Genomic DNA, 136,485 nt, shown 5'->3' on the forward strand with positions numbered 1-136,485 from the left:
ACTGTTTTCTGTTTTGTTTTATTTTAATTTTTTTTATAATAGCTGTCCTGGGGGGTGTGAGGTTGTATCTCATTGCGGTTTTTTTTTTTTTTTTAAGATTTATTTATTGGGCAGCCCTGGTGGTGCAGTGGTTTAGCGTTGCCTGCAGCCCGGGGTGTGGTTCTGGAGACCAGGGATTGAGTCCCATGTCGGGCTCCCTGCTTCTCCCTCTGCCTGTGTCTCTGCCTGTCTCTCTCTGTGTGGGTCTCTCATGAATAAATAAATAAAATCTTTTAAGAAGATTTATTTATTTATTCATGAGAGACCCAGACTGAGAGAGACAGGTAGAGACACAGGCAGAGGGAGAAGCAGGCTCCTTGCAGGGATCCCGATGCGAGACTCAATCCCAGATCCCAGGATCACAACCTGAGCCAAAGGCAGACACCCAACGGCTGAGCCACCTAGGTGTCCCCTCATTGAGGTTTTGATTTGCATTTTCCTGATGACTACTTTCATTAAATGCCTTTTCATTTGCATTTTTGTGTTGAGCATCTTTCTATGTGCTTATTGGCCATTGTATATCTTCTTTGGAGAAATGTCTATTCAAGTCCAAAGGGAACCATTTTGAATGATTTTAACCATTTATGCTTTGCCTTCTGTTATTTGCCTCTAAATGCTATATGTATTTGGCCATTTCTTGATTTTGTTTGATAGGGGAGGATTTGCATTGCCATATCTCTTCCCCAAGACCTCCTAATACTACTTTATTGTTATTTTCATACATAGACTGGTTGCCTGTGCAACTTTAAATAACATATTCCTTTATTTCATGTTCCATCACTGATAGACAGGATCTCTTAATGACTCAAATTAAGGTACGGGTATCTTCCTGCCCCCTCCATCTCCTACTTTTCCTTCTCAGCTTCTACCACATGTGACTTCCCAGGTATGTAGCATTTACCTTCTGTTCCCTATCTGCAATGAACTCTTCTGAACTTTACTTATAGGTTGATACTAAGAATTTTTTTAAAGATCAATAAATGGGGAGTGCCTTGGTGGCTCAGTTAGTTAAGTGACTCAGTTGACCAATTTTGGTTTCAGCTCAGGTCATGATCTCACGTTCATGAGATCAAGCCCCAGTTGGGCTCTGTGCTCAGCACGGAGTCTTCTTGAGATTCTTGCTCCCTCTCCCTGCCCCTCCTGCTTGTGCTCGCTCTCTCTCTCTCAAATAAATAAATAAATCTTTAAAAAAAAAACAATAAATGGCATTTACATTTTGAGTGCATTTTTGAAGCACGGAGTGGGAGGATATGGCAAAGGGGAGGGACTAAGGATTTTCTTGGAGTTGCCAGTGGCCTGAGCAGAATCAGAGGCACCATAAACCATGCAAATCAGGTGCTGGGTTTGGGCAGAAAGCCCCTTGGGCAGCTGTGGAGAACTGAGTTGGCTGAAGGTAAAGGGAGGAAAGTTATAGGGACCAGTTGGCAATATGCCCTGCCCACCACTCCCTCAAAGTGACCCAAGAATTCAGGTCAATAGACTCAGGAAACCCCACATTACATATTGTCACTTTGTTTCCTCCCAGATGTTCTCCCCTTTCACAGAAGGGTTTCATCTCTCAGGATTTGTAGAGATGAAAAATAATTCTTCCTCCTAAAAAAGATTTGCAACACTGAACACAGAGGAAAGTCTCAGAGTGTAGACACAAGAGGAAGAAGATGGAGAGAGAAGCTAACAATCACCGAAAAAGGGTCGAGTACTAGTTTTGTGTCACCATACCCATCCTTACCCTACCCCTCTGCATGAGGCTGGTATATAGTCCCCATTTTATTTTATTTATTTATTTTTAAAGATTTTATTTATTTATTTGAGAGAGAAAGAGAGAGCATGCATGAGCAGGGGCAGACGAGAGAGAGAAGCAGATTACCTACTGAACAGGGTGCCTGATGTGGGGCTTGACGTAGGGCTCGATCCCAGGACTCTGAGATCATTACCTGAGCTGAAGGCAGATGATGCTTAACCGACTGAGCCACCCAGACATCCCCTATTGTTCCTATTTTAAAGATGATGATGGAGGCTGGAGAGGCCCCATGATTTGCCCAAAGCTACCAAGTGAGTATGGCTTGAGGTCTTGGCCTGTGCTCATTGTGTTCACCTTGACCTTGGGCAAGTAGCTAAACCTCCCTGGGCCTCAGTTTCCTTTTTCTTTCTTTCTTTCTTTCTTTCTTTCTTTCTTTCTTTCTTTCTTTCTTTCTTTTTCTTTCTTTCTTTCTTCTTTCTCTTTCTTTCTTTCTTTCTTTCCTTCTTCTTTTTAAAAAAATTTTAAGTCATCTCTATACCCAATTTGGGGCTTGAACTCACAACCCTAAGATCAAAAGTTGCATGTTCCACCATGGACTGAGCCAGCTGGCGCCCCTCAATTTCTTCATCTATAAGAACAGTGACACATTCCAAAACATGCCTGTTCCTTGCAAGGTGATGGTGAAAGCCAGAGATAATGGCTTTGAAGAGTCTGCCTTGTGGAAGATACCCTGAAACTGGCAGCTGTTATTCTCTGGCTCTTCCATCTGAGAATTCAGGGAAACCTAAGTATGGAGAGCTGAGGCTGGAGCCAAGTTCAAAGAGGAATTCATCCTTCTCTTCTCCCACCCCACCCCCACCCCGGACTGACCCTCAAACTAGCAAGGAAACTAGAAGTGCCTGGGAGAGCCATATCCACCCACTACTTCACAAGCCCAGGGCCACCCAGCAATGTACTGGCAGAGCTGATCCCCTGGACCAGGGATGTGTCCCAGGGCATTCCATTCCTAGGCCAGGCCTAGCGAGTGAATCTCATTAGGAAGGTGTGCCCTTGCAAGCTCAGCTCCTCATAATTTCTCTGCTCCCCTATCTTCCTTCCTCCCCCACACAACCTGAAGTGTGAATACCATCCCCAGGAAGCTAGGGTTCAGGGATATCTGAGGTCACTCTCAGGATCTAAGGAGGAGCAGCATAGTTCCTTCTCAGGACCTCAGTTGAGAGAAAGCCAGACATTAGGACAGATCTTTTAGGGCCAGGCTCTGCCCCTAACCAACCTTTCTGCTTGGCCCAGATTTTCATTGCTGCCCCTGGGACAGGAAAGGGGAAATCTCTTTTTTTTTTATTGGTGTTCAATTTGCCAACATACAGAACAACACCCAGTGCTCATCCCGTCAAGTGCCCCCCCTCAGTGCCCGTCACCCATTCACCCCCACCCCCCGCCCTCCTCCCCTTCCACCACCCCTAGTTCATTTCCCAGAGTTAGGAGTCTTTATGTTCTGTCTCCCTTTCTGATATTTCCTACTCATTTCTTCTCCCTTCCCTTCTATTCCCTTTCACTATTATTTATATTCCTCAAGTGAATGAGACCATATAATGTTTGTCCTTCTCTGATTGACTCATTTCACTCAGCATAATACCCTCCAGTTCCATCCACGTTGAAGCAAATGGTGGGTATTTGTCATTTCTAATAGCTGAGTAATATTCCATTGTATACATACACCACATCTTCTTTATCCATTCATCTTTCGATGGACACTGAGGCTCCTTCCACAGTTTGGCTATTGTGGACATTGCTGCTATAAACATTGGGGTGCAGGTGTCCCGGCGTTTCATTGCATCTGTATCTTTGGGGTAAATCCCCAACAGTGCAATTGCTGGGTTGTAGGGCAGGTCTATTTGAGGAACCTCCACACAGTTTTCCAGGGTGGCTGCACCAGTTCACATTCCCACCAACAGTGTAAGAGGGTTCCCTTTTCTCCGCATGCTCTCCAACATTTGTGGTTTCCTACCTTGTTAATTTTCCCCATTCTCACTGGTGTGAGGTGGTATCTCACTGTGGTTTTGATTTGTATTTGGAAAGGGGAAATCTCTTGGCCAAGGCCTTCCTCCCATTGCTCTCCTCCTTCTCCTTTGGAGGAAATGGCAAGAGCGTGTGAAACTGACAGGTGTGCCACTTTCTGGTGCCAGTGCCACCTTTCCTAGTCAGGACCAGAGCTGGAACAGGCACGGTGGATTGAGCCTCTGTACAGCTGCTTTGTATTCATGCCTCTGGCGGGGCATAGAATTGTGTCCTAGGCTGGAAATAGCTCTGGCAGGTGGGGGATGAGAAGCACAGGTTCCAGTACCTGATGCCACCTTACACGATGCACTGCAATGGTCAAGGCAGAGGCCCAGGGTGGGAGGCTGCCCGTGGGAGACGGGGGTACGGACTAGCATCCCTTTAGCTGACTCCTGGCCCCGAGGGGGCTCGCCCACGGCACTCTTGTCCTGGCCACCTCCCCACCCACCGCGGGTCCTCTGCTCCATCTGGCACGCCTCGAGGACACTTTGTGCCGGCTCCCTTGGCTCCGGCTCGCAACCTGGGGAGGTCGGGAAAGCAGTCCATGACCCGCGCGCTAAACTGGCCTTGGGGGATGGACGCGTCCAAGCTTGGCCTCCGGCCTTCAACCCCCCTCTACGAAATCAACAAACTCTTGGCGCCCTCAAACCTAGGCCCCTAGTGGTCGGGACGCGAGCCTGTCCTTGGACTGTGGCCGGGGCCTTCAGATCCGGAGGGAAACCCCCTGCACGTCTTGTGGGTGGGAGGGGAGGGCCGCGGGGACGAAGGGAAGGTGGCCCCGCGCGCGTAGCCGCTTCCTCCACGCCTCGCCCCGCCCCGCTCTGCCGGACAGAGTCCTCCGCACCCCATAGGCAGAGGCAACCCTCCCCGCCTCCCCGCCTGCTCGGCTCGCCCCGCCTCGGCTCACTTTAAAAGTTTCCTCGGGGCCGGGACGCGCGCAGAGAGCCCTGGCCATCTACGTCGGGATGCTGCGCCTCGGGAGGCTGTGTGCCGGGACCCCAGGGGCGCTGGGGGCCCGCACCGTCCTGGCCCGGGGTTGGCAGGAAGCGAGATTGCAGGGCGTCCGCCCCTTCAGGTAGGCTGCCCGGGGAAGAGGCGAACGACCCAGACCTACCCACCCCTCCAGGGGAGTTTGGGGGAGGGAGGGGTCCTGCAGAGCTTGCTTAGGGGCCGATCCTACTCTGGCTGGCAGGCCCGAGGCTGCCGCACCTCTGGATGGCACGCGCTGGGGAGCAGATACTCCGCACCCAGCGCCTAGGCAACAGGAAATACTGGCCTGGCTCCTGCAGACTGAGGCTGCAGCTGGTGGCTGGCAGTGACCCTGCACTGACTCTGCGTTCAGATCCAGGACTCCTAGTCCTTGCCATTCATGAGCACACAGAGGACCAGGAATGTAGGCCTTTGGCGGTCTAGCCCAAGAAAGAGGGGCAGGGGTAAGGCTCTAGCTTCAGAACACTGTCTCTGAGCTGGACTCCCTTCAGGGATGCACTCACGCATCTTCGGCCTGTCTTGCAAGGAAGGCCGCTAAGCTTAGCGGTCTCCCCTCTCCTCATTACATGCTGACGAACTCTGCTTTCGAACCTTAGTACCTGCTGGGCCTATTTTCTTCTGTCCTCAGTGCAAAAAGTGGGATGGGGCCTGGCAGGTGCCCTTTCCCAGTAACTTTGCTGGCTCCTAGCAGTGCTGCTATCTCCCTATAAGATTGCAAATGTGAACATGTGCTGGTTGCTTAAACAGCTGGGCTCCCACTGATGTTATCTGTGATGGTTATCTTCAGCAGTCAGAGAGGATAAGTCTGGGCACCACTGAACGTGCCCTGCCACCCAGATGGGCCAGGAATTAAGTGGGGAGGAGAACAAAGGGGCTTCTCCTCTGGAGAGAACTGTTTAGTTAACAAAAATAGGATGGGGTGGGGGGTGGAATTGGAGGAAACTGCAAATTCCTCTTTTGGCTAAACTCCAAGATCACAACGTTTTGCAGTGTTTTGAACTTGCTAGTTCCCAAAAACTAGAATGCATGCAATGCTTTAAGATGGCTATGCCTGGTTTTCTGAGAAAACCTGGTGGCTCAAGGCTGATCAGTAGATGGGACTGTGCCTCCCTAGGCACGTTCTGCAGTGGCTAACCTGGGCCTCCAAGCCCCACCTCTAGACTCTTCAATGAGGGCCCTATTACAATGTGAGGACCCTTAGGAAAGTTACTCCTTTTTTTTTTTTTTAGATTTTATTTATTTACTTGACACAGGGAGATTGAGAGAGCACAGGCAGAGGGAACAGCACAGAGAGGGGGAGAAGCAGATTCCCCACTGAGCAAGGAGCCCAAAGACACGGGGCTCAATCCCAGGACCCGGGAATCATGACCTGAGCCGAAGGCTGTTGCTTAACCAACTGTGCCACCCAGGCGCCCCAGCGAAGTTACTCCTAAAAGCATCCATGTTTCATGATGCTAAATCAGGCCACTTCTGATCACATAGTAACATTCCTGACCTTTGACATCTTTGTGTGTAAACAGCATGACCCGGTACAGGCCTACATACAATCTCAGGTTATGGGCACCAGGTCTCAGAGAAATTCTGCCTCTGTAACCAGGAGGAGATCTATCTATCCAGAGAGAAGGTTTCCTGAGCATTTGGCCTAATTCCTTCCCCATCCTTTCATTCCCTTGCGCTTGAACCCTTTTCTATTTGGCCTGATTTCACTCCTTCTTTCCCCTTCAGAAACCCTCAAGAGTCTTAAGCATTCAACAGACATTCCTGAGTACCTATGTCATGTCAATTACCTGGTGGGTGCTATGGATATAGAAGCTGAAGAACCCAGTCTTCCAGAGACTTGAAGTCCCAGTGGGGGAAAAGAGAAGTCACATGATCACTACTCGTGTTCCAAGCATAATGATATGGAAAGCTCTTGGACTTCTGTTTTCTGCTTCTTCTGATCTAGTTACACATAAAGCCTGCTTCTCTGCCCTGTAGCGCCCCCCCACCCACCCCCCTGCAGGCCTATTACATATTAGATCCTTAGTTTTGCCTGTTAGGAAAGAATAAGAACTTTGAAGCCAGACTGCTTTGGGGTAATTTATAGCCTTGGATTCTCCACCTACTGACCGTGTGACCTGGAGGGCATTACCTAACCCCTGAGCCTGGTGAGTTTGTCATTAATGCTACCTACTTGCTGGATTGACAGTCTTGGCTCTGTTCAGCCTTTCCTTTGGGGCTGGTCTGGTCCCTGAGACCTTCAAATGGTGTGTGGGTAGGAATTCCAACTGATTTAAAAGTAGAAAAGGAGTGCCTGGGTGGCTCGGTCAGTTAAGCATATGACTCTTTATTTCAGTTCAGGTCATGATCTCTGGGTCCTGGGAGGGAGCCCCATACCATAAGCCTCCACTTTGGGCTCCATGCTAAGCAAGGAGTCTGCTTGAGGATTCTCTGCCTGTCTCCCTGCTCAGGTATATGTGTGCATGTGCAGGCGTGTGAGCTCTCTATCTCTCAAATAAGTAAACAAACAAACAACAAAAGAAAGAAGAGACTCCTTGTCAGTGGTTTCCTTCTTGTTCCCGGTTCTTCCTTTTATCCAGTTGCCAAGATGGTAGCCTCTGCCCAGCCACAAGTCCAGATCTGGGATCTGCCAGACATTTCCCTCTCCATCAAAGTTGGGGTTATTTAAAACCTTTTTCCCCAGAAAGAAAGAAGAGGCTCTCTTATTGTTCACCAGATCTCCTGAACCACCAGCTCCTTCCCCTTGTCAACACATCCCTTTCCCCAAGGAAGATGGATGGGCTAGTATAGGGCTTCAGGGAGCCTTGGACGGAAGATTCCTTGATGAACCTGAAGTGAGCCAGATTCCTCCAGCCCACTGAAGCTGGCCTGGGGCTGCCTCACAGTTGTATCTTGGGTGTTGGGACCACTCAGAGCAGAGGACAGAACATTGGCTTAAGCCTTCAGAATTAGGAATGATATTCAGAACTGGAGCTCCAGTGACTCCATGCTGATAGTAGGGCAAAGGGGTAATTGAACTTCATGGGCAACCCTCTAGATGAATGGCTATAATTAGGTGGGACGAGTATCAGAAACTATAAAATGTTGTCCCTATATGAGGGGATTGCATTAAGCCAAGAAGTGTTTTTGTTGGAAACCATAGTAATTAGAAAAAATAGACTCTTCCAATAATTCCCCAAAGATGATTAACAAGCCATCTGGTAATAATATCCCTACGCATTACACTGGGGATCCTCCAGTCTAAATGTAACAATGGAAAATAAACTACAAACTTGGATATTGTAACCAGTGAATGGTAAGCATCAGTTTTGGTTACCCTTCTTGCTGACTTCATGCAATAGATGTGCGATCTCCTTTGGAGGCTAGAGAGGGAGTATAAAAATGAATGGCCTTGTTTTTACTGAGTTCTTTGCCTAAAACGGATCCACAGAGGAAGATTATAGACTCTCTCATACAAGGCAGAAAAGGTGCTGCAATCCCTTGGAGGATGGCAATCAAAGCAGGGAAGAATCTAATTAGTGGGAATGGGACTGGGAAAGACTTTCTGATGAGGCTGGAGTTTGAAACTGAATCTATGAAGCCCATATCCTTGCATAAAACTGCCTGTACTTGAACTCTTTTGAATCCTGCATATCAAGCCCTCCCAGCCTCCCCCACATTTAATTTATTCGATCTATAGGCCGAAACTTTGAAGCCAAGCAGATTGGGTTCAAGTGAATCATTTTAGCTGGTAGCTTTGGGGCTAAATTGAACCTGACCTTAATCCTATTTTTGAGAGTTTAATAAGGTGATGTTAAGAAAATTTTTAACTCGGGCAGTCCCAGTGGCTTAGCGGTTTAGCGCTGCCTTCAGCCCAGGGCCTGATCCTGGAGGCCTAGGATCAAGTCCCGTGTAGGGCTCCCTACATGGAGCCTGCTTCTCCCTCTGCCTGTGTCTCTGCCTCTCTCTCTCTCTGTGCCTCTCATGAATAAATAAATAAAAAACTTAAAAAAAAAAGAAAATTTTTAACTCAACAGCCTGATACTAAAGAGATCTTCAACTCATTACAGTGATGAGCTATTATTATACAGGTAGTGCTTGGTAACAATGGGTTTGTGCATTCCTGCAATGACTTTAAGGCCCACAGTTTAGTAACTTTGTATGGAGAGTAGGTGGGAGACAGTTCTGGCAGGGCAATTGCCTATACCTAGCTGGGCTGCTCCAGATATGTAACATGCCTGTGCTCACAATTTTTGTTTGTTTGTTTGTTTGTTTGTTTATCATATGTTGAGCAAACCAAGGTACAGGGCATGATTTCATATCTTGAATAGGCCTTGCTAGGGGAGTGTCCTTATACATGACAGGTACCCCATAATTCTGCCCAATAAGATTTCTTGCTTCAGACATAAGCAAGCTGTGTTTCTAGCTTACAAATCCTGTCTTGTGAAACCTTGCTGGTGTGTTTGTGTTTCTCACTGTGGGAATCAGATGACAAGAGAGTGAATCCCAGCCCTACCACTTCCCTTTCAGTAAGGCTTCAGGCAAGTCACTCAATGTCTCTGCCCCTTGGCTTGTTTGTAAAATAGGCCACTCGGACAAGAAGCACTCTACATTTCTGCAGACATTCTGTGATTCCTAAGGAGGCTGGGCTTTGAGCCTGATCTCCTAATTCAAGAGTGCTGTGATTGAAGTATGAAGCCTTCAGACTCACAGGAAGTCTCTCTTGTGCTAGAACCATTACAAACTCCTCCTAACTGCCTGACACCTTGTAATTCTCTCTCATCCTCCAAGTGAACAGAAACATTGAGGGTTTTGTCTCTAGAAAGCTAAGGTCGTAAGCTAACCTCATAGGTAACTTTGTGATCCCGTCAAGGAGCAAATGTTCTGAATCAGCTCATACAAGCTATTTTCTTGAACAATAGCTGTATGTTGTCACTGGCATAAATGTGCACTGGCACATTTCACTACAACTGTGTCTCCTACAAGAGGGAATGTGTTCACTGTGGAAGGAGGCTTGCTTGTGAGTAGAGCACGTGAACTTCAGAGAGAGACCAGGGCTCTTTCTCATTGCATAAATGTTGGTCGTGACCCAGCCTTTCACGTGATAGAACCATGGAGTCTCCCTCTCTCTATGGTGCATCATTTGAATGTTTGCATTCAAATGTTTCATCATATGAACTCCCAAGAAGGGCACCAAGAAGGAGTTCATCAACCCTCTTGTATTTTCCTTCTTTTTTTAAAGATTTTATTTATTTATTCATGAAAGACACAGAGAAAGAGAGAGAGAAAGAGAGAGAGAGAGAGAGGCAGAGACACAGGCAGAGGGAGAAGCAGGCTCCCTGTGGGGAACCCAATGTGGCACTCGATCCTGGGACTCTGGGATCATACCCTGAGCTGAAGGCAGATGCTCAACCGCTAAGCCACCCAGGCATCCCTTATATTTTCCTTCTTAAATATTTCATATGGAAAAAAAATTAACCACAACCACAGGATAAAATAATGAACCCCAAGTATCTACCACTCCAAATTAACATATAGCCATACTTGTTACAGAAAATTATAAGTAAGAGAAATAAAACAATAGGGATCAAGTTCAAGTCCCTTTTATAGCCATCCTACAGTCCGACTGTCACTGAGAGCCAATGTCATAAATTGAATGCATGTCGTGTCTAAGTGGGTTTTTTGCTTTTAAGCTGAAGGCAGATGCTCAATCGCTGAGCCACCCAGGTGTCCCTCAATAGTACATTTTAAAGATCTATTTACACTGACACTATAGATCTATATTCTTTTTCCACCATATAACTATGTCTCTAGCAATGCAATTGCTGTGTTAAAGGGTTGCCATTTCCAGGTTTTTTTGAAATTATCCTGGAGAGAATGTGGCACGGTGACCACCAGTAGTCACCGAAAGTCCTGTGTCCCCACATCCTCGCAAATGCTCAGTGTTGCAGAGTGAACATTAAAACATTTGCTCCTCTGATAGAGGCCAAAGCATACCTCACTGTGGGCTGAATGAACATTTCCCTGATTAACAGTGAGACTGGGCTCTTTTGCAATGTCTTCTGTGAATTTTCTGTTCATACTTCTTGGCCCATTTATTATGTTAGATCACTTGTCCTTATGGATTTGTGAGTTTGTTTGCTTTAAATCTGAGCTAAATATGAATCCTTGGTCTCTAACATACAAAATGAAAGTTGTAAACCCAGGCAGCTGCTTGTCATTCAGCTTTGTTGATGATTTATGTCTTTCTTAGGGCCCGGGGACCAGCCTGGCATCAAATGCCTGTGTGTGGGGGGGGGTGGTAGGGGGGAAGGGCAGAGGCCAGTCCATGACTTGGAACAAAAACAGGCTATTGCTTTCAATTTCATTTCTAAAGCTTTCTTGCTGGCATTTCTTGCTGCCATGGCACCTTGCCCAGGAGAGCAGGGGTCTGCCTCAGCTTGGGGGGTGTCCCTGCAGTTCCCTGGAGCCCTCATATCTTGTTATACTCCCTGGTTGGTGGCTTCTGAAAGGATTAAGAGTTTTGCCCAGGGTAACCTGGCTAATTCCTGCCTCCAGCAAGGACAGGATCCAGCTTCAAGCCTCTTGTTCACCTCCTCCCAGAAGGTAATGAGTAATAGGAGGCAAAAGGGTTTCTTCCCCAAGTGGACTCTGCAGACCTGTTTACTCACATGCCCCAATTGTACCTGCCTCCACAGACTCCTCTAGGACCCAGCTCTGACCCTGTCAGGACTGTGTGATCCTGGGTGCCCATGGTAGCCTGTAGCCCTGACTGTAGTCACCAGCCCTGGAATGTCTAGAATGCCATGGGAATTCCCCAAACCAGGCAGCAGGGCCAACACTGGGGCAGAAGGCTTTCCAGCTTGGTATCATCAAGAAACTGCCTCTACAGTTATGGGGCAAAGCCACTGTGGTTGGCGCCAGGAAGAGGGAGCTGGAACATGAGAACAGGTTGGTAAGATCAGAAGCAGTGAAGGTGAATCAGTTGCCACAAATAAATCACAGAAAAGGATCAGTGTGTGCTGGAGGTCTGGGAGGTGGGGGCCAAGTGGGGATACTTCTCCATGTACCTGTGGCACTCAGAGGGCCACAGGTTTGCTGCTTCTGACTCCATAGGTCCCTCAGGGAAGGCTGTTTAAAAATACACACAGATAGGGGTCCAGGGTTTTCCACCCACCAGATTTGGAACCATGAGAAAATAAACCTCTTGCTTCCTCATTCATAAAAAAAGAATAATCCTTGTAAAGGTGCTCCAAGACTGATAGTCATCTAACACACATGTGGAAGCCATCTTTGAGCCATAGGGCTCTACAGAGATTCACTTTGTATTGTATGGAGGCCTTGGAAGTCCTGGATTTGAATACCAGCTTGGCCATTTATTGGTATTTCTTTGAGTTTCATTCCCATGTGAAAGTGAGTATGTACTTTGGTCAGGGAGTGCCTCTGAAGATCACAAGAGATCATACGTGTGGAGAGTGTAGAAGAGAACCTGCATGAGGATACATCAGTAAATGTCAGTTCACATTGTCCTGAAATGTGCTTTTTACCTAAAATGTATCAGACATTTTCCATAGAGGTAAATATAGAGAGTATCTTCATTTTTAAAAATGTTTAATGGCATAGGGTTCCTTTGTGCAGATGCCCTGTACTTTATCTAATCCCTTGCTTCTAGAAATAAAGTATTTTTCTCAATTCTTTGCTAAGCAGCAATTAATGTCTTTATTCATACCTTTAGACATTTGTTCGTTTTTTTGTTGCTTGTTTTTGAGGATGGAATGGCTGGCCAAAGGATATGCACATTCAAATGTTAATAGATATTACTAAGTCAGAAGGGATCCAGACTTGGGGGTTCTGAAGCTTGTATAATTTGGGGTGCCATCTTTATTTTAAAAAACCCACAAAAGCCAAATTTAATGCAAATTAGATATTAATGTGCAAAAAGAATTTGCATGTACGAATTGCTGGGTCCTTGAAGATTCAGATCTTTTTCTTTCTTTCTTTCTTTTTTTTTTTAGATCTTTTTCTTATGAGATTTCTTTAGGCAGTTTGCCAGAAATGCTGACACAGAAATGCCTCTTGATTTGCAATCAGCTTCCCTCTTTAACTCCCAGGAAGTCCCAGCTCTAGGGAGCGGCGAGGGATCCTGTAATATAAGCAGTATTATGGGTTTTATCCTTACTACCCTTTAAAAACTTTGTGCCAGGGATCCCTGGGTGGCTCAGCGGTTTGGCGCCTGCCTTTGGCCCGGGGCGCGATCCTGGAGACCCGGGATCGAGTCCCATGTCGGGCTCCCGGTACATGGAGCCCGCTTCTCCCTCTGCCTGTGTCTCTGCCTCTCTCTCTCTCTCTCTCTCTGTGTGACTATCATAAATAAATAAAAATTAAAAAAAAAAAAACCTTGTGCCAATTTATACTCGGGCCCATTTCTTCACATCCTTGCCAACATTCTGTATTATCAATCATTCTTGCTTTCATGTTGAGATTAATAATCGTGTTATTAATCTTCTCTAGTTAGGGAGCTTTATTTAGGCCATATTGAGGGTAGCGTTATAATCCATGGGCTCTCTGCTGAGTAACCCCTGGTCTTTATCCTGGGATAAGCTCCCATACTGGCTGCACAGAGCTGAGGATTCCACAAATTGGCTCCTGTAGCAGGGATGAACTGCTTTCCAGAATTGCCTTGGAGTATTCTTTGAAAACAATACCTGTCATGGAATTTTGAAATTAGACTTAGACTCCTCTAGAAAGACAGCAATCTTTCGTTTGGGCAGATAACTGATTTGTTATATTTTGTCCTGTAATGACTTTGTTTATTACAGAATCAGACAGACTGAATATATATATATATATATATATATATATATATATATATATATGTGATTTTTGAAATAACAGCTCTTGGGCCCGGTGGTATAATAATCCAGATGAATGACCAAAATGATTGAATTTGGAATACCAGCTGCTTACTTTTCAGAGGTCCTTCTTTTACTAGGTCCTTCTTCCATATCCACCCTTTCTCTTTCTGTAAATACACACACATGCCACACACACACCACACACACCATGCCACACCCACACACTACACACACATGCAACATACCACACACACACACCGCACAATGCAACACATACACATACACTACACCACACATACACCACATACACAAACACCAACATGCACATGCCAACCACACCACACATACCATACCACTTATACCCCCACCCCCACCCCATACACATATACCACATGCATATATCACACATACCACACACCAGACACACACACCAGCACATATGCACCACACACACACCACACACACATACATGCCACATCGCACCATACATACCACACCACTCACACCACACAACGCGCCACACACCACATGCCACATACACACACCATACACCACACACACCACATATCAGTCACATACACATCCCAAACACCAGACACATACATCCAGACACATTCCAGGTACACACATACACCATACACCACACACTAGACACACACACACACACACACACACACGCACCCTCCATAGTTTTTTGCCACCACTTGCAGACATTATAATATCAGTGTTTTCCAGCTCTGCTGATCTCTTGGAAAACAAATGCCTCATGGTTGTTTTGCTCTGATTTGTGACGCGAACATCTTTTCCTAGATCGTCCTTTGTCCTTGAGTTTGTGGCAGATTTGTGTTTCATGCATCAATGCCACTTGTTTTATTTCTGTGGAAATGCTCTTTGTGATTGAATGATGAGGCATTTTAATCAACTTGTATTGCAGCATCTTGGATAATTTGCTTAACCTCTCCCTCCTCCTATAAAACAGGGACAGAACAACTCAAGACAATTTCCTTGAGAAAACCAGCAAGACAGCCTTGCAAGGCGAGGTACTTGATGTTCTCCTTCTACCTTCAGGTAGCATACCCTGCAGGAGATATACCGTTACTGCCCTTTGCCACTTATAGTGCTCATCTTTTTCATAAATCAGAATCACCCCCACTCCTAACTCATCATTAAAGACATTCCTGAAAATGACATTGTAAGGCAGATGGTTATCCGGTGGCTCTGGTTTCCTGCTAGAGCATTAGTATTCCAGTTGGGGGCTGCCTACTGGATCACAGCCTTGCACCCAGGAAGCCATGTGTGTCATGCAATGTGTCATGAGCTGCTCTGTGCTCCTGAACCTGGGGAACATGCATCCATGTATGAAACAGATTGGTTGGGCCAATAGTCACAGTGGGACCATGAATTGTACAGAGGACACATACACTGCTTTATCATCTGCTGGAGTTCTCAGGAAGAAAAACCCTGCTACATTCAAAAAGGAGATTCTTTCTTTGAATAATTTCCGGGACAGGGATCTCAAACAGATGTTGTCTGGTTGACTTACCCAGCATTAGTTATTAACGTATGGATGGATTTTGCACAGAAATGGCACATGCTGCTTTTATTTTTGTGACAAAATGGTAAATAGATGCCACAATCTGTCACTAAATTTAGTTTATGAATTATGAGTAGAGCAACACTAGTTTAATCCCTAGGAGAGTTTTCTTTTAAATTTTGCATTGAAGCATACCATAGGTTCAGAAAAGGACACATAGTTTAAGTGCTTTGTTGAATTTTTGATGAACTGTCCACACCCATATAACTAGCACCCATTTGGCTACTCTCCTGATTTCCAACAGCATAGATTAGTTTTGCCTGTTTTGTACATAGAAATGAAACCAGACAGTATATACCTTTTCCTTTTTGGCTTCTTTAATTTTTTTATGAGTTTCACTCATATTGTTGGGTATAATCATGATTTATTTGCTGTCATTACTATATAACATTGAAAATAACGTATCACCATGTATTTATCCATTCTACTGTTGAGGGGTTGAGTAGTTTCCATATTGAAGACAACACAAAAATCCTCATACCTGTCTTTTGGTGAGCACATGCATGAATTCTGTTGGATATAAACTTAGGAGTGAAATTATTCATTTTTTAACTGTACAATTAAATAGTTTTTAGTACAGTCATGGATATGTGCAACCATCACCATGGTCAATTTTAGAACATTTTCCTCACCTCAAAGAGAAACCCCACCCCCCTTAGTTATCACCTCTGTATCTTTCCCTCCCCGCAGCCCTAAGCAACCATGTAATCTACTTTCTAAATCTATAGATTTGCTTATTCTCAATATTTTATATGCATGGAATTATACCATATGTGTCTTTCTGTGTCTAGTTTCTTTAGCTTATAATATTTTCTTTTTTTAAAGATTTTATTTATTTATTCATGAGAGATACAGAGAAAGACAGAGAGGCAGAGACACAGGTAGAGGGAGAAGCAGGCTCCATGCAGGGAGCCTGACGTGGGACTCGATCCCAGGTCTCTAGGATCAGGCCCTGGGCTGAAGGCGGCACTAAACCACTGAACCACCGGGCTGCCCATTATTTTCAAGGTTCATCCATGTTATAGTGGATGTCAATACTTCATTTCCTTTTTATGGCCAAATAATATTCCATTGTATGGATATTCCACATTTTGTTTACCCATTCATTAATTGCTGGAACTTATAGGTTGTTTTCATCTTTGGCTATTGTAAATAGTACTGCTATGAACATTTATGTACAAGTCTGCATTGGAGCACCTGTTTTCAATTCTTTGGGGTAGCTACCTAGGAGCAGAATTGCTGGGTCATTGGTAACCTCTATGTTTAACTTTTTGGGGAAGCACCAAACTGGTTTCTAGATTGGCTGCACCATTTTACATTCCCACCAGCAATGCACAAGGGTTCCAGTTTCTCCACACGCTCACCAGCACTTGTTATTTTGGGTTTTTTTATTTGAGCCTTCCGAGTGAGTATGTATAATGTAGTAGCTCACTGTGGCTTTCATTTGCATTTCATGTGCTTGTTGACCACATATCTTCTTTCGAAAAAAGTCTATTCAAGTGCTTCACTCATTTTTTAATTGGATTGTTATGTGCAATATTTATAATTCACTCATCTGGTTATTCCACTGAGCACCTCTTATGTTCCAGGCTCCGTGAAGCACTGGAGATAAAACCATGAACACATTAGTTGCCAACAATAAAAGGTCAAGAGAATTCTTTTTTTTTTTTTTTTTTTTTTTTTAAGGTCAAGAGAATTCCTTTAAAAAAAAAAGGGAGGGGCGAGGATGACTGGGTGGCTCAGCCAGTTAAGTGTCTGCCTTCAGCTCAAGTCATAATCTCAGGGATGGAACCCTGTGTTGTCTGGCTCCCTGCTCAGCAGGGAGTCTACTTTTCCCTCTCCCACTGCTCCTCCTCCCTCGTACATGTGCTCTCTCTCTCTCTCAAATAAATAAAATCTTAAAAAAAAAAAATCTTGTTTCCTACAACAGATGTGGGCCTGAATTCTCAAATGCCAACTCTCTGAGAGCACCTTGAGGTGGGGCTTTGTCTCCATTTCATCATGGCTCCCACCTGGCTGACTTAAGCACTTTAGAATGCCCAACCCATGTAGCTGAAGGCATCACTAAATGTTTACAATAGTCTCTCCTTATTCACAGGGGATACGTTCCAAGACCGCCAGTGGAGGCCTAAGACTACAACCAGTACCGAAGCCTATATATGCAAAGCTTTTTCCTATCCATAGCTATGATAAAGTTTAATTTATAAAGTAGGCACATAAAAGATTAATGACAACAGTAATAAAATAGGACAACTATAATAATATACTATAATAAAAATTACATGAATGTGGTCTCTCTCTCTTAAAATATTGTATGCTCCTATACTCACCCTTCTTGTAATGACATGAGAAAATAAAATGCCTTCATGATGAGAGGAAGTGAGGTAAATGACATAAGCATGTGACACTGTGTTAGGCTACTAGTGACTTTTTAAAAAAATATTTTATTTATTTATTTGACAGAGGGAGAGAGAGAGAGAGCATAAGCAGGGACAGGGGGAGTGGGAGAGGGAGAAATGGGCTTCCCACTGATGTGGGGCTGGATCCCAAGACCCTGAGATCATGACCTGAGCTGAAGGCAGACATTCAACTGACTGAGCCACCCAGGCACCCCATGACCTTCTGACTATATGTCAGAAGGAGGATCCTCTGCTTAGCCACAGGTAACTGCATATGAGGGGGGTACTTTTGGACTTTACTTCTTTGAGTTAGGAGCCATAGGGACTGCTGGTTCTCCTCCTCCTGCTCCTTAAGCTTCCCACTCAAATTAAAAAATAATAATAAGGGGCGCCTGAGTGGCTCAGTGGTTGAGCATATGCCTTTGGCTCAGGGTGTGATCCCAGTCCGGGGATGGAGTCCCACGGCGGGCTCCCCACAAGGAGCCTGCTTCTCTCTCTGCCTGTGTCTCTGCCTCTCTCTGTGTCTCTCATGAATAAATAATTAAAATTTAAAAATAAAAATAAAAATAAAAAAATAATAATAACAAAGCCAGAACTTTTCCTCAAAGCAAATCTCTGTTGTCTTTTTCAGGATTAGGTGAAATGTATGCCACTTGGTTTAGTTACAGAAAAAGAAATGGCTGCCTCTTTCTGCCCAAGGCCTTTGGGGTGTGTTCAAGGAAGGAGGAAAGTAGAATCAATTGTTTGCCCTTGTGGTTTGGAACCAATGGGTGGTTCTTTCGTTTATGGACAAAGTGCATTCATCCACATTTCTAGGTCCCTTAAAGTCCTTTGGAGGAGCCGCCTCTTTCTACCTCAGTCCAGCCCTGCCCCAATCCTGATTAAGGTCAACCAGCAAACAGTTGTGGAAGAAATAAAATGGAGATTAGATAGTCTGGAGGATACATCCAAAGCCTAAAGAACAGAATTGGCTACCCACTTCTCCCTGATTTGTGGGGGTTGGGGGATGGGGGATGGTCATAGCTCTCCTTTGGGGCAGTTGTGTTGAGGCCTTCACTTCAGGTCCAACTACTACCAGCCGAGTGGGCCACTTGGCCTCTTTGTATTCTTGTTTCTTTACCCAGAGCATGGAAGTTCATGCTTCCTACCTGGACTTTTTAGGATTAACTTAGTGTATGTCACAGAAACCCATTCTCACCAAGGCTTCAAGTGGTGGCAGCATGGTATGGTATGCCCCACTGTCAAGCTCCAGCCCAAGATGAGAGCTACAGTCTCTTCCTATATCAGATGACATTCCACCCAGTGGAAAGGACAAAGAGATGATGCCCCTTCCTTTAAGGGAAGTGCACATAGTACCTCTCCCTGGCCAGACCACCTGCAAGGGAAGCTTGGGAATGTGGTCTGGATTCCATGTGTTCATGGTCAGCTAAACACCCCGAGTGAGGGTGGTTTATTAAGGACAAGGGCCTCCTGGGGACCTCTGTCGCAGCACCTATCAGAGCTGCCGTGAAGATAAGGGATGTAAATGTAACACATGTGACAACTGAAATGGATTTCGTTTGTCTTTTGTTTTGTTTTGTTTTGGTATCTGTTTGCTGCACATAAATCAACCTGTTGATTTTCCAACTAGAATTTCCAGGAGGTGACTATCTGGTCTGAAATCCATGGCGAATGAGTAGAAGCATGGGTTTCAAACTAAATAGGACTCCTGGTCACTGTGAGAGTAAGAAGAAGTGTGTTGTCAGGCTCTGTTGACCACAAAACCATGAAAGTGGCTGAGATTTGCCCTTTGCTCCCTCCTGATTCTGCCCTGGGCTCCACGCTGATCGTGGAGCCTATTTTTTTAAAAAAAGAAAAGAAGAAAAGGTTAACCAGGCCAGTTACGTAATATCCCTTTCACTTGAGAATAACCAGTGATCCAGTCCTAAAACTATTCATATATGGGTGGGAAAGCTGAGGTCTAGAAAGGCGAAATCCTATGTCTTTACTTGGATTCCCCCGAGAATGAGGACTACAGGTGGTTTGTAATGCTAGGAAGCAGGAGCGAGGAGAAAGAGCCTGGAAGAGAAGCTGGTATAGCGTGTGATATTGAAGTCACAGCCAAGGCAACCCCCAGGACCTCTGAGAAGGTCCAGATGCCTCCCAGATCTGTCCAGCTGCAGAAGGGGAGAATTGAAGCCCCCATGCAGATAGAATCTCCAGGGAACTGTCCCAGTAGCGGAAACCAGAGGTGCTCCATGGAGGTGACCTGGGACACCAGAGGTGTCTGCAGCAGTTGCCCACCCAGCCAGCAGCATACCTAGGATGAGATCTCAGACACCTCCTCTTCAGACCCTGTCCCTGATCCCAGCCTGGTGCTCACCTGCTCCCTACAGAGCTGTAGCGGGTGATTTCATGTGTGACTCCACATCCTCTCCCTGGTCCAAAGCAGCCACCAGTCCTGGCGGCCTCCCCATCCGCCTGCCTTGTGACCAGCCCTCCTGCAAGATGGCAGCAGGCTCCTTTCCCATTTATGGGGCCACCCAGTTTTGCTCCCCTCTGCCCTGCATACCTTGTTCTTCCCAGAAATTTTTCCCCCACAAGACCTAAGCAGTCAGTCAACAGAAGATACACATGGTCTTTCTAGCATAGTAGCTGCAGCAGTGAATGGTCAGAATTGGCTTTCAGGCCCCACACTACACCCTGTCTGATGAGAACAGGGTCTCAGACCTGTTGCACTGAACCTTGTGCCCTGCCACCGCCCCCGTGAGGCCTCAGCGGGAGCCCAGCCCCTGTCACCCAGAGGAACAAGAGAGTGCATGCAGGCCTAAGCCCACCATGTGATACTTCTGGAGGCCTATTTGTTTTTGTTTTTAAAATAATAGATTTTTGTTTGTTTGTTTGTTTGTTTGTTTTAGTACAGTTTTAGAGTGACATAAGAGCTGAACCTTTCTGTTGGGTCCTGATTCCTGCAGATGGGGCAGGGTCAGGCAGTTTCTGAGGTAGTCCATCCCATGTTGTGAGCAACCTGCCTCCCAGCCAGGTGTGCCAACACTTGGTGCCAGAGAGGCCTGGCCTGGCCTAATGGAGTCCATTGCCTGTCTCCCCACAGTTCTGGAGAAGCGGATCACACTGTCCTCCTGCCTACTGGAGGCCTCAGCTACATCCAGGGCCCCACCAGACATAGCCTTATCCACAAGACTGTAGGACAGTGCCTGGAAGCCACAGCGCAGAGGATGCCTGACATAGAGGCCTTGGTCATCCCCCAGGAAAACATCAGGGTGACCTTTGCCCAGCTCCAAGAGGAGGTGAGCCCTGCTCTTAAACCTTCAAAGTGGGCAAGTGCTACCCCCCAGCCTGTGCAGGCTTGGGGGAGCTGCAGGAGCCGTACCTGCTGTGGGACAGGGGGATGGGACTGCCTGAGGACCCCAAGGGATGGCAGGAGAATGGGACAGGGCAGAGACAGAAGGGGCCTGATGTCACCTGCATGGATCCCACCTGGGATACTTAGCCCCCGGCCCACTGAGGCCTGGGAATTGACCTGTTCCATGTTCCCAGGGTGTTCTGATATGAACCCCTGGGCGAAGAGCTGAGGTGGGAGTCACAGGCCCCTTCCTGCTTACCCGCATCTCACCCCTGTGCTCTGTCTGTTTACACCAGGTGGACAAGGCTGCTTCTGGGCTCCTGAGTATCGGTCTCTGCAAGGGCGACCGGCTGGGCATGTGGGGACCCAACTCCTATGCATGGGTGCTCCTACAGCTGGCCACCGCTCGGGCGGGCATCATTCTGGTGAGCAGGGGCTTGCCCGACACAGCTGGGTAGGTAGGGAGTCCACAATTCAGCGGGGAGTCCCCAGCTCCTTGGCCTCCAAACCATCAGTACCCAGCTGGTTTCACACAGGATGGTGCTTTCTCGTGAAGCCTACCAAGGAGGCCCAGAAGTATAGGACACTGCCTCTGATGACATGGCGTTTCTGTGCCTCCTAAGAATGGAGAGGCAGCGAGAGGGAAGGGGTCTAGCCGAGACACTGACCAACACACCCTCACTGTCTCCACTAGGTGTCTGTGAACCCAGCCTATCAGGCTATGGAGCTAGAGTATGCTCTCAAGAAGGTAGGACCCCCTCCTAGGGAAGGGCCCTGGCCAGCACAGCCAGACAGTTGATGGGAGGGAGGTTGGGGAGGGCATGCACAAGTGGGTGACACCCAGTGTCTGTCCTTCCTTGGGTCTGTATGGGTGGGAGGGGAGGGTGATTGGTCAGACACAAGGCTGGTGTGTGTGTTGAGGTGGTACACGTGTCTTTGAGGGTGGTAGTGCATGTGTGAGGTGGTGTGTATGTGTGAGAGAGCAACTGTTAGTAATGACTACCCTGGAGCTGCTGCCTGGGCTTCCTGCTAACTGTTTTGGTTGTTGGGGGGGGGGGCTCCACCTCCACAGGTAGGTTGCAAAGCTCTCGCTTTCCCCAAGCAATTCAAGACTCAGCAATACTATAACATCTTGAAGCAGATCTGTCCAGAGTTGGAGAAGGCCCAGCCAGGGTCCTTGAAGAGTCAGAGGTGAGGGTGTCCCATATAGGAAAGGGTGCCTTGTGTGGCCCCCTGGTATCCCCCTGCCTCCAAGCCCAGGGATGAGGCTCCTATCAGCCTGGGCCCTGACTCTCACGACCTTCCCTAAACCCAGGCTCCCAGAACTGACCACAGTCATCTCGGTGGACGACCCTTTGCCGGGGACCCTGCTCCTGGATGAGGTGGTAGAAACTGGAAGCAAAGAGCAGCATCTGGCCCAGCTCCGGTACACCCAGCAGTTCCTGTCCTGCCATGATCCCATCAACATCCAGTTTACCTCGGTAGGGCAGAGGTCTCCAGGCTCCACACGCAGGCTAGCATGCTAGCCCCTCCTCACCCCTGTGACCCTTCCACAAGAACAAGGAGATGACCGAGGAAGTCTGGAGTGCAGAGACTCTTCTCCTGGGGCCAGCCTTAGCTATCCTCTCTGCCCTGGAAAACATTGGCCACTGGTGTCCTTGTCCCACACACACCACCCTCTTCCCTGGGTCCTGTAATCCTCAGCACAGGGGCAGATGCGCTGGGCCACCAAAGACCAGAGCTGATAGATCCACCTCCTTATTTAGCGGATGAGGAAACTGAGGCCCAGAGTGGGAATCTGCTGGTGGGCCACAGTGTTCTCTGAGCCATATTTATGAGGGGCATAAGGACAGAGACCTTTTCTGCCACCTTTCTGGATCCTAATACCTGGCACATGGTAAATGTTTGTGAGCACAGACTCGGAATGAAGGGACCTGAGGCAGTAGTCTTAGTCTCCTGCTGCCCAGTTCCAGGGCTCTCCCATACAGTGTCCCAGAGTGGGAAGGAGATGGGGAACAGGAGGCCAAGCATCACCTGCTTGTCTTCTCAGGGGACGACAGGCAATCCTAAGGGGGCCACCCTCTCCCACTACAACATTGTCAACAACTCCAACCTGATAGGGGATCGTCTGAAGATGCACCTGAAGGTGAGGGTGGCTAGCCCAGGCCCTCCTGGGGATGGGGAAACCGTGCAGGCTAGGGGCACTGGCTCCTGGGGCTTCTGGCTCCGGGACAGAACCAGCTTCCTGCCTCCATCTCCAGCCGCCAGAGGAGAAACGGATGATCCTGCCCAGCCCCTTGTACCACTGCCTGGGTTCTGTAGGGGGCACAATGGTGAGCGTGATGTATGGTACCACCTTAATCCTCTCTTCTCCGACCTTTAATGGCAAGAAAGCACTGGAGGCCATCAGCAAAGAGAGGTGAGCATCAGTGGGCAGCCCCCTGGGGGCTGATGAGCCCCTGATACTTTTCAGAGCCTCCCCCACCTTTAGCCCAGAGAAATGGAGACCAGGGGTAGTGGGGGACGCCCAGGGGAAGACCAGTCCCTGCCTCCAAAAAGCTCATCCTTCTTGTTTCCCACATGAGGGGTCTTGGCCCTTACTGCAGGTTCAGGGTGGGACAGGTGAGAACAGGGAGTTCCCTTCCCCTTCCGAGCCTGATTTTGAGATTCCTCCCCCACCTTACACAGAGGCTCCTTCCTGTATGGCACCCCCACAATGTTCGTGGACATTCTGAACCAGCCAGACTTCTCCAGTTATGACATCTCGACCATTCGTGGAGGTGGGATAGGGCCAAGGGTGGCCAGGCCAGGAGTGGCCTGGTGAGCTGAACATGTGCCCAATCTTTTATTTAGGGGGCAGTAAGATCCATAGAGAAGTGGGTGGGAGGGAGGCAGATCCTCAGTGTCCCTGGGCACTAGCCCAAGGCTAGCTGCCAGCTATAGCAACAAGGCCAGGGTCAGGGGTGAGAGGAAAATGTTCTTCCCTAGAAGGAGCTATAGGTGAATGGGGATCCGCTGGGCCTGGGAAGCTGGGAGCTGTGTCAGTCCTCTCTCTGATTCAGGTGTGATTGCTGGGTCCCCTGCACCCCCAGAGCTGATCCGAACCATCATTGACAAGCTAAACATGAAGGATCTGGTGGTGAGTGGAAGGAAGCCGGGCTGGGGCCGTGGGCAGGGGGCAGGCCAGGCCGGGGTGAGAACAGACTGGTGGGTGTGCGATGAGCTCAGGCTGGAGATCTCCACAGAAGACCGTCTCGGCTGGCCCTCGTTCCAGAAAGCAGATGTGAGAAAATGCAGTCTGCCCCTCCCCCCATTAGCAGCTTGGCGAGCCATAGAAATAGGTGACAAGAGAGTAAATATTACACATACATACATACATTTATATTTATGAAAAATTGGGAAAGAAGTGCAGCACAGTAGGGTATGCGGCAAAGCACCAGTGTCCTGCTAGAGTGTCCTGGCAGGCGGCGGGAGGGGAGGAGGGTGTCAGACTTGGGGTATGGGCTCAAGACCCTTTCTGGAAGCAAGGGGTGGGGCAAGGATCTGATGTTTGTTTCCAAATGGCAAGGTCTGGGGAGCAGAGGAAAGGAGGATTATGGAAGGGTGGCCATCCTGATGGCCACCCTGTTCTGGTTCTGAAGGACTTGAGGTCTTGGCAATAGCTTCTCTGAGAGGAGCCGTGGCGGTGGGGCCAGGGGTGATGGAGCTCTCACCATCAGGTGGAGCTGGGTCTGTGCCAGAGTGCCTGTGTCCCCCTGCCAGGACATGTCTAGAAGTGGACAGCTCTGTGCGCCAGCAGAGGCTGTGAGGAGAAGGTGGGGGTCAGAGGTGGGAAGGTCAGTAGTTTCTCCGGCGGAAGGCAGAGGCCGGTCACCAGGACCAGCTGGGTCAGGACCTGTGGAGAGGCAAGGTTCGGTGTCAGGATTCCAACGACCCAGACGAGGCTTGCAGAGAAGTATGGGAGTCCCCAGCAGTGTCCATTACCACTTTAAAGGGGAGCCCTGGCCCTCCCTGGCCCTCCCTGTGCAGATGGAGGATCTGTACGCCCGTCTGTGGGGACACGGTATCCTGAGACACCCTCCTCCCTTGCCAGAATCTCCAGAGAGGGGAGTGGGGGACCCGCCCCCCACCTGTTTAGTGGCGGCCGGCTTTCTTGGACCTCTTGGTGGGGAACTTGCAGCTGCGAAAGGCATCTGTGTCCCGGATATGCTGGCCTTTGAACTTGGCGGGCGAGGCACAAGTGGCATCAGGGCGGGAAGTCTTGGCTTCCAGCCACCTAGAGAGAGAGAGTTGCTGGGCTTGGGGAAGAGGTGTGGGAGTGCTGGGGGAGGGGCAATCGAGCCAGGGGGGTCAGGACGGACTTAGCTCTAGGACAGCCTGGAACCGTCATCTTCACGTCACAACCCCCTAGAGTCCCACCCCTATTAGGTAGCAGATCTAGGACTTATGCCCCTGCTGTGTTAGTGCAGGGCCAGTGCATCTCCACTCCATCACATGAAAGCGGGTTCTGGGAGGAAGTGTGGGGGTGCTCTCACCTCCGAAGACCCCGGAGCTGGCAGGTGCACTTCCAGGGGTTGTTGGTGAGGGTAAGGGTTTCTAGGCTGTCAAAGGGGAAGTTGGAAGGCAGCTGGTTCAGGCGGTTGTTCTCCAGATGGACATGTTTCAGTGTGGTCACGCCCAGGAAGGCACCGTCTGAGAACTGGAGAGTGAGGGGGACAGGAGTGAATGCCCAGCCTCTCCCAGCTCTGTGGCCCCGGAGGGCAGGGTCCTTCTCTGGATAGAAGCAGCGGCTCCTCAAGGAGACTGAGTTCTCTCTGGTGATCTGATCTGTACATCCACATATTGAGATAGGTGGTGTCATTTCCAAAATGCAGATGTGAGGGGCAGTCAAGTCTCTTGCCCAGGGTCACACTAGCAAGTAAACAGTAGCGGCAGGACCACACCCAGCTCCTCTTCCCCCTGGCAGTGCACTCCCTGCACAAACACTGGGACCAGGGAGGCAGCCAGAATTTGGTTCCAGCGGCCCAAGTTGGCACACCATGAAGCTGGTCAGTGTTTGGTGGGATGGGCAATGGGCCCAGGCTCCCCGAAGCCCCAGGGTCCTAGGACTTCCCCTAGCTCTGTCCTCACTGCTCCCTCCCTTACTGCTTGCCAGCAGCTATTTGTGGAGCCTCCTTAGTGGAACCTTTGGCCAGGCTGGATGGCTCCAGAGGAAACATTCTATTGGTGCCCACATCTTGGCCCAGTCATCACAGTGCTGCCTGGCCTCCCCGGCCCCAGATCAGTCCCTGCTGCCTCCTCCGCTCCCTACTAAAAGGCCACTCTGGCACTGGTGGGCCACAGGGGCCTCTGGCTTTATCTCTAGAGGGACCAGAGCTGAAGAAGGGTGGGCTCCATCCCCCCAGACAAAGGTTGGCTGCCATCCAGGCATGATTCTGCCCTCAACTCTGTGCCCATGGATCAAGGAGGGGTGTGAAGTTCCCTGGAACCAGACTGTTCTGATGATGATCTTCTACACCTTGCCCTGGTCCCCGCCCAAACCTCCTGGCCAAAGCCCCAGTACCAGAGTGATTTTCCAGTTCCGAGAAGGGATCCTGCCCCAACCCAAGGCAGCCCCACTGGGTATCCTATAGGGCAGAAAGGACTAAGCAGGGATGCGGCCAGGTGACGGGTCTGGTGGACCAAGGTGGGCAAAGGGCAGTAAGTGGTCTGGGGGACAGTGAGGCACAGCCAGTCTTCCCTGCAGGGAAGATACCTGGAGTCTTGTGCCAAATGTTGACGATGGTATGTGGCTCTCGTCTTTGGCCCTTCATAGAGCCCATGGGTGTCTTCCCTGCAACCCGGGGAATGCCCTGGTTCCCGAGCCCCACTCAGTTGAAATGGACCAGGGAATGCAGTGGGGTGTGTACGTGGGTGAACTAGGAGAGAGGGAGAACATTCACCAGGACCTCCGGGGGACATGGAGGAGGTCTTCTTCCTCATCTGTTTGCTTTCCCCTCACTCCCCAGTCCCCCACCTCAGCACACATGTACACCCCCCACCAAGAACAGGGTCTCTTTGTGGGCCTGATTTGCACAGCTCCTCAGGAAAGCTTCTCAATAAACAAACCTTCCTTTATGGGGTGGTAAGTTTACTGGAGACAGGAAAAAAACAGCAGAGGAGGGATGGAAGGTCCAACAGGAAGAGGTGGCTCCTGCCCACAGCAGGGGGTTTGGGAGCAGTGGACATGCCTCCTAGGGGCCATTGGTGGGGCCAGGGCAGCCCCAGCTCCGTCTATAAGTAGGAATCCGAGGACGGCAGTGGCTGAGACTAGGGACCGGGGCTGCAGGGCGGGATTTAGGGTGGGGATGAGGCAAGATGAGGGACAGAGCTGTCAGAGCTCTTTACCTTAGAGATAGCCAGAGAGACAGAAGCAATTTTAGAGGTGAAGGGATGGTGCCCAGCCTCGGCCCCGGATCCCCGGTCCTCTAGGCAGAAAAGGAGCCAGGACAGAGCTCTGCAGCCAGCAGCTCACCTTCTCCAGGTTGGTGTTGTCCAGCCAGAGGGTCTCCAGGTATCTGCCGAAAGACTGGAAGGCGTTGTCAGGAATGCTTTTCAGGGGGTTGTGGGACAACTTCAGCTCTTCCACCACCCGCAGCTTGCTTAGAGCAGCTGCGGGGTAGCTGGACAGCTGGTTCCTGTCCAGGTAGAACTTGGCCAGGTTCTCTACGTCGTCCAGAGCGCCGGGCTGCAGTGAAGTGAGCGCATTTTCTGACAGGTAGAGCCAGCGCAGGTCCTTGGCGCCCTGGAAGGCACCAGCGCGCAGTTCCCGAATCTTGTTGTTGTTGAGCTGCAGGATGAAGAGGTTGACGAGCGGGGAGAGCAGCCCCCGGGGCAGCTCAGTCACCTTGTTGTGGTCCAGGTAGAGGTAGGTGAGCTCGGTCAGGTCATCGAAGGCGCCGGCGCGCAGCACACGGATGTCGTTGTGGGACAGATACAGGTAGATGAGCTGCTTGAGGCCGCGGAAGGCGCCCGCAGCCACCTCGCGGATCTGGCAGTGCTGCAGATGCAGCGACACGAGGTTGGGCATGGCGCGAAACGAGTTGGCAGCCAGCACCGGGAAGTTGTTGCGCTGCAGGTTGAGCAGCTTGGTCTTCTCTGACACCTTGGGGATCTTCTGCAGCCCCACCTTGTCGCAGATGACGTGCTGCAGGTCGCCGTGGCAGTGGCAGTTCTGGGGGCACGCGGCCAGTGCCGGCAGCAGGCCGGCCAGGAGGCCGAGGACGAGCAAGAGCATCGGACGGGCCATGGCGGGGACGCCTGAGGCCGGGGCCGGGGTGGGGGGCGGCAGCGGCGGCGGGGCGCGGGCAGCGTCGAGTCCTGGGCACTCGGGTCTCCCGCCCTATTTATACGGCGGCCCTGACCGCAGCCGGCAGCCGGAGCCAGCTCCTACGTGGAGCATCCCGGCCACCGGGCTTAACTCCCTCCCGCCCGCAGATGCGCCCCCGCCCTCGACGGGGAGGGGCGGGCCCTGCCCCCAGCTGGCGGCCGTGCGGGGCTGGCGCCGCGACCCCCGAGCCCAGGCCCCCTCTCTCCCTGCGCTCCCATCCTGCCCCCCGCCCGCCCCCAGCCCCCCAAAACCTCCTCTCCGCATCCTTCGGGGACCGGGGGCACGGGTGCGTCCAGGGCCCCGAGTTCACACCGGAGAGAGGAGGCGTTCCCGAGCTTGTTTGTTTGCTCAGGTTCGCGCCCCCCTGCCCCCCTGCCCCCGCGCGCCCCCCCCCCCCCCCCCCCCGCTCGGCGCGGCGCCCTGGCCCCGGGGAGGCAGGAAGCGGGGCCGGACAGCCGGACGCGAGTCTCGCCGCGGTCGGCCGGCCGGCGGCGCTTTAATGGCACTCTTGTGCGGCGCCGGCGGAGCGTGCGAGCCGCGCTGGCGGCGGGCTCCCCCTTCCGGCCGCACAGCCCGCCAACCCCAAGGCCGTGGGCGCCCCTGCCCCGCCACCCGGCTGGTCTCGGCCCTCGCTCCCAGCGCAGGGCTTGAGTTCCGTCCGTCCCCTGCACGCCTGTCCCGTTTTTCCACGGCTGAAAGCTAACCAGAAATGTGGGAACGGGGAGGGGGGTGGGACGACCCACAGAATTCGCAGACACACCTGAAGACCACAGGCATGGAGTGGGGACAACTGAACAGCAGTCTCACCGTTTCCCCCTTCCCACCTTCCCCCTCCTTAATCTCCCTAAAATATCTCCATCTCCTCACCCGCACCCCCAGTGGTCAGGACCTGCCCCTGAGGGGTCTCTCAGGGTGGTGGCCAGAGTGGCGCCAAGGTGTACTTGGCAGAGGCCACACCTGGGCAGTGGCCCCAGGACTCTGGGGGGGGGGGGGGGGGGCGGGGCGGGGTCAGGTTCTGGCTACCAGGGACGAGCCAAGGCAGGCTGGGGTCCTGTGGGCAAGCCCTGCCCCAGCCGACCAGGTCTCTGTGTGTCCACTTGCCAGCCACGGTGTCCGGATTCCTGTGGAAAGGGAAGGGGAGGCAGGCAGGGTCTGAGCTCTGGGCTGCCAGGTCCGGGTTGTTGTCTGTGTTTGAGAGGGGGAGGGGCCAGACCCGAGCAGTGCGCCAGCTAACACAGAGGAAATTGGGGGTGGGGGTGGTGGGGGGGGGGTGGAGAATGGAAGATGGACAAAGGTCTGTTGTCTTTGCTGCTCAGGAGCCTAGAATACAGGGTAGCTAGCCCCTCTCCTAAGCCCCTTTCACCCATTGCCTCTAGAGGGGGGTCACAGTTGGCTCAGAACATTCCCTGGTGGTATTTAGGCTCCTCTAAGGCTGGCTTCTGGTTTTCTGTTGCTCAGAATGTTCCAACCACTAGAAGTGTTGGTGGTGAGGGTGCCACTGGCTTTTAAATCCTTGCTTTGGCTATATTTTAATTCTGATGGAAGTAAATTTACAGGAAAAAGCTTGGGGATCACCCACCCCAAGGCCAGGCACTGACCCCAGGTTTCGGGTGGGTGGATGGGCAGGTTCTATCTGTGCAGTTCCCAGTTGGGCCGAGGCGGGCTGGCTTTCTAATCAAGTTTATGGGACCTTCAGTTTGGAAGGAAGGGGCAGGGGATGTTGTAGTCTGAAATCAGGAAGGGGGTGGTCAGACAGCCTGGGGATGAAGGAGAGAAGGCTGGGGTATTGGTAATGCAGGGAACCACAGGCTCAGGCATGTGGCTGCTCCAGGAAGCAGGGAAAGAGCTCTGGCTAGAAAAGAATGGCTTCCTTGCTCTCAATTTTAATTTAGACCTGGGGCCCCTGCCAGTTGAGCTAGTCTGCTGGGCACGCAGTGCCTCTGACCCCTGACCCCTGGCCTCTGCTCACATGCCTCTTTTCCCACCATTCAGCTGCCTTCTACTTTCTCCCAGGTTCCTTCTCATTCCCCTTCCCCCTGCATCCTAGGGTTCCCTCCAAACAACCCTTCCCCAATCCTCCAGGTGGCTTATGGAACCACGGAGAACAGTCCCGTGACCTTCATGAACTTCGAGGAGGACACTGTGGAGCAGAAGGCAGAAACCGTGGGCAGAATTCTGCCTCACACAGAGGTGAGCCCCAGCCCTGGCCCTCTAGACCCCACCTCCTATCATCCTATCACTCAACTTTCCTGAGGATCTTATCCTGCCTTTCCTGAGGACGGTTATCACCTTCAATTAAAAGAGCCATACACTCGCTCAAGGTGTGCAGAGCTGCCACCCCCCTCCCCCGCACCGCCCCCCAGCTGCAAGGTCCTCCTCTGGCCTGGCCTGGGGCTTCTTCTGTGGGCCGAGGCCGGAGAGGGAAGAGCTGGAGCAGTGGCTGTGAGCAGTGCCAGCTGAACTCCGCACCCTCCCTTCCTGTCTGAGGTGTGTTTTTGCCAAGCCCCACTGTCTGTTTCAGGGCAGCCAGGACAGCCTCAAAGAGAAGCCAGAGCACAGAGATTTTTCCTACACAGCTCTTTCTCTCCCATATTTCTCCCCCTACTCCCCACCTTCTGCAGAGCTCCTCTGTTTGCTTGGCGTAAACACTTAATTTCCCAAGCAGCCTGTCCCTCCGAGGGCCCCTTACACCTTGAAGGCTGACCCAGAGCACCTCGCTCTGAAATTCCCAGCTGGGGTGTCTTTCCTGTGCCAACACTGGTGCTTCATGCCAGCCTGCACCACCACCACCCCCTGCCCTGTGGGGTCACTGCCAGTGTGTCCAAGCAGCCCTTCCCCAGAGGCTAACCACTATCCTCTGTGCAGACCTCTCCTGCCCTGCGCCAGGGAGTGAGTGTGCAGTGACATTAGCCCCTTCCCATGTGTCTGACAGTCTCACTGCTACTTGCTGGGATGCCCAGCTGCAAGGTAGACAGGGGCAAGCCAAGTTCTCCCCATTTCACAGATGCAGACACCGAGGCACACAGACTAAGTTTTTCTTGCACGTTGGCTGTGGCTCCTTTCTCTACCAGGGCTTTTAAACTCTGCCTCTCTGCCTCCTCCTGTTCACATGTCTCTATCACACCACCTCTTTGGCTTCTTTATTTACTGCTTAATGGGAAATAAGAGGAGACTCCCTTCTCTTCTGCACAGTTTATAATTCGTCAGCTGGCCTGCCCCTCTGCGGCAGCTGCTTCGCCTTCTGCTTCCCCAGCACCTCCTTGCCTAGGTTGTTCTTCCAGCCCAGCTCAGGTGTCTAGCCGGTGATGGATCCACTCCAGTCTTTGTCTCTCCCTTCCCTGGATTGGGATGGGCAGAGCCAGAGGGTAGAAAGGCAAAGCTCTCCCCATCCCTGAGGGCCCCCTCATCTGAGGTGAGAGGGCAGGAGGCCCCAGACTGAAGCTACTCGGTCCCAGGCCCAGATTGTGAACATGAAGACAGGAAACCTAGTAGAGCTGAACACACCCGGAGAGCTGTTCATCCGAGGGTACTGCGTCATGCTGGGCTACTGGGGTGAGCCCGAGAAGACCAAGGAAGCAATTGGACCAGACAAGTGGTATCGGACAGGGTGAGAAGGCAGCTTGGGCTGAGGAGAGGCCGGGGGGCGTGGTCTGAGGAGGGGAGGTCTGAGGCCAATCTGGAAATATTAAACTAAAACAGGGAGAACAAAGGGGCACCTGGGTGGCTCAGTCGGTTAAACATCTGCCTTTGACTCAGGTCATGATCTCGGGGTCCTGGGATCCAGTCCCACTAAGGGCTCCCGGCTTAGCGGGGAACCTGCTTCTCCCTCTCCCCGTCCCCTGCTTGTGTTCTCTTTTGATATCTCTTTCTTTCAAATAAATAAATAAAATCTCCCCAATGGGTAAAATGGGGATGCTCATGCCCTCTGCACAGGGCCCCTGAAAGGATCAAGCATAGTATGGATGAGAGTGCCCAGGACAGTGCTGTGGCCTACACAGGCATCTGTAAAATCTGAGCCAAGACTCACTCATCTGTCAATTGAACAAGTTCTTATGCACCTGCCATTTGCCAGCCCTGTTCTGGACGCCGGCCGTCTGAGGGAAGCCAAGATGAGGAGGGTCCTGCTCTTATTTTCCACATGTCTAAATGCCATGAAAACAGTAAAGTAGGGTCAAAGAAAGTGGCAGTGGTGGAGAGGGGAGCTTCTCTTAGACTGGGGGGGGAGTCAGAGAAAGCCTCTTAGAGGTGGACATGCCTGAACTGAGACCTGAATGATTAAAAAAAAAAAAAAAAAAAGCCAGCCACGAAAAGCATATATATAGAATGTCTTGTTCATGCTATATCCCCCAGACTCTAGTGCGAGACACACAGTAGGTGATCAATAAATGTTTGATGAATAAGGGAGCAAGCCAGTTAGATGAAGCAGAGGTGAGAGGCCATTCCTGGGCTTTCCTTGCAGAGACATCGCCGCGATAGACAAACAGGGCTTCTGCAAGATCGTGGGCCGCTCCAAGGATATGATCATCCGGGGCGGGGAAAACATCTACCCCGCAGAGCTTGAGGACTTCTTTCACAAACACCCGCAGGTGCTGGAAGTGCAGGTGGGTCACCCAGCCCAGGTGAGCCAGGTGAGCCCCCAGGATCAGGAAATCGGGATGGGCATGGCCATATCTAAGATCTGTTTCTGGTGCTGGAAGGTGGTGGGAGTGAAGGACGCTCGGATGGGGGAGGAAATCTGTGCCTGCATTCGCCTGAAGAAGGGGGAGAAGACTACGGAGGAAGAGATCAAGGCTTTCTGCAAAGGGAAGGTGGGAACGAACCTCAACCCACCCCAAGCTGAAGTTGCTTCATTCTCCAACCCGCTCTCCCACCGTCCCTGTCCTCACCTGCACCCCGTCTCCCTAAACCTATGACCTCGCCCAGCCTCACACTTTATCTCCCTCTCGTCTGTAGATCTCCCACTTCAAGATTCCTCGATACATCGTGTTTGTCACAGACTACCCCCTCACCGTCTCAGGGAAGGTGTGTAACAGAGACCAGAGAGGGGCAGGGGAGTGGGGGGGGGCAGGGGGCTGGGGTCCTAGGTTCCCAGAAGGCCAATTGGCCCCACCTATGCTTCCCTCAGTGATGGGCAGAAGTGTCTCTCCAGGCCAGCAGTAGGGTGACCACACAGCTCATCCTGGTTTGCCCCAAACCTTCCTGGCTTTACCCTAAGAAACTCCCCAATCCCAGGCAAACCAAGCCAGTTGGTCACCATTACTGGCAGAGGCCCCGAGCCTGGCTCTCACTCTGTTCTTTTTTCCCCTAGATCCAGAAATTCAAACTTCGAGAGCAGATGGAACAACATTTAAACCTGTGAATAAGGGATTGAGGGGTCCTCACAAGCCCTCCCTGCCCTTCCCCCCCATCCCCATCTGTCTTTGTGACTTGACATAAAGAGCTTCTCTGTTTTCTTTGGTTGGTCTCTTGCTGGCGTGCTCTCTTGGCAGCTGCTGTGGGATGGAGAAGGGATGAAGCACTTTCAGACCTCCCATCCCTTGTCACGATGGTGCTAAGCACTTTGGCGTTCATTATCTACTTAATTTAATCCTCACTCACTGGATCCCTTTGAGATACCCACCCAATTTTTTTAAAGGTATACTCATTGCTTTTTCACATTGTCAGATTACTCCAGCAAGAAGTATTCCTTTTTTTTTTTTTTTTAAGATTTTATTTATTTACTCATGAGAGACACAGAGAGAGAGGCAGAGACACAGGCAGAGGGAGAAGCAGGCTCCACGCAGGGAGCCCTGGTGGATCCTGGGTCTCCAGGATCACGCACTAGACTGAAGGTGGCGCTAAACCGCTGAGCCACCTGGGCTGCCCAAGAAGTATTCCTTTTAAAACAATAAAAGCTTTATTAAGATATAATTGCACATATCATCCAATTTACTCAAAGTATCCCATTTAATGGTTTTTAGTATATTCATAGATATGTGCAGTCATCCCCAAAGTCAATTTTTTCATTGAAGCATAGTTGACACACAATGTTACATTTGCTTCCCAAAGTCAATTTTAAACATCTTCAACACCTTAAAAAGAAACTCCAGGAGATCCCTGGGTGGCTCAGCGGTTTAGCACCTGCCTTTGGCCCAGGGTGTGATCCTGGAGTCCTGGGATTGAGTCCCACATCGGGCTCCCTGTGTGGAGCCTGCTTCTCCTTCTGCCTGTGTCTCTGTGTCTCTCATGAATAAATAAATAAAATCTTAAAAAAAAAACTCCATACCCTATAGCTATCATCCCATATCCTGTTATTCCCCTACCCACCCCCCACCCCCAATTTTTTTTAAAATAGATGAACCTGGGGCTTCCTTGATGGGCTGGGCCAGATCAAGCACACTGGAGCTTGGCCCAAGAAATAAAAACAGCTGGGTTCCGGGGATCCCTGGGTGGTGCAGCGGTTTGGCGCCTGCCTTTGGCCCAGGGTGCGATCCTGGAGACCTGGGATCGAGTCCCATGTCGGGCTCCCGGTGCATGGAGCCTGCTTCTGCCTGTGTCTCTGCCTATCTCTCTCTGTGTGTATTTCTCATGTATAAATAAATAAATAAATCTTTAAAAAAACAAAAACAAAAAAAACAGCTGGGTTCCAAAAGGCCTATCAGTTTCCAGTTCATAGAGGCCAAAACTTTCCGGCTGCTTTCAATACTTACCTCCCAGTGTGTCTGTCCCTTCCAGCAGCAGCCTCTTTACTTTTTAGAAAATCCAGGGCCCTTTAGGATGTTCCTAGTGCCTGGCACTATGCTAGGTGCTTTCATAGGCATTTTCTCTACCATAGTCCCTACCAAGTAAGCACTAGCCCCATTTCACAAATGGTGAGACTGGAAACTCAGAGAGGTTCAGAGTCTTATCCAAGGCCACACAGCTTGTTTGGCTCCAAAGCCCATGGTCTTTCCACTTTATCAGACAGTTCTTCAGATGCCTGCTTTCCTGGCCTTTCTTTCCTCTGCACCCCATCTCTCTCGGACATACACCATCTTTGAGTCTCCTCCCAGGTTGGCCTGACCCAGGAGATGACAGCTTACTCTCCTGGCCAAGCCGGCTGCCCCCGGGAATTTCTGCAACTTCGACACCCAGCCCAAGTGCCCTCTCCTTCTCCCCTGACTTCGCGGCCCTTGTAGCAGCCCGGCCACACAGCACAGAGCACATTGCCCTGGTATCCAGCAGATGCTGGCTATCTGTCGCCTGCTGTCTCTTCTCAGTTTGCCTCTCCTGTCTTAGGCACATGTACTGAGATCTGGTTTTATGCATCTACCTCCCCAGGGCTCAGCCCTGAGCCACGCACGTAAAATGTGAAGGAACGGATTGAACGGACTGAGAATTCCTAGACGGGCCGGGTAAGTCGCCCTCTGACAGGGTGCAAAAGGGGGCGGTTCCGCCCACAAGCCCGGTGCCCTGCAAGGGCGGACAGGCGGCTGCCGCGAGCGCGCCGGTGCCCAGCAGGTGGCGCCGCAGCGGCGAAGCCCCGGGCCCTGCCCGCCGGTCCGGGAGCCGCGGGGGGGCGCGCGCTCACGCAGCGCCCCTTCCTTCCTTCCGCCGCCGCGGCCCGGCCGGCCGGGCTCCGCGCGCTCCCGTGCGCCCCGGGCGCGTGTCCGCCGCGTCCCCGTCCCCCGGCGCCGTGGCGCTCCCCGGGGCCCGCGCCCGAGGCTGGGCGGCGGCGGCGGCGGCCAGAGCGGCCCAGAGGCGCCGCCGCGCGGAGGGCGCGCGAGGACCCCCGAGCCCGCGCGCGGCGCTTTACGTGCACGTGAGTGGGGCGGGGCGGCGCCCACGTGGCGGCTGGCGGCTGGCGGCTGGCGGCGCCGTGAAGCCGCCCGCGTGGGTCCCAGCGCGCAGCCGAGGTCTGGGACCGACGCGGGGCCCTGGCAAGGAGGTGCCGTGGTCCGGGGACCTGAAGTCTCGGGCGCTCCCCAGCTCGGTGACCTTGACCCAGGGGCTTCCCTCCGAGTCTGTTTCTCCTAGTGAAGTGGGGGCACAGTATTCCGCGTCCCGCCTGCCGTGGGGAGCCGTGGGGAGCCGTGGGGCTGAGACGGCATAGCCACTCCTGAGGGCTTGGGGGTGGGGTGGTGCGACGGAGCCCGGCAAGTGGCCAGGGCCACTGGGTCACCCCTGGCCCGGCTCATCTACCCGTCCCCAGTGGCCCTACTGCGAGAAGCGCTGCAGTTACTGCAACTTCAACAAGTACATCCCCCGTGGCGTGGAGGAGGCCGCCGTGCGGAGCTGTCTGGTGACTGAGGCGCAGACTCTGCTGCGACTCAGCGGCGTGCGGAGGTCCGTGCTGGGCAGCAGGCTGAGGTCCTGGAAGTTGTTTCGGGGAGTAGCCAGGGCCGGTGCAGGCATCCGGAGGGCTCCTCCAGGTCTCCTCTTCTCCGTCCTCTTTCCCCAGGGTGGAATCTGTGTTCTTTGGTGGGGGCACCCCCAGTCTGGCCAGTCCCAGCACCGTAGCCGCTGTCCTGGAGGCGGTGGACCAGGCAGCTCACCTGCCTGCAGACTCGGAAGTCACATTGGAGGCCAACCCCACTTCGGCTCCAAGCTCCAGGCTGGCGGCCTTTGGGGCAGCAGGGGTCAACAGGTTGTCCATCGGCCTCCAGGTAACCCATCTCACACAGGGCACCCCAGAGCACCCAGGCCTTCAGTGCCATCTCTCCTCTGGGCACATTCATTAATTGGACAAACACGTATTGACTCCTCTGGGTGCCAGGGCCCAGTAGGCAAAGGAAGGTGTATGGTGACGCTGCTTAATTGGTGCTGTGCCAGACCACAAGCTCCATGAGCAGGAATCATGCGCGCCTTCTTTTTTTCTTTTTAAAAATCATCGTATTCCAAGTACCCACCATAGTGCATGGCACATAGTAGACACTCAGAAAAATTCTTATTATATGAATGGAGACACAGGAGGAAGCAGGCAGGTCATCAGATCCGTGCAGTATGGTAAAGGCTGCCAATAAAGGGGGTCTCAAAAGACTTTCAGAGTACAGCCTGAAGGGCATCTCAGTCTGATGAAATCCTGGAAACCGTCCTGGAGGAGGTGATCTTTGAAGAGGAGGACTTCCACAGGAGAGAGGGTGTGGGAGGAAAAGACATAGGATATTGAAGAGGCTTGCATATTCTGGGGAGGTATGTGTCATTCTGTCACTGGAGAGGCTGGAGGCAAGGCTGCACAGTAGAGCCCAAAAGCCTTGAGCATCATACTAGGGAGTTTGGGGTTTTGCCTAGTGGTAATAAGGGACCTGTTGAAGGTTTGTAAGTAGGGGAGAAACATATTCTTTTCAGTTTCACTCCTGGTATTTCCATATCCAGTATTGTCAACCCTTCTAATATATCTACCACTTACCATAGAGTTTGGAGTCAGGGCTTTGTCCTAATGGGATGTACTGAAAAGAGATATTCTGAGATATTCTGGCCTCAAATGCATATCTTAAATCTAATTGTGAGGAATCACCTGGAAAATCTAAATTAAAAGACTTTTTTGAGGGTGCCTGGCTGGCTCAGTCTGCGGTGTATGACTCTTGGTCTCAGGGTCGTGAGTTTGGGTCCCACAGTAGACATTACTTAAATAAACAAACTTTTTTAAGAAAGACCTTTGTTTTGTGGTAAGAACAAATAACGTGAGATCAGTCTACCCTCTTAACGAAATTTTTAGTGTACAATATATTATTAACTATAAGCACAGTGTTATACAGTAAGTATCTAGAACTTTTTAAGAGACATTTTAAAAACTGGTCTGTATTCTTCAAAAATGTCATGTCATGAAAGACAAAGGCTGAGTATCTAGACTCAAAGAGACGAAAGAGGCAATGAGAGCTGAATGCAATGTGTGACCCAGATGGATCCTGGATTCGGGTGGGAAAGGGAAGTTACTACAATGAATATTATTGGGACAACTTTGAATATGATTGTGTATTAGATAATGGTGTCATGTCACTGCTACATTTCCTGAACTCTATAATTGGATTGTGGTCATGTAAGAGATTGTCCTTATTCTTAGGAAATGCACACTTTAGTATTTAGGGGTACAGGGGTACAGTGTTTAAGTTAACTACATTTAGGCAACCACATTGCAAGTGCTCACTAGTATGTGGTCAGTGGCTAGCATATTCTGCTAAAATGTTCTATATCTGAAGTGACCTGTACAGTAGTCACTGACCACATGTCAGTAAACACTTAGAATATGATTATTGAAATTTAACTAACTTAAAATTAAATAGCCACATGTGGTTAGTGTCTACTATATTGGACAGTGCGGATAGAGAACATCCCTGTCATCTCAGAAAATTCTTTTGGTCAGTGCTGGCCTATAACTTACTGTCAGATGGTTCAACATTGTAATCACATACATGTATAATTAGAGACCAAGCAAATGTGGCAAAATGTTACTTGGTGAATCTAAATGAAGGTGTTTATTGTACTCTTCTTTCGATTTTTGTAGAGGTTTGAAGTATTTCAAAAAAGCAAAATTTAAAAACACTCTTGGCTTTAGAATCAGTTTTAAATTCCAGGTCTGACTTTGCCATTGTATGACCTTGGGCAAGTTGTTTAACATTTCTTTTTGTTTTAAGATTTTATATATTTATTTCAAAGAGAGCACAAGGGCAGTCCCGGTGGCTCAGCGGTTTGGTGCTGCCTTTGGCCTGGGGCATGATCCTGGAGACCCGGGATCGAGTCCCATGTTGGGCTCCCTGCATGGAGCCTGCTTCTCCCTCTGCCTGTGTCTCTGCCTCTCTCTCTCTCTATGTTTCTCATGAATAAGTAAATAAAATCTTAAAAGAAAGAGAGAGAGAGAGGGGGCAGCCCCAGTGGCGCAGCAGTTTAGCGCTGAGGGTGTGATACTGGGGACCCAGGATCAAGTCCCACATCAGGCTCCTTGCATGGAGCCTGCTTCTCTCTCTGACTGTGTCTCAGCCTCTCTGTGTCTCTCATGAATAAATAAATAAAATCTTTAAAGAGAGAGAGAGAGAGCATGAGAGAGCATGAGCTGCAGGCAGGGTGAGGGGCAGAAGGAGAGGGAGAAGCAGACTCCCTGCTGAGCAAGGTCACCCCCCACCCCCTTGCAGGGCTCCATCCCTGGACTCTGGGATTATGACCTGAGCTGCAGGCAGATGCTTAACTGACTGAGCCACCCAGGCATCCCTGTTTAACATTTCTAAACCTCATTTTTTAAATCTATAAAGTAGAGCTAATGTCAGAGGGTTATAAGGATATATTAGACATTGCTTAAAAATGCTTTGCAAGGCTTGACCATGGCCTCCCAGCTTTCTGGTGTGTCCTTTGTATCTGTCCTCAGTAAGGTGGGTCACATGTGCCTGTCTGCTTCTCAGCTGGCCTCCGTGCTTATACCTGGCCCTCTTTCCTCAGTCCCTGGATGACACTGAGCTCCAGCTGCTGGGGCGAACACACTCATCCAGGGATGCTCTCCAGACACTGGCAGAGGCACGGCGCCTCTTCCCTGGGCGTGTATCTGTGGACCTGATGCTGGGGTTGCCCGCGCAGCAGGTGGGGCCATGGCTGAGGCAGCTGCGGACACTGCTGGGCTGCTGTGATGATCACATCTCCCTCTACCAGCTGACTCTGGAGCGGGGCACTGAGCTCTTCACCCAGGTGCAACGGGGTACCCTTTCTGCCCCTGACCCTGAGCTCGCTGCTGAGATGTACCAGGAGGGACGGGCGCTGCTTCGAGACGCTGGCTTCCGCCAGTATGAGGTCTCCAACTTTGCCCGGAATGTATGTCCTGGGGCTGATGGTTGAAGCTGGGGAACAGGCGGGTGGGCTAATCCATGACTGGACAATTGTGGCCCTGTGGGGAGGGTGGCGGTTTCTGCTCGGTGCTCTTGAAGACTGAGCTAGGACATCCTAACCAGGTGCCCCTGACTTTCTTCACTCTGAACGGACTATTCCTTCCCTCCCCACAGGGGGCGCTTAGTACCCACAATTGGACTTACTGGCAGTGCGGTCAGTACCTTGGCGTGGGGCCTGGTGAGTCCCCTGTGAACCGTAAAAGGGATGACTCAGGAGCACAATGTCAAGGCTGTGTGATCTTGGGCCACTTATTAACCTCTCAAGGCTTCCGTTTCCTTATGCATAATGTGCAGCAATATCTGCTTTGTAGAGCTGTTGAATATATATTTTGAGATGCTTGATGTAGTGCCTGGCACTGTAGTTCTCAATTGTTAGTGTGTATCAGAATTACCTGGAAGGCTTGTTCAAACTCCTGTCTCTGGGCCCCACATCCAGAATTTCTGATTGAACAGATTTTGTGGGAGGAGGACCCAAGGATTTATATTTCTAGCATATAAGATGCTGTTTGTCCAGGGACCACATTTTGAGAGCCACTGATGCAACATCAGGCAAGCACACAACATTTGGTGCTACTAAAGTGGGGGTGGTGGTTGATGTTGCCAGGGGCCCATGGGCGATTTGCACCCCAGGGGGCCGGGGACCACACCCGAGAGGCTCGGATTCAGACCCTGGAGCCGGACAACTGGATGAAAGAAGTGATGCTGTTCGGGCATGGCACCCGGAGACGCATCCCCCTGAGCAAGCTGGAGCTGTGAGCATCTGAAGGCGCAGGGCTCTTCACCTAGGGTTTGCGTGCACTCCTAGAGCCTTCCCCACATGCACGTCTTTGTTTTCCTGTCTTGCCCCGCCCCCTCCCTCACCATCCTGCTCTTCCTTGTATGTGTATCCCATATACATATCCCAGCATAGGGTTTTAAGAATTGGGGTAGGCCCAGGTCTCCTCTCCAATATGCCCTGATGCTTTTTCTCTCAGGCTGGAGGAAGTTTTGGCCATGGGGCTACGTACAGACGTGGGGATCACTCACCAGGTAAGGAATTGGGAGTTGTGGCACACTACTTCCTTCTCCTAAGTCTTGCAGAATCACAGTCCCCTTCTGTGTGCACACACAGATGCATACATCTTTCTCTGGGGCTGGCAGCTAGAGGTTGGCCTCGGCCCAGCTAAGGCCTGATGGGCAGAAACGGTGGGCAGTGTGGTGAGAACCCTGGACTAGGGCCACAACGCCCCCCTGCCCCCGCCAGGGACCGGACCCTCCCTTGCCCTTCACCACACCCCCAGACCTCTGACCAGAGTAGCCTGGCCAGCTACCCTCCCCACCATGGTCTCTGCACCTCTCACCCTTCTGGTTTCCCAGCACTGGCAGCAGTTTGAGCCCCAGCTGAGCCTATGGGACGTGTTTGGAGCAAGCCAGGAGGTGAAGGCTTTGCTGGCGCAGGGCATCTTGCTGCTGGATCACAGGTGTGTTGCAGGGGTGGGTGTCAGGAGGCCCAGGGAGCCTTGACTACAGATCCACAGGCCCAGGAGAAGTGAAAAAGACTGATGAGGAGGGGCCAGTGGGTGCCGGGGCTTCGTACTGGTGGAGAATGAGGATTGGAATTGGTAAGATGAGGCAGTCATGTCAGGCCTCTTGGTTTTCCAGGGGTCTTCGGTGTTCCTGGGAAGGTCTGGCTGTGCTAGACTCTCTGTTGCTGACCCTCCTGCCTCGACTCCAAGACGCCTGGCAGCAGAGAGCCCCTTCTCTTGTGCAAGGAGAATGACCAAACGTTCCTGTGTCCCGGTGCCATGCCAGGTGGGCTTTGGGGGCTGGACTGATGCTCTCCACTGGCAGGTGCCATTTCAACTCCAGTCATTGCCCGGCCTTGGCATCCCCAGGGGCATGGCTAAAGTGAGGTGCCTGGGAGGACATTTCTAGTTTGGGAACTGGCATCAAGTCTGCCCACCACTGCCAGAGAAGGGAGTAATGGTTTCTGCAAGTGCCTCTCATTAGTGGGCTCTAAAGTGAATCCTGGCTGGCAAGAGATTCTGAGAACTCTAGCTCTCAGACTTCTAGCCCCTAAGGCACAGGGCAGGTCATGGAGGGCCTGGCATGTGCTGGTGGACCCGCGCCTCTATCCAGCACAGTGGCCTGCTAGACTCTGAGGACAGTGAGAAGGATCAGAGCAAGCCTTACCCTTTCTCTTTTGGCAACCAGGTTATGTCTGGGGTGCCAGAGCCTCACAGACCCTCCTGGGTGCCCCCCTCCCCTCCCTGCTACAGTCCCTCTCTCAAGAGAGTAAAGGTGGGGCAAGCTTCACAGGGAAAGGGGAGGAGAGAGGAATTCAGGAAAGACTCAGAGTCTGGTAACTTTCCCCTGGCCTTTTACCTACAGAAGCGTTTGCCTGGTTTTATTTAAACAGCCTGGCAAATCCTGAGCCCGCCTTGACCTTGGTCTTCTCCTTTGTCCAGGCTCCTTCCCTGGAGCGTAGAATCCTGATTTGGGGGCCCGAGCCTTAGTCCAGGGCTGAGATTCCTTCCCCCACCGTACATTCCATTTTGAAAGATTTCAAGCCTACAGAAAAGTTAAAAGCATAGTTCAATGTAAAGCACATAGCCTTCGCTGCAGGGTGTTTGTACAGTCTGGAAAGAGGAAGTATTCATAATGTCACCAAGGACATCTTCGACCTGTAAAAAAAAGAAAAGAGCCATGTTTGCAGACTTTGTGCTCAGCCTGTCGAGTTACTGATTGCTAAATTTTGGCCACATTTACTTTACCTTTGAATAGCTAGCTCTTTCTTTCTTTTTCTTTGCTGCACCATTTGAAAGAAAGGTAGACATCAAACATTTTAGCTTGTATCTCCTAAGAAAAAGAACATTCTCCTCTATAGCACGGCACCATTATCAACCTAAGAAAGTGTATATTCATGCGCTAGTGTACAGTCCTTTTTCAAATTTCCCCAGGTGTCTCCAAAACACTATAAATTTCCTTGGGCTGGGTGGGAGAGAGGGGGAAAGGGGAGATACAGGCTCCAGTGAAGTTTTATGCTTTATTTTTGGCTGTTATGTCTGTTTGTTCTCTTTTATATTTATTTTATTTTTTGATGATTTTATTTGACAGAGAGAGAGAGCGCAAGAGCACACGCACCAGCAGGAAGAGCAGCAGAGGGAGAGGGAGAAGCAGACTCCCCACTGAGCAAGGAGTCTGATGCGGTGCTCAATCCCAGGACCCTGAAATCATGACCTGAGCTGAAGGCAGATGCCTAACAGACTGAGCCACCCAGGCGCCCTTGTTCTTTTTTTAAAAAGCTTCCTTCCTTTGTGTTCATTTTTATGACACTAGATTTTTGAGAGTCAAGGCCATTGTCTTATAGAATGTCCCACGTTCTGGGTGTATCTGTTTCCTAATGACTGGGTTTAGGTAAAATATTTTTGGCAAGCATACATATAGATATTGTGTAGCTCAAGGTACATCCTGTCAGCTCAGCCCACTATCAATAATACTAATTTTGATTACTTGATTAAAGTGGTGGATGCCCAATCTGTCCGTCATGCAAGTACATTTTTCACTTTGAAATTGATAGATTATCAGTAGAGTGATACCTGGAAACCAAACAAATGCCCTGTTCCCTGACAAACATTGCTTCAGTAAGTTTAGTGTTTACTGATGATCCTTGCCTAAATCAGTGACTAGACTGGGAGGTACAAAATGTTCAGTTGTGACTCTAATATACTGTCTACGTTTGTAACTGATACACTTCCATTAAAAAAAAGGAGCTTTCCATTTTTTGAAAGGGCTGAAACCCTTAACCTAGAAATTGTATGCAGGGTGTGTGTGTATGTGAGACAGACAGACAGGTGGGCGATGGGAGAGAGAAAGGGCATTTTCCTGTGAAGAGGCTCTCCGACTTTCTTACCTTATATCAAAGGGTCTTGTGATGTCAAAAGTAATTTAGTACTGGTGCTGATCCGGGCATGGTAAGCTCAGCCTCTAGCTGGGTGACTAAGGATGGGGTTCCTTCCGCCCCTCAGATGTATGAGCATGTGCATTCCCTGGGAGCCTAGTGGGTGTGAATATCAGCCCTTCTTTGACCCTGTGGTAACATGGGTAGTGTTACTACCTCTCCTTTATTCATGAAATATTCAGCAAGCACTAATGGTGTCCTCGGCATTGCTCAGGGCATGTAAGACCTGTCCCAGCCCTCGAGGAACTCACTGCCGTGTTGATAGATGTGTCGAGCGATAAATTCCAGGGTTATCAGTAAAGATGTGCAGGCGGGCTATAGAACCCTGCAGTGCATTTGGTTCTGAAGGGCTAGGAGCAGGAAAAGGGGAATATGTTTTTTAATATCTCCTCTGGCACTGGGGCAGCTTGCAGGGTGAGCTGTGCTGCTGAGGGGCGGGGGGGGAGCCTTTCTTCCCGAGCCTTCCCCTGTTCTTGATATTCAAGAAGTGAGCACAGGACCAGGGCAGGTGCACCATCAGATAGCCTAGGTGCACTCAGGTTTCTCCCAGCTGCCAGGGCTCGTGCCACCCGAGATGTGTGGGCCCTCCCTGTTGGGGCACCTCATGAGGCCAGTGCAGGGCTTGGACAGGAGCCAGAGCCAGGTGGGGGTGGCATGGATCACCTGTGACTCGGCCTGGCCCCACCCTCACCAGCTGAATCAGAATCTCTGGGAGGCGGAGCCTGGGAAGCTAGTTTTTAAATGCTTCCTACATAGCTCTAAGGAGCAGGCCAGTTTGGGAAGCCCTGACATCTCCTTTCTATCCTAAGAGGCTGAGGTCTGGAGGAACAAGGGGGGACATGGCTACTTCTCAATATGATACAGTGGAGTGGAGCCCATCCCTCTGCATCCCGGGTCTTCCATGGCTCACCCATCAGAGAGGTTTCCCTCCCTATTGAGGCTTTGGTTGTCATCTTTTCACCCACCCTAGTGAAAGCGCATTGGTTGTCATCTTTTCACCCACCCTAGTGAAAGCGCAGGAACACAAATAAAAGGGGAGATAAGCCACTTTGGGGACAAAGTGATGAGAGGAGCTGGGGAAATGTAATATGTGTGAGTATGTGGTTACAACATGAAGAACCAAACGTTCCATGTGCAAGAGCATTAAGTTTTAAAGCCTTAGACTGAGTTGTCCCACCCCCAACCAAGGAGTATGAAGTAGGCAAGATAACTATTTTATTTTATTTTGTTTTATTTTATTTTTATTTATTTATTTTATTTTATTTTATTTTATTTTATTTTATTTTATTTTATTTTATTTTATTTTATTATTTATTTTTTATTTTAATCTATCTATCTAGTAGGCCCTGCACCCAGCGTGGGGCTTGACCTTGAGACCTCAAGATCAAGAGCCACATTCTCTGCTGACTGAGCCAGCCAGGCGCCCCTATTTTAATTTCCATTTTAGGGGATCCCTGGGTGGCTCAGCGGTTTAGCGCCTGCCTTTGGCCCAGGGCGTGATCCTGGAGTCCCGGGATCAAGTCCCATGTTGGGTTCCCTGCATGGAGCCTGCTTCTCCTTCTGCCTATGTCTCTGCATCTCTCTCTTTCTCTCTTTGTGTCTCTCATGAATAAATAAATAAAATCTTAAAAAAAAAAAAAAAGAATAAATAGCAGACCTGGCATAACAATTCAGGACATCCAGAACTTTCTGTCCTATCATCATTTTAGAACAGGTCCGTTAACCTGTCTCTTAAATTAGATAGATTTCTGACCACTTTCTGGCCCCTCTGCCTCAGGCTTGAAACTGCAGCGTCTGCCCCGTGCCAGGTAGCTTGGACTTGGTATCTCTGTTTTCCCTCCTGAAGAGGCTCCAACAGTGACCCCATCCACTTCCTGGGACAAGACTACATGCTGCAAAGGAAAGGACTGAAATAGATAGGATTGCTGTAGAGTTGGTGTTTGTGGCTCCCTACCCCCAGGAATTCATCACTGGAAACCTAATCCCCAAAGTGATGGTATTAGGAGGTTGGGACTTTTGGGCCGTGACTAGGTCATCAAGGCAGAGCCCTCATGAAAGGGATTAGGGCCTTTATAGAAGAGACCCCAGAGAACATGGAGAGAAGGTAGACATCTATGCACCAGGAAGTGGACCCTTGCCAGACACCATATCTGCTGGCACCTTGTTCTTGAGCTTCCCCATCTCCAGAACCAAAAAGTCAAAGGTTATGGTTTAAGCCACCTGGTCTGTGGGATTTTTGTTAGAGCAGCCCAAATGGACTAAGACGAGGGTGAACTAACTTTCATGGTAGATTGTATTATTGTTCAAAAGGTCTACTAGCCTTCCTTGAATGCCCCTCCCTGAGGACCTGTGGAAGAGCATATGCCTGCCCTGTTGGACCCGGGGCGGGGGGAGTGTGACAGTGGCCTGGCACCATCTGTAAGAGCCTGTGGGTGGGCCATTGTCTCTTCTCTCCATTCCAGAGACCTGCAGTGTTCAGGTAGAGATTGTCCATCTGGGTCCTGGAGTGAAGATGGGGGGCAGAGGAGCAGCCAGCCACAACAGAAATAAGCAGGAGTGAGAAATTATCGCTTGTTGTTGGAAACTGGTAGGTTTTCGGGGCATCACTGCAGCGTAATTGAGACTACACTGGCTAATACCATGTTTAAACCCAACATTCAAAGAGTAATCATCATCAGGATTCTGGTGCATATTTGTAGAAATTCTTATAGGCAAATGAACGTGTTTACATACATAATCTAGGTCTTGCTGTGGAAGCTTCTTGTATATAATATGTGGTGAGCATCTTTGCACATCTGATTTGTGTCTATACCCTGTTAGTGTAGCACCATAGTGTACCACTGCATGGTTATGCCAAAATTCGGTTTACTAGTTCCTTTTCGGTGAGACTGAGGGTTTAAATGTTAAATTATTATAAACTCTATGATGAACATCTGTGTAAATATTTTTATGCACTGTCTTGACTATTTCCTTAGGTTTAGGATAAGTCCTAAGAAGTGGGATTGCCGAATCTGAGGAGTCCTTTGAATACACAGTGCCAAACTACCCTCTAGGAAGCCTGCTTGTTCACTCCCTGACCAGTGTTCATTTCTCTGTAATCTTGTCAATAGCAAGCATGATCGACTTGTCCAGATGATCCCAATCTGAAGAGCACTCAACCCTAGTTTCATTATCAGCTAACCGGCTGCCATCCTAACTTGGCAACTCTTCTGTCCATCAGATCACTCTCAAGTCAGGGTGTCAAGTGGATACAATCTCTGAGACGACCAGGTAGAAGGCCAAGCAGGAAATGTTGCCCCTGGATTTTAGATACCCTCTGGATTTCTCTTATGCAGAGCCCCTCCCTCCTATATTGCCCTCTCTGCTTTCCTTTCTTTTCCCTAAGGAGATTTTTAAAGCCACTTAAAAAAAATATTACACAAACAACATCAGAAACATTGGAATTCTAAATGAAAAAGAAAAAAAAAAATCCCCACCAATCAATGGCCCCAAGGAATTCAGTGTTTTTTATTGGCCTGTGTTCCTTTGCAACCCTCATCCAAATGCATGCAAGATTTTTGCCTGCACAGATCTCATTTTGCATCTGCCCCTTTGGCCTCCTGTTGGGTCATAAGCATCGTTCCACGTTGTTACATGGTTGTCCTCTTTCTCATTTTAATTGTTGTACAATGTTCCAATGGGTAAGTAATTTAATAATTATTAAAGTTAATAATTTAATTAACTTTTCCGTTTTCCTCTACTATAAATCATGCTGCAGCGCATGCTTTTATGAATTTAGCTTCTTTCATTTGAATTATTTCCTTAGGTCAATTCCCAAGAGTAAGATGGTTGGGTCAAAGGTTGAGAATGCTCTAATGATTCTTGGTGTGAACTGTTAGAGTTTTCCAGAAGAGTTTTCTTTTTTTCTTTTCCTGCTCAAAAAATAATAATGCTCTTTTTCAACCATAGAGAAGAAAGCAAAAATTCTACTACCCAGAAGTTACCACTACTAACATTTGGACAACCAGCCCTCCAAACGTCTTGATGCATATGTATACATATAGATGTAGAAATAAAAATAATTTCTCACTAAAGGGATCATATTCATGCGCCAATTTTGCAAGCTGTTTTTTTTTTATTCAACAACATGTCCTGGGTTTTTCTTATTGGTTCTGCCACCAACAGTCCCTATATGGTGGCATTATGTAGTACAGTCCTAGCTCTAAGCCAGGCACGATGCCAAGAATTTTATCTGCATTAGCTCATTTAAGCTCCACACCGACCCAATGAGATAAGTTCTATTATAAGCATGTCCATTTTATAGATGAGGGAACAGGCTCAGAGAGTTAATTGACTGTCCAAGTCACCTAGGTAGGTAGTGGTGGGACTGGCACTCAATTTGCATTCTCTGGGGCTCCAAAACAAATGTGTATATAAATAACACATGAATATGTTCTTATTGTAAAAAGTAATAATAATCAGTGCAGGCTATACCATAGCATAGAAAGCAAAGTGTGGTAGTCCTATCAGTTAAGTTTAGGTTTAATTAAGTGTGTAGGACAGAAAACCAAAGTAACATAAGCTTAAGCAAATGAATATATATTTCTTTTTCTTCCATATAGAAGAGGTCTGGACAGAACATTTCAGGGCTGGTATGGTGTGCCTGTGATCATTGGCTATGAAGAACCCAAGCTTCTAACTTTATACTCTGTCCCCTCAGTTCCTAACTTCCATCCCTAAAGGCTCCACATGGTCTAATACGGTCCCTGGAGTTCCAGCCATTAAGTCTGCATTCCCAGCAATAGGAAGCAGGGAGGCTGGAGGGGGGCATGGTGTTTCCTCCAGCTGAATCAGCGTCCTCTAAAGGGCTTCCTCCAAAGTCCCCCTGTCCTATGACCTCAGCTTGCTTCTAATTGGCCACCTTTATCCATAAAGGAGGCTGGAAAGTATAATTTTTAGCCTGAGCATGTTGCTTCTTCCCCACCACCCCCCATAATAGAAGAGCTTGGTTAATTTAGAAAAACCTGGGGGTGTGTGTGCAAATGGATATTAAGTGTCAGATAGCTCTACCACCATGTGTATCCTTCTCAACCCTTTTCTACAAATGTGTGTGTGTGTGTGTGTGTGTATATATATATATATATATATATATATATATATATATATGTATATACACATATATATAGTTTTAAATATCGTGTAAATTTAGTTTACATATTAAAGTTTACCAACCAGATTAAACATTTTCTATTAAATGTTTATTTACTAATGATTGTATGCATATTTAAGCTCTTTACTTATTTGGCCAGTTAACCCTTGGTTTCCTGCTTGAGTTGAATGCACCTGTCTAGATAGACTAGGATAGATATCGTAACTATATATTGACTCTTTGTCTTATTTGCTATGAAATTGCTTCCAGTGGGCAGCCTGGGTGGCTCAGCATTTAGCGCCTGCCTTCGGCCCAGGGCCTGATCCTGGAGACCCGGATCGAGTCCCACGTCGGGCTCCCTGCATGGAGCCTGCTTCTCCCTCTGCCTGTGTCTCTGCCTCTCTCTCCTCTCTCTCTCTCTCTCTGTCTCTCATGAATAAATAAATAAAATCTTTAAAAAAAAAATTGCTTCTGGTATACTGGATTTTTACTTTTTTTGGAAATAAGTTTTCTAGAAATGTCAAATATTTACATATTGAGTCCATCCTTTACCTTATGACTTATCTGTCAGTTCCATGCTCCAGAGATAGGGGCAAATTTTCTATATTTATTTTTTAAAATATTTTATTTGTTTATTCATGAGAGACACAGAGAGAGGCAGACACAGGCAGAAGGAGAAGCAGGCTCCATGCAGGAAGCCTGATGTGGGGACTCGATCCCAGAACCCCAGAATCACTCCCTGAGCCAAAGGTGGACGCTCAACTGCTGAGCCACCCAGGCATCCCTAGGGGCAACTTTCAAGTTGGCTTCTCCTCCCAGAACATGCAGTCTGATGTTGGTGGCTAGGCCCACCTGGGCTGAATCCCTACTCTGCTGCTTCCCGCCTACATGACCATAGGAGGAGGGGGGGGGGGACAGTTCCCTCATCTGAGATCCAGTGTTCGTGATGGGATTTAGTGAAGGGGTTGGACCAGCTGCAGCTTCTCAATGCTGGTGCTATATTGGAACCATCAGACATGCCATAAAATACACATTCCTGCCCTACCCACCCCCACCCAATCTACAGAATCTAAATCTCTGTATCCAGGAATCTGTATTTTTTAAAATTATTTATTTATTTATTCATGAGAGACACAGAGAGAAAGAGAGAGAGAGAGAGAGGCAGAGACACAGGCAGAGGGAGAAGCAGGCTCCATGCAGGGAACCCAATGTGGGACTCAATCCCAGGACTCTGGGATCACGCCCTGAGCGAAAGGCAGACACTCAATTGCTGAGCCACCCAGGCGTCCCAGGAATCTGTATTTTTATTTTTTATTTTGTTTTTTTGTTTTTTTTAGGAATCTGTATTTTTAAATGTTCCCCAGTGAACCTAGTGCTCAGACATACTTCAGGACCACTGGGCCAGCCAATGTCTGAGATTATTTCCTGCACCGGGTGTCTGAGTATGGAGTTGGGGTGGGGACAGCAGCCCTTAGCCACTGTGACTGCTGCAGGCAGCATGTCCTGCCTCCTCTCCAATCAACAGCTCCCATTTCACATCCAACCTGAGCAGCAGCCTCTTCTCTCATCTTTGGGGCAGGGGATGGTAGGGTAGTTAGGCTCCTGGGGTGTGACCTGAGTGGCTGTCATAGCAATGCCTCTGGGAGGAGGCCAGTGTCACTTACTAGCTGGGTGACCTTAATTAAGCCATTCACTCTGTGAGTCTCCATTCCTTCACCTTTGAAGGCAAGGACTCTGCCTTTTTTGAGGTTATTGTAAGGTTGGGAGTGATGGATAGATGGATGGATAAGTGAATGGATGGATGGATGGATGGATGGATGGATGGATGGACAGCCCTTGTACCATTCCTAGCACAAAGTGCACATTTGACAAATGCAGTAGTTATTACCATTAGTGTTTTCATTGTAATTTACAGTGCCCTGGGCATACTAGCCCTAAGGAAGGCAGGTCCTGAACAGGAATTCCTGGTGCCTGACAAGGCACCTGCCATTTCTTTGTGATGCCGAAACTTGCCAGTAGATCGGCTTGGAAAAAATTTCCTCCCATTCTACTGTAGAACTTGCCACCTCCCAGGTGGCTGGGAGGGTGTGTGCCCACAGGACAGAGTGACAGCCTCTGGGCAGCATCACACACAGTGGAAGGAAGGGCCCCTCACTAGCTGACTTTTTATACCAGTGTTCCTTTCCATCTCCCAGCAGGTGGGACAGGAATGGCCCCATTCTTCAGGTGGCTGAGCCATGCAGACAGGTCTGCCTCCCAGACCCCTGATACCTGGGGCACATTCTCAGAGTGTGCCTTGCCTTTGCTCCCACCTTCTGATTAGTAGGTGTCTCATGGTGCCCATTGCCCCTCATTCTTCCCTAGACCTTGGGCCTCTTTACCTCCATTCCTGCTGTTCCTGACTCAGGCTGGGGCTTCCATTGCCCTAGAATCAGATCAACTTACACAAGCCTCACTTTCTTTGATGATCTTATTGTGATCAAGACCCCAGTGAGAGGCCAGTTGCCTTTCTGAGGGTCTTGCAGCACCAGTGGAGGACAAGGTGGGCAAGGCCTCAGCTCCTGGAGGCTGCTTTAGATCACTGAGGAAACAAACACCCCTCCTCCAGGTCCCCACCCAGCACTGACGCTTCAGGCTAATTCATGAACAATACAAATAAATGATGTAAACTGTGAAGCAGGCAACCTTAATCTTGAACAAGGTCTGAGGTCTAGGGACAATTTAATTGGCTCAGGTCATGATCCTGGGGTCCTAGGGATCAAGCACCCCGCCTTCCCACCCACATGTACCCCATATCAGGCTCCCTGCTAAACAGGGAGTCTGCTTCTCCCTCTCCCTCTGCGCCTGCCCCCTGACTTGTTCTCTCTCTCTCTCTCTCTCTCTCTCTCTCTCTCTCGATCTCTATGCCCAATGCGGGGCCTGAATTCACAACCCTGAGATCAAGAGTCACACACTCCACCAACTAAGCCAGCCAGGTACCTCTTAATGGTGAATTCTATGTAGTGAAGTGTCATGTGAATTTTATCTCAATTTTTTTTTTTTTTAAAGTCAGTGGAGCTGAAGTACTTAGAAGGCTACCCAGGCCATGGTGAGTTCTCAGTGCGGTTAGTTGACGTTTAGCTTGAACTCTGTGGGACCTGTAAGGTGGTCCTGATTGAGCTGATAGAAAAAATTCCTAAAAGGCATGTGACCTTTAGAGATTGAACTCACATTCTTAATAGATGTTAAATCATTCCTTGGAGCGGCTGGATGACTCAGTCTGTTAAGCACCTGACTCTTGATTTTAGCTCAAGTCATGATCTTGGGGTCCTGTGGGTCGGACTTCCTACTCAGCGGAAAGTCTGCTTGTCCCCCTCTCCCTCTGCCTGTTCCCTTGCCCATGTGCTCTTTCTCTTTCAAATGAATAAATAAATCTTTCTTTTTTATAGCATTTCTTGGCATAGTTTTTTCTCCAACTTATTTTCATACTCAGTTTCAATTTTACATACTTTATACACGTTTCTGTATACATACAATAGATATAAATATGTATTTGGTGTTTTAAAATTTGATTTTCATGGAGTGCTGGCTAGCTCAGTCAGTAGAGCATGTGACTCTTGGTCTCAGGGTCATGAGTTCAAGCCTCACACTTGGGCATGGAGATTACTTTAAAAAATAAAATTTGATTTTCGTGATAATTTTAGATATTTTTAAGATATGAGATGGGTTTCCAAGGCTCAAATTGCATTTGGTTTTGAAGCTCCATTGAGTTGTAAGTCCACGGCTGCTTTGTGACTGAGCCAATCTGTTCAAGTCCAGGTCCTTCACCCTATTCCTTACAAGCTATGTGACCTGGGACACAACTAAGGTTACTAGATTTAGCAAATAAAAATACGGACACTCAGTTTCATTTGAATTTCAAACAAAACAATACATTTTTAGTATATGCTCCAAGTATGAGAAATACTTATGTGTGTGTGTATGTATATATATATATACATATATTTATTTTATCTGAAATTCTAATTTAACTGGCCATTCTGTATTTTCTCTAGCAACTTGAACATGACCTTATTACCTGTGAAAAGAAAGAGGTGTTGTTTTTTTAAGATTTTATTTATTTATTCATGAAACACATAGAGAGGCTAAGACATAGGCAAAGGGAAAGAATCAGGCTCTCTATGGGGAACCTGATGTGGGACTTGATCCCAGGATCCCAGGATCACAACCTGAACCAAAGGCAGATGCTCAACCATTGAACCACCCAGGGCCCCAAGAGTTTTTTAATCGAATCATATTTAATTCTTACAACCCCCTATTCTTGCCACAGAACAGACTGGCTCAGAGAGGTCAAGTGACCTAGCTCAAGGTCACCCAACCAGAAAATTACTGAGCTGGGATTTGAACTTGGTTATGCAGAATTTGGATGCTCTGCTAAAATGGAATTTAAGACCAATAAGTAGTGATCCATCTTGGTACATGGAGTCATGAACTAACTTGGGAATGACAAAACTTTTCATTGACTGAGAAGGAATACTGAAAAATAATGTTAGAGAATCAAATTTGAAGCAGTGTCTATATGGCCCCATCTATATTAATCTCCTACTGCTGCCACAACACATTGCCACAAACTTGGTGGCTTAAAACAACACAAATTTAGTATCCTACAGTTCTGGAAGTCAATAGTTGGAAATGGCTAAAATCCAGGTGTCAGCAGACCTGTGTTCCTCCTGGGGCTCTAGGAAAGAAGCTGCTACTTGCCTTTTCCAGCAGCTAAAGGCTATGGCCACATCACTCTGCCACTGTCTCTGCTATCATATCTCCTTCTCTGACTCTGATCTCCCTACCTCCTACCTCTCTTTCTCTTTCATTTAAAAAAAAAATTATTTATTCATTCATGAGAGACACAGAGACATAGGCAGAGAGAGAAGCAGGCTCCCTGTGGGGAGTCTGATGTGGGACTCGGTCCCAGGACCCCAGAATCATGACCTGAACCAAAGGCAGACGCTCAACCACTGAGCCACCCAGGTGCCCCTCCCCTACCTCTCTCTTATAAGGACCCTGTGATTACACTGGGCCCATGGGATAATTCAGGATAATCTTCCCTTCTCAAAATTCTTATCTGTAAATCACATCTTCGAAGTCCTTTTTTGCTGCGTTAACAAATTCACAGCTTCTGGCAATGAGGATGTGGAAATCTTTGGGGACCCATCATTCTGCCTACTACACGGTCTAAGAGAGAAATTATCTAGTGGACTGGAGTGCTCTGGGCCTTAACTATATAACCTCTTTCATCTGCAGTTTTCAGAGGACTTACACAGAATTTTTCTCCTTATACTGATTGTGGGAAGTGGATTAAGGAAGGCAGCATGGAGCCTATCCTGTAAGGGAAGCAAAAGAGAGGAGGCACAGTGCCTGAGTCACACAGCTAGAAAGAGACTCAGGCCCAGAGACTTTTCATCAGCATCCTCCTTCCCGGGTCCAGGCCCTGGGCCACTAAAATGGTGTTCTCACTGGTGGAGTGGGGCAACTTGTCAGGTACCCCCACAATCTAGTGGAGGAAGCCCTCCAGGTGAGCCAGCTCCCTTGGCCCTGGTTCTCCCCTCAACCAGCAGCCTTCTCCTGAACCAGGACCAGGAGGGAGGGAGGGAGAGAGGGGAGGAGAAGGCAGACAAGAACTTCCTTTTGGGGGAGAACCTCAGCATAGAGCCCAGACCGTGAAGTCCATTCGCCTCGGCCATGACCTTGACAGCAGCCCAGGCAGGTGGTCCCAGAGATTCCCACACCAGAGGCAAACTCTGATTAAAAAGTCTTCCAGCAAAACTCCCGAGAATGTCACTGTGGTTTATGGTTTTGCCTTTGAGTGCTGCTACCTGGCGGCAGGGATGGGGCAGGCTCTCTCTGTGCCCCACAGATATTTAAAGGCATCTACCATGAACCTACTGATGCTTCTCCAGGCTTCCCCCCAACTCCCCATCCTTGTCGATGGCTTACATGCGCCATGCACTATTCCAGGAACTGGGATACAGCCACCGAGTCTGACTGGCAAGGTGCCTACTCCCCTGGCCCTCATGCTTCGGTGACGGCAGACCAACAAACTACGTACAGAAGGACAGAGTAAGGATTCCGAGGATAGCAAAACAGGACGAGACGATGGAGGGTGACAGACAGTCGGGGATCAATGCTGTCCCCACTCCAAAGAGGAGAGAAGTGGTTTAGGAAGGGCAATGTTGAGATGCAAACCAGTGGTTTACCCTCACTCTGTGCAGCCTCCTAAAAGTCTCCCCTTGTGTCCTTCTCCAGGGAGACGAAGGGCAATTTGAGCCTGGGGGTGGTGCCCAGAGTCTGCGCATCATCCCTGAGGCTGAAGTCAGTCCGTTCTGGGAACAGAGTCCAGCCGTGGCCTGACTTCAGGGCCCAGAAGAATCTAAGATGGCCACTACATGCCAGCTGAGCCAGGTTCTAGTGAGGAGGCTGGTGGGGTGATCTGTCCTTTCAGGGTGGCAGCCAGAAGAGGGGGGTGAGCCAGCCGTGTGGAGAGTGGGCCAGGTGTGTTTGTGGAAGTGAGGCTGAAGCAGTGGCCAGACCTGGGAGGAGAGAGCCAGAGGTGAGGGTGGATGATGCCAAGATATGAGGGGCTGGAGAATAGGCTGCCCCAGCCTCGGGCCTGGGAGGGGTGGCTGTCCCTGGAAGGGGACCATGAAGCCTGTGGAGAAAACACAGTTTCTATTTCAGGAGGCTATTTAGCCTCTGCAAAGAGTGGCTGACGACATGCCCGGCACCTGGCTGGGTGGAAATAAACTGAGACACAAGGCAGTAATTGAGGTTATGCCCTCTGTCGACCCAGCCACCGCCTCTCCTCCCTGAGCTCCAGAGAGGTTGCTGGGGGCCAGGGTGGGGGGTGGATGGGAGGGTGGGGTGGGGGAGGGGACTGCTCCAGCTAAATGATGCTGGTCCCTGCCCCACTCTCCACACCCAGAGCATTCTCCTATTGGGACCTCAGCTCCTGCTGTGTCCCCCCACAAGGAGGGCCTATCACCTGATCTGCCTGTTGACTTCTTACCTTCAGCACCTCACCTCAAATGCTACCTCCTCCATGAAGGCTCCCCTGATGCATTTTGCTGTTCCCAGGTTCCCCTCTGAGCTCATTTATTAGAGTTGGAAATCCACTTTGAGATGATTCAGCTCTGTCTAGAGCAAACTGACTTTAGTCTACTCCAGCCAGGGACACATGAGCGAACTCTAGGGAGTTCCTGGAATTGAATGCAAAATCACCTGCAAAACCAAAAGCATAGATGGTGGTTAAACAAAAGTGGCAGATCCACATAAGGGAATATTATTCGGCCATAAAAAGGACTGGAGCAGTGACTCAGGCTATGACATGGATGAGCCTGGAAAACATTATGCTGAGTGAAAACAGGCAGACATAAGAGGTCCAATAGTGTGTGATTCCACTTATGGGAAATATCCAGAATTGGCAAATCAATAAAAACAAGATCAGTGGCTGCTTGCAGCTCTGGAGAGGGGAATGGGGAGCGACTTGTGGGTACAAGGTTTCTTATTGGGATGATGAAAAGTTCTAGAACTAGATAGTGGTAATGGCTGCACAACATCATGAGTGCACCAAATGCCTCTAAATTGCAATTATTGACATGGTGTATGTTACATGTATTTTACCACAATCATTTTTTTAAAAACCCAAATGCACATATCAGGGGAGAAACTCCCTAGCTTTGCTTAGATTTTCCAAAGGTTAAACTACTCTGATCTGGTCTGACACCTTCATGAAGCAGATGGTGATACTGAAGCACAGAGAGCAGAGGGGACCCATCCAAGGTCATTCAGGGGACGACAGGAGAGCCCAGCCAGGTTATGTAGCCACCTAACCAAGCACCTCTCCCACCCCTTTCTTCCCTCGTCCTTTAGCCTCTGCAGAGCCCAGGCCTCTGTCCCGCTCCTAGCCAGGCTACCCACAAGCTGTGCAGCCTCCCAAAGTTAAAAGGCCTTCCAGAAGCTAGGCTCTTAGAATGAGTTTCATGAGTGTTTGTCTTTAGTTCCAGAGTGCACTCTGAGCACCCAGAGAGCAAGAGGGGATGTTTCTTATTTTCCTCCATATGTCACAGAGCTCCAGGCTACTTTCTTCAAGAAAGAAATCACTGTTCACCTGCAAGAAGTGCAGGCGGCAGACAGCCTCTAATGAACATTCTTTGCCCCAGAGGTCCACTACTCTGGAGAATCTGCAACACCGTCTGAGGCTTTCCCAGCCCAGTCCTGCTTCCTTCCCCTAAGGCTTTACCACACCCCCACTTTGCCCTGCAGTAAACATCTTGCACTCCTAAACCCATCTCCATGTCTGCTTCCTGGCAAGTCCAGATGACACAGTGATCGGCTTGATCTATCTTAAGTGCTCCGTAAATGTTCATGGAGTGAGCTAAACTGGGGACTCCCTTGCGGGGGTAGGGTGGGTGGAAGGAGGCTAGTGGTTGGGCCTCCAAGAGCAAAAGAGAGGTTGTCTACGGAGGATGTTTCAGTAAGAAAGTGACCATATAGAGGGGCATGAAGAGGTGTCTGGGGAACACACAGGGAGCCGAGAGATTACCCCTACAGTCATCCTCCCTAGTTCCTCCCCTTGTCTAGGGCAGACTGAAGCAAAGCTCTGACATGGCCCAGAAGACAGGGCACAAAGAGTTCTGGCCTTGGATTTGGGGGAACCATGCTCAAACTGTACTTCCTGCTACTCAGGTGCCTTTACAGCCTCCTCTTATGTAGACCTCAGTTTTTTCATCTGTAAAATGGGTATAGAGCCCATCTCCCCAACCTTACCATGATTTTGAGAACTGAGAAGATTCTATGGCTTATGGAGATCTCTGTGGTGGGTACTTTTCATGCATATTCTCACTTATGCATCTCAAGTACTCAAGTACATATTCTCAATTATGATCTCAAGTGGCCTTGTGTGGGAGGCATCATCATCTTCATTTTATAAGTGAGAAAACTGTGGCTCAGAGACGTCAAGGGGTCTGGTCCAAGAACACACAGCTAGCAAGCAGGCAGTCTGGCTCCAAAGCCCCTTCATTATTCCACACACAGTTTGAGTGACTACAAAGTGCTAAACTTGGGTTGGAGTGGGGGTGGGGACAAGTGACAGGCCTGCCTTGCTCTTACGGAGGTTACATTCTCAAGAGAACTTGATAACAGGCACACACTCACACACACACACACACACACACACCCCGCCGCCTGCCCCAACAGACAGAATAATTCGAGAATGCCTTAGGGCTCTAGGGAAAATATAAACCAGGTGCAACTGAAAGTTGAGACCACAGAGGGTCTACTTTAAATTCGGGGGTCAAGGGCAGCAGCATCTGCAGGGATTGAAACCAGCAGTACAAGGGGCGCCCAAGTCGGGGTAAAAGCCTGGGCTTTGGGGGAAGTGACCGAGAGCCTGTGGCGGGCGCGGGCGGGCGGAGGCCACAGGGGACGGGCAGGGGCCCCCAGGTCACTGAAGCCCACGGGAAGCGGCGCAGGGGGGTTCGGCGGGGCGTGGAAGAAACGGCCCGACGGAGGCGCGGAGGGCAGGCGGGAGCCGGGGCGGTGCTGACTCACGCCCCCCGCCCACCTCGCCCCGCTCCCGCGGGTCTCGCCCCGCCCCCGCCCCGCCGGCCGCTGACGTCACGGCGCTCGCCGGCTCCCTGTGACATCACGGCCCCGGCCGGCAGCTTCGCTCGGTTCGGCGCGCGGCGGGAGCGGCCCTCGGCGGGCGCGAGGGCGTGGCCGGATGAAGAAGGTGGCCGCCAAGCAGTCTCCGCCCAAGCTGATCGGTGGGTGCGCCCCCCCGCGCGAGCCGCTGGTTGCTATGGACGCCTCGGCGGCGGCGGGCGGGGGGGCGCGGGGTCGCCGGGGTGTCGCGCAGCCTCGTTGTCCCCGGTCCCGCGGCGCAGGGTCACGCTCTCGGCCCGGGCGGCACCATGAAGTCTCTAAAGAAGGAGTCCCGCCTCAAAATGTCTACTCACAGATTCTTGGAGGCCGCAGAAGTCTTTAAAGGTTGGCGCTGGCTGCCTTGGGAGCTCAGGAGAACCCGAGAGGGGCTGGGGTTCTTGGATGGGATTCACGACACAGGGCCTGGAGGACGGGGGTGACACCAGGACAGAGGTAAAGATAACGGGGGAATGGGGTACGGAGCAAGGCGTACCCCAAACCTCAGGGCTGAAGGCAGCGACCCCTGAGGGGAGGGGGCCCAGTGCACTGGGCCTTGGGGATGGGGACGCAGAAAGGCCGGAGAGGCCTCAGGGTCAACTGCTGGGCAGATGGCCCAGGGCAGGAAGGCCGGATCTCAGGGTGGGACTGCGCAGGCCCGAGCCCTCCGCTGGCGGGGGTTCAGAAGAGTCAAGAAAGAGGTCCAGGAACCCCAGTCCTTGGGAAAAGAGATTCAGAAAAGAATGCACGAAACATGTTGAGGTGGTGAAACCAACAACCCCACCAGGGGGATCCTTTGAGGGTGTTCACATAAGCCGCTGGCTGGAAAAACCCAGAAGAAATGCCCGACTTGGCCAGTTCTTCCCACCTCTCTCCACCACGTATGTCCTCTCGGGATGGATGACACTTGTCCCACTTGTTTAAACTGGAGAGCGCCTCAGACATGACAGCGTCCTGGCCTCCTCTGGTTGCAGGTGGCAGAGTCCCAAGGTGTCTGACTGCACATTCACCCCCGTGGACGTGTTCCTATGTGCAACTCACCTCATCTCCATCTTTTGCCATTTCCATTTATTGAGGGCCTGCTGCTGTGGGCAGGCACTGTGCTGGGCAGCAACGGTGTCAGTATTGACTGTGTGACCCTGGCCCACGAGAAACTCAATCTAGTGAACTGCCAGAGGAGGAACCAGGCAAATATCAATGCTCGGATACAGGGATCCCTAGTGGTTAAGGGGGCTCAGAGCCCTTGATCCCAGGCCTTAGATGCTAGAATTTGGGGGAAAAGTTTTCTGAAGAGGTGACATCTGTGGCTGACATCCCCTTCCCCACCTTCTTCTGAAAAAAGGCAGTTTGCTTTCCCAGGTCTAGGGAGCAGGGAGCAGCATGAGCTGAAGCATGGAACCAGGACCTTGGTGGCCAGGGCAGAGGTGGTGGGTGTGGAGGAGAGGGAAGGAACCAGACAGGGCTACATGGGTAGACGGGGGCCAGACCACGCCAGGGCCTTACTTGCTAGGTCAAAAAGTCTGTTCATGCTCTTGCAGGCCCTGAGGAGACCCAAAGCCAGCCTCAGAGCAGTGGTCAGCGTGAGGAGAGGGGCAGGTCTGCAGTCACCAGAGGCCCCTGGGAGGCCTGCTTAGTCACTATGGCTGGCTTTATCCCTCTTCGTAGTATAAAAGTCTGATTTAGGCTGGGTTGAGATGCTGTTTCATGACATAATTTTTTTTTTTAAGGTTTGTTTATTTATTTGAGAGAGAACACAAGCAGTGGGGAGGGGCAGAGGGAGAAGCAAACTCTCTGCTGAGCAAGGAGCTTGATGCAGGGCTCGATCCTGGGACTTGGAGATCATGACCTGAGTCCAAGGCAGAGACTTCACGAACTGAGCCACCCAGGTGTCCCTCATGATATAATTCTTAACAGTTAAGAGGGAAAGAAAAATAGCTGGGCCCCTTTCCCAAGGGCAGTCAAGGGCTTTCTTAGCCATTGCCTTCTGCACACCTAGTTTCTGGATCTTATCAGATTTGAACTTTCTACTGTAAACGAATCAAGGAAAGATTTATCACTACATATTTATTTTTTTAAGAAGGGGAAACGTAGTTTGTTAAATAGCCATTTGAGTTGGGAACATGCACCGGGGTGAGGAAGGATAAAGCCAGTGTTTAGTGGCTTTAGTGGTATGCAAGATACCCCTTTCTTCCCCCTAAAATATCTCAGGGGATGTCAATAATGTAGTAGAAAAGTACTTTTTACACCCTCTCCCCCATATGATATAATTAATCAACAATATAATCTTGTGCTATGTTTCTCCACAGTCTCTGAATTATAAGCAAAAAGGCAAGCAAATAATGTGACCATAAATCTGTTTGGGGACGTGAGCCCTTTTGACTTCCGTGTTTCTCCCTGCTTTTGTTAAGAAACCGGGAAGAAAAAAAAAAAAAAAAAAAAAGAAACCGGGAAGACTCCCAGCAGTACCAGATGCCCCTCGCCAATCAATGAAAGCTCAGCCCTGAACCCTAGGGACAGCCTCTCCCCTGGTTCTCCCAGTGCAACCCTGAAGTCAGAATTTCCCAAAGACCTTGGTCAACATTGAAAAAGAATAATGTTGGGATCCCTGGGTGGCGCAGTGGTTTAGCACCTGCCTTTGGCCCAGGGCGCGATCCTGGAGACCCAGGATCAAATCCCACATTGGGCTCCCGGTGCATGGAGCCGCCTTCTCCCTCTGCCTATGTCTCTGCCTCTCTCTCTCTCTCTCTCTCTCTCTCTGACTATCATAAATAAATAAAAATTTAAAAAAAAGAAAGAAAAAGAATAATGTTTAGATAACACAAGAAACAGAAAACTTGAGGCCAGGTTTCTTCTCCCTCCATAGTTTTTCCCCTTTCCCCCACCCCTACCTCGTCTGAGCACCTTGCTTCTAGCTGCCTGGCCTAACACCGGGGTGTTAGGCAGAAATGTTACCCAACTGCCCCATGTAAAGGGGCTGTCTCTGACCCCCTCACAGCTGCCAGGATCAAGGGAGAAATGCCAGCTATGGGACTCCCCAGAAGCCCCACTGAGCTTGGGTTTATAGACCAAAGAACAGGGAATAGCTGAGCCTCCATTAAGTTTAGTAGTAAGACATATCTTGATCCTGCTGAGTCCTCCCACAGGTCCTGAAATGACCCCCCTACATACAATAGTCCTTCCTCCCTGCTCTCCCCAACTTGCCTCTCCAAACCACCAACCTCCCCCGCCCAGCCCCCAGTCCACCTGGCTTACCCTCATTGGATGAATCACTCTGAAATGCTGCTTTTACCAACTCACTCTCCTGGACCAAACCTTCTTCCTGCCAGCAAGAAGACAGATGCTTCAGCCTTACTTTACCAAGCTGTCATGCCCTGATTTTTCTCTCATCCCCAATATCACCCCTACCTCCCCCAACAAGCCTTCTGTGTCACCATGCCTCACATACGTCATGCTCTGCCCTGCCTCCACCTTTGTTCTCTGACCTCACTTGGAACATCTTTGTTTGCTGCTCTGTCTGAAGGTTTCTGGTCCTTCAGGGCCTAACTTAGCCTCTGTTCCCTGCACCTGCTCTTCTGAACCTTTCTTTACAGCCCTAACCTGTATGATCCACATCCATCTGTTCCCTCTTTGATGTGTAACCAAACACCTTATCTATGCCACTAGGTTAGGCCCCTATGTTATGCTGGTGCATGTTAGTGTCTGCTGCAGTTTTTCAGTTCCTCAAGAGAAGGAGCCATAGCTTAACCTTTTTTCTTTTTTTTTTAAAGATTTTATTTATTTAATCATGAGACACACAGAGAGAGGCAGAGACATAGGCAGAGGGAGAAGCAAGCTGCCTGAGGGAAGCCTTATGCAGGACTCGATCCCAGGACCCCAGGATCATGACCTAAGCCCAAGGCAGACAGTCAACCACCTAGGTGCCCCATAGCTTAACTTTTCATACCATCTTCTCTGCAGTTTATAGCACACACAAAAAAAGTTGCTCAATGAATATTCTCTAGGGTGATTTGAAGTTCCAAATGTATATATCATTTTTCTAAATACTTCATTAACTAGAACACAGTACTCCCTGACTATGCCATAACAGAGCATTAAACAGCATTCAAGATAACCTCAGAGAAATCTCAGAGCAGAGTTTCAGTATTTCAGAAATCTTTAGCAATGTTGAAGGTTTTTAAGTTTACGCATGGTAATTATACGCCCACCAGTAAAAAGCATACATCTGGAGATATTTAATCCCTTGGGAAGATGTAGACCCAGCTGAGGTGACAGACAGGAAGCAGAAGTCCTGGAAAATATAAATTCCAAAATAGTTATTTATGTAAAGTCTTTTTATTTATTTATTTAATCTCCACACCCAGTGTGGGGCTCCAACTCATGACCCCTAGATCAAAAGTCACATGCTCCTCTAACTGAGCCAGCCAGACATTCCCAAATTCCAAAATATTTATAAAAGCAGACCTTCAACTGCTACCAGTTCTCTCCTGGACTAGCACCAACTTTGGTGGCTTTATGTACAAAGGAGAGAGGAAGTGGAAATTAAGACCTAAGGCTGTACCTGCACGTACAGCAGCAGATGGGACCAGAACTCGGGGGGTCAAGCCATTCAGCTGTGTGTGTGTGTGTGTGTGTGTGTGTGTGCATGCACGTACGTGCACACAGCTCAGTGGTTTAACTAACAGATACTCCTGGGTTTCTGCTGACCTTATTGGCAGAGGAGAAGACTCTGACCAATAGGCTGCGTTTAGAATTATGTTGGAATGATTCTGGCGTGGGTTTTTCAGCCACTATGTGGGCATTTCCTAAAAACATTGGATTTTGGTAATCAAAACCCCTGCTTTGATGTTTTAGAGATATTGTCCCTTCAAAATTAGAGTACTCTGAGGAGCAGTGGACAAAACCAAGTTTTGTTTTAAAGTCTCCAAAAGGGGGCAGCCCTGGTGGCACAGCGGTTTAGTGCCGCCTGCAGCCCAAGGTGTGATCCTGGGGACCTGGGATCGAGTCCCACGTCGGGCTCCTTACATGGATCCTGCTTCTCCCTCTGCCTCTCTCTCTCTGTGTGTCTCTCATGAATAAATAAATAAAATCTTAAAAAAAAAACACAGTAGTTTAAAAATAAATAAAGTCTCTAAAAGGCAGGACTTAGTCTTTCTGTTGATTATCCTGTGGTGGGCCTTACATCACATCATTCTTCTTCTTCTTTTTTTTTTTTTTTTTTAAGATTTTACTTATTTATTCATGACACAGAGAGAGGCAGAGACACCGGCAGAGGGAGAAGCAAACTCCACGCAGGGAGCCCGATGTGGGACTCAATCCCAGGTCTCCAGGATCACACCCTGGGCTGAAGGCGGTGCTAAACCGCTGAGCCAACGGGGCTGCCCACATCACATCATTCTAAACCAGGGGGCAGCAGACAGGAGGACCCTAGCCAGAGAAGCAAGATGCATTTGAAACTGTTAACCCACGTCTGTGGAAAGCAGACCGGGAGTGTATTCTCACTGGAGAGTGACTCGCTCTAACCATGAGTTGTCAGAGCTGCGCTCCAGCCCCCGCACTTGAGAGAAATAGGCTCAGATCTCTCCACTTTCGTCCAGTCCCACGAGCCACTTTTGTCCCCAGTAGACTCATAAATAGTGCCCCGCTCCGTCTTGCACCCCCCAATCTGTTCCTTGCTATATTGTAGCCCACGGGGTAAAGACCGAAGTTCTTTACACAGCTCACTAAGCTCTTCGCCATGTGGCGCCTACTTCCCTTCCCAGGCACTGCTTTCTACCCCTCATCTTGCTGCACTCCAGCTATTTGAAAAATGTGCTCTGAGTTCCAGATGCCCACTCTGTTCTGTTGCCTCTAGGCCTCTTCCTGCTCTTCCCTTTGGAATGCCTATTCCCCAAGCCTTTCTCACATCTAAGTTCTGTCATCTTCAGCTCTTGGGTTAAAAATCACCCCCGCAGGAAGCCTTCCCTGAGTGCCCCGTGCACTGGGCTGGGGTCCCCCTTGATGCCCCCCATGGTGACCCTAGTTCAGTGACCCTGTTTGACAGTCTTGTCTCCCATGAGTTTGTGTTCTTGGAAACCTGAGACTCTGCCTGTATCCCCAGAGCCTAGCACAGTGTCTGGCTGGATGCTTAAATAGTATTTATTATATGAAAGAATGTGAAATAAATGCTCAAAGGTGAATGTTCTGCTTCCCTCAGAACATCTACATTTTAGCCAGTATCTTAGGAAACCTGGTGTCTTCATCTAGAACAATGCATGGTTTGCCAGCAAGAAGGGAGGCTGAGAAAGCATCTAGTCTGGTTGTCTCAAACTCCTCAGCATCAGAACCACCTAGGGTGTTAAAAACAACAACAACAACAACAACAACAACAACAACAACAACAAACAGTTCCCCTGGCCCTGGCCCTACTCAGTATCTGGGAAGCTATATATATATATTGTTTAAATTTATTTATTTATTTATTTATTTATTTATTTATTTATTCATGAGAGACATACAGAGAGAGACAGAGAGAGAGAGAGGCAGAGGCACAGGCAGAGGGAGAAGCAGGCTCCATGCAGGGAGCCCGATGTGGGACTCGATCCTGGGTCTCCAGGATCACACCCTGGGTCAGAGGCAGGCGCTAAACCGCTGAGCCACCCAGGGATCCCTGGGAAGCTATATTTGTATAACTCTCCAGAAGATCCTCAGGCAGACATTTGACTAATATTTGGTAACCACTGATTTAGTCCAGCTTTCTCTTTTTACCAAAAGGAAGGCAGAGACCAGGAGAGGGTAAGTGATATACCCAAGATTGTATAGCTTCTAAGTAGCACAGCCTGGAATGGACTGTCTTCTGATCTCAACTCCAGCTCCAGAAGTCTCAGTCACTGTAGCAGGCCAAGGGGAACAGGTAGGGGGACCTTCCAGAGTAAACTGCAGGCCGTCTTAGCAGCCTCTGCTGTCTGTCTAGGTGTTGAGCTCTGCCTTCTACCATGAAACCTAATATAGGTAGATATTACCTATCAGATAGTAGAATATATTATATATCTATTAGATATTAGAATATTTATTGTATATTAGAAATATATATATATACTTGTACCTTTGCTTCTCTTCAGAAAAGAAGCGGGCAAAGGTACCTGAGCAGCCCACACCCCCCATTCAGGAAGAACCGGAGTCTGTTAGCAATGTCCTACAAGGAGATGACATTCTTGCCTTAGCCATCAAGAAAGAAGACCTCAAGAAGGTAAGCATAAAGTCCAGGAATCCCTTACAGCAGGAACTTTTCTGGGCCAGTCTATGTGGTCTAAAACATCGACCATGTCTACATGTCTACTGTCTCTTCACCACCTTCCTACTCAGAGGGAATGTCTTACTCCATGGAAAAATTGAACATGAATTTTTTTTAGAGTTCTTTTAAATTTAAATTCAATTAATTAACATATAATGTATTACTGGTTTCAAAAGTACAGGTCAGTGATTCATTAGTCTTAATATAACACCCAGTGCTCATTCCATCACACGCCCTCCTTAATGCCCATCACCAGTTACCACATCTCCTCTCCCCACTCCCTCCCCTCCAGTAACCCTCAGTTTGTTTCCTACGATTAAGTCTCTTATGGTTTGTCTCCCTCTCTGATTTTGTCTTGTATTTTTTTTTCCTTTCTTCCCCATGACCCTCTGTTTTGTTTCTTAAATTCCACAGGAGTGAGATCATATGATAATTATCTTTCTCTGATTGACTTATTTCACTTAGCATAACATCCTCTAGTTGAACATGAATTCTTTGCACTTTTGCATCTAACAAAATTTACTATGTTGTTTTAACGTTTCTGAGAGTCCTATAGAACCCCAGGGAAATGAGATATTGAGGTATGTCTTGCTTCCCATGGAGGCAAGTGCCCATCATCCCCATTTCACTGATGGGAAAATGAGTCTGAGAAGCACATTACAGATGTGGATATAGCTGCTAAACCCTAACCCCATGCTTTACCCTGGGAGAGTCAGCCACTCCTCATCTATACTGTCTGGAGACACTAAATGGTAGTTTTTTCCTCCAGAACATTACTGAGCCTTATGTCTGTTGTATGGGCATTTCCTCGACAGAGCATATGGACAAAGCTGGAGCAACAGATTTGTCAGCCTTCAGGAATTCCACCAAGAATTAGGACAGAGGAGATGGGTGGTGTTTTTTCCTCCTCCTGATCGCAAGTGGAATTCTCCTCTGTTTTGTTTTGTTTTTAGCAACACATTCCTCGCCTTTTTGAGACACAAGATAGACCTGTCATAACCCAGAAATTTATCATCCGTAAACTCAAACCCAAGGATCCAGAGAGGAAGGTCTGCCACTTAGTAGCACATCCCGCAACTCCAGATGCAGCCACGAAGCCCCTGGACTACTCTGGTATGTCCGGCCTTGGCCCTGGCGTCACTGGTCTCTGAATTCATGGGACCAAGCTGGGTTGCCATCAGAAAGTAACCCCCTTGAAATGTTTCCATGAGGTAGTCCTTTCCCTCCTTTTCCCCACCAGGTCCAGGTGACAGCTTCCATGGCTGTGAACAGATCCTGTCTCACCACATCTTGGGAAGCCTCCAGGACTTTAAGAGAATTGCAGTTGCTCAAGGGAACACCCAGGTTGGTTTGTACAGAGCTGCTCGGATGAGAGAAGTCACTGAAGTTGTTCCAGCCTTAACCAGTTGGCAGAGTCCAGCAGGACTGGGGTTACAGAGACAGTTCAGTCTATGGGCCCTGTGTCCGAAGTGCTAGCAACCCTCCCCCTGAAAGGGTGAAACCACCTTAAACTAGCTTCAGCTGAAGTCAGGAGTTCACAATAAAGATTACAGAAGCTCCTCAAGGAACCCCAAAGCAAGAGTGTGTCCAGCTCCAGTTAGACTGGACTCTGACCCCAGGACTCAGTTCCCACTCCTTCCTTCCCTCCATTCCTCTATGCACCAGCTTCATTATCCCTCCTCCAAAGCCTGGCCCACTTCCTCTTTGGTCCACATGGTGGAAGAAGGTGGCTTCCTGAAGCTCCCAGGGCCACATGTCTGCCTGACTTTCCCCGGCATGGGGTGCTTTGCTCTCTCTTAGTTCCTTTGCTGTCCTGGCTTTAGGCAAAAATCTCTGGTCTGGTGTCAAGAGGCCTGGAGTCATATAAAAATGGCTCTGTGGCCCTGCAGATGAAGGTGTCAATTAGCATTAGTTGTGAGGGGGACCTATAGACTGAGTTGCCGACCACCGTCTCAGAGCAAAGGTTCCCATCTGAAAGAGAGGTTTCTGACAGGGGCTTCCAAGGCTCTCTGGGTCTGTCAGTCCCTATGTGAGGTTCCAGAACAGGAGGGCCTCTGAGCAGAAGGTCGCGAGGGTGGGGGGACAGCAGGGGGTGAAGCCTGGAGAAGTCTCTGCTTGACTCTGGCTCAGTACCTCCCTGCCACCCACACGCCTTCGGTGTACTTTGCAGCTGGCTGAGCTGATACACACCCCACCAGGCTTGGTGACCCTAATCTCAGCTAAAAAAGAACCAAAGCAGAAAGCCCCAGAAGAAAAGAAGGCACATCCCTGGGCCCCACCTCCTCAGCACAACTTTCTCAAAAACTGGCAGCGCAACATCAACTTGTGGAAGCAGCAGCAGGAAGTCCTCAGCGGTGAGCACAATGGATAGGGTTCTTGCTGGGCCTCATCCACCACCACCACCACCGAGGCTCTGCTGCTGTGTTTTTCTGTCCCTCCGCCCAGCCACAGCCTGGATACAGGCTGGTCCCATTTCCACCATCTACTCCCAAGTGCTCCTTGCTCCTAGTGGGTCCTGAAATCAGCCCAGCCATGGCACTGACCAATGTGCAGTACTGGAGCCTTTGTTCTGACTCAATGAAGGGGCTGCATTCTTGGCTTGCCCTTTCTAGAATGCCTGAAGAAGCCTGTGGGGGAGCTGCTGATGCACACTGGGGAGACCTACCGACAGATCCAGGAAGAACGGGAGCTCATTGACCGAATACTTCCAACACAGCATGATGGGAAGGTGAGAACCAAGTTCCCAAGTGCTCCGTGAGAGGGAGTCTGGACCCAGGGATGGCTGCCTCAGGTCGCACAATTAGGAACAACAACAAATCTGCTCATTGCAAGGCCTTGTCAAGCTCTGAAGGACTTTACTAAATCCTCTCATTGGTCCTGCTTTCAGATGCTTGGGGCTGCCTGGCTAGCTTGGTTACTCAGCCTGTGGTGGTCAGTGGTAGTCAATTTGAGGGGAAAGCTACTGGGTTATTAGAATAGTCTCAGTGTTCTAAAAGCCAAGACTCCAGCTTTCAGGTGACCTGGGGCATCATCCTGTGCTCTGGTTTGTCAGTGCAGCCACCTATGTGGGCCCAAGCCATTTGACTGGGGCTACAGCAGGGCATCCCAGAAACAAAGTGGGTGCTTCTGTCCTGCTCTCGGGCAGCAGCGAGTCCCCCAGGGGGAGCATCTGAAGTCTGTGACACTCTTGTTCCCCGGGGCCCTGGACCTCCGCCACCCTCTCTCCAAAGTGTCCAAGTGATGTGACTCATATGTCCTTGCCAGAGCTGTGAGGAGACCACTGGGTTCTGGAGTCGCCTGGAATACTTGGGAGATGAAATGACGGGTCTGGCAATGACAAAGACAAAAGCTCAGCGTGGCATCCTGGAGCCAATCACTCACGTCAGGAAGCCCCGCTGCATCCAGGTGGAGATGGGTGAGGAGCAGGTTGGAAGCACACTGGCAGCTTGCAACTGGCCTAGGATGGGGGGTGCAGGTGGGGGGCCAGCATGGCTCTGGAGTGAGAACTGCCTGGGATGGAGGCCTCTAAGCCCTGGAGGTCCAGCCCCCTGCAGTAGGTTAGTGAGAGAAGTGGGAAGGGGGCCGTGGGGCTGCTCTGGCTGTGCGGCCGCCATGGGCCCGGTAGTCATCAGGCACCTGGAATGTGGCTAGCATGGACTCAGGTGTGACTGCACACTGGTTTCAAAGATTAGTACTAGAAAAATACTTTAGTAATCATTTTTATATTGATTACATGTTGAAATGATACTAGTTTTGATCTGTTGGGTTCAACTATATTACTAAAGTTAATTTCACCTGTTTCTTTACACCTTTTCCAGTGTGGCATCAGGGAATTTTAAATCACATTGGTGACTTGCATTTATGGTTTGCATGCTATTTCTATGTGGCGGCACTGCTTTAAAGGCTGCCAAAATTCCTGGGTTCAGCCCTTCCCCCCCACTCCCCGTGTTGGGTTTGCCAACTCCAGAGAGTTACTTAAGCTCTCTGGTCCTCAGTTTCCCCATCTGTAAAGTACTGTGGAATGTGAGAGTGTTAAATGAGACAGGATGTATAGTAAGAGATTTGAGCCAGTTGTTAAAGACTCAGTCAAACGTAGCTGCTATTATGATTATAATCCAAAGGGCAGCCTGGGTGGCTCAGCGGTTTAGCACCGCCTTCAGCCCAGGGCATGATCCTGGGGACCTGGGATCGAGTCCCACATCGGGCTCCGTGCATGGAGCCTGCTTCTCCCTCTGCCTGTGTCCTGCCTCTTTCGGTCTCTGTGTCTCTCATGAATAAATAAATAAAATCTTTAAAAAAATGATTATAATCCAAAGGTTTGCAGGTTTGCAAGCTGATCTTGCAGGATGTCCTGTACTGGGCTGCTGAGGTGGTAGGTTTGGGACAGGAGGACTAGAATCGGGCCTCACAGGGAAACTGTATTTTCTCCTTTCTCAGAAGTGGTGCTGGAGGGAGGGGGTGCTCGCAGTTCCCTTGAGAGTGAGTGGGTGGGGAAGAGGCCACCACAGCCAACTGTGCTGAGGACCTCTGGACCATGCTGCTTTAGGACTGCCAGCCCAGAAGGAGGCTCGGTACCGCTACACCTGGGATCGGAGTCTGTTTCTGATCTACCGACGCAAGGAGCTGCAGAAGGTCATGGCAGAGCTGGATTTCAGCCAGCAGGTAGGTACGCCTCTGTGCTGGGTCCGAAGCCCCTTTGTGATGCCCCCATCTTCAGTGAGCTAATCTTACCTTTCTCGATCTCTCTGAGGATATTGATGGCCTGGAAGTGGTGGGCAGAGGGCATCCTTTTACGGCTGTTACGGTGGAAGACTATTCAGTATTTGATAGGAGCCAGGAAAGCTCCTCTGAAGACATTGTGTCCTTGTGAGTTGGCCTGGACCCTCAGGAGAGCGGTTGGAAAGAGTGGCTTTCCCCAGCATGCACAGTACAAGGGGCAGACAACCCCCTCTGAAACCCAAGTGCTTCCATCCCAGCTTGTCTCTGGGTCCCTTCCAACACCTGCGCCAGCTTTGCTGTGACCATCTGCTCCCTTCCAGCAACCAGCCCCTAAAGGGGATTTCCCAGCCATTCCTTTGCTGGTAAATGCCATGCATGCCGAGTGGCCATGCGTGAAGAATCTGTGTGTCCAAGAAGTGCCCACCTGTAGGAATAGAGCAGGACAAAGTGAAGCCGAGTGGAGCTGAGGGTCCTCCATCAGAGGCCAGAGCCAGGCACCTCTCCAGACTTCCTGGCAGCCATTTCCCTGGCCTCCCTGTGGCAAGACCGTGGTAGCTAGGGAAAATAAATCATTGGTTTTTCTTACAGAGACTTGTTGGCCAATTACCCTGATGTGATCCCCATGCCTATTCTTGGCCCTTCTCTGCTGTTCTGTGGGAAGCCAGCTTGCTGGATCAGAGGCAGTAACCCACAGGACAAGGTAAAATTGCTTCCACTTTCACCCACTTGGTGGAAGGGCCTCCCTCAGGTGCAGTCACAAGGAGCTTAGACAGTCACCTATTTGCATTTTTATCTGGTCATGCATTCAGCATGTTTGAAAATGGTAACAGCAGTGCTAACTTACGCCAGAATAAAATCACAAGGCTGAAAAGAGACTGTCACAAGCCACCCAGTTTGTACATAGCCCCCCACCCCCAAGCATGTAAATAAGCAAACCTTCTCAAACAGGTAGGGCTTCAAGAAGGTTCTAAAATATTCTTCAGGGGGTGCCTGGGTGTCTCATTCAGTTAAGCATCTGACTGTTGATTTCAGCTTGGGTCATGATCTCAGGGTCGTGAGATGGAGCCCATGTCAGCTTCCATGCTGGGCATGGAGCCTGCTTAAGATTCTCTCTCCCCTTTTCCTCTGACCTTCCCCCCCCAACCCCACTGCCCCCCTGTCGGCTCATGGACATGCACCATCTCTCTCTCTCTCTTTCTTTTAATCTCTCTCTCTTAAAAAAAGAAAAAAAAAACCCTTCAGATCTGAGGAGCAGAACTGTTCATCAGATACAAAATCTGTTTTCTCTCCCCTTCTTGCTGTGGATGGCAACTTCAGAGACAGCCACTATCCTGGTCCAATGATAGACCTCAGAGCACCCAGGCATTGGAGGACTGGGACACAGGACTTTTGGTGTCAAACCCAGAAAAGTCCCTGGCACACCAGGATGAATTGGTCACCCTGGGCCACAGCATCCCTCAAAGACGTTTCTCATAACTCCTCCTCCCCCAGAAGCATGTTGGAATTGCCGTCCGTTTGATCTTTGAAACTCTAGAAGGGGAGAAGACATCTTCAGAACTGACTGTAGTCAATAACGGGACAGTGGCCATTTGGTATGACTGGCGCCGGAGGTCCCAGCAGGACTCTTTCCAAGGCCTGAAGAGAAGCAGGATGCCGCGGTTTTATTTTAACAATCGGGAAGGTACCTAGCTGCACTGCTCCCTGGCTTTTGCCCTCGTTCTGTGAGGAGCCAGAGTTTGGCTGATGCTCCTGAAAGTTTGAGCCCCCCTCCCTGGCCTCATCCCTCCCATTTCTTCCATGAATTGTGTCCTCTCCCAACTGTCCATGTCTTTTGGTGGAACGGTCATACTCTTGAGATCACAGAGAGGAGAGTCATCAGGGAGCAGAAACTTTCTAGAGGTTCAGTTACCTATATGCTCAGACCTGAGGCTAGGAACCCTCAATCCCTGTTTGCCTGAGACTTCCCCAGTTTTTGCACAGAAAGTTGAAAGTCCTACGTCCCAGGAGACCCCTTGGTTCTGGGCAAATCGGGATGGTGTCGGTCACTCTGCCTGGGGCTCAGTTAACTGTGTATGCAAAGGTTTAGGGTTCAGTTAACTTTATACACACAGGCTTAAGGCCCAGCTGACTCCTGTGTGGTGAAAACCTCTGTCTTGGTCCCTCTCAGGTGTGATCCTGCCTGGAGAAACGAAAACCTTTACCTTCTTCTTCAAGTCTTTGAATGCAGGGATCTTCAGGGAATGTTGGGAGTTTGGAACCCACCCCACCCTGTTAGGAGGTGCTCCCCTGCAGGTCAATCTCCATGCAGTCTCCCTGACCCAGGACATTTTCAAGGAAGAGAGGAAGTTACTGAAGGTAAGAGGCCCGAGATCTTGGCCCCATTGGACACCAGATAGGTTCCCCTGGTCTTCTTCTTGGTACTACCTTCAGGGATCTTATTTTTCCCAGCTTAAGAGGTGAGTTTTTCGGAGTGGCGCAGCGGTTTAGCGCCGCCTGCAGCCTGGGACGTGGTCCTGGAGACCCTGGATTGAGTCCCACATCAGGCTCCCTGCATGGAGCCTGCTTCTCCCTCTGCCTGTGTCTCTGTCTCTCTTTCTCCCCCTCTCCGTGTGTGTCTCTCATTAATAAATAAATAAAATCTTAAAAAAAAAAAGGGTGAATTTTTCACCAACAGGTAGCTGGTTTTGCTCAACCAGCACCCCCCAGGGCTTTGTGACGTAAAAGGTGGGTAGGCGGGTGAGAAGAGGAACAGCTTTCTGCCCCACCTGCAAGCAGACCTGCTGGAAGTTCTGTTCCTGCACTGTGGTCTGATGCTATCCAGTGGGGTCTGATTTAACTGGCAAGCCTTCTGAACCAGAGACAACAACTTAACTAGTGGGGCTGACACCCGGGGAGAGAGCGAGGTGGGCACCGGGAGTCTGCTGGCCCTGGCTCCAGTCGGTTCCAGAGCTGGCCAGCTGCTGCTGTGCTTCCAGGTATTCTGTAGAAAGCTGCACTTTTTTTTTTTTTTTTTTTTTTTTTTACTGTAGTCCCCAGATACAAGCCAACTACTTTAGCTGGAGGTCAGCCCCAGGTGAGCACAGGTAATTCTGATAAGTGCCATGTCTGCTTGACTTGCTGACTATAGGACCATCTCTCACATAAGATGCCCCTTCACTGTTCCTGCGACACCAACAGTGTGGCCAAGCCACACTGTAAACAGGGCCCAAACCATGGTGCCCCTACCCTTCTTCCTAATCTGAGGGGAAAATGCTGACTGTACGACCTTCTGGCCCCACAAAGGGAGCAATCTCTGGGAATGGCTTCCCCTCCTACGTCCTTTCAGCCTCTTTTTTTTTTTTTATTTTTAAGATTTTGTTTATTTATTCATGAGAGACACAGAGAGAGGCAGAGACACAGGCAGAGGGAGAAGCAGGCTCCCTGCAGGGAGCCCAATGCAGTACTTAATCACAGGACCCCCGGATCATACCCTGAGCCAAAGGCAGAGGCTCAAACACTGAGCCCTCCAGGCGTCCCCCTTTCTAGGGAAGGATATTTGGTGATACCCAGGGATTTTGACTGTGGGAACAGGAGTATGCATGTGTGTGTGTGTGTGTGTGTGTGTGTGTGTGTGTGTTTAAGAGACAGACAGTGGCAGTAGCTTAACCCCTAGGAAGGCACAAAGCCCTGAGGGCTCTGACCCCCCTCGGGGCTGCAACATGGGTTTTGAAAGGCTGAGCTGCCATCTTGTCCCACCTTCCTTTCCCCAGCATAAGATGGCTGCCCGCGAAGCAGTCACCATCGTGGAGAGCGTGCTGCAGGAGCTGCTGAGTGGGATCCTGACCCCAGAGCGTGCACAGTCCCCCGTGGATGCCTATCTCACAGAGGAGGACTTGTTCCACCATAGGAACCCCCGGGTACAGGCCCAGCGCCCACCCCTGCGCCCTCACCCATTCTGAGCATCTTCCATGAGTTACTCACTTTCTCCTCACAGCAGCCCGGTGCTGGGGGTACTATTTATATCCTTGCTTTACAGTGAGGAGACTGAGGCCCAGGGCAGTTAAACAATTTGCCCAAGATAACTTAGCAAGTAAGTGGATACCTGGTCAGAATGGAGCTGCACAACCCCAGTCTTACTTGGAAATGCAAATACAAAAAAAGCTTTACGTCAGAGATACTCAGGTGGAAGGGGAAGTGAGGAGCTGCTCTGGCCACCCCAGCTCCTGCTGGCTTCCTCCCTGCAGCCTCCATCAGTGCTCTTGGAATGGGGAAGCCAGAACAGGCTTGCTGGGATTCTGGGTTCTCACCTTGCCTACCGCCTTCCCCATCACATGTCTCCCCTTGCCTTTGCCGCAGCTGCATTACCAGCACCAAGTGGTCCAAAGCCTGCACAGCCTGTGGTGCCAGTACTTGACCCTGCCCCTCAAGTCCGAGGAGGCCAGGCCCAGTGAGGTGGAGTACCTCAACCCCAAAGCCCAGGCTGCCACCCCACAGCCAGCCTGTGTGAACCTGGAGCCTTCAGCACCCTCTAAGAGTCCAGGCTCAGAATCCCAACTGTTCCAGCAAGAGAGTGAGGCTCCTAAGGACTCCCAAGATGTTTTCGGGTCCCAGAAGCCTGGAGCAGGGGCCCAGGGTCCTCTGCGGAAGAGCATTATGGAGGAGATCCTGGTGGAGGAGATCCCAGACCTGGGGAGCACCAAGAGCCCCTGGGAGCCGGATGGCCTTCCCTCTCCTGAATGGAACCTATGCTTGGAGGATTTCAGAAAGGTGCTCCCCTGACTCTGAAGGGGTGGGTAGAATGGTGGCCCTGGTGTAGGTGGCAGTACACTGAGGGAGGGCCCCAACAGACTCTCCGCCCCCATAAGCAAAGAAACAAACCCTGCTGAGAGCCCAGATAAAGCAGTCTTTTGAATCATCTCTTTTTGTCTTGGGTGCCTAGGTCACCATGGAGTGGGGTGGGACAGATCCCTCTCTGACCCAGGCACACCTTGGAGAAGGGGTTCATGGGTACATAGTTCTGGGGGAGGTCCCCTCTCCACGGCTGCATCTTCTCCTGGCCATCTGTCCTCGCCGCACCAGGCCCATCACTAGAAGATGTAGAGATCCCTGGTGTCCTGGGCAGGACAGCTGCCCATGGTACCTACAACTCTGCCAGGCAGTGATGGCACTCCCCGAGGAGAACCAGAGGGAAGATGCCCTCATCAGGCTCAACAAAGCAGCCCTGGAGCTGTGCCAGGAACAGAGGCCCCTGCAATCTGACTTCCGGCACCAGGTGTGGTAGGTGCCCCCATGGGAGAGCCGGCCCTGCCTCCCCACTGTGAAGTCCTGCCTGTGGTTCTGGGCTAAGCCCAGATGCAGAAAGGTGCCACAAACATTCTCTGCTCTGGCACCTGCCACAGCAGCCCCCTAGCCTGGAGCATTTCCAGCAGATGGAGCTCCCCATCTCTTTCCCACCTTCCTGCTTGGTTACTTCTCAATGAGCAGACAAATGGGCCGAGGAGGAACCGGAGAGCAGTAAGAAGAGGAGCATGGTGGGAATCCCTGGGTGGCTCAGCGGTTTGGCGCCTGCCTTTGGCCCAGGGCGCCATCCTGGAGTCCCGGGATCGAGTCCCGCATCGGGCTCCCGGCATGGAGCCTGCTTCTCCCTCTCCCTCTGCCTGTGTCTCTGCCTCTCTCTCTCTCTCTCTCTCTCTCCCTCTGTGTCTATCATAAATAAATAAATCTTTAAAAAAAAAAAAAGAGAGCATAGTGAGACCATGAAAAGCCTCACATCTCCTTTGGAACTTGCTTGGCTATGCATGGGTGCCTTCAGTTGGCGGGGGGTGGGGGGGGTGCTCAGGGAATCGCAAGTTCCCCCACTTTTGTCTTGCACCCAAGGCTAGCCAGGGTCTCAAGCTGGACCCTAGACTGACCTAACCCTCGTCCTAGGCCACTCTTTCCCGGCTGTTGTCCCAGGGAAGCCAGATCCGTATCCGGACGCCAGCACAGGTGCTGGTGATGCTGCTGGCTGGACCGGGCATGGCCTCTCTATGGCAGCCCCTGGGACCCATGTCTTAGAAGGGAAGGACCCATGCCTCCACATGTTCAGGGCAAACGAGGGGTGATGGCTTTCTCCAGCATGCCTTGCTCTCTAGTTTGCAGCTGTGGCGGGATGTGATCGATGGCCTGGTGAGCCATTCCCTGTGGCTGAGGGCTCTGCTAGGTCTGCCTGAGAAAGAGACCATCTATTTGGACATGCCAGACGAGCAAGGTCAGAATGCAGCCATGCACCACGTAGCTTCCCCACCCCTCCACCCAGCGGGCTGTGTGCTTCAGCCATCAGCCATCCATGCCCTTCTGGTGGGACCTCTGTCAGGTTGACCAATGGAGTAGGCCCTGCTACCCTTCTGTCTACTGCTAGGATTTGGGATCCAGAAGTGACCTAAGCAACCACCTTCATCCAGTGCCCTGGTTTTATAGGTGCAGTCTCAGAGAGGTTGAATGACTTGCCTGTGCCATAGATGGGGCAGTGGTGGAGTGGGGACTGGAACCAGGCTTCGCACCCCTGCCCCACAGTCCTGTTCCATAACATCATGTGTCTCAGCCAGTGGCTCTTCACTCGTCTGGCTCTTCTGACAGGTCATGCTGTCTTCCATTCACCTCCCTTAGATCAAAAGTCCCCTCCTTTTGTGGAAGCGAAACTGACTGCCTCAAAACTTGGGAAGGAAGAGCGGAAAGGGACAGCCCAGGAAAAGAAGCAGCTGGGAATCAGAGAGAAAGAGGACAAAAAATCAGCCAAGTTGCCAGGGAAAGAGGCATGTGGGGACCTAATGTGGGCCTCAGGTGGGGCTGTGGCAGGTGGGCGGTCCTCAAGCATGATGTCCTGGCTCTCCCAGTAAGCTGCTCTGCAGAAAGCCTGGATTTCCCTGAACCTCCCCCAGGAGCTCCTGAAGGCTGTGTGTGTCTCTGGCTCTCTCAACAGGACCGTTCAAACAGTAAGAAGCACAAGGCAAAGGATGACAAGAAACCAATGAAATCTTCAAGTCGAGACAGGCTTTCCTTGGAAGACCCTGCCCCTGACAGCACTACCACTTCTCAGGAACCCATAGATCCCCTGGTCATGGAGAAATACACCAAGAGGCTGCACACAGAGGTGAGGGCACAAGCCCTGCACCCAACCCTCCCCTTGCGCATGCCTGCTCTGTAGGCCTTCCTCCCCTCCCTCATTCATCCCACTTATTCCATGAACAATGAATGCCTGGTGTGCCGTGATGGAAGATGGAAACAGAGCTGCCCTTGTGAAGGGCATCCTAGTGTACAAGACCTCATGCCTAAGTGACACGCCCAGTATGCTACAAGGCAAACACTCTGGGAGGAAGAGAGATAACCCAGGGCTGGGGGAGGAAGGGGGCGGGAAGGCTGGCTGGGGTAGGTGAACCTCACTGAGAAGGTGATATCAAACAGACTCAAAGGGAGGTGAGGGATGCCCATGTGGCCATCGAAGAAGAGTACCTTTGACAGAGGGGGCAGCTAATGCAGGGGAGAGAGTGGACCAGGAGGACAGAGGGCAGAGAGGCCACCGAAAGGGAGCAAGCTGCAGATAGGTGGGGCTTTGCAGGCTATTGCAGGGACTTGAGGCTTTTCTGAGTCAAAAGGAGAAATCCACAGGGGTTTGAATTTTGAGGAGTGACATAGTCTGTGTTAGGCTTTGGAAGATCATTCTGGCTGTGGTTTGGAAAACAGACCAGAGGAACAGAGCAGAAGCCCCTCCTCCCTTCCTGCTGTTTCCACTTTCTCTGCATTAGGTGCATCTTGGCAAATGGGTCCCTTGGGGGAACCACCAAGTAGAGTCTTGGGCCGCAGAGGAGAGACTTCATACTGGTATATTCTAAGCTGGAAGTCCTTAGAGATTCACCCAGGTATTGTTATTGCTTTGGAGGGAAGGTCCGCAAAGTCACATTCGATTGTCACCACGTGTAATGGCAGTGCTTCGTCTTCCTCTGGCGTTGGTGGCTAGATAGCTGGGATTGCGTCATGTACATTGTGGTAATGCTCCGGATCGCGTTTGCTCAGATATCCCATTTGCTGCTGGTGACATCATGGCGATTTCTAAAGGTCGATGGGGTTTAAAAAGTAATCCTAGGGCTCTCTGAAATGAAGAAGCAGCTTGCCAAGGCTCATGTGGTCCAGCCCACATGGTCCAGTCTCAGAGGGCATCGTCCCAGAGACATTTCAATATGTGGATCTGTGATCTTAACTGGAAGGAAATCTGGCCCTTGGATGGCCAGCGTGGAACTGGACCACCCCAAGGGGTAAATGGGCTCCAGAATTACCCTTTAACCACTCCAGGCTTTAGTGTCCCCACATGTCCAAGGGCCTGCTGCAGGATTATTTCTCCAAACTGTTAGAAAAATAAAACTATCTGTAAAAACAAAGGTTCTAAAAAATAAAAAAATAATTTTAAAAAAGGTTCTACAGACACTCTGCAGGTTTGGTTTGACCCCTTCTGTCCTGGTGTAAACATGTCCGCCCTCATAGCATGCTGTGTGCTCGCTGGTGTAGGTGCTTTCCATAGAGCAAACCTTGCCTGTGATTTCATCCCATTCTTCCAGGTCTACGGGCTGCTGGACACCCTAGTGACTGACCTGATGGTCCTGGCTGATGAGCTCAGACCCATAAAGAATGTCGAGGAGATTTTGCGTCTTTGTACCTGACTCATGTGTCCAAGGGGCCTTCTGGGAAACTGGTTAATGAACAAATCAATAAAGAACCTTTAGGTTCCCACCGCTTCCTTTAAGCCTTCATGTCTTGAATGTTGGATTTTGATCCTGATTCAGATTCCCCTCCTCCAGTTCCTGGAGACATCCCACAGGTGGAAGGAGAAACACGTTTACCTGAAAGGTGATGTGTAAGATGACGAGTAGAAAAACAGGTTGTTATCAGGACAAGGAATGAATCAGGTGACTGGACAGACATCAGCATCACCCTGCCTCTCACCTTTCTTGGCCCACAGTTTTGGGGTTATGCTTCCTGGAACCAGGTTTTCCCCAGGTGTGATCACCAAGAATGACCAAGTGTGAGACCAGGAGAACTGGACCCAATGGGGCCTGGCTCCCTGAGATCCTCGCACTTTGGCTGGGTCAAGGCCCATTTGCAGTCCCTGGGGATCATGTTCACTACACTGTCAAACCCTAGAGGCCAGATCCCTGTGTCCTCGGCAGCCTGTCTCATCCCTTCCTCCTGTCAGACCAGCTGGCCCCCCTGGACCACTTTTTGCCTTAAAAACAGCTCTGGACATTATGCTCGCCCCCTGCGCCCCCCCCCCCCCTGCTTAGAGAAATGGGAAGTGGACAAGGGGTGGCTCCTGGAAAGGAAAGTACTGTCAGCTTAGACTTAGTACCTGAATGGCTTTCTGTCCAAAATCATCATTCAGGGCCAGACCTCGTGCTGAGTGGGCTCTAAGCTCCCAGAGTTTGAAGAGCAACTTTGCTAATGCTGGGCTCACCACCTTAAGTGCTAGTGGAGCAGAGGTGTGGGTGGGAGATGGGGTAGTGGCCACAACCTCCCACCTGCTTGGTTTTGTATTTGGTGCTTCAGATAAGGACCTCGTGGGCCTCAGCATCCTCCAGTAGAGAGTGGGAAGAGTTTTGGAGAGAGCAGGTCACTCTGTTCCTCAGAGAGGCAGAGAGGGGCTATGCCTGGAGCCTGGATGCCCCCTTCAGGGTGGCTGAGGGGGCCAGCTGGAGCCCACAGAAAGCAACTCCACCAAAGGGTCAGCCCCTGGGAATGGTCTTCCTGGCCCAGCAGAGATGGGTCCCCCCCCCACCCTATTTCCTGTTGAGGCAGGGGAAGGGTTAACTCCCTGCGGGGTGGGAGTGGGCTAGCAGCCCTGGCTCTCAGAAAACGAATTTCCTGGGGAGAGCTAGCCAGTCAGCCAGCCAGCCGGCAGGCGTCCCCCTGACGTTGCCGCCTGCCCAGCCAGCAGGAAGGGGTTAACAAGCCTTGCGCTTCCTCCTGTGTCCTGTTACTGCTGAGGCAGACCTGCCCGGCCAGCTGAGCAACTTTCCTCCGAGTGCTGCCTGCCTGCAGGCTGAGCGTCTAAAAGACAAGCAAGCTAGAGGCAGAGCTGCAGCCCGTTCTGGGGACCCTGCTGCCACCCTTCCGAGGGGTCTGCACCTCCTGGGAGAGGGTGGGCATCTCCAGGACGAGGGTCCTTGGTGGATGGCTCTGGGGTCACTCTTGACGCTGTACTGTCCCCCTGCCGCGCGGGTCGGAAGGTCACTGCAGAGGCTGCTCGTGGTCCCAGGGCTGGGGCCAAGGGAGCCTGCACCAGAGGTAAGCTGGCCCCTCCCTGGCAGCGGTGGTACCTCTCATGGAAGGCTTGGGGCTTAGTCTTCATCCCAGGTCCAAGGGAGAGGGGTGAGGAGGACAGTAGAGGATCCCAGAGGCTTCCTGCCTGCAGCCCCAGGGAAGCAGGACTCGGGGGGCTGGCTCCCCACCCTGAAACCCGCATCTTTGGTGGCATCCCCCCACAGAGTCCCATCCTCCTCTGCCCACCCATCCTCCTTAGCTCCACCCCCCATTGCATCTCCAGCCTCAGGGCAACCCCCACCCCATTCCAGGACCCCAGGACACAGCCACCTCAGGGCTGACTTAAGCTTAGAGTTCTAGCTCACACCTGTCCCTGCGCCTCCCTCTGGCAAGAGTTACTCCCTCTCCCTCTGCCCCCTGCCCCGGGGGCTCCCGCTGACCCCAACGGGGCAGGGGCTGGGGCTGCCTCAGCAGACCGGGGGCTCTGCAGGCTGGTGGCACACACACACTTTGGACAAACTCTTGCACGTGACAACGTATCTAGGCTCTCCCCTTGTCCCTGAATCCCCACTCTAGGGATGCCATCTACTTCCTGAGCCTTGACAGTTTCCCTCCCCAGTCCTGGAGCCCATCTCTCCTTTCCCCCTCACCCCCTGAAAGTTCTCCTTGGCATCCTTTATAAAGGAGAGAGCGGATACTTGTGCCACATGGCCTGCCCCCCCAGCCCGCCCCTCCCCACTCTGCCCCATACCCGCCTGCCTCCTCCTCCCCCATATCTCGGAATGAGCCTCTCAGGCTCTGCCTTCTCAGTGTCCTTCCCTCCACCTGACAGGGTCTGGCTCAAGGTCACTGCAGTAATTCCATACCCGCCCGCCCGGGCCTGCCGCTGCCGCCACTGGCTGCTGGGTTTCTGTTTCACTCCCTTTTATTTCTGGGCATATTGTGTTCGATAAAACCCTGGGCTTGTAACACCGCTGGCAGAGCTCCCAGCTGCTCCCTCCCGTGTTCCTTCCTTTTCTCCTCCCTCCCTTCAGAGCTCCCTGGGCCTCACCCTGCCCCCTCGTCCTCCCCACCTTGTCCCTTCTAACTTTAGGGGAGGGAAGTCCAGGCATCTCCCTGGGGCTTCTGATGCCTCCCTTCCCCCAGCTCCAGCGAAGGTGTGCAGAGAAGGCTCCTCCGCTCCCCCTCCTAGAAGGAAAGTCCAGGCAGGGCAGCAGGGTCCGCACGGAGGGCCCCTCCCACTACCCCAGGCTTGGCGGGAGGGCTGGGGAAGCCAGGCTCTGGCAGGGTGGCTGGTGGAGTCAGGATGCCTGACTGGTTCTGCTGGTTTCTGTGGCCAGCACTGGGAGGGGCGGGCACTCCGGGCGGGCTGTGGGGCACAATTATTTCTCATCTTGATTCTTGCCACCCGCCAGCCCACCAGTTGGGGAGGTAAAGACAGATCTGAGTCACCAGTGAGGGGGAGGGCAGGAGTTAAACAAGCGTTGGCTGTGGTATCCCCACAGAAGGCCTGCCAGGCTGGACGGACAGACAGCAGACAGAAGGTAGGCAGCCTTTCAGCCAGCATTCCATCTCCCTGGAGTCCCACGGGATCACCTCCTCTGGGCCCAAGCTCTCCCAGGCACCTGGGCCCCAAAGAAGCCTGCCAAGGCCTGCTGGCTGCTTTGAACTGAGCCCAGGGTTGGCAGGGCTGGGTGGAGGGCAAGTCCAGATGGGGGAGGGCAGGATGAGCAGCTTCTGACTCCTGCTGAGGCCCAGGGCAGAGACCCGAGGCCAGGGGGAGGTGGTGGGGGGAGGCAAAATCTCCATGGGTGGTGGTATTGGTGGGGGTTCACGGGTGGTGTGGAGGTTCTGGGGGTCTAGCGTGTGTGTGTGTGTGTGTGTGTGTGTGTGTGTACCCATACCAGAGGAACGGCCATGGTAGGGGATTCTGGTGTTGGTTTCTGGTGGGGCCCTGGGAGAACCTTTTTCTGTCTTGAACCTGGGTTTGCCTTCCCCAGATGGCCTGGTCCTGAAGCTGTGGAGAGGCCAGCGGGCTGACTCTAGTTCCCCCTCAGATTTGGGGTGCTCAAACCAGCCTTGCCTTCAGGGAGCTTACAATCTAGCTGAGATGGAACCAAAACAATAAAGCAATCAGATGAATTAACGACTAAACCAGTAACCCTGACAATAAGTATCAGATTCGTCTTCTGGAGACCTAGGTGTTTAGTCCCAGCTCGGCCACCTACACGCCGTGTGACTGTGGGCAGGCTGCATCCCATCCCTGACTTCAGTGCTCTTGTGTGTACCACAGAGGCGGCGGGGGCTAGGTCTCTTCGAGAGGCAGGCCCTGCTTCCTGCCTCATACTCCTCTCTGGGCCTCTGGCCTCTCCCAAGTATTCCCTTTGAGCTACCCTTTGTCACCCTGCAGCTTCATCTTCCCTTCAGATCTCTGACCATCACCTCCACTGGGAAGTCTCCCCCGATTTTCCCAGCTTGGGTACTCCTGTACATGCCCATGCTTGATTGAATCATCATCTGTGCCCCTGGAACTGGACTTGTGTGGGCCAGGACTTGTGCTCTGTGCTCAGCACAGTGTTGGGCTCAGAGAAGGCCCCAGGAACTAGGTGTTGAATGAATGAAGGTGTACAAACTAACGCTGTGAGAAATGGGGAGAGTGGGGACCGAGGACCAGAAAGAATGGGTGCTACGCTAGATCCTGGTAACGAAGCATGAGCAGGATAAGCAGGCATCCCTGGGGGTCACTTTTGTGTCTCTCGCTAAGGGCAAGGTGGGCGTGTCCGAGGTAGCTCCTGGCTCACACCAGCTCCGTGAACCTCCCTTCCCCATCTCTGAACGGAGATAATAAGCTCGTCTTTGTAGTGTGACTGTGACAAGCAGCGTGCATGTGAGGCTAGACATGCCTTCTGAATAATATGTAAAATAAGAAAAATAAAAATAAGTGCCTGCCAGCGGTGGCTCCTGGCCGGTGGGGACCTGTGGCCAGGCCTTCCGTTGGTGGCTGAGTGGCTGTCAAGGGGGGCCACTGCCCCTGAGTTCTGTCCCTCTCTCCTGCAGACCCATGTGGAACCCGAGGACGCGGCCGCCCCACTGAGAGTGCGGGGGCCCACCCCTGGAGATCGTGACCTTGAGACGGTGGCCCTCGGCCCTCCACCTCCGGCGGGGGCAGGGGCTGCCCATCTCCAAGTCCCCAGCCATGACGACCTCCGCGCTGCGGCGCCAGGTGAAGAACATTGTGCACAACTACTCGGAGGCAGAGATTAAGGTGCGAGAGGCCACCAGCAATGACCCGTGGGGCCCTCCCAGCTCGCTCATGTCGGAAATCGCCGACCTGACCTTTAACACGGTGGCCTTCGCTGAGGTCATGGGCATGCTGTGGCGGCGGCTGAATGACAGCGGCAAGAACTGGCGGCACGTGTACAAGGCGCTGACGCTGCTGGACTACCTGCTCAAGACGGGCTCCGAGCGGGTGGCCCACCAGTGCCGCGAGAACCTCTACACCATCCAGACGCTCAAGGACTTCCAGTACATCGACCGCGACGGCAAGGACCAGGGCGTCAACGTGCGCGAGAAGGTCAAGCAGGTGATGGCCTTGCTCAAGGACGAGGAGCGCCTCCGGCAGGAGCGCACCCACGCCCTCAAGACCAAGGAGCGCATGGCGCTGGAGGGCACGGGCATTGGCAGCGGGCAGCTGGGGCTCGGCCGCTCTCGAGGTTCCCCGTCCTCCTACAACTGTGAGTGAGCCCCAGGGCCGGGGCGGGGTGCGGCCCTGAGTGTTGGGGGATCCCGAGCATTGAGGGAGACGAGGTGGGGAATGGAGCCCGGGAGGCACACCTGGCTGGCAGAGCAGGTGGGCCGCAAATTAGCGCAGACCACAGCGGGATCCTAAGTGCTCCTCGGGGAGCTGTCCAGCGGCAGGCCGGGGCCAGGGTGGCAGATGCACAGGCTCCGCAGTCCCCCAGCGGGGTCGCCCTCGGCACCTTTCCAGCTGAGCAATCTAGACGGTCGCCTCTCTGAATCTCCGTTTCCTCATCTATGAAGTAGGGAAAATCTTATCTGCTCCAGTTGTTGGATGTGAGAATTAGGTGAGGCCAGGCCTAGGAATACCCTTAGCCCAGACACATGGCACAGGGCGCTCCATCGGGGCATCCCTCATGACTCCCTGCTCGAGGGCACTGTCCTTGAAAATGCGGGTGGCTGCAGAGCTCTTCTTGACTCTCCTCCTTGCCCCACTGTGGGCGTCCTGGAGCTGAGGGGTACTCAGGAGGGGCCTCAGTTCATAAAGCCCTAGAGGGTGTGCTGGGGGACCTTGAGAGCTGTGACCCTGACTGCCTGGAACCTCTCATGTTCCTACCTTACTTGATCCCTGGTAGGATGGGACCCCACTGGAAGAGTGCAGGAGGTGGAGTAGGGGACCAGGTTCAAGTCTTACCACAGGACCCTGGCCAGGCAACCCTGGGCTCTTGGCGTGTCTGTAAAGGAGGGACTGGAGACTCTGCTGGGGGTGGAATGGGAAGACACACAAAGCACTGGGCAGCATGCTGCCTGGCCCCCTAGAGCCCTCAGCTGCCAGTTGTTTCCTTCCTCCTCTGTTTCCCTCTCTGAGCCTTAGCTTCCTGATGAGGCAGGGGGAGGGGAGTGGCACGGGCACCTCTGTGGTTAAAGAAGCCACAATGGTCGGTGGTCGTTGCAGCCTCCTCATCATCCCCCCGCTACACCTCCGACTTGGAGCAGGCCCGGCCCCAGACATCAGGAGAAGAGGAGCTGCAGCTGCAGCTGGCTCTAGCCATGAGCCGGGAGGAGGCTGAGAAGGTAAGGCACCTGGGGCACAGCTAGGCATGGCACTGGGGGTGAGGGGAGCCTGGAGGGAGGCAGGAAAGGTGCCCTGATGCCCCACACCCTTGACTCCTAGGGTCCTCTCCTCTGGGCCCCCAGACCTCAGTCCAGCTCCCAAGGACAGCATAGGGCCTGTCCTTGTGCCCGCGAGTGTTTTGGCAGGGATTGCCTCCCTGCTTCCAGTCTCCTCTGGCTGGGCCTAGAAAGGGCAGTGAGTACTAGTGGGTTGAGGGTATGTGTGTGTCTTCCAGGTGCACTGTGGGAAGTAGTGAGTGTGCTGGGAGACACCGAGATTCGCTGCCCCCACAACCCCTGCCACCAGCTGTCCTTCTAGGGGGCAGGAGTAGCCCCTCTGACATCATCTTCTCTGCCACCACTTCTTTGGATCCATGTAGGATGGGCAGGAAGCAGCTGGGCCTCACACAGCAGGACATGGGGGCACTCAGGGGACCCAGAAGAAAAGGATTAATCTCCTAGATTTTGAAACTGGTCGCAAATCCAGGCAGGCAGGCACATTCACCTTGCTGCCTGGAAGCAGGCTGCTCACACCCACTAGCGTGGGCACTTCTCTCTCCCCTCGGGAGTGGGAGCACTGGGCCCTGTTCACTCCTGTCTTCCCCCCTCACAGCCGGTTCCCCCAGCCTCCCACAGGGATGAGGATCTGCAGCTGCAGCTGGCTCTGCGTCTGAGCCGGCAGGAGCATGAGAAGGTAGCGGCTGAGCCTCCTGTGCTGGTGCAGGTGTAGGTGCTGGTGCAGGTGCTGGTGCAGGTGCTGGGACAGGTGCAGGTGCTAGGGCAGGTGCTGGTGCAGGTGTTGGTGCAGGTGCTGGTACAGGTGCTACATAGGCACTAACCAGGCTCCTCCTGCTTCGCCCAGTGGTCCTGCCGTGCCTAACCTCTCTCACACACTCTTCTCAACTCCAGCTCCAGTCCTCCCAAGTCCAGCCTGGGCCGCTCATGCTGTCCTCACTCCTCTTGCCTTCTGCAGGAGGTGAGGTCCTGGCGGGGAGATGACTCCCCTGTAGCCAATGGCGCTGGGGCCGCTGTCCACCGTTGGCAAGACAAAGAGCCAGAGAGAGAAGAGAGAAAGGAGGAGGAGAAGCTGAAAACCAGCCAGGTAGGGAGGGGCTGCGGTGCATGGACTGAGCCTGTGACACGAACCAGATTGGTATCCGTAGCAGTTAGAACCCCACTTTGTATATAATTAGCGCTGTTTAAGCATTTATTCAACAAGAATGGGAGTGGAGGGGGTGCGGTAGCCCCCAGTTCCAGACCGCATGGGCTGATGCCCGAGCAAAGTGGGATGCAAAGAATCCTGATCTGAGGTCCCTGGACTTGGGTTCTGGATTTGCTGTCACTCTGACTTGGGCATATCACTATGGTGGCCTCCGTTTCCTTTTGTTGGACAGCTCCACCTCTCGTATTCTAGGGCTATGTGATGCTGTGGATCTAGTTGAGGGGGAAGCGGGCTCAGGCACATGGTCCAGACAATATCTTGGGCTCATACACATACTTTCCAAAAATACGGGGGTGGGTAGCTACTTGGAACAAAGCCATCCTCCAAAGCAGTGCATGCTACCCCTAGGATGTCTCTGTCTCCTTTCTGCCATGTTCAACAGTGGCTAATTTCTGACCTAGGAAGGCAGACTTGTCATAAAATCTGTCTTCTACCACCAGTGGGCGGAGGATCAGGACAACTGAGGAAGGGGTCAGGCAGGCCTGGGTTTATCCCAGCTCTGCCTCTCCCCAACTGTGCAACTTCATGCATGCATCTCCCCTCTCGGGGCCTCAGCTGATGCATCTGTAAAACGGGCACACCACTACCTGTACTATCTACTGCACAGGGTTGTTATGAAAGTCAGGTACTAAATGGATGAGGAACCATTTTATAAACTGCAAAGCACTGTACAGAGGCGAGGGATCATTAGCAGATGTTTGTAAATGAACAAAGGAGAGAATGAGCTGGACTGAGGAAGATAGGCCAGGGACCGCCCTTCCTCTGGTCTCACCCACTTCTGAGCCATGGCTGCCTCTCCCACTCCGCAGTCCTCCATCCTGGACTTGGCAGACATCTTCGCACCCACCCCGGCCCCGCCCTCCACTCACTGCTCCGCTGACCCATGGGACATCCCAGGTGGGCACGCAGGGCTGCAAGAGGTTCCCAGGCTGGTCCCAGAAAGCCCCTTCCTTTCCACCACTTGCTGGCGCCCCCTCCCCATAGCTAGGGGCCACTGGGCAAGTCACTTACCCCTCTGAACCTCAGCTTCCTCTGGGACATGGGGTTGTAGTAAGGGATGGGAGAGAATGTCTGAAGAGCCCAGCTCATGGAAAACACAAGAGATGTTCTCTCGTTTCCCCTGGTCACCCTGGCTTTCCCGTCCCAGCCCATCCCTGACTGGGAAGTGGCCTGATCTGCCCATGCCTGGGAGTCCACGCTCCTGGCACAACTTGCTCAATATGGGCTCCAGCTTGCTGGGTGGGTCCTGAATCAACATCCCATCTGTGAAATGGGACCCTTGCATCCCAACTTGGTCTGGGTAACTGGGAAGGGCCCTGGACTGGGTGTAAAGGTGGGTCTGAGGTCATGTCTGTGCTGTTCCTGTTTTAGGTCTCAGGCCGAACACAGAGCCCAGTGGCTCCTCCTGGGGACCTTCTACAGACCCCTGGTCTCCTGTCCCTTCAGGAAGCACCCTGTCCAGAAGCCAGCCCTGGGACTTGCCCCCTATGCTCTCCTCCTCTGAGCCCTGGGGCCGGACCCCAGTGCTGCCTGCCAGACCCCCTTCCACAGACCTCTGGGCACAGAGCTCCCCCCATCACAAGCTCCCCAGCACTGGGGCTGACCCTTGGGGGGCCTCAGGGGAGACCTCCAATGCACCTGGTAAGCAGAGGGCCAGACAGTGTGGGTGAGGCGCTGGAGGACTTCTGGGTCCCCTCCCTCCAGTGCCAAGGGGCAGCATGTCCTGTCTATGTTAAGAGGGCTGCTTGCCCGAAAGGGGTCAGACCAGTGACTGCACACCCACCTTTTTGCCAACCTACCTCCTCTCCCTCTTCCTCCTTGGCCAGCTCTAGGTGGTACCTCACCCTTTGACCCATTTGCCAAACCTCCAGGACCCACAGAGACCAAGGAGGCGCCAGAGTGTGCCCAGGCCCTGCCCTCTGGGAAGCCCAGCAGTCCTGTGGGTAAGGAGGCAGGGGATGATATAGCTCTGGGGAATGAAGGGCCTACCCAGAGGTGACCTCTGTCCTCTCTTCCCACAGAGTGACCATTCCCTCTCCCTACCAATGCGTTCTATCTCTGTTCCAGAGCTGGACCTGTTTGGAGACCCCATCCCCAGTTCCAAGCAAAATGGCACCAAGGAGCCAGACGCCTTTGACCTGAGTGCACTGGGGGAAGTGCTAACCCAGCCCAGCAAGGAGGCCCGAGCATGCCGGACCCCTGAGTCTTTCCTGGGCCCTTCAGCCTCCTCTTTGGTCAATCTTGATTCATTAGTCAAGGCGCCCCAGGCTGCAAAGACCCGAAACCCCTTCCTGACAGGTAGGACACTCCCGTGTCCCCGCTGGGTCTCCACACTGCGGGCCGCCTGCTTTTCTCCATCACTCCTTTCGGAGCCCAGCTCCTGCCCTAAAAACCTTCTCTAAAAACCTACTCTTCTCTATCCCTGAGACCCCAGATCTTGCCTCCCCTCCATTTAGGGCTGCGCGCCCTGGCGCGCTCCAAGCTCCCCACCCGCTCTCGCCCCGCAGGTCTCAGCGCTCCATCCCCCACCAACCCGTTCGGCGGGGGCGAGCAGGGCAGGCCGACCCTGAATCAGATGCGCACCGGGTCGCCGGCGCTGGGCTTTCCCGCCAGCGGGCCAGTCGGGGCGCCCTTGGGCTCCATGACCTACAGCGCCTCCCTGCCCCTCCCGCTCAGCAGCGTGCCGGCCGGCGTGACCCTCCCCGCCTCGGTCAGCGTCTTCCCGCAGGCGGGAGCCTTCACGCCGCCGCCCGCCAGCCTGCCGCAGCCGCTGCTGCCCACGTCGGGCTCCGCGGGGCCGCTCCAGCCACCCCCGCAGGCCGGCGGCACCAACCCCTTCCTCTGAGCGCAGCCCCGCCCCGCACGCCCGGGCCGGCGCCTGCGCCTGCGCACGAGGACCCGCCCCCGGGGCGGGGCGGGGCGGGGCTGCCACCAGGCCCCGCCCCCGGGAGCCCGGACCGGCTGAGGCTCCGCCCCCCGGCCGGCCCGGGCGCCCCTCCGCTCCGCAGCTCCTGGAGCTTGAGACCCGCGCCTTCCCGGGGCCGAGAGCACGCCCGCGTGGTAGGGACTGGAGCCCGCCTCCTCGGCTCCACCAAGTGGACTTCCTGCGAGGCGTGGCGGCTGGACCGGGACCACCGCGCGAATCGCCGGCTGCGGCGGAAACAAGTGCTCCACGGTGTGGGGCAAGAGATGCTCCCACCTGCCGTACATCCCACAGCCTGGCACCTGCGCTTCCAGACGCTCCCCAAGCTCTCACTCGTTCTCTCATTTCATTTTACCGTGGATCAGCCCTGGGGATGATCTAATGGCAGGGAACAATAGACAGTTGTTCCCATTCGTTGCCACTCATTCTGTGCTAAGCACTTTAGACAGATTATTTAATTTAACCCTTGCAACAACCCTCTGAGGTAGATAATACTATTCCCACTCAAGACTGGCTACATAATTTGTGGGGCCTAGTGCGAAATGAAGAGGCAGGGCCCTTCTTCCAAATTAAGAATTTCAAAATGGAGGCAGCAGAGCATTAAACCAAGTGCATAGCCCTTGGTCCTGCTGTCATGTTATAGGTGAGGAAACAGGCTCAGAGAGGCTAAGTGGCACGCTCAAAGTCACAAAGCTAGCACGGATTGGGACTGGGATTCAGAAAATCTGACTCCACAGCCTTGTGCTCCCAGGCTGGGCCCCCGGTTTCATTTACAAATATTGACCTGCAGCGACCAAAGTGTTCCACTCACCGGGGAGGAATCCAAGAATTGCTAAGCCCACAACCTCCAGGAACTCAGAACTCAGTGGGGAGACAAAACCGGTACTGGAGCCCTTGTGCTCCTTTGTTTTACTGAGTCACTTTAAATCTGGTTCTACCCTTTCCCCGCCCCCTTCCTTCGTTGCCAGGGCAAGAAATTCTATCTCAGGCCTGCTGAGAGAGCCTGACCCCTTCTGGGGGCTTATGTAGGGTCTGAGAAACAAAGGTAAGGGGGCAGGGCCCAGTATCTTATCCTAGGGCCACCATGGACCCTCCATTCCTTTTCTTCCACCACTGGACACTAATTTGTCCTCAGGGCTCAGACTCTGGCCCTGTAGTAGCCCTGCTCCCAGCCCCCACTCCCTTCTGGGTCACTGAGGGAAAATAGCCTTCTATAGAGCAGAAACGCCAAAGTGGAGGGAGGATACGATGCTGTTCTCTTTCTTAAGTGGAAGGAGGATGTGGCAAAAGGAGCTACTTTGGTTTGGGTTGTTTTTTTTTTTTTTTCCTTTTTTTTTTTGGAAGGAGGGAGTCCTACTATGGCTGTTACAGGCAGGACCAACAAGAGCTCCTACTTAGGAATTAGACCAACAGAGCTCACAACTCTGCTCCAAGATTTGCACTCAATAATAATAATAATAATAATCACTTAGTAATAAGTGGTTATGCTCCCTGACCTTGAGTAAATTACTTAACCTCTCTATGACTCTGCCTCCATTTCCTTACTTGTCAAGTGGGAACAAGAGTTCCTTCCTTAGGAGATTGCTATGTGGCTCCTCCCATGCAGTGTCCTTTTGGCCCAGGGCCCACCCTCTTCAGAGACTCCCGTGAGCAATGAGCCCGTCATACCCTCATTCCTGGTCTTGCCAGGCAGCACCCAGAATCCAGCCCCCGTCTGTCTTCTGTCACACACACCTGGGAGGTTTCCATCCTTCCTGGTAGCTCACCCACCAGTCACCCCTCCCCTATCTGGGCCCTCCTCTTCTAAGCTGGCTCTCCCTTGTGGACTTTTTCTGAGGACCCCCAAGGGATGCTGCTTGACCCCCACAAAGAAGAGGTGGGTAGCCTTATTTCCCCATAGCTCCTTCTGGACCATTTTCCTCCTCTAAGAGCCTCCTTCTTGGAGGCTGGAGTCCCTGGGTTGTCCTGCCTCCTCTGCCTGGGGCTGTGCTCCACCTCATTCTCACCATGCTTGCCCTCTTGGCTCACAATCTCCTCACCCAGATCTTCCTTAACCCCACCTGACTCCATTAATCAGAAAGATGACCTTGACCTCTCAGCTACCCTTACCCATGGTCACGCTTTTGGGCTCGTCATCACCCAAATTCCTTCACATTCCAGGCAGGCTTCCTGTTCTCTGATCTTAATCTCATTCCTTCCAGGGAGCATCTACCAGACCCTCTGGCCTGCTGACCTTTCTGCCACCACCCCAACCTTCTCAGAGATCTCTTCTCTCCTTGACGTCATCAATTGCTTTCTGTCAACCAAGTCCTTCTCCTTGATATTTATCATAATTAGCCTCATCTATCTTGAAAGTCTTTCCATCTTTCCCCTCACTTCAAGCACCCATGCCACCTCTCTCTATCCCCTTTCTTTCCCTTCCTCCTGACCCACTCCAGTTGGCTTCTGCTGTCAGCCCCACCTCACTTGAACACTGTCTGCCAAGTTCAGCCAATGACTCCCGTGTTGCTGAAGTCATTTGACCTTTTTCTGTCCCATCTCACTTGGCTTTTCCAGAATCTGACCGTGAGGACCCTTCCTCTTTGCAACTCTCTGTCCGTTTGCCTTTGGGACACCACCCTCTCCTGGTGTTCCCTTGACCCTCCTGTGATTCTCTGTCTGTGTCTTTCATGGGTGCGCTCCTGAGTTCCTTGAGCCCAGACCTGAGCTTGCTCCTCTCATTGCTCCCTGGATGGTCCCTGCCATGCCTGCACTGTCTACACACTGAACCCTCCCCGCTGCCCCAATTCCTCCTACAAACCTCTCCTCTGTTCCAGAGCCATGTTCTCCCCACACATATATCTCAATGGCACCTCAAACCAACATGTCCAAAAATGACCTCTCGAGCTCCCACCTGAGCCTCTCCATGCCCCCTCCTCAGCAAATGGCCTCACCGTCCAGCATAAGCCCTACTCTGCAAACCAGTCTTGACATCTTCCTTTCCCTCACTGCCAATCCTGAGGATGCCTTCTCCTCTACAGGCCTCCAGACCCTTCTCACTACTTCCACTTCCACCTGGTGCAAACCTCCACCATCTCCTCTGGGTCCTGCCACAGCCTCCTAACCAATCCTGCTTCTTCCACTCTTGCCCATTCTCCACTTAGAAGCCAGAGGGACCTTTCCAAAGTGCACAGTCACTTCCCTGACCAAAGCCCTTGAACATCTTTGTTCTCTCATCAACAACCAAAACTCCTACTCACAGTTCATGAGTCCCTCCAGGACCTGGACAATTGCCCTCCTCCAAACTCACGTCATCTCCTATGTCTCTTTCCTTTGCTCTCTGCCCTGCAGCCATGCCTGCCTTCCGTAGTTCTTCAGCCCTGACTCACTGCTATGCCCAGGGCCTTTGCACATCAGTTCCGCCTGCTTCCCCAGCACCCCCCCGACACCCTCTCTCAGGACCCCGTGCTCTCGTTCTTCCATGGCTGCTACACAAATGTGATTTCCTCAGGGAAGCCTCTCCTGCGTCGCCTCTCCCACCAGATCAGGTTCCTTGTTTTAGTCATGACACTTCTCACAGTGGGTGGTTGTACATTCGTGTGTGTGTGTGTGTGTGTGTGTGTCTGTCTGTCAGATTAAATTCTGTCTCCTTCAACAGACTGTGTGCAACATAGGGGCAGGAGCCTGGTCTCTCTCCACCCACCATTGTACCTAAGCAGAGCACCTGGCAGGCAGTAGGCACTCAATAAATATTGGCTGAATGTAGTAAATGAGATAAGTGTGGAAAGTATATGATAGGACACAGAGCTGGCTTGTCGTTATTATTCAGGGAAGCCTTCCTGGAGTGGGTGGGATGTGCCCAGGATCTTTAAATGGAAAGGCAGAGTCAAAGCTCTCTGGCTGGGTGGGCCTGGAGGATACATGCCTTCTGCTCGAGCCTCGCTTCTCTGTCTCTCTCTTAAAAAAAAAAAAAATGTTATTTATTTATTCATAAGAGACACTCACAGAGAGAGGCATAGAAACAGGCTCCATGCAGGGAGCCCCATGCAGGACTCGATCCCAGGACCCCGGGATCACGCCCCCCCGCCGAAGGCAGGCGCTCAACCACTGAGTCACCCAGGGGTCCCTCCAGCCTCATTTCTCATTTGTACAATGGGCAAGGGTTGGACAAAATGACCTAAGGCTCTGGCATCCAACGGCCCTGACATCCTCCCAGCCCTGCATGTTCTTCTCACGAGGCGTGACTGTCCCGCGGGCAGCCGGTTTAGGCCTAGCGGAGCCCAGCGGAGCCCAGCGGAGCCCAGCGGAGCGCAGCGGAGCGCAGCCGGCCCCTCCGTGCCCAGACCCGGGCCTCCCAAGGCCGCGCCGTCCGGCCTGCGATCCCACGCTCGGCCACAGGGCGGCGCGCGGAGACCGGCCACGCGGCGGCGGGAGGCCCGGCCCGGTGGGTGCCCTGGCCCGCCCCTCGCAGCCTGGGCCTCCCTCCCGGTCCGCAGCGTCCGCGCCTTGGCCGCCCGCAGCCGTGCTGGGTGCCCGGGCCTGGCTGGGCCGCGGCCTCCTGCTGCCCCGCGCCGCGCGGGGCCTCCCCACCCGCCGCCGGTAAGGGCCGGTGAGTGGGCCGAGCCGCGAGCCCGAGGGGCCCGGGACCGCTTGTCGCATCAGGTGCTGGTCCCCAGCACGCCGCGCCATCCTTACTGCTCCCGCGACCTGGCCCAGACTGTACCGCCCCCTCTTCCCCAACCCCTCATCCCCCTCATCCCGCATCGGACTCCCCGCCTTCCTGCTGCAGGGCCAGCTCCCCGGAATTCTCCTGACACCACCTCCGGGAAGCCTTACTTGGACCCCAGTGCCAGGCCATGTTCCTTATCCAGGGGCACCCTGGGCTGACCTGTCCCAATCCTTATGGGTGGAGGGGCCTGTCATTTAGGTCTGCCCCGCAGTGCCAGGTTCCCAGGCTGGGACCCCTGAGATCTGAGCCAGTTTCTGACTCCCTGGGGGTGCTGGGGGGGTCTGGCCTTATGGAAGGGCCCAGGGGGTGAATGTTGAGTGAGAGGGCCCCCTGTATCGATTTTCCTGTCATTGCCCCTCCAGTTCTTGCCCTGTCCAGCCACCAGCAGCAGACAGCCTCCTGCCCAGGTCACTAACCCAGGCCGGCCAGAGAGACACCTGCCAGTGCAGACACCATGGGGAGGGGCCCCGTGAGGGGGAAAGAATGGAGACTGAAGTTCCATTCTGCCCATTGTGACTCACTCTGACCTCACAGTCATCATCCTTCCCACCGCCAGGTCCGAGAGGCTGGGGGAGACTAACCTGGCAGGGATCCCCCAATGAGCCACCTTTCTTCACCCCCCCAAAAACAAAAGGGGGAGCACAAAGGCCGCGGTCTCCCCCGTGGTTCAGAAAGGTGGGTTGGGCCTGGAGCAGGGGGCTCCAGGAGAGGGGCCGGGGGGGCAGGGGGAGTGCTGTGGGCCTCCGTGGTGGGCCTGGGCTGGGGGGAGGCGGGTGGCAAGCTGTCACTGACACACCTGCCCACACCAGGGGCAGCTCTTCCCGGGACAAGGACCGCAGTGCGACAGTCAGCAGTTCAGTACCCATGCCTATTGGAGGGAAGGGAAGCCGGACCAACTGCTCCCCATCCGTACCCCAGAAGGTCCCCAACCGCCTGATCAATGAGAAGTCACCGTACCTCCTGCAACATGCCTACAACCCTGTGGACTGGTGAGTACCACTCCTGAAGCTCTTCCCTCCCCGACCTCCTAAACCTCCCTCTCCCTGCCCCCCTCCCTCTGGGGGTATCAGAGCTCTCAGCCCCTCCTACACCCCTTCTCCCCCACCCTCACCCCCATCCTGGGGTCAGCCAGTGAAGCCCAACCCTGCCGGTCTAGGTACCCCTGGGGACAGGAAGCTTTTGACAAGGCCAGGAAAGAAAACAAGCCAATTTTCCTTTCAGGTAACGTACCCCACTTCCCTGGGATGGGAGGAAGGGGGCGGTAGTGGACAGGGGAAGGGTCCTCTGGGCCTGGAGCCTCCCAGGAAACCTCTAACCAATCACTGACCGGTCCACCGTGGCCCCGTTCCAGTGGGGTACTCCACCTGTCACTGGTGCCACATGATGGAGGAGGAATCCTTCCAGAATGAGGAGATTGGCCACCTGCTCAATGAGGACTTTGTCAGCGTGAAGGTAGACCGAGAGGAGAGGCCAGATGTGGACAAGGTGTACATGACCTTCGTGCAAGTAAGTAGTCTTCCCCATATGGGGGTGGGGGTGTTCTGAGCACAGGGGGCCGCTCCCCTCACCCTCGTCCTCTCTCTGCCAGGCCACCAGCAGTGGTGGGGGCTGGCCGATGAATGTGTGGTTGACTCCCAACCTCCAGCCCTTTGTGGGGGGCACCTACTTTCCCCCCGAGGATGGCTTGACCCGAGTTGGCTTCCGCACAGTGTTGCTGAGGATACGGGAGCAGGTGGGTGTGCTCCCAGGGAGTGGAGATGCGTGGGGGAGTGGGAGTCCAGGGCAAGGACCCCCCCCACTGGATGCTGACCTCTGGGTCTGCCCCTGCCTCCTACAGTGGAAGCAGAACAAGAACACCCTGCTGGAGAACAGCCAGCGTGTCACCACAGCCCTCCTGGCCCGCTCAGAGATCAGCATGGGTGACCGGCAGGTGCCACCATCCGCCGCCACCATGAACAGCCGCTGCTTCCAACAGCTGGATGAGGGCTATGACGAGGAGTATGGTGGCTTTGCTGAGGCCCCCAAGTTCCCCACGCCGGGTCCGTGCCCCCCATCCCTGCCTTCCCCGCTCCCATCCCAGCCCTCCGATGCCTGTGATGCCTATCTGGGCCGATCTCTTCTGACCTCTGGCTTGGTCATTAACCACCTGCTCTGGCTGACCAGAGCTGCTCTGACTCACTCCCCACCCCTGCCTGCCAGGAGCTCTCTGGTGAAGTCCTAACTTCTGATCTGAGCAGCAGCCCTATGACACTGACCTGGAGAGCGATCCTCTGTCCTCTGTGTTGACCACTGACCTCCTAACCTCCAGCGTGTCCAGGGAGACAGCCTGTTGAGTGAACTCCTAACCCCAGCCTGGCCAAAGGCCTCCTGATCACCCAAATCTCTGCGCCCCTACCCTAAGTCCCCCATCCTCTCACGTGACTGTTCTTGATGCTCACAGTGATCCTGAACTTCCTGTTCTCCTACTGGCTCAGCCATAGACTAACCCAAGATGGCTCTCGGGCCCAACAGATGGCCTTGCACACCCTGAAAATGATGGCTAATGGGGGCATCCGAGACCATGTGGGACAGGTGAGGGGAGGCATTCCCTGGAGGGGGCAGCAGGAGGTAGTGGGGTGGGGGCAGAATCTGGGGTCAGCCTCGAGCCCCATGTCCTGCCCGGCACAGGGCTTCCATCGCTACTCCACGGACCGCCAGTGGCATATCCCCCACTTTGAGAAGATGCTGTATGACCAGGCACAGCTTGCAGTGGCCTATTCACAAGCCTTCCAGGTGACCCCTGAACCCAGCCTAGAGCAAAGACACTTAGCCTGTCCCCCTACCTCTGGCTGCCCTTCTAAGGCTTGGGGACTTGTAGCTGCCCCCTTGACTTCACCCTTAATCCCCTCCCGTATGCCCAGGCTCTCTCCCCACCCTCCTGGGAGAATGGTCACAGCCCTCTCTGTACCCAGGCCACCCAGAGACCTCTGTTTACAGACCTCCCTCCTCCCACCTCAGATCTCTGGTGACGAGTTCTACTCCGATGTTGCCAAAGGCATCCTGCAGTACGTGGCTCGGAACCTGAGTCATCGGGTGTGTGTCCACTGAGGCAGGCGGGCCTGGCGGCAGGAGGGCTCGGGGCCTCAGCCGCCCTGAAGGCAGGGGCCAGCCAACTCTCCTCTTCCCACAGTCTGGAGGCTTCTACAGCGCTGAGGACGCAGACTCACCCCCAGAGCGGGGCATGCGGCCCAGAGAGGGGGCCTTCTATGTGTGGACGGTCAAGGAGGTCCAGAACCTCCTTCCTGAGCCTGTGCTGGGCGCCACCGAGCCCCTGACCTCGGGCCAGCTCCTCATGAAGCACTACGGGCTCACAGAGGCTGGCAACATCAGCCCCAGTCAGGTGAGGATGCTGGGCTGTCCGGGATGGAGGGGCCCTGAAGCCAGCAGGCCAGGTGACGCCCTCTCACCAGGGCTGTTTTCCTCAGGACCCCAAGGGGGAGCTGCAGGGCCAGAATGTGCTGACCGTCCGCTATTCGCTGGAACTGACCGCTGCCCGCTTTGGCCTGGACGTAGATGCCGTCCGGACCTTGCTCAATACGGGGTTGGAGAAGCTCTTTCAGGCCCGGAAACATCGGCCAAAGCCACACCTGGACAGCAAGATGCTGGCCGCCTGGAACGGTGGGGTGGCCATGTCTGCGGCCTGATCCTGTTGACAGATTTTATCCTTCAAGAGGCCCCTCCTATCTGTCAGGCACCTGCTAGATATCAGTTCTCCCTTTATCGGGTTTATCATTCCCAATTTACAAATGAGCCAATCGAGGCTTAAAGAGCCGAAGTGACCCACCCTAGGTCACACTCAGGAGCCAGGAGTTCTTACCCACTGCTCCAGAGAGGTGTCGGGGGCTTGGAGGGTCAGGGCGGACATACCTGGAAGGGTCCAGCTGGCTTCTCCTGAAGTGTCTAGTGTCTCCTCCCTCCAGGACTGATGGTGTCTGGCTATGCTGTGACTGGGGCTGTCCTGGGCCAGGAGAGGCTGATCAACTATGCCATCAATGGTGCCAAGTTCCTGAAGCGGCATATGTTTGATGTGGCCAGTGGGCGCCTGATGCGGACGTGCTATGCAGGCCCTGGGGGAACTGTGGAGCACAGGTCAGGGCCAGGACAGCTTGGGAAGGCCGGTCTCCCTGGGCATCGCGGACCTATCTCCGTCCCTCTCCCTCCCTCCTGGTAGGCGCCAATCCCTGCTCTTCCATTTGCTGGCTATGAGCTCTAACCTTCCCTGAGCCCAGTTACTCATCCAGGAAGTGGGCTAAAGGTACCCACCAAGAGATAGATCTTAAAGGCTAAATGAAAGGGCAGGTAGAGGGCCTCCTCTGGGAAAGCCTCTCTCCCTCGGCCTGTCCGCAGCCCCTTCCCTAATGTCTGTCCCCACAGCAACCCACCCTGCTGGGGCTTTCTGGAGGACTATGCCTTTGTAGTGCGGGGCCTACTGGACCTGTACGAAGCTTCGCAGGAGAGCTCATGGCTCGAGTGGGCTCTGCGGCTGCAGGACACGCAGGACAGGCTTTTCTGGGACTCCCAAGGCGGTGGCTACTTCTGCAGTGAGGCTGAGCTAGGGGCTGGCCTGCCCCTGCGTCTGAAGGACGGTCAGTGGTGGGTGTGGGGCTGACCTCGACCCAGTTAAGGCTTGGGTTCCCTGGGGGAGGCATAAGCGCAGCGTGGTGGTAAAGAGCCAGCCTGGGTTCACATCTCCACCAATTATTTGTTCACCAATTGACTTGGAGTTGGTCTTATTATATTCCAGAGCCTCAGTTTCCTAATGCATGAAACAGAGCTAGCATTGGTACTAACTTACAGGTGGATACAGAGATGGATCGAGCTATTCCACGAACACACTTGGCAGCAGTAACTGGGTGCTTGGATTCATAGATCATTCAAGGTTTACCCTCACAAAATACAATGTAGCAGGGGAAACAACTAATAAATAGTAATGACCACTACAAAAGTGCACGCACAGATGGGTAGTTACAACAGGAGCGTCATAGAGTAGTGGCGCCTGGCCCCTTGCATTTTAGTACTGCTCACCATTACCTGACACATCTGGTATGTTAATGGTGCCCCCCCCCCCCAAAATGTAAGCATCTTGGGAGCAAGACTTTTCTTCTTTTCCTTCTGCATCATCCCCAGTGCCTAGCATAGGCCTGGTACATTAGCAGGTGCTCCACAAATGTTAGCTGAAGGAATGAAAGGACCCTGCTGGAGAACAACAGTGGGACCTAACTCTGTGAGGGGGATGGACTCAAACCCGGGACAAGCATCACTTAGCCAACAACTCTGAGAAGCCTGGAGGATGGGGGATGGGACGGAGGCTAGTGGAGGGGAGGCGCCCTCTTAGGCCAAGCTGGGTCCCTGCAGGGTCTTATAGGCCTGGCAAGTAGTGAAAATCTCTGAAGGGTTTTAAGTAGGTCGTGGGCTGGTCCGGTGAGGTTCTAGGAATATCATTCTGACTGCAGGTGGACAAAAGGCCCTTCCGAAGGGGGGCAGGGGAAACCGGGTGACTAGTCAGGAGGCCATCAGTGGCATTCAGTCCCAGCGAGGGCGGGCAAATGCTGCGGAAAAGCTGGAAGTACAAGATGGGTAGAAGTGGTGAGATTTAGGTCTACTCTGGCCATGGACCCAGCAGACTGGGTGGATTAGAAGTGGGAAGTAGGGGAAAGGTGGGGAGCGGCAAGGATGATGGCACTCTGGTTGAGCAGCTGAGCAGCTGTGTAGCTGGATTGAGGAGTCCATAGATGGGGGAGCCGGGGGACCAAATGTTCAGCCCCGTGCCAAGTGGCTGAGAGAGCAAGAGGTCAGCAAGTGCCGGGCATCAGAGCTGGGGCAGGATTGGGCCGGGGTGGACTCTTTCCCATCCCATCCCCATCCGCCACCACTGTGGTCACTGTCCTGGGGCTGGGTCCCGGGACCCTGTGACTGACCCTTACTACCCCCTCCACCCTGTCCCCTGCAGACCAGGATGGCGCAGAGCCCAGTGCCAACTCTGTGTCGGCCCACAACCTGCTTCGGATGCACGGCTTTACGGGTCACAAAGACTGGATGGACAAGTGTGTGTGTCTCTTGACTGCCTTCTCCGAGCGCATGCGCCGTGTCCCTGTGGCATTGCCAGAGATGGTCCGCGCCCTCTCAGCCCACCAGCAGACCCTCAAGCAGGTGTGTGGGGGTGAGGGCACTCATGCTAGGACCCGGGGGAGGGGAGAGGAAGGGATCGGGGGCTGGGGGCATGGGGTGGGGCTCCTGGAGCTGTCCCCCAGAGCTCAGGTCTGTGAGTGTGTGGCCGTCGAGGAGTGTGTGCAGGTGTCTCCATGGGAATATCCATACGAGCTGCTCTAGGCAGTGGAGGTATCCAAGTGAGTGTGCATCTGAGGGGCCAGGCCTCTGGCCTGGGTAAATGATTGTGTGAGCGCCTGCTACTGGGGTACTCAGAGCAGAGAGGGCAGGAGGCAGGGGCTAGAGATGGGTCCCTGCGGTTGGTGAAGTGTTTCTCTGTCTCTGTATCTGTGTGGTTGGGGCTGCCATTGTGTGGGCAGGCATGTGCTTATCTGTGTGCAAATCCCTATTTACATTATTGCTGGGTGTGCATGTCTAAATATGTGTGCCTCTGGAGGTGTGTGACTGTGCATCTGCATGCCTGCCGAGTGTGTGCTAGTGTGTTCACCAGTATGTATGTGCCATGTTCAGATTTGCCCTGATTATATTTGCATGTTTACCTGCACACCTCTGCTTCTATGTGTATGTGTGTGTGTGTTGTGTGCTGATGTCTGCACCTGTGGGTGCGTCTCCCTGGGTTTGTATCCCACTGCTGTGTAGGATACCATCACTTTATGTGTTCTTATGTACGTGCGTCCATGTTCCCACTTGCTGAGCTTGAATCCGAGGCAGCCTCCTGGCAGCTGGTCTGGAGGATGCTCAGCTGCATCCCTGTTCCTTCCTGGGGCTATAGTGCAGAGTGGAGGGAACAGGGAACCCCTGGTAGGTCTGGATCCAGCTCCCCACCCCTGCTCCTGGAGTTACCTCTCTGTTCTGGCCAGATCGTGATCTGTGGAGATCCCCAGGCCAAGGATACCAAGGCTCTGCTGCAGTGTGTCCACTCCATCTACATCCCTAACAAGGTTAGAGTTTGTGAGCCCTGCCCCAGCCTCCCAACTCTCCTGCCTGGGGGCCCCCCTGCCCCTCTGCAGCTCTCCACTATCCCCTCCTCTGGTGGCCCCAGGAGAGGAAAACCACTGTGGGCCCTGCCAGTGTCCCAGTAGCCCCCAGGTGACTGTCTACTTTTCTGCTACCACAGGTGCTGATCCTGGCCAACGGGGACCCCTCCAGTTTCCTGTCCCGCCAGCTGCCTTTCCTGAGTACCTTGCGGCGGCTGGAAGACCGGGCCACGGCCTACGTGTGTGAGGACCAAGCTTGCTCAATGCCCATCACGGAGCCCTGCGAGTTACGGAAACTGTTACACCAATGACTTCCTCGACCGTGTCAGGCAGGGGCAGGAGGCCGAGCTTCCCAGCTGGCCGGAGACTCAGGCCCAGTAGGGCCCTGTGCATGCTGTGGCCATCCCTGGGCGCCCTGTCACCAGACGCCCTCGGCCATCCTCACCATCCCCCCCATGGGCACCCACTCACCCTGGAATAAACCTAACAGCATCCCGTGGGAACCTTGGGGCCTCAGCCTTGCTTGTGTGTGTGTTGGGGGGTACCTCTAGCTGACGCCTCTGCCTTCTCCAATTCCTTCTTCACCTTCAGAGGTCTCTGGGCTGACACTGCCCCAGTCTGTGGTCATTGCAGCTTGAATGAAGCTCAGGGTAGGGGAGCCTGTAATGCCTGCCAGGGCTGGGGGTTGGGGTGCAGCCTTGCCCTGGAGAAGGGATATAGGCTGAGCCTGGCCTTCAGCGGGGTTAGGAAAGGATCCTGACCTCCCCTTCCCCCTGTCTCCTGTTCTAAGCTGGGGAAAAGGAAGGGGATGTTTTATATGAGCGTTTATTTTTCAGGAATGATGACATTTGCATATGCTTCGGTACATCATGGGAGCTGTTGTTCTTTGGACCAGGGATGTTTATTTTGGGATGTCCATTTAGCTGCTCCCCCTTACCCCAGGATGGAACCAAGGCCCCCTACAGGAGGTCATATCGTCCATGCCCCCGCTTTCATACCAACCAGTCCAAGGAGGGTTCTCTTTCATTTGGAACATATATTGGGTTGGAAATTCTTCTCCAAATCTGAGTCCTTCCTGCTGGAGGGAAAGATGATACTCTTCTGTGTCCTCCTCCAGTCCCTTCAGATGCTCCCGAGCCCTGTCCTTGACCTCTGCATCTTCACAGACCCCCAGAAACCCCATCTAGCTTCCACCGCTGGGATGGCACTGGGAAGCGTGCTTTGGGAAGGGCAGGTGTAGTGGGATGGGGCTGACAGGCAGGGAAAGGGGAAGGAGCTGTCTCCCTCCCCGTACCCTTGAGGGGGATCTGCTGAGCCTGGGTACCCTTGAAGTCCCAGAGCCAAGCAGTACGGCCAGCCAGAAGAAGCTGCTAGAGATGACACCCAAATGGGGCCACTGCTTGTGGAGATGTCAGCAGTGGGCAGGAACAGGAGACTGAAGTGTCCCTGCAAGTTCTGCACATGGTCACACACTGCCACACATGGTCAGGGGACCAGGCTCAGCTTTGACTGGGCAGCTGGGCCCTCGGTGCAAGCCACCGGCCCATCTGGAGAGGATTAGGGCTCCAGCCAACAAGGTCAGGTGGCCCTTTTCTGGCTGGAGCCTGCTCAGCCCCAAGCAGGAAGTCCAAGGCCTGGGCAAGTGGAGCCAGGTCTGGGAGGCGGCGAGGAGGGAGGGTGGAGCCGGGGAAGCACAGGTGGCCTTTTTGGCTGCCCCAGCCCTGGCTCTGGAAAACCTAGGCAGTCTGCAAAACCCTCTGTCTCTGTTTCATTGACCCTCAAGAATGAGGTGGCAAGACAGGTACCTCTGGCCTCCTATGGATGGATACTCAAGGCCCAGAGAGATCAAAGACTGGCCTGAGACCACTCAGCATATCTGGTTCTTTCCGTGGTCTTCGGGGGACAATAAAAATCACTGAGCCTTCCTCTTCCCCCAGGAGGTAGAGGCACGGCTGTGAAAGGGGATGCATTTGGTGTCTCCTACCCCTCTAGCCAGTCTTCCTTCTGCTCTGTGTCCTCTTTCCCTTCCCCTGCTAACGGGATTCTGTAATCAGTTCAAAGGAAGGAGTTAGGGCCTGAAAGAGTTAGGCTTGCGGGAGAGCTAGCATTTTCTGACTAGGGCAAAGCTGAACATCAGTCTTGCTCGGATAGGGGCTTTTACATCTGCCACCTCTCTTCCCTTGGCCAGTCCCTCTTGCGTGTGGTCCTTTCTCTGCCAGCAAGGCTGTCCTGGAGGAGCTGGGAGCTGGCGCCAGTGGAGATGGGACCTCACCGTTTGAGAAATCCTATACCTAATTTCATCTCCCTGAGCCTCGGTCTTCTTATCTAAAAAATGGGACAACCACCACCCCACTGTGAGGCTGTGAGGTGACTATACGGGATGATGTATCATCGCTGAGCAGAGCGCCTCACAGATGGGAAGATTGTCTCAGTTCCTGAGGGAGCCAGCCAGGCTGTGCGGGAGGTGTAAAGGGGAGAGGGCTGGAGGGGCCTGGAGGGGCTGACAGAGCAGGTCCTATATGGAGGCTCTCCCCCAAACCCAGAGGAAATCTTAGACAAGGCTTTGGCCTAACTTCTTTGTTAGGAAACTGAGCCTCAAGAAATTTCCCATCCCTCATTCTCCTCCCTGCCTGAGGTTACTCATTCATCTAACAAAGATTTACTAAGTACCCACTGTGTGCCAAACTGGAGCAGAGGAGGCTGTGGTGAGCAGAATGGACGTAACCCTTGCCCTGAGGGAACAGAGATCCTAGAGGGGCAGACAATCATTTCCTTACATACAGCAACATGAAGAGCCATGAGGTTCCAGATTCTGGTCTGGCTTAGTACTGTGTCCTCAGCACCTTGGCACATGTAGCATCACAGTACTTGCTGAAAAAGGCTGCTCTGGGGAGGTGATGGCAAAGCCGAGGCTGGAAGGGTGAGACTTAAAGATGGTTTCACCCCTTCTTTTGCCTTCTCTGTAGGTCCTGCCTACCTCCTCCCCATCCCCCCACTCAGGTGAAGATAGCATCTCTGACTGGATGTCAGAGTCCCCTGCTGCCCCCGGCCCAGGGATCAGGATGCTTTAGGTGGCAGGTCACCCCAGGCCCCGAGGCAAGGGAAGTAATGTGTATCTGCCCCACACCCTGCCCCCTTTCTGGGTATGTTCTAGAACAGAGTTCAGCCCAGAGACAGGGGTGGCTTGGATGAGGGATCTAGACATGAGACCTGTGGACCACCAGGAAACCTGACCATTGGGCTGGGCCAGCCTCTCTGGGCTCATCATCCCCTTTGCAAAGCAGGGATGATTAAAGTCACTACCTCCCGGTGTCAGCCCTGGGGCTTCTTGACCCCATCGGGGAAGGGCAGGCCGAGGAGGCAGACTGCAGACGAAGGTGTCAGACACGTGGAGTGAACCATAAATAGGCCCCTCTCCCAGAAGACCGCTGAGACTTCAAGCCTGGCACCGCACACACGCGGAATGAGAGCAGAGACTCCCGCCAGGAGGGAAAGGCACTTAAGGGATCTGCTCATTAGCATGAAATGCAAATGAGCTCGGCCTCATTTACACAACTCGGTGCTCGGATTTGGGGAAAGGGCAACCCGGGAGGCTGCAGCGGCGTGGCCCTCCCCGCCGCACTCCCTGCGAGCCGCCCGCGAGGGAGCTGAGACACTCGCCGCAGGCGGCTGGAGGCGCGCGGGGCCTGCGCGGGTGGCGGGTGGCGCAGCCTCGGGAGTCGGGGGGCGGGGGTTGGGAGGTCACCCGGTCCATGCCCCTGCCTCTCCGCTGTGGCGTCAGCGACCCGAATATTTGGGACAGAGAATTGACTGACCTGCTTGGTTCCGCCGCGGCCGTGTCTACCTTCCCAGAGGTGGGAAGCGCTTCCCGACGTCTGATGCTCGATGCCCTCCCCGACCTACCTCACTCCAGCGCCCAGCTCTCCCGCGGCGCTCTGCTCCGGGCACCTGCAGCCTTGGGGGGGCGGCGGCGGCGGCGGCGGCGGCGGCGAGAGGGGGCTGGAGCTGGCTGAGCCCGGGGACTCGGGGAGCAGGGGCGGGGCGAGGCCCGGGCTGTGCACGTGCGTGTGAGCCTCGAGGACACGCTCTGGGTAGAACAGAGGCATGCGAGGAGGGCGGCCACGCGAAGCTCCTGTCCTGCGGACGGCCCCCCAGCCATACTGGCACTCAGAGGGAAAAGCTGAGGCACGGAGTGGGGCGCGGGGAGGGTTGGTGACACTTTGCAGGCCAAGACTCAGAAACCCCAGCTCCGTGTTTCCACCCCCTCCCGCATAGTCGAGGCCCCAGCAGGTCCCTTCGCAGGAGCCTCTCTCTGCATCCTCAGCTGCTCTGGGGGCCCTGGGCTCGACATGACCTGTCTGGGGCCACGTGTTCAAGCACTAAGCCCCTGAGAGAAATCCAGAGCCTTCAAAGGATTCCTAGGGGCTGGAGTGTTGACTTGAGGTTAGGGTCAGCGGGTCAGGATTAGAAGGTCAGGGTCAAAGCCGCAGAAGGGGTCTACAGGGCTGAGAGGCAGGTGGAAAGCACACGCAGACCTTGCTAGCCCCTGACTTCCCTCGGCTCCTCCCGGTTCCCCAAGACCATCCCCCCACCCCACCCCCAGCCTGAAGCCCTACCCCCTACATCCCTTACATCCTTCTCCGCTCCTCCTCTTCTTCGGTCCTGCTCCCCGGTTCGACTCCAGGGTGGGCGATTAATCAGGTGGGGATTTCCCTCCGGGACCCTGGTCACACCCCGCAGCCCGGCCGCCAGCCTCTCTTCTCCAGGCCCGCCCAGAGCTGAGCCCCACCCTTCGGCTGTGGTCCAATTCAGGGGTCGTGGACAAAGGATGCCCCGGGGCCGTCGGCGCTATCCCAGGACCCGGCGCCGAGTCCTCTGCTTCCCCGGGGCTCCCTCGGGGGGAGTCCCAGAGACCCCAGCGGCCAATAGGAAAGTGGGTTCGGTCTGGGTAGCCGTCTCATTGGCTCCGGCCTTCGGGAGCGGGCCCAGGGGCAAGGGGAGGGGAGGGGAGAGGGGCGGCGCTGGGCTCCGGGGTGGGAACAGAATTCCAGCTGTGGTTCTCTCTCCGGCGCCCCCGCCCTCGCTGCCACGGCGGCCGGCCAATGGGCGCGGGGCTCGGAGCCGGCGGCGCGCGGCCATTGGCTGCGGGGCTGGCTGGGGGGAGGCGGGGCCGAGGCTTGAAGTTGGAGTGAGGGATCCAGCTGTGGCGTGCGCCGGGCTCCTCGCCGCCGCTTTCGCTCGCTCGCTCCGCGTCTCGGCCGGAGGAGGCGGCAGTGGCGCCGGCGACAGCTACGGCAGCGGCAGCCACCGCGGCGGCTGCTGCGGCGGCATCTCCGCCTCCGCCCCCGCCCGGGACGGCCCCCCACCGTCTCCCCGCCCATCCCGGACCGTGAGCCCGCCGCGGGGCGGAGGAAAGAGCCGCCCCCCACCCCCTCCAAACCCACCCTCAAAGAGAGCCCTCCTCCCCTCCCCCCGCCGCCGCTGGCGCGGAGCCGGGACGATGCCGACCCCTTAGATCCTGCTCCAGCTGCGCCGCGGGAAGAGGGGGCGCCCCTCCCCGGTACGCCCCGCTCTCCGACCCCCTTCTCTCTACCCCTCTCCCGGCCGCTTCTCCGAAGGTAGCGCCGAATCGGGCGACCGGAGCCTGGGCGCGAAGCGAAGAAGCCGGAACAAAGTGAGGGGGAGCCGGCCGGCTGGCCCGGGGGGGCCCCAGGAGCCCTGGGGAAGCGGGACTCGCGCCGGGCGGGGCTGCCCTGCGACCCGGCGCCCCGCGGGCAGCATGCCCCTGCGGGCAGGGGGAGCTGGGCTGAACTGGCCCTCCCGGGGGCTCAGCCTGCACCCTAGAGCCCCCCAGATGCGCCCCCGCCGGGGCCCCCCGGTGGCGTGAGGACACCTCCTCCGAGGGGCGCCGCTCGCCCCTCTCGAGACCGCCCGGGGCCCCGGCTGGCCAGAGGATGGACGAGGAGGAGGATGGAGCGGGCACCGAGGAGTCAGGACAGCCCCGGAGCTTCATGCGGCTCAACGATCTGTCGGGGGCCGGGGGCCGGCCGGGGCCGGGGTCGGCGGAGAAGGACCCGGGCAGCGCCGACTCCGAGGCGGAGGGGCTGCCCTACCCGGCGCTGGCCCCGGTGGTTTTCTTCTACTTGAGCCAGGACAGCCGCCCGCGGAGCTGGTGTCTCCGCACGGTCTGTAACCCATATCCTCCGGGGCACGACGGCCGGGCCGGGGTCCGCAGGGGGGCGGGCCGCGCCGCGGGAGGGGACCGAAGGCCAGGTGAGTCGGAGAAGTGAGCCTGGAAGGTGGGCAGACGAGTGGGGCCGCTGAGGGAGGGAGGGGGCTTCCGAGTGGGAGCGGAGACGCGAGCAGGTTTGGCGGATACCCCAGACCAGCCCCACCTCGGTACACACACCTCGGTCCTCCTTGGGGGGCTGGGATCCGGGCCAGGGAAAGAGAGGAGACGTGCCCCGCTGGTTTGTAGCTGGATGCTCTCCAGATGTGGGCAGGGGAGGGTCGTCATCCTCCAGATGTGGGAAGCTTCGGGAGCCTGGGAGCTCTACTCCGCCCGCCGCCCGTTAGCGAGCTGGGTTGGGTTTCCGAGTTTGGGGGGTGGGGTGGGGAGGAAGCTGCGGGGACGGGGGAGGGGGGACTGCGATCTCCTGGGTTTCCCTCCTGCCCCCGCTGCAAAGTTTGAGGTGGATTCTAGGGTCTGATCCCCACCCCCGACCTGGTCCTTGAGGCCGAGGGGTTTTCACTGACCCAGAGGGAGATGTTGGGGGGCGGGGACCAGGTCCCAACTCCCCCACCCCCACCCGCGGGTTGGAGGCACAACAAGGAGATTCCGGCGGCGGCTGATGTCAGGGGCGCAGAATGAGAACAAGATGTGGTGGTGAAGGGGAAGCTGTCTGCCCCCAGAGCTGGAGTAGGGACCCTTTCAGCTGGAGCCCACTGGCTTGGAGTGCCTCCCTTTTCCCTAATTCTTCATTCAGCGCGGGGTGCTTTGTGTTGGGGTTGGGGAGTTTTGTGCTGGATTTTTTTTTTTTTTCTTGTAGAGGGAAAGACTGTCGGGAGCTTTGGCCAGCGGGGGATGGGATTAAGCCGGTCCAAGTTACCCTGTCACAAATAGAGAGTGCTCCCGCCTGTCGGCAGAGCAGGTATGGGAGACCGCAGCCTCCAAGAAAGTATTGGGGGAACAGTGACGCTGTGAGCTGGTTGGCTAAGGAAGACTCGGGTCCAGCACCCCAAGGGCTGCTCCTTGGCTGGGTTTGTGGAATGCAAGCCCCACATTCCAGGGAGATAGACTGGGCACTGCCCCCTCTCCTCTGCCTGGTCTGGGGTGATATGGGAGATCCTGGCCCCCTCAGCCCCATGGCCTCTCCCACTTAGCCCCTGGCACAAAGCGCTGCTTGGCTAATGCGGGGCTCCGGGTGGGTCCCATCACTGCCGGAAGGAAAGGGGGGTGCACTGCCATCCCAGGTCTTGACAGCTTCTCCTGACTCCTTTCTCCCAGCTCAGAGGCTCTTTTGAACCAGGGTGGGAGACCTCAGGTTTCCCTTGTAAACCCTGAGAGCCCAACCGGGACTCTGCTTTGGGGGAGGTGAGGGGAGCTTGGTGCCGCCCTCACTCTCTGCAGCTCTGCTGCCTCTAGTGCGCAAAGCGGGGATGTGAGCTTGGGTCGCCCCCCAACCCCCATCTTCTACACCCCGCAGGTCTTTAGGAAGCTCCCCTCATTACACCTTCTCTTCATCCTTTGCCCCATCTTCTTTTCTGTCTGAGCTGCAGAAAGAGAGAAGTAGGGGGTCTCAGAGGGCTCTGACTCCCCCGCCACCTCCACATCCTTACCCCCCCTGGCTCCTTTCTCCACAGTAGAGATGGACTTGGGGAAGAAATGTCTCTGAGAAGATGGGCCCTGGGCATCCCCCTCTCTACCTCTAACCACCTACCCTCTTCATAAATGGTAAAAAGCCCCATCCCCCACTCCTCCTCCTCAGGGGTCCAGGGGAGATAGAGATCTTCTCTCCCCTTTCTATCTCTGTGTAAAACAACCAGAACTCTGGGCCAGCATCTCCCCACCTGCCCTGTCTCTAGGTGCTAGTGGATGGTTCTGGGTGGAGGCAGGTTCCTTTCTTGAGGGGTTCTGGGAAGAAGCAAGTGGAGAGGCCTGGAATGAGGAAAGAGAGGTGGGACCCCAGTGCTCCTCTCAGGGATAGAGGAGCAGGCTTATGTCTGGAATGGTGGGAGTCTGGGGTGTGGGGCATTGGCATCACTAGGTCTAGACAAGTCACTGAGCCTGGGTTGGCTGAAGATGGGTTGAGAACAATTTCTTGGCTGCCCTAAGCTGTGCCCTACAAATCCCATCACACCTGAATGTCAAGGGAAACCTGTATTTTCATTGCCAGAGGGGCTCTGAGCTGACTTTTGGACCTCGGTCTTTACCTTTCTCTCTTTTTGGGTATCAGTGAAGCTTCCCTTGCCTCCACAAGGTTCCCGGCTCTGTTGAGTCTCAGGGACATAGGGACACCTCCCCCACCAGCTGAAGCTAGTTAGACTTCTGTTGGCATTTTTCTCAACCTCTCCCACTTTAGCCTCTAAGACACCAGGTTTCCTAGAGAGGAGATCTAGACCCAGGTAGGAAGTAGTGTGTGTGTGTGTGTGTGTGTGTGTGTGTGTGTGTGTTGGGGGAGGGGAGGGCAGCAGGAAGAAGAGAGGCTCAGAAGAGCATGCGCTGGTACTGGGAAGATCTGGGGCACTCACATCAGTAGCCACCCCCCCCCCAGTTATAGGGGAGTGAGTTGGACTTTCCAATATGTGTTTCTTGAAGTGTGAGGGAGTGCGTCGCCCCTCCCGGGAAGGAGATCCTGAGCATTCCCTCTCCGGCTGTTGTGTCACATCTGGAAGTTTGTGTAGGAGTTTCTCCAAGCTCGGAGCCCAGCACAGCTTTTTCTCATTTGGAAATCACAGGCTGGCATTTGGGATGCCGAGAGGGGGAGTGGGAGGGGGGCCAGAGGGGGAGTAGGGAGCCTGCCAGGAGTTGGGGGAGGAGAGGGGGAGGCCCAAAAGGCAGGAGCCCTAATGGCTTCCAGAAGTGAGTGTGAGTGTGTGACTGCGTCACTGTGTGTGCGTCTGGAGAGGAGGGGGCCCAGAATTTCTGGAGTTTTCCTTGCCACTGTCCCAGTGCCCCCAAATCTGCCTCTTTCTCTTACCTAGGGAGGAATCTCCATTTTGGTCCTCAGAGGAAATGGGAGGGGGTGTTCTTCCTGTCTCCTCACCAATTCCCTCCTCTCATTTTAAAACTCCAGAGGGGATTCTGGGGAGGAGGGCTGGGGAATAGAACAGGACTGGGGGAATGGAGCACCCCCTGGCACTCCTTCTGCCCCAGGCCCACCTTCCTTCTGGGTCACACGCCCACGCTACTCCAGGAACTGCTGGGGGACTCCCCATCACCCATAGTGCCAGCTGGAGCCATTCCTGGGATTACCCCCACCACGCAACCCCCCCTCACCCCTCGCTCTCTCCCGCCCCAGCCCTCACCCCACCCTGCCTGCCTCAGCCAGGGTGGCGACAGACACAACTGCTCACACGTGTGTGTGCTCTCTCTCTCTCTCTCTCTCTCTCTCTCTCTCGCTCTCTCTCACACACACACACACACACACACACACACACACACACGAGTCACAGACGTTTGAATCAGATTTTTGGACTATTTCCCCTTCCAAAGATTCCAACAGGCCGGCTCTCTTGTGTCTCTGGGTCTCGCGTCTCTGTCTCTGGGTGGGGCCGGCTGCCTTTCTTTGGGCTTCAGTTTTCAGTTCAGCTGGAAACCTCTCTCCCCACACGCCCACAGGCTGGAGCAGAGGAGACCACTGGGAAACAGGCTGTGGGAGTGGGGGCTTGGCTGGGGGAATCCCCCTTTCTGCCTGCCCAGTGCCAGCCACACCGCTGAGCTCCTAGATCCCAGCCCCCCTTGGGGGATGCTGAAGCCCCCAGAGATGCCAGCTTCTCCGGGGGGTGGGGGGCAGGCAAGACAAGGATCCCACCTTCCCAACTCATACTAGGAGGCAAGGATTCCTGGGTCCAGGCCCATTTCCTCCTGAGTGCTCCTTAGTCTCAGATTTCCAGGCTTCAGTTGGGGAGAGGGGCAACTGGGGGCACCTGCTTCCCTTCCCAGTCACACCCGAGGCCCCCCTACCCCCTGTGTCTCTGGAAGCCCCTGTCCTCCTCTCTCCTCCCCTCACCCCTTACAGCTGCCAGGCTAAGCAAGGGCTCTAGATAAAGCTCTAGAGGACTCAGTTGTACAGATAACATGCTCTGGTTCTCTCTCCTGGAGGGAGAAGAGGAGGAGGGATGGAAGTGGGTTTCCTCGCCCTGCCATTTCCTTTTTCTCTGCTTTTGATGGTGGGTTGTGGGGAGAAGAAAGAGCCTCCCCTCTCCTACCCACCTCCCCCTTTGGGATCCACTCCAGGCCGGACAGTTGCCATAGCAACAGTAGACATGTGACTGCACAGGTCTCTCATAGTCACTATGGCAACCAGTGTCCCCCGTTCCCTTGGTTGCCATGGGGATTTGTCACATGGTTTCCCCCCAACCTGATAACCTGTGGGTCTCCTGCTTTCCTTTCTCTGCATGAGGACAGGATGGCAGTCTGGTTAAGGGGAGTTCTTGTGTGAGGGGTCCCTTAAATTGCCATAGCAACAAATCCACACCACCTGGTGACACATCCTCCTGTTGTTATGGCAACAGAGGAACATCACACAGTGACATAAGGCCATGTTCCCAAGGAAACGAGCCCTACCCTGAGAAGGGTGAAAGACCCCCCGTCCTCATTAATTATTTCTCAATTCAGATGGTCCCAAATTTCTCTGTGCCTTAGTGTCTTCCCTGTCCATTTATGCTCACCTTTTGGGAAAGGGGAAAGGTAGACAGCAGATAGGCTGTACCTGGGAGTAAGCTAAATTGCCAAGGGGACCCTTGAGAAGGGGTTTGCATGGTTAGAGCTGGAAATGGGTTATTTGGGGGCAGAATCTAGCTCTAAGAGGCCCTCGTGTGAGCATGTCTAAAGTGAGCACAGAAGGAGTCCCAGCTCCTCTGTGGTGTCACTTCTGCCCCTCCCCCTCACAGCTATCAATGTATTACTGTTAATGCAAACAAGGCAGGAGAACATGAATGGGGAGACTCACAGGCTTCTAAGCAGGGCGATTGATTGATCAATTCATTCATTCATTCATCATTCATTTGTTCCCCCCATGTATTGATCATCGGCTACGTGCCAGGTACTACTGTCAGCGTTGTAGGGGATGTGAACATGTATCAGAGTGTCCCTCCCTCAGCCAGGGAGATAAGACTAGTGCACAGATGGCATGGTGGAATCACTGCCATTAGAGGGGTCCAAACAGGTGTTCTGGGAGCCCCTCTTCCTAGAGAACTACCCACGTTTCCTTTGTAAGATATCTGCTCACATGGGTCCCTTCCTGCAGAGGAGAGGGGGCTAGCTTGGGGAAAGCCGACCAATTCTTGAAGGTTAATCGAGTCTTTCCCCTTCCAGATAATCGCCCCAAGGGAGCTCCCTCCCTATCCTCCTTTTTCCAGGGTGACCCCTGGCTGACCCTCATTCTGGGGAGGCATCCATTGGGCTCTGACTCCACTCTGGAAAATAGCTCCATGGAAACAGAGCACTCTTTATTTCCCCCTTCCATATACTTACCCCAAAAACCTGGAACTATTTTTTAAAAAAAATTTTTACTCTTATTCTTGTGAGGGGGAGGTGGAGGCATGGGAAATTGCAGTGCCTCGGCCTGTTTGGGTGCCTGTCGGTGGGAAGGGATATGAGGGCAAACGGCCTAGGTGGCAGAGAGGCCGGGAGGGGATCGAGGGTGTCTCGAGCTGCTGTGGAGCGGGGTGGCCTGAGGTTCAGGCCAGAGATGGGGGGTTAGCTGGGACCAGCTGGGAGGAAAGTCCTGGGGTCCCCGGACAAAGCCTTCTCACTGCAGAAGTGGGGTTATGATGGAAGATTCCAGCTGCTCTAGGCACTCTGCGTCCCACAGTCCAGCTTGGCCGGTCATGCTGTGGGCCGCCATGGCACCATCCCTGATGCCCCTCCTTTGCCCAGGCTCCACTCTCTGCTCCTTGCTATCTTCTTTGTTCTCCCCACCCCATATTTTCTTTAAGAAAAATAGGATGCTGGGTCACTTTATCTGTGAGTCCAGCGTGCAGAACCTTCTAAGGTCCAGAGGCCACTCTGTACATTCTCCTGTTGATGGGCTGGTAGTGAACCCCTTAATAAAATCCACTCTGTGGCAAGACTTGGGGTCTGTGTGTGCAGAGCACTGTCTACTCTGCGTGAGTTGGGAGACTTACATCTACCACAGGGCCTGGTATGTAGCAGGTCCTCATAGTTAAATGTGTGAGTGTGTTCGGAGGCCATCTAGGCCTTTGAGAGGCCAAGGGGCTGGTGGGTGGTGGGAGAGGCGGCATCTGGCTCCAGTGCTGTGGTGAAGGAGCCGCTATAGCCGTGGACCTCTGGGCCGCCTCTGCCTGTCTGTCTGGTGCCAGCACATCCTCACAGCCCCTCCCCTGCATGCCTGAGCAACTGTGGAAAGAACTGTCCCAGATCAGGAGCCTGGGCACTTCATTCTCATCCTGGCTGCTCCCGTGACCTTCAGCGCGTGACTTTGGCTCTCTGGGCCTCAGTGCGCTTGGGTTCTGGGGAAGAACATGATCTACCCGGGCTCCTTCACAGGGCTGTTGTGAGCATCAGATGTGGCGTGGCGTGAAAGCGCTTGGTAAACTGTAAAGCAGGCATAATCCGACTTTAGGTTTGTGTCACACATTCAATACATTCTCTCATTTGCTTCTCACATCTTCCCTGGGAGGTAGGGAGAATGGGATTCAGATTCAGCAGCACACTCTTGGTGTCTGGCATTTCCACAGGCACGATCGATTTTATCCCCCAAATGGTTTGTGCAAATAGTCAGGGTATTTGTGGCTTTTCCTACTTTACGGCTGAGGAAGCTGAGTCCAGAGAGGTGATGGCAAGGTGGGCCCGGGCCTGGAGTCGGTCAGACACGTGGGCCCCTCCCGTTGGACCTGGCTGCGTCTCAGATGGGGGTGGGAGGACAAGAAGCAGGAGGCGAGAGGGAGGGCTGGGGGGCGCGGGCTCCGCTCCAGCCCTGGCCCGCTGTTTCCTTGACCGCCCGGATACCTGGTTTGAGCGCATCAGCATGTTGGTCATCCTTCTCAATTGTGTGACCCTGGGCATGTTCCGGCCCTGTGAGGACATCGCCTGTGACTCCCAGCGCTGCCGGATCCTGCAGGTGAGTGTGCCTGCTGTGTGGGGTGGGGCAGCTCCTGAGCGGAGTAACTGCTAACTTGTCTCTGTGAGAAGCCCTGACCCCTGCTGGTGGGGGAGGGAGTGGGGGGGCGTTCCTCCTCCCCCCTCTCAGTTTCAAAAGCCTCTCGTCCCCACATCAGGCCTTTGATGACTTCATCTTTGCCTTCTTCGCTGTGGAGATGGTGGTGAAGATGGTGGCCTTGGGCATCTTCGGGAAAAAATGTTACCTGGGAGACACTTGGAACCGGCTTGACTTTTTCATCGTCATTGCAGGGTGAGGGCCTGGGCTGGAGGTGGGAGAGCAATGACCGGATCAGTCCCTACCTTGGGGCCAGGGTTCTAGGCCCCAGCACTGCCCCCACACCGCCGCCCCCCTGCCCGGCCCACCTCCAGTGGTGCTGTCTCCCCATGATCCCCTTGGGGTCTGAGTCTGTCCTGCCTGTAATGCTCAAGCCTGTGCTCCTGAATTCCATGGTCCCTGCCTCTGCACCCTCCTCTGTTCATTCTCTGATGGGGGTCTGTACTTGACTTGGGGGTGACCTTGCCCCCAGAGAGCCGGCTTTTCGGGGTCCCTTGGTAGAGGAGGGGGAGGAGTCAGAGATTGTGTCTCCCCACTGCAGCAGGATTCCTCATTGACCTCTTTTGACCCCCATGGCGGCCTCAGACTCAAAGGGCCTCCCTTTGGGCCCCTCCCTGCAGGATGCTGGAGTATTCGCTGGACCTGCAGAACGTCAGCTTCTCAGCTGTCAGGACAGTCCGTGTGCTGCGCCCGCTCAGGGCCATTAACCGGGTGCCCAGTGAGTGACCCCTTGGCCCTAAGCCCCTGGATGGAGAGCCCCCAGGGGAAATATGAAAATCCCACATCCCACCCCTACCTCCTCACCAAGGCCTGGCAGTCAGGGCCTGGCACTCCCAGGCAGACCTCATCAGAGAAGGGCTCAGGGGGAGCTGGGGCCACCAGAGCCACATGGAGATCCCACACCTGGCTGTGGCACTGTGGGAGTTACCTGGAAAGACTCTCCCCCTTACTTTAGCCTGATATGGGTCAGAGTCACAGACGAGTCTCAGATGACCCCTGCCCTTCAGCTAGAAGACAGCTCCCGGCAGGGGGAACAGGGGTGAGTGGGAATGGGGTGGAGAGGCTGGTAGGCCAAGAGGGGTGGGTGGAAGGTTATAATGGCCTCTTCCAGCTAGAACAGCTTCTCATGCAGTCTGGCTGTCATTGGTGAGATCATGCTAGCCACACTGAGTATGACTTTTCTCCAGATGAGGCCACTGCATGTCTCATCCTCTGCCTGTGTCCCCTTCCTCCTTCCCACCCCCTTCCAACCTGCTGCCGCAACTGACTGCGGGACCATTATCTAAATTAAACTGCATTGGTTTCCCGAGCCAGCCAGGCTTTGGCAGCTCTAGCTCCCCCTCCATCCTGCCCCGCCACCCTTGCTCAGGCCCCCTTTGTGACTCCCCCAAACTACACAAGCTGCAAATGGTCTCCATGGCAGTCCCAGGAGTCAGGGGTAGGGACATGTTTCTGGGGCTCTGGGCCCAATGTAGTGGCAGCCCCCTCTGCTGTGTGTGCATGTGTGTGTGTGTGTGCGTGCGTGCGTGTGTGTGTGTGTGTGTGTGTGTGTGAGATGCAGGTGGTCAGAGCTGCTCAGTGCATCCTCTGGGTGTTGAGGTGTTAGTGTTAACAGGAGCTCCAGACAAGGGGCATGCTATCTCCTCCTCTCCCCGCTGCCCCAGGTGATGGCTGGCAGATTTATAGACCTCTGTCTAACCACTGGTGTAATTCCCTTAATGCAAACCCTGAGGAATTGATCTCAGTTGGAGCACAGACGAACTGAAGGAGGATGGGGCTGGGGGGCGGGGTGAGGGACTCACTGAGAAGGCTGGGCTGGAAAGGCAGGATGGCTGCAGGCACCAGGAGGGTTAATTAGCTTGTGCTTAGAAACCTTTTCCCTGGAGGGCCAGGGGGCCATGAGTGGCACTTCTGGAGTCAAAACCAGCCATTACAGAGGTCTGGATGCTTAACAAGGGCTTGGTGGCTTTGAAGGGGGGGCATAGTTCAGACCCTGTGGGGTGATTGAGTCCTGAACCTGGAGTGGAGAGGGAGGTCAGTGTTGCCAACAGGGCTTGTTGGGATGGGGGTATGGTGACTTTCCCTGCAGAGGGACTTGTTAATTGACGGCCACTTGAGAAGATGGTCTTGGGTCTCCTCACATCTGATGTGAGGATCTGTATCAACAGAGAATGCACTCAGGGCAGAGGGCTCCGAACCCTGGTGAAGCTCAGGGCATCTGGACCCTTGTGAAGGCCTGGTTCTCAAAGTGAGATTCCTTCCTTGCTGACATTCCTCCTGGAGTTCCCTGCCTCGGTTTCCCCAATGCCTGCAGTGGTGATAACTGATAACTTAGAAAGGTCAGGTGACTGTGTCGGGTGAGAGAAGGAAGTAGGATTGGAGTGTGTGCGTGTGTGTGTGTGTGTGTGTGTGTGTGTGTGTGTGTGTATTTTGGGAGGTGGGATCTAGAAGCAGAGCTCTGGGCAGTTCTGTGATACTGGACAAGTCATGTCAGTCCTCTGAGCCTCCTCGATCCTCATCTGTAAACCGAGTTAGGTGGGGTGCAGTACAGGGGAGAGCTTTGGAAACCTTGATCGCTCTGGCTCCTCCTTGGTGGTACTGTGCACTGATTAATGTGAATGGGCCAAGAGGGCTAGTGGGCAGGATCTAGGGGCTGCCAGGCCTGCCCTTGGAGTTAGAGGTGTCTATTGGTCTCCCCTCCAGCTTGAGCCAGGCAATTTAGCCCCGGAAACCCCGATGCGCCCCCTCTGGGAGTGCTGCCAGGCTTGTGGCAGCCAGCCTAGCCTGGCCAGCCTGGCACCCCCAGCGTGGCTTCTGCCCCCACAGGCATGCGCATCCTTGTCACACTGCTGCTGGACACACTACCCATGCTGGGCAACGTCCTGCTGCTCTGCTTCTTCGTCTTCTTCATCTTCGGCATTGTTGGCGTCCAGCTGTGGGCAGGGCTGCTTCGTAACCGATGCTTCCTGCCGGAGAATTTCAGCCTGTGAGTGTTGCCCGGGATGGGGGTGACCTGGGAGTGGCTGTGGGGCTGGGACCTATCTCAGTCTCTGCTGCTGTTGACATTTCTGTTTTCACATTGGTGAATGTCTGGTTCTCAAACTTGGCTACACACTGGAGTCATCTGGGGAATTGCAAAAAAATTCCGGAAGCCTGGGTCCCCTGAAGACTGATTTCCTTGGTCTAGGGTTCAGCATAGGCATGGGATCCTTACAAGCCCCGATATGAATCTGATGTGCAGCCACATTGGAAAGCCATCACTCTAAGACGTAACCTTCTGTCATCCTTGCTCTGGAATTTCACACTTAGTCCTCACACCCCTGGTGCCCTCCAACCCACACCCACAAGTCCCTGCCCCTGCCTGGTGTCTGCCTGGTTCTGGTCCCTGTGTACCTTGCAGATCTCCGTGGGCTCACACCCCTTGTCCTTCCTGGGACCTCTCCCCAGAGATCCCCGCTCCCAGCTCCTTCCTGTTCCCCCTGCAGCCCCCTGAGTGTGGACCTGGAGCGCTATTACCAGACCGAGAACGAGGACGAGAACCCCTTCATCTGCTCCCAGCCACGGGAGAACGGCATGCGCTCATGCAGGAGTGTGCCCACGCTGCGTGGGGAGGGCGGTGGCGGCCCCCCCTGCGGCCTGGACTATGAGGCCTACAACAGCTCCAGCAACACCACCTGCGTCAACTGGAACCAGTATTACACCAACTGCTCGGCAGGGGAGCACAACCCCTTCAAGGGCGCCATCAACTTCGACAACATTGGCTATGCCTGGATTGCCATCTTCCAGGTAGGACAGCCTGGGCGCCTGAAGGTTCCCCAGAATGCAAGTGCCAGGACACAGTCCGGCCTCAAAGCGGTCGTCCTCAGGGCCGGGCTGGGGTTGGGGCCTCCGAGGAGACCGCAGGAGGCTTTAGGGGGCCCCAAGTGAGTCGCCCTGTCCCTCTGCCCCCTCCCCAGGTCATCACGCTGGAGGGCTGGGTCGACATCATGTACTTCGTGATGGATGCTCATTCCTTCTACAATTTCATCTACTTCATCCTCCTCATCATCGTGAGTGGTTCCTTGGGCCCTCTTGGGAAGGGTGATCCTGGGGAAGCAGGTGCAGGGAGTCCAGAGAGAGGAAGGCTGGCTTGGTCTCAGGACAGGTCCCACAGAGAATCAAGCAGAGAGGGTACCCGTCATGAGGAGTCAGGGAAATTCAAGGTCAAGGCTTGGTTCTATTGCTTAGTACCACTTATAACCCTGGGCAAGTCATTCCCCATGAGGCCCCCACCCCCACCCTAGGCCTCTGCTTCTTCATGAGTAAAATGGGTGATTCTCAACCCAGGGAGCATTTGGAAATAGCAAAGGGTGGCCCTGTTTTTCATGAGGTCTAGGAGAGCACTACTGGCATTTGGCTGGGGGGTTGGGGAGAGATGGTAAACATCCTGAAATGACAGCCTTGCAAACAAAGAATTGTACCACCCAGACTTTCCATCATTCAGCGTTGAGAAACACTGCACGACCTCTTGTTCCTTCCAGCTCATAAGCTCCAAGGCTTCACGAGGGCAGAAGACAGAGGCAAGAGTAGCAATGTTTAATAGTTGTAATCACTACCATTCCTGCTTCATAATTGAACTGCTACTAGTTACAGCTAATATTTATTGAGCACTTACTATGCGCCAGTCCTGCTGTAAGCACTTTTTATGTGCTGGTGCATTTAATCCTCACCACGATCCCATTATCATCTCCATTTCACAGAGAGGAAACACACGTTTCCTCATTTGTCTGACCCCATCACGGGCCCAGCGTGTGCCGTGGATTGATCTGGCTGGGCGGGCGTTGCTGCTGATGTGTGCTGCGACATCTGCTGCCTGCTTAATCCTTACAGTCCCCTGTGAGGTGGGGTGGGTAGGCAGTGTAGCACCGACTCCTAAACAAGAACTCTGGGCTTCAGAGGGGCTGATCACTAGGCTAAGGAAATGGCCAGGCTGAGAATTCAACCCCAGGCTATGGAGGTTCCAAGTCCAGCCCTCCTCCAGGTCACCAAGAGGACAATGACAGAGAGCCAGAGAGAGGGACAGATATGATAGAAAGAGAATAAGACAGAGATTAAGATCTACTCAGGACCTCGGGCAAACTCCTGGGAGAAGTGGAGACAGAATAAGGCAGCTCTTGGTGAAAGGCAGAGCCTAGGTCCTGAGAAAAAAACAAGTCCTCCGGGCCACCCCCTCCTGCCTCTACATGTGGCAGAAGGGCCAGGTTTGGGACCTGTTCCCATCCCCCACCATCACCTGGGGTGTGAGGCCAACACTTCTGGGAAACGTGGTCTTTTCAGTATGCTTCTCTCCCTAGGTTTAGGGGAGGGGAAGGAAGCAGACAGGGTGGTAAGGGGCCTAGTTTCCACCCACACACCCCGTGAAAAATCTTCCAAACAGCTCTCTGGAATCATACTAGTGAAGTTAATTATCATAATTACTAGGACACAATCTAGAAAAAAGATCTGCTTTGTCACCATAAATATTCATTTCCTTCATTCTGGTTTATCGCCCCAGCAATGGCCATCCTGGAGTCGTGGAGAAACTGAAGCATGGAGACAGAGACGAGGGAGGGTGGGCAAGACAGGGTAGCAGCTTAGCTAGTCTGCAGGGATCAGAATTCAGCCCATCACCCGCTGGGGGAGGAGAGAGGTGGAGGGAAAGAAGGTACAGGCAAGGCCAACGATCAGAGGGAAAGAGAGGTCCCATGGTTGAGTGTCACACCCAAAGGCATGCAGCTAGAAGTGGGATTAGACACAGGACTCTTGCAAACAGTGTTTTTGCCAAGACCTCAAAGTCTCAATCCAGTGTGAAAACCCCATGTCCCCAAGATTGCATTCATCTCTACAGCCTTCTCTACCCCTAATGGGAACTAGGGAGGGGTGCTCAGAATCTCCATGGATGGGGCTGGTTAGAGGCAGGGAGTTTGGGAGAAATCCTTGTAGGGGGCAGCCCTGGTGGCTCAGCGGTTTAGCGCCACCTTCAGCCCAGGATGGGATCCTGGAGACCAGGGATCAAGTCCCATGTCAGGCTCCTCCTGCATGGAGTGGAGCCTGCTTCTCCCTCTGCCTGTGTCCCTGCCTATCTCTCTCTCTCTCAAATCCTCTGTTTCTCATGCATAAATAAATAAAATCTTGAAAGAAAAAGAAAGAAAGAAAGAAAGAAAGAAAGAAAGAAAGAAAGAAAGAAAGAAAGAAAGAAAGAAAGGGAAAGAAAGAAATCCTTATAGGATACTATCATGATCAATAGCAATGTCTTGGAATTCCATAGAGCTTGGTTCAAGTCTCAGCTTTGCTGTGCATTAGCTGACCTCTCTGAGCCTATTTCTTCACCTGTCAGATGGAGGTTATAAAAGTGTCACCTCTTGAGACTGTCATGAGAATAAAATGAAATCATGCTTGGATACTTACTGAGCCCGGCTCCTGGTGTGTAGAAAGTGCTTGGTATGCAGTGACTGGCATTGCGGTTCCCTTTTCTTCAGGACATCTCCTCTTCTTGTCCCCACCCCAACAGGTGGGCTCCTTCTTCATGATCAACCTGTGCCTGGTGGTGATCGCCACGCAGTTCTCAGAGACCAAGCAGCGGGAAAGCCAGCTGATGCGAGAGCAACGTGTGCGGTTCCTGTCCAACGCCAGCACCCTGGCCAGCTTCTCTGAGCCGGGCAGCTGCTACGAGGAGCTGCTCAAGTACCTGGTGTACATCCTCCGTAAAGCGGCCCGCAGGCTGGCCCAGGTCTCCCGGGCGGCGGGCGTGCGGGTCGGCCTGCTGAGCAGCCCAGTGCCCCGTGGAGGCCAGGAGCCCCAGTCTGGCGGCAGCTGCTCTCGCTCCCACCGCCGTCCATCCGTCCACCACCTGGTGCACCACCACCACCACCATCACCACCACTACCATCTGGGCAATGGGACGCTGAGGGCCCCCCGGGCCAGCCCGGAGATTCAGGACAAGGATGCCAGTGGGTCCCGCCGGCTCATGCTGCCACCACCCTCGACGCCAGCCCTCTCTGGGGGCCCTCCAGGGGGTGCAGAATCTGTGCACAGCTTCTACCATGCCGACTGCCACCTGGAGCCGGTCCGCTGCCAGGCACCCCCTCCCAGGTCACCATCTGAGGCGTCGGGCAGGACTGTGGGCAGCGGGAAGGTGTACCCCACTGTGCACACCAGCCCTCCACCAGAGATGCTGAAGGAGAAAGCGCTAGTGGAGGTGGCCCCCACTTCTGGACCCCCCACCCTCACCAGCCTCAACATCCCGCCCGGGCCCTACAGCTCCATGCACAAGCTACTAGAGACACAGAGCACAGGTGAGAACTCTGGGTGGGGCCTGCTGTGCCCCTTGCCTAGGGGCCCCATGGTATCCCAGAGAGGACTGGGGGTGCTGGTGTCAGAAGGTCCAGCCCTTGATTCCCACTCTGCCACTCAAGGCCTTGTCACCCTCAGCCAGTTCCATCCCCTCTTGAAGTCCTAATTTGCTCAACCCTTAAAATGGGAATCTTAACTCTTGTGTTGTAATGAGAGCGATAACTATCATGTGATGAGCACCTGCTGTATGCTCTGCTCTGTGCCATTTGAAAGAATACTTAACAGTTGGTGACCGACTATTATGTGCCTGTCACGTGCTTTGCAGGCAGAATTCCATTGGGTCCCCTCAATAGTTTAGATGATAAGCTTTCTTTCTTTCTTTTAAAGACGTCATTCGTTTATTTGAGACAGACAGAGAGAGCACAAGCAGGGAGGAGGGTCAGAGGGAGAGGGAGAAGCAGACTCCCAGCTCAGAAGGGAGCCCGATGTGGGACTCGGCCCGTGACCCCAGGATCATGACCCGAGCTGAAGGCAGATGCTCAACCACTGAGCCACTCAAGTGCCCCAATGATAAGCTTTCCTATTGTCCCCATTTTACTGATGAGGGAAAGGAGGCTCGGAGAGGTCGCTTGACTTGCCTGCCCAAGGTTGTGCCATTGGTGAGGGATGCGCTCAGGGCTGCCTGACGTGGAGACCCACATGCTGCACTGCAAGGCCCAGAGGGGAAATGGTGTGTGACCGTGGCCGGCATCATGCACCACACTAAGGAGCCTCTTGTAAACATGAGTTTCATTGGCTCCCCAGGGGGAAACTGGAGACCAACAGCAGCAAGTCCTCAGGGGGCTGCTAGTCTGGTGGGAGGAACAGCCCGTGTCATAGGGGAAGTGAGACACTCATGCCTGTGGGTGTCCCCCACCCCACCACTGCTGGCAGACAGGGTGGCAAGCCCTCCCCTGAAGACAGACTCACTGTAGCCGAACCCCAGGGCCTACGTTTCAGGAAGGATGTAGCACGGGAAAGCAGTGGGATATGTGTGGGCTGTCATGTGGGAATGTGGGCTGGGACAGGAAGGTGTCGTCACAGAATGCCACGCGAGGGGCTCCTGTGCCAGCTTTCCCGCCACCCTGTCGTGGGATGTAAGCCAATCACGCGCACGCATGTTTCCGTTCCCTCCTCTGTAGAAGGCAGGGCTGGGACCGTGGTCGTTGCCAGTGAGCCCTCCTGTGTGCAGGCAGAAAGGGAAACGTTGTTGGATGCTTACTGGGGGGCCAGCCCTGAGCGAGGTGCCTGTGCTTCACGGACGTGCTTTCCCTGGGTGCTTTCCGAGGTTCCCTCTGGCTCTCAGCTTCTGTGATCGAAGCTCATTTAAATGGACATTGGTGTCTTGGGATAGGTCACTGTGCGTATGATCGTGTGCATCCTGGTGTGTATGTATGTGCATATGTGTGCACGAAGGTGTCCAATGTATGTGTGTGTGCCTATGCACGCACGTTTTGGTGTTCATGTGTACGTTGTGTGTCTGATGTGTGCAGTTGAAGGTGTGCACACACGGGTGGTGCTCTGGTCTGTGCATGCTCATGTGTGCACATGCCTAGCACATGTGCATTATATAACACTTGTTTGGCTGTGCAGATATGCATGGTTTGTAAACGGTATGTATGTGCACATAGTATATGTGTGCATGTGTATGCTCACATGTGTATGTGTCTGGGTGTGTATGCATACGAACACAGATCTGTGTGTGTGTGTCTTAAGGATCCCTTGGGAAATGCTACTCGGAGTAGTGTTGATGCAGGGCTGGCTTCCTGGGAGGAGAGCTGGTCTAGGCTCCTTGCTAAAGGCTTCTCGGATGGGGGAGCTGCCCAGGATCTCAGGGAACAATGAGGCCAAACCCTAGGACAGCCAGCAGTGACTGTCAGTGGAATGCTAATGGCATTTGGGGGCATTCTGCAGCTTAAGACTGCCCACACTGCAGGGCATTCAGCGCCCCTGACCCACTAAGTGCCTAGCACCCCTGTCATTGAAAGAGCCCCAACTCATTTTATTTTTTTTTTTAAGATTTTTATTTATTTATTCATAGAGACACACACACACACACAGAGGGAGAGGCCGAGACACAGGCAGAGGAAGAAGCAGGCTCCACGCAGGGAACCCGATGTGGGACTTGATCCCGGGTCTCCAGGATCATACTCCGGGCTGCAGGCGGCGCTGAACCGCTGCACCACCGGGGCTGCCCTCCCAACTCATTTTATATTCACTTTGAGGGGAGGGCCACCCCAAGTAAGAAACCCTGGAGCCCCTAATCTCTTCCCTCCTGTCCTAGGCGCCTGCCAAAGCTCTTGCAAGATCTCCAGCCCTTGCCTGAAGGCAGACAGTGGAGCCGGTGGCCCAGACAGCTGCCCCTACTGTGCCCGGGCGGGGGCAGGGCAGGTGGAGCTCGCCGGCCACGAGATGCCTGACTCAGACAGCGAGGCAGTTTATGAGCTCACACAAGACGTCCACCACGGTGATCTCCGGGACCCCCACAGCCGGCACCGCCAGAGCCTGGGGCTGGACGTGGAGCCCAACTCTGTGCTGGCCTTCTGGAGGCTGATCTGTGACACTTTCCGGAAGATTGTGGACAGCAAGTACTTTGGTCGGGGAATCATGATTGCTATCCTGGTCAACACGCTCAGCATGGGCATCGAGTACCATGAACAGGTAAGGGCGTGTGCAAGGGCACGGTCCCTGGGGCTGGGGACCCTCTGCCTTCCTCCCTTCCCACCCCCGTTTCCAGTTTCTTCTCCATGCCATGACCTTATGGCAGGGAGGAGGCCAGGCAAGAGATTTACCAATGTGTGGGGACTCTGGAGGGTAAAAACCAGTGAATGTCACACAGTCTCTGTGTATGGAGGCTGCCTGAGGCAGTCAGGGTCTGAGCTGGGTATGTTCTATCTGGGAAGGCTTCTCAGAGGAGGTGGGCTTTGAAGGATGAATGAGGGGCGAACATCAGGGATAAGGCTTCTCTGGAGGGACAAGTCATTGGAAGAGATTTGTTCCGGTCTTTGGAGAAGGTACAGAGGGGAGAGAAGGTGTTGGGGAATCCCTCAGCCCAGTACTAGACCCCCCAGCATTCACCTGACTCGATAACTGGGGGCGTGACTGGCTAGAGGTGGGTAGGGGCAAGGAGGAAAGGGTTGGTGGCTGCGCCTGGGTGGAGCTGAGGCCCGTCCGGTAGGGAGGGAGGCCATCTGCTCCCAGCCTCCAGTCCAGGAGCCTTGCTGTGAGTGGGGTGGCTGGGTGGATGAGAACGCCCAGCATGGTGAAGAGACTTGAAACTGTCGCGTTTGAGGAATCGTTCTAAGAACCGGGATGTTTAGTCAGGAGAAGAGGAGGCTCAGCAGGAACAGGCGAGCTGTCTTCAAATATTTGAAGGGCTGTCATGTGGAAGAGGGAATAGGCTTGTTTTGTGGGGCTGATGGCTGCAAGCAATAGGATCTGGGCTGAATGGGAGGAGGCTGTTCTCACTCCTAGAGCTGTGCGAGGACACAAAGGGTGGCCTGGGGACCCCACTGCCCCCAACCTCCCCCCCTTCACACACACACTGATTGGGGGTAGGAGCAGGCCCCATGGGGCCTTCCAGAACGGCTCTTTCCAGAAGACAGCCCTTTGCCCCAGTTTGGTCTTCTAGGTCACCCCCTTGGCTGATTCTTGGAAAAGGGGGGGGCAGCCAGTAAGTGCTGCCAGCACAGGCCCTCCTGTTCTTTCCTGGGTGTCCCTGCCTCCCTGAGGCTCAGGCAGGGGACTGGGATGCCAGAACTTGACCTTTCCTGGTAGAGAACTGAGGTGATATTAGAGATGTGGAGGGCCTGGGGGAAGGGGCTGGCAACAGGGGCTAGGTGGTACCTGTGGGGGAGGGTCTCCGTTGAGCCCCGGGGGCATAGGTCCAAGCCAGAGCTGGAGCTGATGTGAGACGGTCACTTTTCAGAGGGCTCAGGGCCCCCTCTCCCACCCTGCTGACCTCCGTGCCCCTCCTGTCGTGCACACTCAGCTCCTAACCCAGCTGCACTGTCCGGCCCAGTCCCTCCGCCATCACCATCGCACCATGGGCGGGGTAGGACAGAACAAGTGCTTCCTCTTGCTCGACACTCCCCCCACCAGGTGGCTATGCCCGGTTCTCTCTTGTTGGAGGTGAGGTGCAGGGAGGGGACAGGACACCAGCTGCAGTGCCAGCAGGTGGGGAGTATGGCACTGTGGTGAGGGTGTTGTGTCTGGGCGCCTGGGACGTGGGTGTGTGTGCACACGCCCGCCCAGCCAGCCTCCTGGGGAGAGGTGCTCCACTGTGCCAGGCTGGTGGGGGCAGCGTGTTCCGCTGTGGGGACCCAGGCCGTGGCAGCCCTAACCTCCCATTACCCTGGCTCTACGAGCCTGAACTGCAGCCTCCTCTGGCTCACCCCAGTTCTGGCCTTGGTCAGATGCCCCTCCCCTGGGGGTGCTGAACCCCACAATCTGCCCTGGCGGAGGCTGCCGGTGGAGGCTTTAGCTATGTGGGGAAGGAGCTGAGTCACAGACTGAGGGCTGATGGAGCTGCAGCAAGAAGCCTCTCAGTTAGACGTCAAGAAGGACACCCCCTTGGGGAGGAAGTGAAAGGGATCCATCAGGGGTCCCCTTGCCCGAGGTCCTGAGGAAAGCAGGGGACAGCCCCCCCCACCAAACCTCCCTCAGCAGCAGGGAGCCCCCACTTGGCGCTACACGGTCTGCTCTGGAGAGGGGTAGTTTGTCCCAGGACCTGGCTGCTGAAGGCGCCACCAGGGTGAGTGGGAGTCCCCAGCAGGCCGGCCAGATGCCCGACTGCTGCCGGGCAGGCTCGGGGCCAGGGGTGGTAAGAAGTCCCAGAAGCAGCCACGGCCCTGTGCTTGCAGCCACTGCGGCGTGAACGTCCTGCCATCTGCGCCTCGGAATCTGAACAGGCTGGGGGGGGTGCCAGGGGAGTGAGGAGATGCGGGGGCCGAGGAGGGACAGAGCCATGGAGGGGGAGACGGAGACGCAGAGGGAGGTGGAGACCAGGAGAAGGGGTCCCAGTGGGCAAGACGCCGGCCTGTGGGGATAGAGGCAGCCATAAAGGGGGGAAGGACTGAGAGGCAGGGACAGGAGGAATAGAGACAGGCAGGGGCAGATGGACACTTGGGGAGGGGATGGAGACAGACGGAGGCAGAGAGACACAGGGGTGACAGAGAGAGAGAGCTGAAGACAGAGAATGAGACCCAGTGGTAGATGAGGACACATGGGCAGGGCTGGAGACACAGACTTGGATGGAGCCTCCCAGACAGGGGAGGGGGAGCCAGGGAAGGAAGAGAGCCAGAGGAGACCCGAGGGAGAGAGACAGCCACGGGCCGAAAGAGGTGAGGACCCAGAGGCTCAGGGTGTCCGTGTAGTGTCCTGAACGAGGAGATCGTGTCCATCCATCCTGGTATTGTGTCTTTCCCCAGCGAGGAGCCCAGCCCCCTTTCCTGCCCATTCCTGCTGCCCTCCCCAGGCCAGTCCTCTCCCATTGTCACCTTCCTTACCCCTCGATTTTCCTGCAGGGGATGGTGACACCCCCATGCCACTCTCTACCAACAGAGGAAGCACTCGTTTTGTCATACCCAACCCTACCCCAGGAAGATCCCATGTTGTCCACACCCTCCTGCCTCCCCCACTCCTTAACCCACTGGCTGGTGAGAACTAACAGGACTGTTTCTCCCAGAGGGACTAGTGAGGAGGACAAGGACACAGGACACTGGGGAGGGAGTGACTCAAGAACAGAGATGTGATCTGATGGAGGAGAAGCATGTGTGTGCCCCCTATCCATGAGGGGGCAGAACCTGGAGCAAGGAGCTTGCTGTGATTTATCCATCCCTCTCTCTCTCCTTCCATCCATCCGTCTATCCATCCATCCATCCAACCATCATCCATTCAACCATCCATCCATCCATCCATCATCCGTTCAACCATCCATCCATCCATCCATCCACCCCACACACATTTCCTGCCCATTGGAGTTGGGGGGGAAACTTCCTGATTTGTGGTGTTTACAGCATTTGTCAATTGCCATGGTATAAATGCTGTCATCAAGCTAGCAACTGGTGCCACTGAATGGGGTTGGGAAGAGGGGTGCACACATTGGGCCAAGGCACCGCATCCTTCCTTTCAGAGAGGTCACCAACAAGTTGAACGGGCACATTTATTTGATGTGGTATGCACTCAGAGAGGGCTATGTGGAGTAGTCTGGGATCCAGACCGGGAGAGATTCAGGGAGAGCTTCATGCAGGATGTGATTTGGGAGTTGAATCTGAAGGAAGAGTGAGATCTAGCCAGTGAAGGGTGGGGTGTAGGGCACAATATGAGGGAGGGTCAGTGGCACCAACCACCAAACACCAAAACTGAGAGATTTATAAGGAATTCGGAGTGAGTGAGTGAGGTACTGGGTTGGGGCTGGGATGAACAGGTGACAAGAGACTAGTTTGGAAAAAATTCAGGGCCAGGTCCTGAGAGGCACAGGAAGGAGTTTGGATTTTTTCCTGAAGGTGATAAATTCCCAAAAAACGTTTTAAGCAGGTCAGTGATACAAGCTGGCATGGGCTCTATCAAAAGTCTGCTGGAGTCAAGGACGGGAGACAGGAGGCAGGGAGGCCAACAAGAGGGCTATTGCAGGGGTCCAGATGGTTCATACATTTCTGCTCCTGGAAGTGGAGGGAAGGGGGTGCTGGGGAGAATGGGCAGGGGGCTGAATTTGCAGGACTCCACACCAGTTGGAGATTTGGGGGAAGGACCCAACAAGGACGAGACCAAGTTCCTGCTTGGGGTGGGAACACTGGGCCTTGAGCAGATTGGGGCTGCAGGATATTTGAGACAAGGCACCCATGGGACATCCCGGGCCTAGCTAGCAGGTTGCTGGGGCTCAGAAGAGATGCTGCCTCTGCCTGGGTCTGCCCTGGGGCCAGACTGCTCCAGGAGGAGGGAAGGGTACAGAGAGGGGGTCTTGGTGTCACCAGGGCTTCCTAACCACCCCTTCCTGGCTCTGGGGTGCCGAGGACAGAGGCTAACTTCACGTTCTAGAGGAGGGATGACAGAGAGAGGTGGAGGAGGGTCGTGTGGCCCAGTGGTCTCCTGGGCTGCTGATGAGAGAGAGGCAGGGTCCCGAGCAGACTGCTGTTCAGGCCAGCAGAGGACAGGGCAGGTGATGATTCTGCTCATTGCTCAGATTCTGGATCCATCCTGTCACTCTAGATCCATGTCCAGGGAGGGTTTCTATTTATAAGTGAGTGAGGTCAGCTGTTCAAGGCGGGGGAAGCTGGGGGTGGAGTGGGGTGGGGCGTGGGGGAGAATCCAGATGTGGCAGGTCTTCCCTTTGAGAGCATTCACAGACTTCTTTGGGATCCTGCTGAAAACTGGGGACTCTGTCCCCAGAAAATACACACATGCATGGACATCCCAAATGTGGCCTTTGAGGACAAGGGTTTACAGACATCTCCCACCCCAAGCCTGTCCCTTAGGCCTTCCATGAATTCTTGGTCTCCAGACAGAGGAGCCTTGGCTCAAGAACTGACATGGTGGCCAAGCAGGATATTGGGGAATGATCCTTTTAGAGCTGCCCTGGCCCCAGATTTCTAAAGTCTCTCCAGATGTGGGGCGGGGGGCAATGGGTGCCGTTTTGGAGATGGCTGGCTAAGGGGGTGCTCACATTCCTTCAAGCATCCTGTGGCTCTAGGCTCCTCCAGTTCAGCAAACACCTCCTCCTGTGCACAGCACGCTGCTAGAATAGAAGAACAGAATGGCAGGGGGCGGGGGACGGAGCCAGAAGCACCGGAGAGATTTAGGTTCTAGCTGAAAAGTTCTGCTTCATGGACGATTATGCCAAATGTTGTAAAGGAGGCTTCTGGGGACAGAGGAGAGAGGCTCACACCCAGGTGGGGGCTTGAAAGAGCTTCACAAAGGAGGTGGCTTTTGAGAGCTGTCCTTGAAAGATAGGTGGGATTGGCAGCTGGGGCAAGGGGCAGCGAGGCCTCAGCGGGAGGATGAAGGGGAATTCTGACAGCCCAGCCTGGAAGTGCACAGGGTGGCACGGGACACTCTGAAGGACAGTCATTGCCTCCCCGCCCCCCTCCCCACCCAAGGTGTCTGAGCAGGAGCCCCTGTGAGTCCAGCAGCATTGAAGGAAGCCTGAGAGTCCCCCGGGTGTGGGCTGGGTTGAGGGAGGGGCCCAGAAGCTATTCCTGTCCCTCAGGTCAGAGGCAGAGGGTCCCCAGGATGGTGGGGGGAACACAGGGGGAAGGGCCAGCACTGCCATTGGCAGGGTCTATAGGCCTGGCACCTGCTGCTGGAGGGATGAGGGCCCCTGTGAATCCTAGATAATTCCCAGTTTCTGAGACAGAATTCTGGAGGGTGATGTCCGGGAAGGGTCAGGTTTGGAAGAGGGGGTGAGCAGGTTTGTTTTGGATGTGCTGCATTTGAGCTGGATGCAGGCCATCCCGGGAATGCTATTGGGCAGGTTGGCTCTCTGGGTGAGGAGCCAAGGGTTTGCAGGGAGATTGTTCAGTGTCATCCACACCCCAGTGATAGCTGGGGAGGGGGGATTCTAGGAGCTGGGGGCAAGGGGAGGGAGAGGATTCTGACTGAACTCAGGGAGGAAAGGGGGCGGTGGGAGAGGAGCTCTTGGAGGGCAGGAGGTGGCACTCCTACCCGGTCAGGGAAGTCAGGGGCACTGGCAAGTGCAGCTGGCAGCAGGCTCAGGTGCTGCCCTGGCATCCACTAAGGGGCGGTTGGAAGAGAGTCTGGAGAGAGCTGGGGTGGTGGGACAGGGTTTGGGGGGACTGGGCCTGCACTCACAGAGTGCAGAGTCCAGGAAAGGAGATTGGAGGAGGGAGGGAAATAGGAGTAAGTGATGCATGAGAATGGGTCCTGGGGGTCCCAGGGAGTGGGGTATGTGTGGAGGGGGATGGAGGTGCAGGGGGTGGAGGGGAGGAGGGAGGAGCAGAGGAGAAATAGCAGGTCGCAGAGCTGTTTGTGGGGAGGGAAGTAGAGGCCCCCTTAAGTGGGATTGGCGGTATGGGGAGGGGGCAGGTTGGAGGTGGGGACAGAGGTGGGGCAAGGAGTGGGGGAGGGTTTGGATTAGCCCCAGCAGAGGAGGGGGAGGTGGAGCCCCAGCAGCAGAGGATGGTGAGGGAAGGCAGAGAGCAGCCGTGAGGCCCCCAGCTGGCATTGCCCTGTCCAGTCAGCACAGGTTCGTGACAGAGCAGCGATTCCACGGCCCAGGCAGAGGTGGAGGGGGTGGGGACTTACCTGGGCTGGGGCCAGCCCAGCAGGAGCCCTCTGAGGTCTGGGGCGGGAGGGCAGCCTTGAAATGGTCCACAGGGGCTCCAGACTGAGAGGTTGTTCTGGCAGGTGGGGGCTTTGGGTTGGCTGTCTCCGAGCTGAGTGCTGTGGGTGCCCTGGACCTACTTTGCTTGTGTGTTTCCTTGGGGCAGCTTTGAGGAGCTGGCAGGAGATTGTGGGGAGAGGCTAAGGCCACCCCTGGTTAGGGGGCACTGGGCCCAGTGGGCACGAGCGGCTGGAAGGAGATCTGCCCAGGGAGGCGAAGTTCCAAGTGGGAGAAATCCCAGGGGTCTCGGAAGGGCAAGGCCATGATCTATACGGTGAAGCCCGTGGGGTTTCCTGGAAACCAGCTGCCGCTCAGGTGTCTCCTGACTTCCCTTAGAGGAGGAGGAGGGAGGAGGTCCCAGTGACCCTTATCCCATCACTGTGGCCCACCTGGACTGCCCCCTCCTGGGTGTGGGGGTGCGGCAGACAGGGCTGCCAAAAGCAGAGGTGAAGTGAGCCAAGGAGTCAGAATCAGGGAGTAGAGATTTCCAGGTCAGTGGAGCTGTGGGAGCTGAGGAGAGTGGGGTGGAGGGGTGACCTGTGCAAGCCTCTGCTCAGTGGTCACCCTGCTCGACCGTCCTTCTCGCCTTCCCCATGTGCCGGAGCCAGCTCCCAGGCCTCCCGCCTGGACCGCTGCAGTATCCCCCTAATTGGTCTCCATCTCTCCGTCTCTCCAAGCCATCAGCATGCTGCCACTACTGCAGCCAGATTAATCTTCTTAATACACCGCTCTGCACAGCTCTTCCCTCCCCCTAGAAGCCCCAGTGGCAGCGTCGTGGGCAGAGGCAAGTCCAGCCCGGGTGGTGGAGCAGAGTCAAGGCCATCCTGCCCAGGCCCTGCGGACCTTGCAGCCACATCCGCCACGGGCCCCTCCCACCCTCTGACCTGGGAGAACTGCTTGATTCTTGGTCCCCGTGCATTCCTTCCTCTGCACCTTTGCGCGTGCTGCCCTCAGCCAGGGAGGCCCTCCACGGGGTTCTCCACCTGCCACCTCTGCCTCACTGACACTGGCCCCAGCTGGCTCTGAGCTCCTGGGGTGCTCCCGCTGTTTGCCCCCAGCGTGGTGCCTCGTGCAGCCTTCCAGGCGGTCTATCCTGCCACGTGTGAGGCCTGCTTCCACTGTCAGCGCCCACAGGGCTGCCTGAGCGTGGCTCTGGGCTGGGTGTCCGCAGTCTTTAACTCCTGTGTTCTGCAGAGCAGCTGGTCATGAGGTGATGCTACCCTGTTTAACAGAAGAGACCACTGGGGAACAGCGAGGTTAAGGGACCTGTCCAAGGTCATACAGGTAGAGAGTCTCAGAGTTGGCAGGCCTCCCACACTCTGGTTTCACCCCCACGCTTTGATCGCCAGTGTTCTGTGCACAGGGAACCCATTAGGAGTTGGTCAATAGAGGTGCTGTGGGTTTCAGGGGAGTCCTGGTGCTGAGAGGTCTGGAGCAGCTCATGGAAGGCTACAGTTGCTCCAGCGTGGCAGGCTGAGGGGGGAGGTGAAGTGTTGGGAGATGGGGCATTTACAGTTAGCATTTTCCCAGAGAAGAGCCTGGGTCCCCCGGGTGGGAGAAGCTCAGGCTGCCTGGCCTCAACTTCCTGAAGACTCCAAGGGGCCTTGATGTCTGTGAACAGAAGGGAGGATAGGTCTAGACCTGAGAAGGGACTTGCTGGCAGCAGGAAAGAGTTGGGGAGCGGGCTGGTGCCCAGCTGACAGGCCTGTGTGCAGCTGCGTGGCTTCTCTCCCTGCAGGGGAGGGGTGTGCAGCTCAGAAGATGCAAGGGAAAGTGCAGGCAGCCCTTGCTCTGCACCTTCCTAAGCCAACTTCGGGGCACCACATCTCTTGGAGCCTCAGTTTCCCTGGCTGCCTCAGAGGCCGGGAGGAAATGAAATCCTGGGAGGGAGGGATCAGCCAGTGCCATGCCGGGGAAGGTAGGAGCAGAAATTGGCTCCCTCCCCTCCCCTTTGCTGCTGCAGTGGCTGTGATCATGGCTCTAGTCCCTGGGGCAACCGTGTTGCTAAGATTGTGTCTCTGTGTCCTCGTCCTGCGTTTGCAGAACATTCCCAGCCTCCAATTTAGTAACTTGGGCAGACCCGTCTTGGGGAGGAGTGCCTTTTCCCATGGATCATGAAGGGATACTGGGGCCCCAGGAGGAAATAGGCATCGCCCTTAAGTGTGTGCAGCGAGAGGGTGCAAGAACTGGAGGACGGGCTGAGGGACAGTGCCCTGGTTCTCCTTTCGCCCTGCTGCTCCAGTCCCAAAGCTGCCTGGAGGGGTGAGGCGGGAGCTCCAGCCTTTGCTGCCATCCTCCTCAACCGCATGGACAATGCGGGCCGGTGTACAGGCATCCAGGAGCCATGAGCCATCGGGCAGACTGTTGGGACCCCCATGGATGACATCTGGAACTGCTGAGAATCCCCTCTCGTGCCCAATGCTGGTTGTGCTTTTAAGTTTCACTGATGGAAAAAAAAAAAAAAAAAAAGTTTTACTGATGGAGTCAATACAAGATACCAAAAACTATTGTGCTTTCAGCTACTTTTTTTTTTATTAATTTTTTATTTTTGGCAGCTTCTTTTAAGGCATCGTTTATATGCCATAAAATTCACCCATTGTAAGGGCACCTCAGCTGTGTTTTCAGATCAACTTGTTCTTTATTCATACATCTAAGTTCATGTGAGATATAATTTTATATATTTTGGAAGGAACATTATGAATTCAGTCCATCCATGTGTATGGATGCACTGGCCCCTTGCTGGCACCTGGGGAGGGTTTGAAGCCTGACCACCTAGTGTTATCAGGGTCAGAACGAGATAGGATTGGGTCCCACTCTTGGGTTGTCCCTGCCCTGTGACTTTGAACCAGGTGCTCACCATCTCTTGACCTTTCTGCCCCTCTGTAAAACAAGGGTGCCAGGGCTGTTCTATGGAAGACATGAGGTAAGACCCAGGGAGAGCCTCGGAACTCACAAAGCATTGCACTTGTGTGGTCTGTGCTTTTCACCTTTATCCAATCCAAGGATGGACAGCTGGGCAGGTGGCAGAGCAACAGGGAGGCAGTCTTGCTGACCATGGCTCCCTGGCAGACTGGACTTGGGAGCACAGAGTTGGGGATCCACTTTGTTGGGAGGGCTCTGCGCCCTGAGATTTATCTGTCCTGACAGTGGCCTCTTCCCTACCACATTTACTGCACCAATCCTGGAGGGATCCAAGGTCCTGCCTCTCGGTGACCTCATTCACTAGGTCAGGTGGCAGGGCCCCCCTCTTGCCTCCACTTGTAGTCTGGTGAGCAAGGACTTGTTCGAGTTGTGCTGGACCCATGGGCTCCTTGCCACCCTGGCCCCCATAGCTGACTCTTGGCCATACTGGCTGACCCTGGTTCTGCCCCCCAGGCCTGTCTTTGGAAAGAATGCATGTACAGGCTGAGCGCTTCTCTCTTTCCGAGTAGCTGTTCACATCCAAACACTCCTCACCTGCCAATCAGAAGGCCCTTCCTTCTAGGTCTCCCCACCTCCTACCTAGGCTGGCTATACAAAGTCAGGCCATTAGGACACATTTGGTGGTGCCCAGGCCCAGCTCCATGCTTGGGTGATCTCCGTGGGCAGCCAGCCAAATGAGGCAGCTGGATAAACAGGGGAGGGTGTCTGATGGACTTAGGGCTTCATCTGGCTGTATGTTTTCACTCAAACTTCTTTTTTTTTTTAATTTTTATTTATTTATGATAGTCACAGAGAGAGAGAGAGAGAGAGAGAGAGAGGCAGAGACACAGGCAGAGGGAGAAGCAGGCTCCATGCACCGGGAGCCTGATGTGGGATTCGATCCCGGGTCTCCAGGATCGCGCCCTGGGCCAAAGGCAGGCGCCAAACCGCTGCGCCACCCAGGGATCCCCTTCACTCAAACTTCTTGAACTGCTTTTGAAACTTGGGCTCTTGGGTGATCAGGACATCCCACTAGGTGGGGAGTGGGCTCCATTGAGCCAATCATGTCTCACCCTGCATCTCCAGCCCTCAGCCCAGCCCTGCCCCTCTCTTGGCCCCCAGACATGGCTCATTCCTGTGCTCCCCCCTGTGATGCCTTCTGTGCCCCTCTCCATGGGGAGACTCCATTTATCCTTCAGAGTTTGTTTCAAGGGCTGCCTCCTAAGGCTTTCCCAGTGTGTTCCTCTCTCACCGACTCTTCCCTAGACTCTTGGATTTACCGTCCGGATAATTTATTTTGGAACCTAAGTATCTAAGGCCTCTTGTGGTTATTCAGCTATTTTGTGTACGACCTGTTTCCAGCGAGACTCTGGGCTCCCGGGAGGCAGGAAGCATGGTGGGCATGTT

At 53.4% G+C, this 136,485-nt stretch overlaps 7 protein-coding genes and 1 long non-coding RNA gene across 40 annotated transcripts in view; 7 read left to right on the forward strand and 1 right to left on the reverse strand.

Annotated features, from left to right (window-relative positions):
• Positions 1 to 4,412: 4,412 nt before the first annotated feature.
• ACSF2 (acyl-CoA synthetase family member 2) lies at positions 4,413 to 33,824 on the forward strand. The gene is made up of 17 exons (XM_038546033.1): positions 4,413 to 4,475; positions 4,690 to 4,913; positions 20,747 to 20,942; positions 21,295 to 21,423; positions 21,693 to 21,746; positions 22,071 to 22,189; positions 22,314 to 22,479; positions 23,049 to 23,144; positions 23,260 to 23,417; positions 23,687 to 23,778; positions 24,061 to 24,137; positions 30,450 to 30,557; positions 31,823 to 31,974; positions 32,827 to 32,968; positions 33,065 to 33,175; positions 33,321 to 33,389; positions 33,676 to 33,824. Exons 1-17 carry the CDS (start codon positions 4,413 to 4,415, stop codon positions 33,724 to 33,726), a joined length of 2,007 nt encoding a protein of 668 aa, XP_038401961.1. The 3' UTR covers positions 33,727 to 33,824.
• On the reverse strand, positions 24,358 to 28,359 carry CHAD (chondroadherin). Its single transcript, XM_038547648.1, has 4 exons — positions 27,513 to 28,359; positions 25,534 to 25,697; positions 25,129 to 25,274; positions 24,358 to 24,893 (listed from the first exon to the last, which is right to left on the reverse strand). The coding sequence occupies exons 1-3, from the start codon at positions 28,284 to 28,286 to the stop codon at positions 25,133 to 25,135; spliced, it is 1,080 nt and encodes a 359-aa protein (XP_038403576.1). The 5' UTR covers positions 28,287 to 28,359; the 3' UTR covers positions 24,358 to 24,893; positions 25,129 to 25,132.
• Positions 33,825 to 35,144: 1,320 nt separating the features above from the next.
• RSAD1 (radical S-adenosyl methionine domain containing 1) lies at positions 35,145 to 43,964 on the forward strand. Its single transcript, XM_038546034.1, has 12 exons — positions 35,145 to 35,191; positions 35,442 to 35,559; positions 35,806 to 36,147; positions 36,538 to 36,671; positions 36,787 to 36,991; positions 39,756 to 40,121; positions 40,310 to 40,373; positions 40,800 to 40,947; positions 41,170 to 41,224; positions 41,552 to 41,655; positions 41,837 to 41,986; positions 43,292 to 43,964. The coding sequence occupies exons 1-11, from the start codon at positions 35,145 to 35,147 to the stop codon at positions 41,952 to 41,954; spliced, it is 1,701 nt and encodes a 566-aa protein (XP_038401962.1). The 3' UTR covers positions 41,955 to 41,986; positions 43,292 to 43,964.
• A 1,702-nt stretch (positions 43,965 to 45,666) lies between these two features.
• Positions 45,667 to 48,208, forward strand: LOC119873429. The gene is made up of 2 exons (XR_005364044.1): positions 45,667 to 46,722; positions 47,111 to 48,208. It is a non-coding gene; the product is annotated as an uncharacterized LOC119873429 (long non-coding RNA).
• Positions 48,209 to 58,940: 10,732 nt separating this feature from the next.
• On the forward strand, positions 58,941 to 79,682 carry LOC480552 (MYCBP associated protein). 3 transcript variants are annotated; one of them, XM_038547650.1, is made up of 19 exons: positions 58,941 to 59,063; positions 66,036 to 66,163; positions 67,162 to 67,321; positions 67,449 to 67,552; positions 68,379 to 68,562; positions 68,821 to 68,936; positions 69,473 to 69,623; positions 70,755 to 70,870; positions 70,959 to 71,074; positions 71,516 to 71,627; positions 72,419 to 72,608; positions 73,095 to 73,282; positions 74,677 to 74,823; positions 75,263 to 75,673; positions 76,062 to 76,183; positions 77,041 to 77,156; positions 77,555 to 77,700; positions 77,868 to 78,038; positions 79,498 to 79,682. In XM_038547650.1, exons 1-19 carry the CDS (start codon positions 59,021 to 59,023, stop codon positions 79,597 to 79,599), a joined length of 2,823 nt encoding a protein of 940 aa, XP_038403578.1. In that variant the 5' UTR covers positions 58,941 to 59,020; the 3' UTR covers positions 79,600 to 79,682. The 3 variants fall into 3 exon arrangements, with proteins under 3 accessions (XP_038403578.1, XP_038403579.1, XP_038403577.1); XM_038547649.1 differs by lacking the exon at positions 58,941 to 59,063 and adding an exon at positions 59,131 to 59,286; XM_038547651.1 differs by lacking the exons at positions 58,941 to 59,063; positions 77,041 to 77,156; positions 77,555 to 77,700; positions 77,868 to 78,038; positions 79,498 to 79,682 and adding exons at positions 59,130 to 59,286; positions 76,391 to 76,562.
• A 1,197-nt stretch (positions 79,683 to 80,879) lies between these two features.
• EPN3 (epsin 3) lies at positions 80,880 to 90,114 on the forward strand. Of its 3 annotated transcripts, none has more exons than XM_038547652.1 (10): positions 80,880 to 81,220; positions 84,254 to 84,930; positions 85,890 to 86,008; positions 86,661 to 86,741; positions 87,021 to 87,149; positions 88,079 to 88,166; positions 88,641 to 88,910; positions 89,096 to 89,212; positions 89,337 to 89,567; positions 89,777 to 90,114. In XM_038547652.1, the coding sequence occupies exons 2-10, from the start codon at positions 84,393 to 84,395 to the stop codon at positions 90,112 to 90,114; spliced, it is 1,911 nt and encodes a 636-aa protein (XP_038403580.1). In that variant the 5' UTR covers positions 80,880 to 81,220; positions 84,254 to 84,392. The 3 variants fall into 3 exon arrangements, with proteins under 3 accessions (XP_038403580.1, XP_038403582.1, XP_038403581.1); XM_038547653.1 differs by lacking the exon at positions 80,880 to 81,220 and adding an exon at positions 82,271 to 82,740; XM_038547654.1 differs by lacking the exon at positions 86,661 to 86,741.
• Positions 90,115 to 95,414: 5,300 nt separating this feature from the next.
• Positions 95,415 to 102,600, forward strand: SPATA20 (spermatogenesis associated 20). 3 transcript variants are annotated; one of them, XM_038547655.1, is made up of 16 exons: positions 95,415 to 95,575; positions 95,710 to 95,889; positions 96,057 to 96,121; positions 96,252 to 96,406; positions 96,489 to 96,632; positions 96,738 to 96,939; positions 97,341 to 97,471; positions 97,568 to 97,672; positions 97,877 to 97,972; positions 98,070 to 98,279; positions 98,365 to 98,557; positions 98,860 to 99,028; positions 99,314 to 99,525; positions 100,890 to 101,089; positions 101,968 to 102,048; positions 102,225 to 102,600. In XM_038547655.1, the coding sequence occupies exons 1-16, from the start codon at positions 95,499 to 95,501 to the stop codon at positions 102,393 to 102,395; spliced, it is 2,391 nt and encodes a 796-aa protein (XP_038403583.1). In that variant the 5' UTR covers positions 95,415 to 95,498; the 3' UTR covers positions 102,396 to 102,600. The 3 variants fall into 3 exon arrangements, with proteins under 3 accessions (XP_038403583.1, XP_038403585.1, XP_038403584.1); XM_038547657.1 differs by lacking the exon at positions 97,877 to 97,972; XM_038547656.1 differs by lacking the exon at positions 95,415 to 95,575 and having other exon boundaries at positions 97,898 to 97,972; positions 102,225 to 102,395.
• A 5,269-nt stretch (positions 102,601 to 107,869) lies between these two features.
• The window catches only part of CACNA1G (calcium voltage-gated channel subunit alpha1 G), a 63,003-nt gene continuing 34,387 nt past the window's right edge, over positions 107,870 to 136,485 (forward strand). For 8 of the 27 annotated variants that reach the window (XM_038547659.1, XM_038547661.1, XM_038547666.1 and 5 more), the window contains exons 1-8: positions 114,865 to 115,391; positions 115,549 to 115,682; positions 116,108 to 116,205; positions 118,314 to 118,473; positions 118,973 to 119,273; positions 119,444 to 119,536; positions 122,017 to 122,800; positions 125,122 to 125,498. In XM_038547659.1, coding sequence (XP_038403587.1) covers positions 114,960 to 115,391; positions 115,549 to 115,682; positions 116,108 to 116,205; positions 118,314 to 118,473; positions 118,973 to 119,273; positions 119,444 to 119,536; positions 122,017 to 122,800; positions 125,122 to 125,498 — 2,379 coding nt within the window. In that variant the 5' untranslated portion in view covers positions 114,865 to 114,959. Of the gene's footprint in view, positions 108,281 to 114,864; positions 115,392 to 115,548; positions 115,683 to 116,107; positions 116,206 to 118,313; positions 118,474 to 118,972; positions 119,274 to 119,443; positions 119,537 to 122,016; positions 122,801 to 125,121; positions 125,499 to 136,485 lie in introns of those variants that run through there. The other 19 variants (XM_038547674.1, XM_038547677.1, XM_038547673.1 and 16 more) reach the window with 4 other exon arrangements.

The sequence above is a fragment of the Canis lupus genome, chromosome 9 (assembly GCF_011100685.1).
Source record: "Canis lupus familiaris isolate Mischka breed German Shepherd chromosome 9, alternate assembly UU_Cfam_GSD_1.0, whole genome shotgun sequence".
NCBI lineage: Eukaryota > Metazoa > Chordata > Mammalia > Carnivora > Canidae > Canis > Canis lupus.

Bases quoted from the DNA above. Each gene is read 5' to 3' on its own strand.
- EPN3 (XM_038547652.1), top strand. From the start codon at position 84,393: ATGACGACCTCCGCGCTGCGGCGCCAGGTGAAGAACATTGTGCACAAC. The intron at 88,167-88,640 runs GTGGGCACGCAG...TTCCTGTTTTAG, and splicing joins TGACCCATGGGACATCCCAG to GTCTCAGGCCGAACACAGAG. The intron at 88,911-89,095 runs GTAAGCAGAGGG...CTCCTTGGCCAG, and splicing joins GGAGACCTCCAATGCACCTG to CTCTAGGTGGTACCTCACCC.
- LOC480552 (XM_038547649.1), top strand. From the start codon at position 59,211: ATGAAGTCTCTAAAGAAGGAGTCCCGCCTCAAAATGTCTACTCACAGA. The intron at 66,164-67,161 runs GTAAGCATAAAG...TTTTGTTTTTAG, and splicing joins AGAAAGAAGACCTCAAGAAG to CAACACATTCCTCGCCTTTT. The intron at 68,937-69,472 runs GTGAGAACCAAG...TGTCCTTGCCAG, and splicing joins CAACACAGCATGATGGGAAG to AGCTGTGAGGAGACCACTGG.
- CHAD (XM_038547648.1), bottom strand. From the start codon at position 28,286: ATGGCCCGTCCGATGCTCTTGCTCGTCCTCGGCCTCCTGGCCGGCCTG. The intron at 25,698-27,512 runs GTGAGCTGCTGG...CTCACTCTCCAG, and splicing joins ACAACACCAACCTGGAGAAG to TTCTCAGACGGTGCCTTCCT. The intron at 25,275-25,533 runs GTGAGAGCACCC...CTCTCTCTCTAG, and splicing joins CAGCTCCGGGGTCTTCGGAG to GTGGCTGGAAGCCAAGACTT.
- RSAD1 (XM_038546034.1), top strand. From the start codon at position 35,145: ATGCTAGGTGCTTTCATAGGCATTTTCTCTACCATAGTCCCTACCAA. The intron at 40,374-40,799 runs GTGAGTCCCCTG...TGATGTTGCCAG, and splicing joins GTACCTTGGCGTGGGGCCTG to GGGCCCATGGGCGATTTGCA. The intron at 40,948-41,169 runs GTGAGCATCTGA...TTTTTCTCTCAG, and splicing joins CCCCTGAGCAAGCTGGAGCT to GCTGGAGGAAGTTTTGGCCA.
- SPATA20 (XM_038547655.1), top strand. From the start codon at position 95,499: ATGAGCCACCTTTCTTCACCCCCCCAAAAACAAAAGGGGGAGCACAAA. The intron at 98,280-98,364 runs GTGAGGATGCTG...TGTTTTCCTCAG, and splicing joins GCAACATCAGCCCCAGTCAG to GACCCCAAGGGGGAGCTGCA. The intron at 102,049-102,224 runs GTTAGAGTTTGT...CTGCTACCACAG, and splicing joins CCATCTACATCCCTAACAAG to GTGCTGATCCTGGCCAACGG.
- ACSF2 (XM_038546033.1), top strand. From the start codon at position 4,413: ATGGACGCGTCCAAGCTTGGCCTCCGGCCTTCAACCCCCCTCTACGAA. The intron at 4,914-20,746 runs GTAGGCTGCCCG...GTCTCCCCACAG, and splicing joins CAGGGCGTCCGCCCCTTCAG to TTCTGGAGAAGCGGATCACA. The intron at 30,558-31,822 runs GTGAGCCCCAGC...ACTCGGTCCCAG, and splicing joins GAATTCTGCCTCACACAGAG to GCCCAGATTGTGAACATGAA.